Source organism: Molossus molossus, unplaced genomic scaffold (genome assembly GCF_014108415.1).
Source record: "Molossus molossus isolate mMolMol1 unplaced genomic scaffold, mMolMol1.p scaffold_m16_p_20, whole genome shotgun sequence".
Taxonomy (NCBI): Eukaryota; Metazoa; Chordata; class Mammalia; order Chiroptera; family Molossidae; genus Molossus; species Molossus molossus.
The window spans coordinates 4,785,953-4,930,131 of NW_023425356.1; the positions used below are offsets into that span (position 1 = coordinate 4,785,953).

The 144,179-nt window shown below is 42.3% G+C and overlaps 3 protein-coding genes across 7 annotated transcripts; 1 reads left to right on the top strand and 2 right to left on the bottom strand.

Annotated features, from left to right (window-relative positions):
- Window positions 1-11,191: 11,191 nt before the first annotated feature.
- EXTL2 (exostosin like glycosyltransferase 2) lies at window positions 11,192-23,130 on the bottom strand. Its single transcript, XM_036272969.1, has 5 exons — window positions 22,979-23,130; window positions 20,007-20,074; window positions 15,373-15,800; window positions 14,492-14,562; window positions 11,192-11,735 (listed from the first exon to the last, which is right to left on the bottom strand). The coding sequence occupies exons 2-5, from the start codon at window positions 20,060-20,062 to the stop codon at window positions 11,247-11,249; spliced, it is 1,044 nt and encodes a 347-aa protein (XP_036128862.1). The 5' UTR covers window positions 20,063-20,074; window positions 22,979-23,130; the 3' UTR covers window positions 11,192-11,246.
- A 959-nt stretch (window positions 23,131-24,089) lies between these two features.
- Window positions 24,090-83,731, top strand: SLC30A7 (solute carrier family 30 member 7). 4 transcript variants are annotated; one of them, XR_004960912.1, is made up of 11 exons: window positions 24,090-24,329; window positions 24,526-24,627; window positions 27,954-28,067; window positions 32,110-32,197; window positions 32,855-32,981; window positions 35,840-35,983; window positions 46,785-46,835; window positions 48,646-48,781; window positions 69,725-69,815; window positions 73,901-74,208; window positions 75,225-75,334. XR_004960912.1 is itself a non-coding variant. In XM_036272406.1 (11 exons), exons 1-11 carry the CDS (start codon window positions 24,250-24,252, stop codon window positions 83,482-83,484), a joined length of 1,131 nt encoding a protein of 376 aa, XP_036128299.1. In that variant the 5' UTR covers window positions 24,090-24,249; the 3' UTR covers window positions 83,485-83,731. The 4 variants fall into 4 exon arrangements, 2 of the variants coding, with proteins under 2 accessions (XP_036128299.1, XP_036128300.1); XR_004960913.1 differs by having other exon boundaries at window positions 73,901-74,098; window positions 75,225-75,328; XM_036272406.1 differs by lacking the exon at window positions 73,901-74,208 and adding an exon at window positions 83,437-83,731 and having other exon boundaries at window positions 75,225-75,374.
- An 8,819-nt stretch (window positions 83,732-92,550) lies between these two features.
- DPH5 (diphthamide biosynthesis 5) lies at window positions 92,551-115,495 on the bottom strand. 2 transcript variants are annotated; one of them, XM_036273540.1, is made up of 9 exons: window positions 115,388-115,495; window positions 115,016-115,173; window positions 112,679-112,803; window positions 109,259-109,367; window positions 100,957-101,077; window positions 96,183-96,222; window positions 95,026-95,040; window positions 94,744-94,847; window positions 92,551-94,006 (listed from the first exon to the last, which is right to left on the bottom strand). In XM_036273540.1, the coding sequence occupies exons 2-9, from the start codon at window positions 115,148-115,150 to the stop codon at window positions 93,777-93,779; spliced, it is 879 nt and encodes a 292-aa protein (XP_036129433.1). In that variant the 5' UTR covers window positions 115,151-115,173; window positions 115,388-115,495; the 3' UTR covers window positions 92,551-93,776. The 2 variants fall into 2 exon arrangements, with proteins under 2 accessions (XP_036129433.1, XP_036129435.1); XM_036273542.1 differs by lacking the exon at window positions 95,026-95,040 and having other exon boundaries at window positions 115,016-115,495.
- Window positions 115,496-144,179: the final 28,684 nt, after the last annotated feature.

Below are 144,179 nucleotides of genomic sequence, written 5' to 3' on the forward strand. Positions count from 1 at the left end.
TTTTATACATTTTAATGAAGTTGTTTTCCCTTTTCATTGCTAAAATTATTTTTGTGTCACCTCTAATTTTCTTTATCAATCATGCTTAAGCCTTATCTACTTTAATAGTCTTTTCAAAGAACCAACTTTTGACTTTGTAGATCCTAGTTACTAAATTTGTTATCTAAACCATGATTGTGCTTTTAACATTATTATATTCTTTCTTAAAATGTTTTTCTTCTGTTCTTTTTCTAACTTTTTAGGTTGCACACATAGCTCACTTATTCTTCCCTAATATAAACATTTAAGGCAGCATATGTTTCTCTCAAAACTATTTTTGCTGGGCCCCTTATGTTTTAACATGTAATATTTCCATTATTTTTAGTTATAAATATTTATAATATATATCTTCATTTCTCACTTCCACCTGTTTACTCTCCCCTGCTAAAATGTCAGTTCCCTGAGAGGAGGGGTTCATGGGGTCTTGTTTAGCACTGTACCCTTATTTTCTTGAAAAGCACCTGGCCAAATAAGCTTTAAGAAAATATTAACTAACACATTGTTAGGGACTAACTGGCTGATGAACACCTGTGTGATGCAGGTACTGGGTTTGGGGCTGTGCTAGAAAAAGGAGCAATGTGACAGGGCCCCAGCCCTCAAGGAGGTCGGCCCAGTGGAGGTTTCAGAGAAGTACAGAAGCAGTCACAGTAAATACAGACTGTCAGTGCTACGGCAGGGAGGGCCTGGGGGTGACAGTACCAGTGGCGGGGCCCTGCACTCAGAGCTGGAGCCCGCAGAGAAGACTTGCGGGGGGGGGGGGCACGGATGGCGGTCCAGAGGGCTGAGCCGCAGTGAGCTGGGTGAGTGGGTCTTATAGGATGACCTGGGTCCTCTCCCAAATTCAGATGCTGAAACCCTAGCTCCCAGGACCTCTGACGTGACTGTATTTGGAGACAGGGCCATGAAAGACGTAATGACGTTACAATGAGGCTATTAGGGAGAGTCCCAATCCACCCTGACCCCGCCCTTACTAGAGAGAAGAGGACATTTGAAGAGACAGCAGGAATGCACGTGTGCAGAGGGAAGAAGGTGGGGACACCGGCCAAGGGGCCATCTGCGAGCCAAGGAGAGAGGCTTCGGAAGGAACGACCCTGCCCACACCTTGGCCTTGGCCTTCCTGCCCCCAGAACTGTGAGAAAATGAGGGTCGCCGAAGGAAGGCGCGGTCTGCGGGCTGCTCACACGGGGGCTGGAGCGGGTGCAGGGCGGCCGCCACAGCAGAGGCAGGGGGGAGCTGCGGAGCTCGGGGAGCCCGGTGGGGAACGTGGGGGCTGCCGGGGTGCGGAGGGGAAGCGCTGCACCGGCCCCACAATGCGCGGGTTCAGGAGGGCCGCCCCGGGCACCAGAGAGCAACAAGGCGGCTGGAGGCTTCGGAGCCCAACAGACGGAAGCTCTGATCCAACTGCCATTTAAAAGCCCTATGACCTTGGGCAAGTCTCTCCCCACCTCTTTGCTTCTATTTCCTTGCTGGTAATTTTTGGCATAATAATCTTCCCACTGGGGCGATCGGAGTGTAAGTAAATCAGCCTATGTAAAACCCGTGGCAGAGCACCTGGCAATCCAAGCAGTGAATGATTGGGAGCTGTCACTGTGTCTGAGGCACTGTCCGGGTGTGGCTCAGTGGTTGAGCCTCACCCCTTGCACCAAGAGCTCACTGGTTCGATTCCTGGTCAGGACACATGCCCGGGGTTGTGGGCCAGATCCCTAGTGGGGAGCGTGCAGGAGAGGCAGCCAATCGATGTTCTCTCTCATCGATGTTACTCTCTCTCTCCCTCTCCCTTCCTCTCTAAAATCAATAAAGGAAAAAAAAAATGTCTGAGGCAACAATAGTAGACCTGGGGAAAAAAGGGACAATCCTGACAGATCTCACAAACAGGTAGTCTGAAAAATCTGATAAATAATTTCATGTTTGGGGGTAAGGGAGAAGATGAAGTCAAAAAGACCTCTTAGCCCTGGCTGGTGTGACTCAGTGGACTGAGCATGTCTCATGCACTGAGAGGCTGCCAGTTCGATTCCCCGTCAGGGCACATGCGCCGGTTTCGGGATCAATCCCCAATAGGTGGTGTGCAGATGTTTCTTTCTTTCTCCCTCTCCCTTCCTCTCTCTCTAAAATCAATAAAACATATTTGAAAAACAGACCTCTCAGACTTCTGACTGGGGAAGATTTGGGTGCTATGTCATTCACTCAGACAAAGAACACAGAGAAGCAGCAGGGAGGGTAAGAGAATGAGTTTAATTTTGGATCATTGGTTTCTTTAAGAAGAGTTGTGTCGTACACAGATGAATATGGGGACTCAGGTTCAGGATGGAGGCTTGGGCTGAGAGGCAGACTGGGTGGAAGAGACATCCCGAGAGAGTGTGCAGAGTGAGAGGGAGGCAGAGGCAGAACTCCGGGGCACAGCCACGCAGAAGAGGAGACAGGGCAGGAGGATGGGGAGGAACCAAAGAAGTGGGAGGAAGACAAAGGGTTAAGCCAAGAGGAAAGAAGTTTTAAGGGGGGAGCAGTCAGCAGCGCAAAAGCAAAAGAGGAATCAAGGGAGGGAAGGACCAAGCCATGCTCCTTGCCTAAGCCATGCCTGGGCACCAGGCGGGGTAGGGAAGGGGAATTCATGGAGTGACTGGTACAACCCTGCTGGAATGGCAAAGAGTAGGCGAGAGGCGAGGAAGGAACACTGAGCTTTCTGAAGGAAAAGACAGAGAGACTACCTGTAAATATCAGTTTGCTCCCTCGGCCTTCCTAATTCCTAATTGTCCACCATCCTTACTTTAATTGGCCCAGGGATTCTTAACCTTGGTTCCATAGACCCCCTCATGTAGTTCATGAATATAATGTAAGGGGTCTACGCATTTAGAAAGGAGAAAAATGACAATTTTAATTCCCTAGACTGAAATTTAGCATTTCCATCAATTATGCATGTAGGTGAAAACTTCAAAAGATTAGCAGTACCTGTGACTGTCAAAAAATATATTTTCATATCATATTATAGTTGTCACAGATTTCTCAAAATATCATTTACACTCATCACTTTTATAAAATTATGGTAGTTTTCAAACCTGCTGATTTGATCTTATTAACAAATTATTAAATATAGTTTGAAAACTGTATTTAAATGTAATTCATTTTCTTTGTAATCTTAACGTATTTTACTTTTATAAAAACATTATTCTGAGAAGGGGTCCAGAGGCTCCCCCTAGAGGTCAGAAGGGTCTTTGACACAGAAAGATTAAGGCTTCCCGCTAATCCATTACATGTCATGCACTTTCTTTCAAATTTTTTTATTTTTATATGCTACTACCCTTGTTCTGATAGGACAAATTGTCCCCCAATGTTCCTCCAGGGAAAAGAGCCATATGTCTCTATGTACTTTTATAGATCCGAGGACTACTGGTCCTTTTACTTTTCACCTGTCATTGAAGCACCACCTATTTTGAGATGGTACAATTGTTTCAATTACTCATTTTCTCATCATCAACAAGCATAATTGAGCACAAGGTACTATGCTACATACTTGGGGGTGCAGTGCTGGTACTTCCTAGAAAATTATAGCTTGGGGAGCAATCAAAAGAGAAGAGAGAGGGGCCTACAGGTAACAGTTGCAAGACAGTGTGGAGGTGGCTCTCTTAGGATATATAGATGTGTGGTCTATGAGATGCCAGAAGAAGACTTCCTGCAGGAGGTCACAGTGACAATAAAGAGAATGCCACTAGGGGCTGAGTTTGCCAAGCCTGGGTAAGCAATGTTCGTGAGGCCAGCACCCCATTTTCTAAAAAATTTTTGGACGATGGAGTAAAAGAGATTTTTCCCCCAACATGCCATATAGATTTTATTACCATACTTGATTACAGCTGGGAACAAAACTGAGGAAGAGACGGACTATTTAGAATATTTTCCTTCCTCTAAGCAGTTATATAGAGAACAATGTTCATAATCACTACAGGTGAAAATACAACGCAGAGATTGATTTCAAAAGCATTTTGATATGTAGAATCATCAGTTTTTCATAGTTGAGTACCTGACCCCTGCTGGCCAAACCACATAATCTCCCCCTCCTAAGAAATGGTGAGGAATAAAGCTAAAATGATTATTAGCTCTGCTTCTTTACCAAAGAAATTACACCTTTGACCTGGGTTTTCCTTGAATGGCCGGCCAGGGGAAGGATTTGTGGAATGATAAATCTGGCCCCTTTCTATATTTCATTTTTCTAGCTTGAGAAGTTCAAGAAGGTTAAAGAATTTAAATACTTAAAGCAGTTGCTGTAACAGTATGGTAACTGATGGAGAGAAGGAAAGTTCCCCGCAGTCTGCACACAGGTGGGTGGCCAGCTAATACTAGAGTCCTGGTGTACCAAGGCAAGGGTTCAGGTGCTAACTTCTCTTCTCTCTCCTGCTATCTGACAGTTATTCATACATTTTACTACCAATGCCTTATTAATATTCTGTATGTGTCCAATGTCTTTCACTTTTTAAAAAAAGTCTGGCTTGCCCTGGCCGGTTTGGCTCAGCGGTTGGACCGTCAGCCCACAGACCAGAGAGTCCCGGGTTCAGTTCCTGCTAAGGGCACGTACCTTGGTTGCAGTTTGTCCCCGGCCCTGGTGGGTGGCAACCACTCCATGTGTGTCTCTCACATCGATGTTTCTCTCTCTCTCTTCCTCTCTCCCACTCTATCTGAGGATAAATGCAAAAAAAAAAAAAAAAGTCCTCGGGTGAGGATAAAAAAAATAATTAAATAAAAACAAATAAATAAGTAAAAACAAACAAACAAACAAATAAATAAATAAAGGCTGGCTTATTTACATAAAATAGAAATCCACCACCAATGCTGAGAGTGCAGTTCTGTGAGTTGTGGTGAGTGGGTACTGGCACCTCAGCACTGCCACGAACAGGATCTAGAATATGTCCACCGGCCCCCAAATTTCCCCCATGCCCTTTGCTGTCAGCACCCTCCTCCCCCACCGGGCCCTGGCAAACACTGAGCTGTTCTGTCTCTGGCGTGGCCTTTCCCAGAGTAGGCCGTGCAGGGAACCCCGTGGCGCGGAGCCTGCGGCTGCCTCCTTCCCTTGGCTGGCTGACTGCTCATGCGGCTGTGTTGTGTGGGTAGTTTGTTCCTTTTCGTTGCTGAACAGCATTCTGTTGTGGCTAAACCACGGTAGGTTCGTCTTTAACTGTTGATGGAAATTTAGGTGGTTTTCAGCTTTTGATGTTGAAGAACGACGTTTCAATAAGCGTTATATGCAGGTCCTCATGTGGATATTTATTTTCCTATCTCTGGGGTGGGACGTTGGTAGGTTTTTATGGTAGGTGCATATTTAAAACTCTATATAAAAAACTGGATTTTGCTTTTTAAAAAGTAATTTTATATACATTTCTTTATTTTATCCTTATTTCAGCCTAATTCTAATTATGTCCCATATCACTGTTGGAGAATTCTTTTGTACAAAATAGAGCTTTAACTCCAAGTATGACAAAAAGGCAGTGAGGGGCGTTCAACCCAGGGTCATGAAGTAGCTTTTTAATTTATTTTTTTAAATATGTTTTTTAGAGAGAGAGAAAAACATCGATCGGCTGCCTCCTGCACGACCCCTACTGGGATCGAACCTGGGAACTGAACTGGGTCCTCTCAGTCCATGGGACAACGCTCAATCCACTAAGCCAAATCGGCCAGGCTGCAGTGGCACTTTTAGAGGAAGGGGCATTGCAAAATGAGAAGGGCACAGGCTCGGGACCACCTGTGGGCTGTCATTCCGACTGGCTGAGAAATGACCTAGCCTGTCTGCATGTCAGTTGTGAAGTACTCCCACGTGGGTGATGGTGTATGGGCACTGCAGCGTCGTCTCGAAGGCCACCTGGGGTGATGCCACATAACAGGCACTGCTGCCGCCGCCAACAGAGTCAACCTCTGCTAAAAGCAAAGGCTGCGTTAGAAAAAACAAATGCTGTCCCACTTAAGATAATTTAGGATTCATTAAGAATTAATGAGTTTCTTCAGGATATAAATTTGTCAACCAGAGACAAATGGGCTTCATTGAAAAGTGCTCTTATTCTAACACTTTCCCACAGGATAGCATTTTGTACTTAGTTTAAGACTGTCTTTTATGTCACTGAAAATGCTGTTGTCACCGAGATTAAAACAACTATTAACAGAAAAGGTGTAACATGTAATATGACACACCCAGGCAAGGACCCATGTAACTCAACCTTTGAAGGGTTAGTGTTTTTCTGTAGCTCCACGTCAGATATTCTTAATCAAAAACACTGACAGTAGGTTTGCTATTTTAAGATTATTTTCACTCCATTTATTGGCAGGTATTCAATCCGCTAGAAACTTTCTTAGTTAGGTCACACTGACACCTGCTGGCAAGACAGTAAATTCCAGAGAAACTGTTCACAGATTTCCAAAGACTCAAGTATTTCAGTCACTGAAACTTGTATGTGTGTTCCGGGTTTAGGAGCATGGTTGCCGGCTCCTGGTCATTTCTGGTTCCTAGTTCAACGCAGCCGAGGGGGCCACCGCAGCCCTGGGGGCTGCACGAAGGCCAGCGGCCATGGAAGCTCGGCTAAGGAGAGAAACCTCTTCCAGTCGCGTTTGCCACCGAATGATGACACTACCATCATCTTCTGCTTGATCGTCCTGTCAGCATCATGCCTTTGGTCCTAAAATCGTACAACAGCAGCGAAGGTGAAGTTATCCCCCGCCTGGAGAGAGGACTCCTGGGGAGACGACGCTTAGGGTGGAGGGAAGCTCATGCACTCAACAGAGCTAAACTCGAGGGGGTTCTTTTTTCTTGTCAAGAGGTATAACACAGCTCCTTTAGAACCTGCCAGTTCAGCCCCGGCTGGGTGGCTCAGTTGCTTGGAGTGTTGTTCCCATATGCCAAGGTTGTGGGTTCAATCCCCAGTCAGGGCACATATAAGAAGTAGCCAATGAATGCATAAATAAGTGGAACAAGTTGATGTTTTTCTCTCTCTAAAAATCAATACATTGAAAAAAAAAATAGAAACCTACCAATTCAACACTCTGATTTAGGGTCACATAATTTAACAACTGAAAAGAAATGTACTAATCATTTAGTTCAGCTCTTTCTTTTGTAGATGGGGAAACCAAGACTCAGATAAATTCACATAACTTATTACCTAGCTGATAGAAAATGTTTCCTAACTTTTCTATTCCAGGGTTCTTTCCTATACAAATCATCTTCCCTAGCCTTTATTAAGTTCATTGTTTAAGCCCCAAATACTCAAACTTTCATAAATAGGATTTGAGAATCTATATTTAGCTTACCTTAACTCTACCTGACTTTAACTAGAATGTGTTATTAAAATACACACTGTGTTATGGAATATGGTTCTGCAGTGCTTCAGAAATATGTATTTATTCACAGGTTCTTCCCGGGAACTGAAGCTCCGTGTCTGTTTCTTCAGATGTGGAGACAGAAGGAGGCATGGAAAAGAAAAGTGAGCAATAAACCTTAAACAGGAACATTTCTGGTTCTTTGATTAGATGTGGGTCACAGAATTACGTGACCAATCATTACTACAACATTTCTACACATCATGCCCTTTGAAATCAAAAGCAACCAGTGAATCTGTAGGGCAGGTATTTTCATCTTCATTCAGCAGAAAAGGGAACCGAGTGGAGCCAGGACTCAGTGTGGGTGTCCAGTGTACCAAACGTTCTTTGCATTCTGTCCACAGTAAGAGCATCTTTAAAAATATTTGGGTTTTATATTGAGAGAGTCTTTGTGAAAGGAGAAAAGGAGGAAGGGAAGAAAGGAGAAGGGGGGGAGAGAGAGTTGGGAGAACCCTAGCAGAGCAATAAAAACTGGTTTACGAAGCAGCATGGGGTAGAGCATGATCAGATCTCACAACTAAGCCCCAGCGTCCTCCGAATTCCTCCTCCATCACAGCGTTTTCTCCACTCCACCCCTTCCTCTACCTCCTGCCCTCCCCACTGCCATGAACACACACACACACACACATCTACTCCCGATCTTGGGGTCAAAGCCCAGGTCTATGCAAAAGGAACAAGTGTGGGCATCGTTTTGTGGATTTCAAATCTGTCATTCCTGGGACCAGCAAAGGGTTAGCACTTTAAATCTTCCAGAAGCTTCACCACTGCCAAATCTTTTATTGGACAGCTGATCGATTATCTTTTCAGCCTTCTTAACACAGAGTTCTTAACATAGCCCAAATCCTTCCAAATCTTGCACCATTTGAATACTTTGTTTGTGGAGACAGAAATGAAAGAAAATGGTAGGTGCTATTCGATGTTGGAAAGTCTGATGGGAAACAGGTGCTCTCAGATGTGGTCACAGTGTGGCTATGGCAACGCTTTGGGACGCATATAGCAAACAGTATGCATCAAAAACTCTAAAACACGCACACTACCAGATCGATTCAGGCATTGAATGTCTTGGGCTGGATTTTAAAGAAATCATTATAGATAGGTTCAAAGATGTCTGTTCAAGGCAAGGATGCTTACCCAAATGTTGTTATACTAGTAAAAAATGATCACATAAAATGGTAGGATGATTGATTATACAGATTATGGTTCATCTAGCCAAGAAAATACCACATACATCATGCTCTTAAAATATATGGGTAGAAAGTTGAGAGGAATAGAAACAAAGATGTTTAGCCATTGTTAATGTGATTTGGGGCTTTATTCTTTACGCTAATCTTAATATGCCAAATTTGCTAGAATATGTATGTCGTGTTTTAATAGGAAGAAAAAGGGCATTTGAAATAAAGAAAAAACAAAAATTGTCATGGTTCTCTGCCCACTGTTATCTAGAAATAATTTCCCACATATGTCAACTGGTGGGACCAGGGCCCTTTCTAATACCTAGGTGGTGAGTTGTATAAGTAACTGCACTTATAGCAGCAACACATCCCAACAGATTTGTTTATTGACCATTTTAAGTGGGCAGGCGTTGTGCTGTTATTACACAAGCTGTCTTCTTTATTCCTCAAAAACAACTCCCAAGGTAGATACGATTCTCACTGTGGCAGATGAGGAAACCGAGGCTCCAAGAGGTTCAGTAAATATGAGATCTAGGAAGGATCTGAGCCCATGTGCTCTACTGGAACATGTAACCCTTAAGCTACATTCTTCCCAGATGCAGTTTCAGGCCTGAGCTTGACAAGAGGTGTGTGTGCAGGAAAGGAAATTCTAGCAGAATTCTAGCCACAGTGCCAGTCTCGGTAATGTAGACTATACTTCACTTTGTTTTCACATTTGCTGTATAATGTCTGAAAAACACGATATAATTAATTTACGTGATGCTGAAGTTTAAGAACATAGAAAGGAAAACAAAATCTGGGACCCCTTCCTCCCTGAGGAATGCAGCTAATGCTCTGCCTTCCCGAGCAACACACTAGAACACTGTTTAGAAATCTGTGAAAACAGACGTAAAAACGTGAGTCTGCTTAATTAACACAGGGCACCTGGATGGTAAAAGTTTATTTATCTGACAGTGCAATCCCAAGAGGCAAAAAATCACTACCAAGTTTGGACAAAGCAGATAATTAACATTATAGATTTAGTGAGCTTCCACATTTTATTGGTTTTATCTGACTGCATTAACACACACATATGTACAGAAACAACATATACTCAGCCAACTACACAAAGACCTCATTATTGGAACATAAACCAGGATTATCATTGTATTTTCACAGCTTCGCAATTGTGGGAATATAATGGCATTCTGAAGGGAGGAGAGGGAGGAGGAGGAGGAAGAGGAGGAGGAAGAGGGAGAGGAAGAAGAGGAGGAGGAAGAGGAGAGAGAAGGGAGAGGAGGAGGAGGAGGAGGAGGAGGAGGAGGACAGAGGCCTACGTAAGAGTCCTCGTCGCCAGGACTGAACAAGGACCAAACAGACTCAGTGGGACACAGAACGAGTTCACGTGACAGAATGGGCAACACCTAACCTGTGCAGACTCCCTACAGAATTCCTCTGCCACGACTCAGGTCTCTCATTTCTTCTTGTATCTATGTAATCAAAATTTCATTAATGATGAGCAGCGCCTTAGATCTTTTTTGAAAAAAAAATCTGTTTCTGAATGCAAGAGACTGACAACTCTTTAGCATCCATGAGATAACCTGGCCCCAACGATTTTTTGATACTAAGGGTTTTGACTTCTGCTAGTTTCCACTCAACATTTATTTTTTTATTTTATTTTTATTTATTTATTTTTAATTGTATTTTTGTTACAGATATTTCTCTTTTTACCCCATTGACACCCTCTTCCCCATCCCCCCACCCCGTCCGAGGCTTTGTTGTCCATGTCCATTCGTTATGCGTACATGCATATAAGTTCTGTGGTTTATCTCTTCCCTCCCTCAACATTCTTTTAGAAGTTATTTTTATACACATTCCTTAAATAATACATACTTCACGTAACATATAAGAATCAATGTACAATCCTTAAGGTCAGGTTCAGTGACAAAAATGTACTACCCGAACCTAGTAAAACATCGACTCCTTGCTACATGCCAGTTGCATATAAAATCATCGGCTGCACTTGCCGTGATCCATGTAGTAAGTGTTCTCAAAAATCAAGCAGAACACCAGATGGGTATCCTTCAGCTATTAAAGGAACCCTTGAAGTCACACAGACTTATGCACAGAAAACAAAGCACTAATGTTGCCCCAAAACTGCTGGGCTGAGTCAGTTCTGGAAACGGACGGTTGGGAGGACCACAGGGGAGGCATGAATTACGAAATGTCCCAGTTTTGATACGAGAGTGAGACAAGTCCCTCCTCATGGCTTTTCCCTACACTGCTGGCTTTTGCTAAAGAGGAATTTCAGGCTTCAAATCCAAGCGCTCGTCCTTCAATGAAAGAGCCGAGAAACGCTGCTCTGGAGTTTCTGGTCCTGGAAACAGCTTCCGCTGGGCTCCTGAGGAAACGTGCCAGGAGTCCAGGAACAGAAGGGCCGCCAAGAGATGTAAATGTAAATGATCACCTTGCTGCCCTAGGCATATGTCCCTGGGTGAAGACTCCTCACAAGACCTCCCAGCCTCTTGGGTTTTGAAGTTCATGTGATATTTACATCCTAGAAGCACTGTACATTTTTTCCTTTGTAAAGACTTCCAGAGTGCATAAAAGTTCATGATGTTTCTTAAAAAAAAAAACAAACCCCAAGCACCCGTTGCATGGAAAAGCCACTCAAACACTAAGCCACTGGAGGTTTGTTTTGTTTGGCTTTCACATCTTACTTTTGTGGTTGGCATATGGAAAGCCAAACTGAGAGATCATGATGTTGGAGTACTTTAAGGGCATGCCGCCATAGATGTTAACAAGTTTATTGATACAGTAAGACCTCTGCAGAAAGTGCTCAGCCCGATGCCACATTCCCGAATGGCCCCCATTGGTTTCTTTTTCTAGATTGCCAATGTTGACAGGTTTCACAAATATCCCTGCAGTCTTCCCAGTGTGCTTGGCAACGAGAAAGTTCATGGCGATATCATCACAGTTCTGTGTTTCGTCTATCAGAGTGTGGACGGCTGCAGGCTGCCTCTGGAAGAGTTTGAGGTATTTGCTACTGAAGAATGAGGCTCCAATCAGCACCAGGGAGTACTGGTCACCGTCCCCAAAACCCGGTGTCTGCAGTTCAAAACCTCCGTAACTGTAGACGCCTGACGAGGTGGACACGTGCTTTCTGGGAACAAATCCTACGATTTGATCAGGAAATTGCTGAACAGATGAAAAAAGAACAAGTAAGTATATATCTCTTTAGAGCAGACATGGTAGAAAAGGCAATGATTTATTACAGGGAGAATTAAACAAATTTGTCGACTTTATTTTATTCCTGGTTTCATCAAACTCCAGGCAACTCCACATATCCAGGTGCTGATTCATTTACAGGTCAAATGCCATTACAGCCCACCTCTCTAGCCTCACACATGTTCTCCTGATTCAAACAGATCTGGTATCAATCAATTCTAGTCACCTAGGAGGCTGGTTCTTCACAGCTTGCCTCTAAGAAGTTGACTGTCTGAATGCTATTTATCCTAGGAGATAAGAAGACACAATGTGGTTATTTTGAAAACTGTTTTAATCTCTTAGGATTATGGACCTACATGTATTTTACTGTTTTTCCATGTTGAGTCCAAGGTTCCTGAAAGTCACTTGATTTTAGACAATGTTAGATTTTGATCCCATCTCAGCCTGGGTGTTTCCTTTTTAAAAACATGAATACATTATAAAGTGAGATGTATCAGGATGACTGAAGAAAGGATAGCAGTAAAACAATATTGGAGTGACTAAAAAAAATCAGCAAACAAAAGAAAGGACAACAGCCAACACAACAATGGCTGTTCGGTGTGAATGCCCTGTCTTGAACCATAAATATAGGTCATATAACAGAGTTACATCTTATTGGTCACAATGCATAATAAGGTTGTGTCTGACTGGTTAATCTTGGTATGAGAAATCCTTATATACAAGTATAGGCATCTGATTTTTTTAAAGTCGCTTTGGAGCAAAAAGGATAGTTAATTACTATGACTATTTTTTTTTTTTTGTAAAACAATCAAAGTTATACTTACTTCTTTTTTGTCAAATTGGCTAAAAATATATATTTTGGTGAGCGCAGAATTCTGGTGCTTAGTTTATGTGCCATGAGATTAAAAAAGCTGAACATCACTGCTGTGAGCTGAGCCCCTGGCTCTCTCCCACCTCCCTTTCTTTCAAACGCATCAGAGAAGCTGCACACCCCCTTCTGGGAAGCATTTCTTCAGTCTGTTGAGATCTGCTTCCAGGCACAACCTCTGGCTCAAATGAATTTTAATAAAAATTCTCTACAGGTTTGGACGTTCTTATGTAGACAAAAGAATCCACAGTCTAGGGAGGGTACGATCCATATGTGAACTAGGAACTCCCAGGCTGTGAAGGGTGTGGTGCAGCTGGGTGGACCATGTGAGCACTGAGGACACAGTGACAACTGTGCTGTTGGGAGGAAGGGAAGGTCAGGAGATTGGGATGAAGGCTGGAGGCTTCAGAGAAGATGTACCATTTGCATGATCTAGGAGGATGAAGGAATCTTCAGAAGTGATGGGCGGGGAGAGCACAGACGTGGGGTGTGATGAGAGGGAAGGCACAGGGAGTCAGATCACCTTGGCCAATAGATTGTAATTGTTTGATATTTTTATGATTAAAGCCTAAATCCAATTTATTCATCTTTAATGATGGTTTACTCACATTGTCCTAATTAAACACAGTCCTCATATTTCTCCCTACACATACCCTGAAACCCCTGACATTATTAGGGTAACTGACTTTTTTACCTGAAGCAGAAATCTTGCAGCTGGAGTATTCTATTAGAACTTTTTGCCTAAGAAGTTTCTGTTTACAGGGCTGAAAAACTGCTGATGTGGAAAATGTCTGATCAGTATACAGGCACGAAATTAAACACTGAAATTTGGAGAAGGCTGGTGTCTGCAGAGTTTTACCATTAACAGCTAATGTTGTTCTTCCCAAGCAGCTAACTAAGGAGGGTTACTATCTTGCAAAATAGACTGTTTACTGGGTAGCACAGTGTTTAAATGTTGGGCAGGGTTTCAGAGTGTTTGTCTGCAGTCTGGTTTCAGGTAACCTCTAAAAGCCGGCAACTATTAACACATAGTCAGTAGGAAAGGGTTTTTTTTTCTCCTCACCCGAGGACATTTTTGCATTTATCTTCAGATAGAGAGAGAGAGGGAGGAAGAGAGAGAGAGACATCGATGTGAGAGAGACACATCAAGTGGTTGCCACCCACAAAACCCCAACCGGGGCCGGGGACAAACTGCAACTGAGGTACATGCCCTTAGGAACCAAACCAGGACCCTCATGGCCGCAGGCCGATGATCGAACTGCTGAGCCAAACAGGCCAGGGCGGAAATGGCTGTTTTTACAGAATGGTGATCAGTGAGCAATTTGTGCCTGCTTCTCCCAGCCAGGATTTAGAAGGACAGCACACGCACTTGCCACTGCAATGGCACATGCAGAATTAGTACTAATTTCAAACAGTGACCTCAGAATCAGGAGTAAGTTTGGTGGGTATAATAACTGCTTTCTTTTAATGAAGGTTATATACAGTATCAATACAAAAATCCACCTCTCATTTGAGACATGTCTGAGGCCTTGTGGAAAACATCTCAGGATGCCGGTCTCTGCTGTACCACAGACCAGACCCACAGGTCACCACAGGTCATTTCTGCACGGCTCTCTGGGAGGCAGCGCTAGCTTTTCTCCCCCAATCCCATGTATAAGTCAAATGTACATAAAAGACAGTGTAACCTGCAGGTTGGCTTAACTGAGCAGAGGCAGTCTTGATGACCACACAATAAATGTATCGATCTTTTAGACAAATGCTGCCTACACTGTGTTGGGTGAGCCCACATTGAACCATGCTCTGGGTACACACCAGATAGCACTTTACACTGATTTCATAAAGGATATAGCAACCTTACCTGCCAAATGGAGAAAGCAAAAGCAAGGTCTTGGGCACTAATTAGCATGTCATCATCTATCATTAACACTGCTGCAATGAAAGAAAAAAAGTTAAAACCAAACCGCTTGGAAATGAAAAAAAATGATTACGATGCACTGGTGTCTATACAGATCATTCACACAAGGTACTGTCTGACAAAATTATAAATAAGAAGTGTATTCTTGGAGAGATTTGTCTAGCAGAAGTTTTCACTTGAATTGTAATTGGTTTTATAACTGCATGAAGGGGAAATCATCATCTATTATTGTAGAAACTAATGAACCTATGAATAAATAACACTGAAGTTTTTTAAAGCAAATTATAGCCTCATGAAACTGCTATGAACAAGGAGGGGGCAAGAAATACACTAAGTGTATGTTAAACGGTGCAATTACAGCACATCTTCCTCACACCAGCCTCTGTCACTGCTGTGATACGGGAAACTGCTTCTTGACGTCCCGGAAATTGTCCTGTACATTTTCCAAAGTGCTTTCTTTTTTTTTAATCCTCACTCGAGGACATTTTTGCATTTTTCTTGAGATAGAGCTGGAGGGAGAGAGGGAGGAAGACAGAGAGAGACACATCGAGTGGCTGCCACCCACACGACCCTAATTGGGGCCGGGGACAAACTGCAATCGAGGTACATGCCCTTAGTGGGAACCGAACCTGGGACTCTCTGGTCCACAGCCGATGCTCCAACTGCTGAACCAAACAGGCCAGGGCCCAAAGTGCTTTCTTATGATTAAATTTCCCTCATCTTCTCTAGACAATGAAGACAGGCAGGAGGCCAGCCACCCACATCAGGCCCCCAGCTCTGGGCAGCTGCAGCCCGGCCAGATGAAGAACCCAGCTGCAACTCACCAGGGGTCTCCAGTTCAGGGAAGGCCTGGAGCCGATTTCTCATCCTGTTTGTGGTCTGGGGTTTGAAGATCACAGGGATGGGGTGCGGCCCCAGAGAGTTCCACAAGTCCTCTGGTGGCTTCTCCCCAACATTGTTCCACACCACGATCACTCTGTGCAGCTGCGGCACTGCCTGGTAGTGGTTGAGCAGCCGCAGCAGCAGATCCGACCTGTTGTACGTCTGCATGATGAGAGTGAAGGAAGCCAGGGTGGGCTGGCCCTGGGCCTTGACTTCCCTCCGCAACGTGAGCATCTTGTCATCTTTGTTACTGGGAAGGAAAGTGGTCAGAGCCCCAGCCACCAGGAGCAACAAGAGGACGGCCACCAGAGAGAAGCGGAGCACGCGGATGCCCAGCACCCTGCCAGGAAGTTTGCAGATGTGCCAGCACCTGGAGGAGCAAGGGAAACGCAATGTCAGCCTTCTCTGCAGTCGGTGTTTTGTTTCCACTTTTCAAGGAGGAGAGAAGCTCATCTTCTCTTAGTTGATTCAATGTCAGATCTCCCACCTCCTTGAGGAGGGGATGTGGCCTACGATGAATCACAAGGCCAGTGAATAAACCCCTCCTGGGCCTGCTGGCTTGGCAGCTGCAGACAAAAGCTTTTCTACACACCATTAGGAAGAGGTAAGCAGTGCATTTTAAAATTTACCCTCATTTTCCCACAAAAATTTGGGGCTGAGATTGTTTTCAAATGGGATCATATCGCCCTTTGTAGTACACTCATTTATCAAACAGCTTTACTGAGCTATCATTGCCATACAAAAATCATATATATTTAAGGGGTATAACTTGATGTTTTTATATATGCACACTGCTGTCTACTAATTTTAAACTTACTTTTCAATAGCAAACTTTTCCCAAATGAAATCATATGCAGAACCCTAGTCTGTGAAGCAGATAATAACGGTAGCCGCAGCCGCAAAAAAGTAGAGTGGGTTTACTACTTATCGGAGCCTGTCGCAGGAACTTTGCATGTCCCGTGTGTGCTCATTCATTCAATGCATTAAACAACTAGTTGCTAAGCATTTACTGTACCAGGTCCAACCTAGGTTCTGTGAATACAGCAACGGAAGACAAGGTCTCTCCTAGTAGCAGAGTTGGTAGCAGGGAGAGAAACAGCAAAGCAAACAAACTCAAAGGTAATTTGGGATAGCGGTAATGAAAAGAAATAGTGTGACAAGATAAGTCAGGGCCAGACTTTGGGGGATCTGGTCAGCCTGAACAAGGAGGAGGGTTTTACTCAATCTGCGATGGGAAGCCAGCAGAAGGTTTTGATCAGGGGAGTGACAAGGTAAGTGTATCTAACTATAATGAGAGCCAATGAATCGTCCTGGTGCTTACAGAGGTTGACCGACTCTCTCAAGATGACTAAGCAGTTTAAATGACGGTGTTAGGATTTACACCATGAAAATGTGCTCTGTGGGTGTGGGAGCACACTGCCTGGATTCACATCCGGGTTCGGCTGAGGATCACAGGACCACAGCGTGCTGAGGTCAGCTTTGTGCTCTCTTAGGCCTCGCTCCACCTAGAGGATCTGCTGAAGGCGGCTACACACAGCATGTGAGCAAACAGCTGATGAATGGGGCTTGGATATTCCCTGGCCCACATGTGCTGTCTACTCAGAGCTCTCAGTCACACATGTAGGGGAAGGTTAAATCTCACAGACAGTTTTACAGAGACCTGGGCCTCTGCTTTCCTGGCTCCAGTAGTTTCCTCACCCACTGTGCCTCCTTCTGGAGCACCGTTGGCTTTCAATCACTGCTGTTTTTATTCTTTTGCTATTTCTGCTTCCGATTCCAGACTTTACTTCCTCCTCCACAAGCCTCTGTAAGCTTTCTAGGTATGTCCTCATTTTGTATTTCGGCAACTGAGACTTCACATACATCTCAGCACATGTCCTAGATCCAGTTTACCACTTTATTCAATTCCAGAAACGAGGAAAAAGAACGTTCAAGGAAATTTACTGAACACAAAAATCAACAAGGAATTTCTAAACGATATTAAAAATCCCTTTAAGAAGAAAACTCTTAGAACCAGAAAGAGATATGATTATTCTTGACAACTTTACAGTCTTTCCTATCTTACTATTTTTGACATAATTTCTCTTCTTAGGCTCCACAAGAAGCAAATACCCTCATCTATTTCTTAATACAGACAAAGACAGGAAGGCTGGCAAAGACGTCTTACTGGCACTCCCAGTGGTGGGATGCGCTCTGCACAGACCCATGCCTGTTCCTCTTTGTGCACCTGGGCCTCTGCACGTCGTCGTAGTTAAGTGCCCTGCATGCGTATGTCCAAGCTCTGGGTGTCACACCTTGTGCTTTGAGTGCAGCGTGTGCAGCTGGACCATGAGTCCACAGGCAATCCTAAGACTGCCATCTAAATCTTTCTAACACGTTAGATTCCAAACAAAATCTCACTTTGGGTTGTTAGACTGATGAACCTCAAAGGGAAGTGGGGAGGGAGGGCAGGAAGAAATAAACCAAAGAACTTTGCATATATGCATAACCAATGGACACAAACAATGGTGTGGGAAAAGCGGGGGGGGGGGGGGGCGGGGAGGAGGGGGGCAATAGGAGAGGAAAGGGGGGACATCTGAAATACATTCAACAATAAAGATAAGTTAAAAAAAAAATCTCACTTTGCTTCTAAATGATGTACAATCAACCTTCTGTTTCTCACTGAGGGGACCAGGCAGGAGTTGGGTTAAAGTGACAAACACATTCCCCTGATGTTGTTTCGGGCTATAAGTTGTGTTTGGCAAGAGGGACCATACAGGCCACTGCCTTTTTTTTTTTTTTTTTTATCCTCACTTGAGGACATCTTTCCATTTTTTTGTTCAGATAGAGTGGGAGGAAGAGAGAGAGAGAGAGAGAAACATCGATGTGAAAGGGACACATCGAGTGGTTGCCACCCGCACGACCAACCAGGGCCGGGGACAAACTGCAACTGAGGTATGTGCCCTTAGCGGGAACTGAACCGGGGTCTCTCTGGACCGCAGGCCGATGCTCTAACCGCTGAGCCAAACCGGCCAGGGCAGACCACTGCCTTCTGAAGTTGACAAGAGCAGGGACAGGACATTCCATGGGGATTGGGGGCTACACTCCACTGTGAGTGGCTGAGGCATGTGCGAGCAAAGGCAGAGCCCATTCGTCAGGACAAGGGATGGCCACTGTCATTGGGCAAGATATGCCTAAACCTTTAGCACAATACATGCAAATGAAGGCTCATTAGGGCTAGACAGTGCCCCAGAAGCCTTTCCCTCCATGAAAGACCTGGATTAGCCCCACCTGCTGACTAGGAGGGCAGGTCATGAAATGTGGTCTAAAGCACAGGCCAAAACAGCCACCTTTCTGCTTTCAGTGCTGGGGCCAACCTGCTCGATAAATAAAAGATGTTCTAGAACTCCAGCTTTTCCCACTTTTCTAAGATATTCTGCATTAAACTATCTTTGAACATCCCTGTTTCTATGGAAGCTCTCAGAGAACGAGCTGATTTCCCTTGGAAGAAAACCATCAGTTGTTAGATAATATCCCGGTGCAGTTCCCAAGCTTGTAGGAGGCAACAGCACCAGAAGCTGTACTTTTAACCCAGCAGCATACATGATTTAAGACAGTCAAGTCTTACCTTGCTGAGAAATGAAAATTTAGTTTGCATTCAGAAACTGACAAAAACTGGTAGATTTCAGGTCACTTGGTAGAAAAGGGAAACTAAGTCAGAACCCTGCACAACTCAGTTCGCCTTGTCCAGAGTAAGCCTTTTCCATTAACATTTTAACCAGCACATCCTAGACTTCATTGCAAAATACAGAATGTCAGAACCAGTACATGAAAGGTCACTTTTCTTCACGAGTCTTTTCCAGGTACTTGATAGAATTCTGGCCTACTTTCAGCTTTGTTCTAGTCTATAAGAACTTTTCAACTTTATAGGTATTGACTTCATTCTATAATCTAGTTTGCTATTTCAATAGAAAAGACCTAAAAGAGGACTTACAGTATTTTCTAACAGACTGTGGCTCAAGCAAGCATTTTTATTTCCAAGGAAACAAAGGTACCTCTATAGGGAATATTTTTTCTCTGATAAAAATACCCATACTTAACTCACATCCATAGCAGCATTATTAACAATAGCCAAAGGGTGGATACAAACCAAATGTCCATCAACAGATAAATGGATAAACAAGATGTGGTATATACATACAATGTAATATTATTCAGCCATAAAAAAGGAAGGAAACACTGATACAGGCTACAACATGAATGAACCTTGAGGACATCATGCTAAATAAAATAAACCAGACACAAAAAAACAAATACACTCTATGATTCTACTTATATGAGAAAGAGTAGTCAGTTTCATAGAAACAAAAAGTAGAATGGCAGTTCTCAGGAAGTGGGGGAAGGGGGAAATGGGGAGTTAATGGGTATAAAATTTCTGTTTTGCAAAATGAAAAAGTTCTAGAGATGGACTGTTCAATAATGTAAATATACTTAACGCTACTGAATTGTATACTTAAAAATGGTTAAGATGGCAAATATGTATATTTTATCACAACTTCAACAGAGCAAAAAAAAAAAAAAAAATGCAGGTACTTACCTCATCACGACAGTTTCAGTTTTTTTCCTTATGGCTTCAGTACTTGATAGGAACATACACTCTTGACGCTATTAGGGGAAATCAAAGAATTTTCTGTGATGTTTTTGTCAATCAGCAGGAAATTTTTAAAATGCTTTTAATATAATTGTCCACAGGCTTTAAATTATTTCCAGAAATTAAAATTTGCTGTTCTGTGTTCTAAAAATTACATTTAGGCAATGAGGTCGATAATAACTTCCTATAGGTGGATGCTAATTCCGCTACATTTTTGTTTTCATCTTTCTCTTAAATATTCAGAAGCAGAATAAGTTCAGACCATCCCCATTAGTCTGTGTGTTTATACATTTGAAACCAGAACATATATGCCCTAGAACAAACTCTCTGAACGCATTAGTAATTGTCACTTGTCTTCAATTTCTAGATTCTTAGGTACAGTTTTGTCCAGCACCAGGGCTCCGGCTCCTTTTTTCACTAAAGGTTCACAAGGCATTCAGTGTAAAACATCTGAAAAACAATGACACCTAAAATAGGGTTGCAGATAAATGCTGGGTTTGAGGATTGAGAAATGGTAGATGGCAACCTTCCTATTCTTGACTGCCTACTGCCAGAGAGGAGCTGGAACCTTGGCTGGAGATGCGCTTCTGCCCCTTAATTCTCTCTACTCATTTCTCAGAAGCCTCTACCACATCCAAAAAGCTGGTTTTATTCCCCTGTATAGTCTGTATAGTTAACCTAAAGCAATTAAGTAGTAGATGATATAAATAAATATTAAAATGTTCAGAGTAGAAATCCACTTATTAGTTTTAAATTGTCCATCACCATATCATCTATTTTATAATCTCACACAGCCATTCAATTTTGTAACATACGAAGGAATTAAGAATCTGACTGGACACTTTAAAGATACTGCATTGGTAATGACCACCTGAAAAGAGCTAACGAGTCATTTTTGATTTTCCAGAATCATGTTCTTTGATGATACAAGTTATTGAAAGGGCAAAAGGATGACTTAGTTTGTATCAAATATTCAATGAGTGATCGCTGTCTCTCCTTGCTATAGCAAGGGCAGCTCTGTGCACTTACATATCATGGTTCTAAAATCCTGAAGTCATTTGCCTGTCACTAATCTGCTCTCCTTACAACAGCTTCTTCTATACAATTCCTCCAGGAAAGAACTTGTACTTACCTGGGTTTGTAGCTCACCTCCTTCCCCCAGTCCTCTGCCCAGCACAGGGCTTACCATACAGGAGACACTCATTAAATGGTTGTTGATCGAATAAAACTAACTTTAGCTTTGACAACATATATTGGTTAATATACATGGATAATTATTATTTCTAGACAAAAGAAGTTGACAAAAGAAGTGAAACACATCTTTCTTTTTTTCTTTCGTTAATCCTCACCAGAGGATATATATTTTTTTTCCATTGATTTTAGAGAGAATGAAAGGGGGGAGAAACATCGAGGTGAAATACATTGATTGGTTGTTTCCTGCATGAGCCCCAACAGGACTGGGGAATGAACCTGCAACCCAGGTATAAGCCCTTGACTGGGATCGAACCCCTTTGATGTGTGGGCCAGCGCTCTAACCACTGGGTCACATTGGCCAGGGCACAAACATTTTCCTTTCCTGATCTATTTTTACTTTAATTTTTATCCTCACCGGAGGACACTTTTGCATTTAGCTTCAGATAGAGCAGGAGGGAGAGAGGGAAGGGGGAAAAGAGAGAGAGACACACACATCGACTGGTTGCTACCCACACGACCCCAACCAGGCCAGGGACAAACTGCAACCGAGGCACGTGCCCTTAGCGGGAACCGAACCTGGGACTTTCCATGGGCCAACGCTCTAACTGCTGAACCAATCCAGCCAGGGCACTTTTCCTGATTTAAATAGCCCTGTTTATATTCCCAATAAAATGCTTTTAGTGTTGAAGTTGGTAATTATGCCACCCAAGACTGAAAACTTTGAAGTAGCATTGCCACTTTTGAAAGGAGAAGGCCCTCCAAATCACAGGAAAACCTATGTTATATTTTTGGGGTGGGGAGTGGGGAAATTTGGGAGTCCCAGGAAACCAATATAAATGAAATTAAACTTTAATTTCTCCAACTCATTTAAACACTATTTGAAAAGGGTTACTGCAGATTTTTGCATAAACCAGTGGAACAATTTATAGCAATATAGAATAAAATAAACAGTTTCTTCTCTTTTTTTTATTGAACTTATTGGGGTGACATTGGCTTTAGGTATACAATTCTAGAGTACATCACCTGTATATTGTATTTTGTTAACCACCCCAAGTCAAATCTCCTTCCATCGCCATTTATCCCCACTTCACCCTCTTCTACTTCCTCCCATCCCTCTTTCCCTCATACTGCACAATTGACTTTCAAAGGTAGAATACAAAAATACATGCTTAAGTTGCAGCTGGCCTTGAGTTTTGGAAATCAGTTGCTGAAATTTTGTTATTTCTATACATCTCCTCCCCTGCTAAAGTTACATCATTTTGAAATAAAGCAGTTTTGTGAGAAAAACAAAACAAAACAAAACAAAACAAAAAAACCCAGTTGCCATGGGAATATTTGCCTATCCTTAACTGGTTTGCACCCACTTAATGTTAGTAAAATTCAAAGTCTATGGCTAAATACAAAAGCTTCCCAAGAAATATAAGTAAGTGCTACTAATTAAAAATATTTCTATTAAGTTAAAATACTAATATTATTTACACAAAGAAAAGGCATAGTAAAAATACTCTCTCCAGAACTTAATTTCTGGAATCTATCTGTCTTTGCACAGCAATTTTAATGAACATGAACATTTTTTTAAAAATCGGAGAATAAATTTTATTTTCAATAATAAAACCAGCGACCCACTACCCGCAACCCCAACAAAGTTCCAAGAACTAGAGCAAAACACGCATTCTCCTCATTGCAAACATTTTTAACACGAGAGCGGTTTGCGATTTCCTTACCTTGAGAGCAGCGGTTGCTGTGGAGCCGCCTAGGTATTTGCTTGCGGTTCGTGGTCACCAAACGGAAGGGGCGTTTCTCCTGCTCATTTGTGTATCTGTTTTCCTAACCCAGCAGCGTGTGTGTGTGTTTTCCTAACCCAGCAGCGCTCGTGTGCGTGTGTGTGTGTGTGTGTGTGTACCTGTGTTTTCCTAACCCAGCAGCGCTCGTGTGCGTGTGTGCGTGTGTGCGCTCCTAACTCCGCAGCCCGCGCCCAGCTCGCCTCCCGCGTTGGCTGGAGGAGCGGAACGCGCCGCCCGCAGTGAGCGGGGAGCGGGAGACGGTCCCGGGCCGTCCTCCCTCGGGGACGCCCCACTTCCTGTCCCACCGCGGGCTGTGCACAGGAAGCCGGGTTTTCCAGTTTCCAGCCCACCCCAAGCCAGTCCTGCTTTGCCCCCTTTCTAGCCCAAGGTAACGCTGTGAGTCGTTCACGTGCTGCACCGGACCTTCCACAAACAAAACCCCGGAAAGGCGCCCGAAGGAGGGTCCCCGGGACGAGCCGGCTCTGCGCCCGCCAAGCCCCCGTTAAGCCCGGGCTCGCAGCAGCGCCCGGTGAACGTTCTTTAGGGCGACGTCTGCCCACTGCCGTCCGCGTGACCGCACGGAGGGGTCCGGCGCTGTTTTCGGGGCAGCTGGGCGGGCCGCGAAAACGGGGTGCTCGCAGAGTGCACCCAGCAAGACCCTGCCTTGCGCTTCCTGCGGAATGGCGGCGAGAGGACACGTCGCCTCCTGCGCTCTCAGGCTTTGCTACCGCACGGGCCTGGATTTAACTCTCAGAGGGGACATGGCGACAGGGCGGGCCCTGGGCGAGAACGTCGGTGTGAGGCTGTCGCGCGGGGTCCGTAAACGTCGGTCCCACCTCGGTATTTTCTTCCTAGGCGCAGGTGGCGGCGCTCCACCCCTGCCCGGCCCCTGAAACCCCCTGGTACTCCCTGCCATCCTGCTCCGCCCCCCACAGCGGCTGCCCAGCGACCCCTCGGCGCCGGCCGTAAGCCCCGCCCACCGCGTGGGGCCCGCCCCCGGGCCCGCCCCTTTCCCGTCCCAGGACGCGTTGCGCGGCCCGGGCCGGAAGTCGGTGAGTTCCCGGGCGTGTGTCTGTGTCTGTGTGTGGAAGCGGCCCGCGGCCCGGGACGATCGCTGGGATTCCCGTCGGAGGCGTCACCACTGTCACTACCGTCATCCACGGAGCCACTTCCAGACGAGAGGAGACCCGGCCCTTCGCCGGGCATTGAAGATGTTGCCCCTGTCCATCAAGGACGATGAATACAAACCACCCAAGTTCAATCTGTTGGGCAAGATCTCCGGCTGGTTTAGGTGCGGGTGCCCTGTGTGCGGGGAGTGGGTGTCCGGCACAGGGGACAAGGCCCAGATCGAAGGATGGCCCGAGGTCCAGGGAGGGAGCGTCAGGGACACCCTCACTTGTGGCCTGGGAGGGTCTGGAGACGGGACCCGGACGCCGGTCCCGGCACCGCTTTGACTCTCCGGCTCTTCCCCACTTTGTCGTGCCCAGGTCTATCCTGTCGGACAAGACGTCTCGGAACCTGTTTTTCTTCCTGTGCCTGAATCTTTCTTTCGCTTTTGTGGAACTACTCTACGGCATCTGGAGCAACTGGTAACCAAAGAGGGAAGGGTTGGGGCGGAAGCCGGGGATGGCGGAGACCTAGCTCTGTTTGCTTAAGTGCCACGTAGCTCGTCTCCGGGAGGTTCAGGTCTTCCCTGAGCCAACACCTCTGCTTCCCAGTTGCTTTCTCTTACTCACACCTGTCTGGAGTGGCTACATTTCTTAACATCGGAGCCAATCACGTGCAGCAGTTCTTAAGATTTGGGTCCCCGGTTCTTACCCCCACCCCCACTCTGTCAAACAAGAGGGACGAGCCCCCTCCTCGTTTGGTAGGCGGCGAGAGACTTTCGTCTCTAACCACACGCCTTAGCTTTGCCCACTTTCTTGGAATTGGGAGAAACCTGTTCCCTGCCTCTTGAGGGGAGTGCCCTTGCCTGTCTGTGGGGGGAGTGGCATTTAGATTTCACCCTGAAGATTCCGAGAGGGAATATCTGAGATGTGCTACTTAATTTATTAGGTCTTGGAATGGGGAATAGGTTTATAAAGGGGATATCTGGACAAATATGTGTCATTCTCTTCTCTCGTTAATTATATGCTGAAACTGTCTCATGGTTTTCCTCTGGTCCTGACTGTAGTAGAAAATCCCATGTAGTTTTCCAAAAGCTTACATCTCTTGAGTAGATGGTTTTGGTGTCACCCTTGTTTTTGTTGTTTGTTTGTTCTTTAACTGCTTTGGGAAGAGGTATATCCTGTTTAACTCTGGAAATGAAATACGGTTATCTAGTTATTTGTTGTTGAATAACTTAAGGTCTTATAAAATTGTTCAACCAACCATATGAACATCACTCTTCTAGGTGTACTGATTCGTCTTTAAATCTCTTATCCATTTGATAATCTGATGAAAGCCAACAACATTTTATATAAAACTTCAGGGTGTTCTTGAGTTCCTCAAAATAGCTCCTGGTCCCCCAATAAGAACCTATGCCATCTGTGCTTTGTTTTCTATTAATAAAATAGACTTAGTCTCTGTCCTTTAAGGTCCATTTTCACAGACAGTTGCTGTCTTTGATTTTTATCATTGTTGAAATTGAGCAATGACATTAGATAATGTCATCAGGTTTTGTGACATGTATATGTACTTTTATATGAAAAGTGGACTACTTTTCAATGCAAACATGAATTCATTTGTTAAAAAGACTCAGCAAATTATGAAGATTATTAGTTTAGTGACCACTTGGGTGTTAAATGCATATTGGAATATAATCACATCTCAATATATGTCATAACCATTTGAGTCCTCTGGGAATCAGATATATGTATCCTGTAATATTAACCCACTTCAGTGTACTGTGTATGTTAAAAGCACTATAGTTAACCCTTGAACAACATGGATTTGATCTATGCGGGTCCACTTACACACAGATTTTTTTCAACAAATATGTGCAGTACTGTAAATGTGTTTTCTCTTATGATTTTCTTAATAATATTGTCTTTTCTCCAGCTTACTTTATTGAAAGACTATAGTATGTAATACATATAACATACGCAGTGTGTGTTAATTGACAAATTTTATGTTATTGGTAAGGCTTCTGGTGAATAGTAGGCTATTAGTAGTTAAGTTTTTGGGAGTCAAAAGTTATACCCATTTTCGACTGCACAAGGGGTAGGACCCCTAACCCCCATGTTGTTCAAGGGTCAGCTGTATTGTCTTAACTTGTATTGCAATAATCATACTTTATTATAAATATACAATATTTATATATTTTACTCTTCCTAAACTATGCCATATTGTGACATATATGCTGACTGTATCAAGGCTATCTTGGTTTGTATATGTAGAGTTTTGCCATAGTTACTTTATATTACAATAGATTATATTTTACTATGGCCTACATTGTATAAATTGCTATGTGAAATGTCTTGTTCAAGGGATTCATCTTTGAACTTCATGGAAAGTTAGGTATATAGTAATTCTTTTGGCCTGCAGAGATCTATTTAGGAAATTACTAAAACCACTGATTTCCAAGCCGTTGTCAAAAGTCATCAGTACTAAGGAAAACAAATCAGTGGTATGTGACTTGTTCTTCTGTGGCTTGTTCTTCTTACCTGAGACTCTCTTCTCCAGATTGTCGTGATATCTTCTAGATTTGAAGTCTAGCGCTGAACCAGTGTCTGTTATACCTAGCTCAGTTAGCCAATATTCATCATCATGTTCACATCATATCCACAACCACTTGTTCCCCAATATTAATTTTTATCAGTGAATTGGAACTACAAATGTGTTCCCATTGAAGCCTTGGCAGATTTAGAAATTACGTGGGCCTTTTCATAATCTGGCTTTCTATATCTTTAGATACCACAATTTTTAGTTTCCTTTGTTGACTTATCAACAGTTTCTTTATGTGATTGGATTATCTCTGTTTCTGAAGGTTCCATTAGATTTTTAAATTCCTTGAGTAAATGAGGAAATTTTGTCATCATCAGTTCAATGTTCATTATCCTTCTGTATTAACTAAGTTTTATGATGTAATGAACATGAAATGTTAAGAATTTTTTCTGTTATGGAAAAAAGATGGACAAAATATACTCACTCTTCACAAATAAAGGCTCTTAGAAATGGTTAATCTAGTTGCAACATTCTGGTTCTTGTTCATAACCTTCATTTTAAAGGAAGGACTTAATTATAGTTGATTTATATTTTTGATGATAATAATGTGTCTTCAATGGAAGAATAGATAAATTCTTTGTGTATTTTCCCCCACATTAATTGTCCATTGCCCTTCAACTTTCTTCTAGAATGTATGCTTTATTAAAGTAGGGGGTGAGGGGGTCTTTGCCCTGGCCAGTTTCATTCAGTGGTTAGAACGTCAGCCTGCGGTCCAGAGAAACCCAGGTTCAGTTCCCGCTCAGAGCGCGTACCTCGGTTGCAGTTTGTCCCTGGCCCTTGGGTTGTGCCGGTGGCAGCCACTTGATGTGTCTCTTTCACGTTGATGTTTCTCTCTCTCTCTTCCTCTCTCTCTCTCCCACTCTGTCTGAACAAAAAATGGGAAAATGTCCTCAGGTGAGGATAAAAAAAATAAAAGAAAATAAAGTAGATGTCTTTTATCTTATTCAGGTACCTTATCACACTGTACATAGTACACCTAGTACATATTTGCTGAGTGAAAGTATGAAGGAATAATTAATATATGGAATCAATCCACTTGTATTGTTATTTATTTATTTATTTTTACTCCTTTTCTTCTTTATTATGTTTCATTGTTGGCTTTTTGGAAGATTAGTTGCTGATGAGCAGAGGCTGAATCTTAGATTTTTAGGTAACGATGCCACTTGTTTGGTTATGATTCTAATATGCCACCGTGTTTGTTCTTTTCCAGCTTAGGGTTGATTTCCGACTCTTTTCACATGTTTTTCGATAGCACTGCCATCTTGGCTGGGTTGGCAGCGTCTGTTATTTCGAAATGGAGAGATAATGATGCTTTCTCTTATGGGTAAGACTTTTTAAAATCCTTTTTGTTGAAGTGTTACTTGTTTTTGAACACTATATATCTGAAATCTACAGTATTTGCATTTTTTTTTTTTTTTGCATTTGGGTTTTGTTGTTGTTGTTTTTTGCTTAGAGGTAGGGCATCTTGATTTTACCAGAAGTTTTTAGGTGAGCTTGTTACCACATAAGGGAATTTCTCAATTTGTAACCTAGTTTTTTTAAGCAGGTGAAGAAAAAGAAAAAGTTTTAGTCTATGCAAATGATCATGTTTCTTATTCTTTTTAGGAGGAATATTTTTCTGCTGATTCATTTAAAACTGATTTTCCAATATGGTTTTATGTTATGTATCCTCTTCAGCTCTACTTTTATGTAAAATACTTCTCCTCTTGCTGAATCTGGGCTGTTAATCAAATATTTGGAGAGAGTTTTCACGCTGAAGGAGCACCTGGTCTCACTGCTGAGCCTGGTGCCCTGAGAGGCGGTGTTGGCTTTTCATCTCTGATGGGGGACGCAGTAGAGTTTCCATTATTTTATTGACTCTTGTTGAGTGTGTGTTTTTTGTTTTTGTTTTTTCAGCATGTAGGATATTTTGCAGTGTGATTATATCTGTGTGAGAACAAGTATCCCCTTCCTCTCTCCCACCCACTTTCTCTCTGCCCCCTCTGTCTGCTTCCTCCCTTTCCTTGTCTTTCCCCTTCTCCTCCTCCCTCCTGAGTACTCTTAGCTCCCACATTCTCCCCTTTCTTCTCTGTCTATCCCATTTTCTCTCACCTCTCACTTTTGTCACATCCTCATACTCTCTCCCATCTCTGCGCCCTCCTGTTCATTCTTTCTTTCTAGTTAGTTGCGCGCCTGTGTCTCCCCTCCCCCCCGCCCCATCTTTTCTCTTACTCTCTCTTCTACTCTCTCCCTCTCCCCTTTGCTGTATCTCTTAGCTCCTTCTTATGCTCCCTGCTCTGGCTTTTGCAGTCTGTCCTTCTCTGTCACTGATTCCCTTTCCAGCGCAGTGCCCCCCCCCCCTTCCCTGTTCCATCCCCCTCATCAGTCCGCCCTCCTCCAGCACTGGCTGTACTCCCTCACTACCAGCTTTGCATTTGCTCTGGAGCAAGCCGACTCTGTTTCTTGCACATGCTCTGTTCTGTTCATATGTTTGAGGGCCCACTGCTTTGCTACTCCAGTGATCTGAAGATGAGTAAGATGTGGCACCTGCCTTGGGGATCTTGGGGTCTGATGGGGAAGCAGTTCTGTAAAAATAATAACTGCACATTGTGACAACTGCTGAAAGAGAGAGAGGAAGTCTGTGACAGAACGTGCTGATTTGGGGTATAACCAAAGTAACAGGGTTTCTTGTAAAATTATGAGAAGTGAGACCAAAAACACTTATTATATTATTGTTATAGTACAGAGCAAGAGATCCTGTTTCTGTAACTCCAAAGAAATGAATGCTCGGAAAAGAACATTTTCCATGGCACTATAAAATAAAAAAAAATTCTTAAGTATATTTTGGCTCATTAAAGAAAGATTTTATGTAAAGTTATAGTTTTGTATTGGAAAATTAGTAATTCATAAATACTGGATATCAAAAATCGTGTAAGAATATCTTGTTCAGTAGTCTTTCTGGATAAACAGTTGGTGATTATAAAAATTCTCCCCAGTTCTTTAATTCTTGGGGTGTCTATTTTCTGTTTATAATGCATGGTCTGCTGCTGTGCAGTTGTTTTCAGGAATAGCTTTGAATATCTTCAGTACCAGAGCAGATTATACTACTCAACTTGAACTAGTTGATAACAAGAGAGTAATATTCTTGCCACCTTTTACTTAGCCTGTCTTCTCCTATTTGCCTTTAAAAAAAATTTCTTTGAGAAGGAAAAAATTAGACAGTAAAACCTGATGTAGCATTTGAAGCTATTAGTAATTGTTATAGTAGCAGCAGGAGTAAAATAAGAGTGAGGTTACATCAAAATGACACACAACAGCTAAGCCTGGGTATCATCCCAAGCCCCAATTCAGTATGATCACAACAGCAGCTGACTCTGCATAGAAGACAATAGGGAGGATCTGAGAGGCAGCAAAGACTTTTCAGTATTTCTGTATATAAAAGTCCTCTTTGTGTCTTGCACACTATTTTTGAAATAGCAAAGCCAGCATTAAAGTAATATACACCCGACAGGTAGAAAGATGCATATCATATGTACATAGACTTGTGTCTTTTTTGTCCTGGCTGAAGAATCCAGATACAATCATACTCAATTAGGCAACAGCATGTTTAGGAATTAACATGGTTTGATTCTAAGACTCACTGTTCAAGTAAGCACAGCCATTTGTAAAGGTAAGCATGTCTCGTTCCTACAGGTTTTTCATTTTATCCTGCAATCTCATTTAGCAAATATATTAAACTGAATTAAATCACTGTAATCCATCAGTTATCAGCATTTATGGAGTACCTGCTAAGCAAGGCATTAGGAACAAAGAGATGTGGAAAACATTCCTGTCTTTGATCTTGAAACCTAGTGGAGCTTGAGGGCAATAGGTTCTCAGTCAAGCATTAGCTGTGAGACTAGAAGTGTGGGTAAAAGAAAGTACTTTTTAGTTTGGAGGTAGTAACCCTGTTGATACATTCCTAAGTGTGGGCTATGGAAAGCAGGCTGTGAATTCTGTAAATTTGATGAACTTTTTCTCCAGAAAAAAAGTATATGCTTTGACAAATAATATGTTCATTTAATTCACTTATATGTGTTAGAAGGCAGAAATATTCATTATTTCTGAGGTGGAAATATATGCTATGTTGGACTGCACTGGCCAGGGTAAGCCCCAACATAACTGGATAGAATGCCTTTTAAAGAGCTTGTTCTCTCTACTTAAAAAATATTTTTACAGTAAAAATTATATTTTCTAGAAGTTAACATAGAAAGCTAGAAAAAGCACTGTTTTTGATGCTCCTGTTATATTAAGGACCACAATGATTAACTGCTGTGAGCGCTCTTTGAATAATGTCTGAACAAGTAAATCTGCCCAGTTCAAGTTGTTTCTGATGACTTTGTCTAAACCAGAGACATGTTATAGAAAAATAAGATGTTTCCCCAATGCCTCTCACAGGGAGGAAGTAGAAAGCTTCAGAAATCTGAGGGAAAAGACAAGTATATAAAAAAATAGTTGAATTAGAATTATCTGAAGTCAATTGATTCTAAAAGTAGGTAAAATTTTTTGCTGCATTTATTAATTTTTTTTTTTAATCCTCACCCGAGGACATTTTTCCATTTTTTGTTCAGATAGAGTGGGGGGGAAAGAAAGGAAGAGAGAGAGAGAGAAACATCGATGTGAAAGGGACACTCAGAGTGGCTGTCACCCGCATGACCAACCAGGGCCAGGGACAAACTGCAACTGAGGTACGTGCCCTTAGTGGGAACCAAACCCAGGTTTCTCTAGACCGCAGGCTGACGCTCTAACTGTTGAGCCAAACCGGCCAGGGCTACATTTGTTAATTTTAGAAAAAGAATGATGGAAATATAAATCTCAAGTTGTTTCTGGGATATTTCAGAAATAATTTTCTTTTCCTTCAGATCAAAGCTCTACTTTCCAAAGATTTGAAAGCTGAAAAGTACAAGGCAGTAAGCATAAGGCTTTCTTAGGAAAGAAGGAATTAATAATTTACAAAACCCCCCTTTTCAATCTCTTCTTCTACTTTTTCTCTTTGGATCCTTCTTTGTCCATTTCTCTGGTCCTGTTCTTCCCTCTCCAGTGGCAACTTGGGATTCACATTTCTGGGAAGGGCCTTTCTAAACCTACTTACTCTAAGAAGGTCTTTTGCTTGGCTTATAGAAATCTATGTATTTCATGACATTCTGCTATTAAACATGATTCATAATAAATTTCATTTTCTTATTTTTATAATAAATGTTCAACAAAACATACTGTACTATAAATACTGGTTTTTGCTGGCTATTTATAACTATATAATGTGGTTTAGGATCATTGAACATAGGAAAATTTACTCTGATTTGTAGAAATAACTTAGTAATTCCATTGTGTACTTTGCTCTTCTTTAGGTATGTTCGAGCGGAAGTGCTGGCTGGCTTTGTCAATGGGCTGTTTTTGATCTTCACTGCTTTTTTTATTTTCTCAGAAGGAGTTGAGGTATAGTGGATAATGATTAGAGTTAGTAAATTACATTTCTGTAATAAAAATGTTTATTCACCAAACATACATGTACTAGAGCTGTTTTTCACATGATTATGAAGTATTGAGGACAGCCTTGGGTTAGATGAAATATTGTGTGTGCAGGAGGAGCTTTCAGACTAGTTGAGAAAAATTAAATAAATGTGTAACTACTTGAAATTGAAAACAAATACTTGTGCTCTACAAGGTGGGACTGAAGTGTTGACACAATGGAAAGTAAGGGCACAGTACAGGCCATGAGACCTGTTGGGAGAGTTATTAAAATAGAATTGGAGAGTCTTGCCAGTGAATTCTTCATCTTTGGTATGTTAAAACAAAGAGAAAGTTTAAAGATTCATGAACTTAAAATGAGTGGAAATATTTCAAAATACCAAAGAACGGTGGATTTCAGACCAAACAGTAATGCTTTTAAATATTTGTATTTATTTAAAACCAGTGATTGTTACCTTTTCTATAGTATGTGAATACCGGTTTTATTCTGTATACAGTTTTGACATATTTTTGGAGTGATTTTAATTCTGAAAATAATTGAAAATGTTTAAAAATAGCTTTTTGTTTTTATCAGTTGATTAATCAAAAGTCATATCAATGCAATTTGTATTATGTGTTTTCTAGAGAGCATTAGCCCCTCCAGATGTGCACCATGAGAGACTGCTTCTGGTTTCAATCCTTGGTTTTGTGGTTAACCTAATAGGAATATTTGTTTTCAAGCATGGAGGTCATGGACATTCTCACGGCTCTGGTATGACGGTTAGAACCCTTTGTTTCTTCATTTTCTGGTGTCTGTCATAGTTATTCACTTTTGAAAATGGATCATTTTAAAAGTTAAACTATTGATTTTTAATAACAAAAGTAATATTAATAGACTGTTATTAATGTCTTCCTGGACCACCCCTCCCACTCCTCCATGCCCCTCCCCTTCAACACCTTCTCAGTTACACATGTTGCCATTTTGGTGCAGACCCTTCCAGACCTATGTAGCTCATCTGTTGATTATGACACCATTTATATAAAACAAACAAATAAACCTCAAAACCACAAAACAAATCTAGTTACTAAAAAATTATAGAGTCTGTGGGTATGAAATTTACTAGATACAGTCTGTCCTTGAGATCCTTCCATTTGGCATATATATCAGTCCACCTTCTCTCATGAACAGCCATATAGAACTCCGTGGCGTGGGACCCCTGGGTTATTTAACCAGTCTTCTTTGAATGGACTTCAAGTTGCTTACTCCAGTTTATCACGATTCCGTGTCCTTGTGAACGTATGAGAGTTGTTCCAGAGCTGTGCTGGCCCGTATGGTACCAGTAGTCACATGGGGCTATGTAAATTTAAATTATAGCTAATTAAAGTTGATAAAATTTAAAAAATTAGTTCTTCAGTTACATTAATGACATTTCAAGTGCGTATCAGTCACATAGGGCTGCCGTACTGGACAGCAAATACAGGACATTGCTGTTGTCACAGAAAATTCTCTGAATCACACTGTGCCGGTATAGAAGTAGAATTGCTGGAACATAGGCTAGGTTGTTTTAGTTTCAATAGATAGTAGTAAATCACCCTCCAAAATGACTCTCATTTACATTTACTACAGCAGTAATTGCAGGTAGTGTTTCCTCTCACCCACATCAAAACTTTATATTAAGGGTTTAAAACCATTTTGCTAATATTTTGATAAAAATTATATCATTTTATTTGGTATTTCTCTGACTTTTCTAGAATTGTCTGTTCTTTTCTTTTTTCTTGTCTGTTTTTCTATTGTCTTATTGGTAATCCACTTATAAGCATTTTTTAATATATATTTTGTGTGCTGATACTTTGTTTAATGTGTTGCAAATATCTTTTCCCTTTCTTTAGCCTGTCTTTAAATTTTTATATATGGGTTTTTAATTTGGATATAGTCTAGTTTTTGTGTTTTACATTTTTTTCTGGCATGTTTCGGCTTAAAGGGGGAAGTGCCCTGGGTAATCAACCTATTCTTTTATAATTTAATACTGTAACAGCATTTTGGTTTGATGATTTTTTTTTCCCCATTCATTTTGGTCCATCATCTTTATGTAGTTTATTTTTGTGATGTGTAAAGACTTAACTTTTTTTTCACTGTGTGAATAAGCAGTTCTCCAGGCACCATTGATTAATCTGTCCTTTGCCCCACTGATGTAAAAGGATGCTTTTACTCGGAATTCAGTTGCCTTGTTTAGCAGGTCTAATCTGTTGATCTATGTCTGTCCTACTAACACACTGGAGTAATTGCTGTAAACTTTCTCTTTTAATGTCGGTAGGGGAAGTCCCATCTCTGGATTTTTCCAAGTTTTTTGGGCCTGTCTTGCTTATCTATTTATTTTTTTTATCAGCTTGTCAAATTTTATGAAAAATCTTGTTGGAATTTTGACTGGAAATTTATTATCTTTATCTTTAATTATGAAAAATCAACATAACTCATTACATTTCATGTTCATACTAAATTTCATGTCTTTCATTAAATTGTCTTTGGCATTTTAACAAAGTATTTTTTCTTTGGTTCATTTTTAGGTAATTGAAAGTTTTTAATTCCTATTAAGAATGATAACTCTTGTGCCTGCTTGTCTTATTGCATGGCCAGAACCTCTAGCACTGTGTTGATGAGAAATACTTCTAGCTTGTATCCTTGTGTCAACCTGGATAATCACCTGGGTAACCTTTTAAAAACATTGATGCCTAGGTTTAATCCCAGCACATTTACATCAGAACCTTGGGAGAAAGAGACCCAGTATGTTTAACCCTCTCCTCTCAGTTTGAATGTGCAGTTATGGTTGAGATATATTGCTTAAATGAAGAAATACCACTAGAGTTTTATCATTGGGTCTGATGGTTGTGGTTTGTTTCTGATAAAACCACTTTATCAGCTGAAGGATATTCCTGCATCTATTGCATAACAATGTGGTTTCCTCCTCTAGTTAACTTAAAATTAGTAATTACATTGATAGATTTTTCTCATGAGGACCCATTGTTAAATTTTGGGGTTAAACATAACCATTTACGTCTACATTAAGTCTGTGATCCATTTTGAGTTCATGTTTGTGTATGGTATATAAGGTATGGGTCTAGTATTTTCTTATGTGTAGATAACCAATTGTCTCAGCACCATTTGTTGAAAAGATTCTTTTTCCCCACTAAATTGTCTTGTCAACAGTCAGTTGACCATAAATGTGAGAGTACATTCTGGACTCATTCTGTTTCACAGATCTATGTGTCTGTCCTCATGCCAGCACTATTCTTTATTGATTTCTGTAACCCTGAGGTAGGTTTTGACATCTTAATATGTGAATTTTTCTATTTCATTCTTTTTCTTTAAGGACATTTTGACTATTCTGGGTCCCCTTCTTGCATCTCCATATACATTTTAGGATCAGCTTGTCTCCATCTCTGCTTTTATTTCCTTCCTGTACTATTTAGTAGGAACTCAGTATTATTGTAATGACTCTATAACACTTTTTACAAGTGAATGTTTCTGGACTTGAATCTGGTTTTAAAGCTAATTCTTTTTCTGATCTCAGTGTTATTATAACCATTAACTAATCTATTTTTACATGCCTTTTGTTCTAACACTGTTTTTAGGCCATGGACACAGCCATTCCCTCTTTAACGGTGCTCTGGACCAGGCCCATGGCCATGGAGATCATTGCCACAGTCACGAATTGAAACATGGTGCTGCGCACAGCCATGATCATGCTCACGGACATGGACACTTCCACTCCCACGGTGAGTGCAGCCTGACCCTTCCACACACAGAATCATGCAGATGCCTTTTCCTAGTGAAAGAGTCTGTTAAAAGTATTGTAGTCAACTTCCTTTCTAATGAATTGGCATGGCTCCCCAAGCTAGTTCTTTTTTAGCATAGAATGAAATTAACTTGGTATAAGGCAGTGGATGCAGCTTTTTTCAGGGAGCATATTATAATAAAAAGCCAGTGTTTTAAATGAGTTACTTTGAACAAGGAACAACTGCCTTTCAGCAAAGGAAGAGTGTGATTTTTGTAAAGTACTACAAGGCCTTCTGTGCTACATATAGGCTTATAAAAATATGATAGGAGTTTTCAATTCTTCACATTTTCATTGTAATTTTGATACATATTTATTCCCAGTGGGCCCTTAGGAATCTTTATATGCTGACTTACGTAGCACTGGGTACTAAGTTATATTTTATTTAAAAATTTGATTTAAAATATTTTTTTCATGAAATTTTCAAGTATAGATTAATAGACCTGCTTAAGTGGTACAATTTCCTTAATCTTTAAATAAATTATATGCTTAAATATTTTGTGTACTTGCCATAGTGGCAGAATTCTAAAACTTAAGATTTAAAACTATGAATGGGGCCTTGGAGACGGAGGATTAAGCCCTTACTTTTTCAGTCTCTAAAATTTGCAGTATTTTGGTAACTATTATACTGGTATGCTTTAAAACCTTGCTTTTCTAGTTGTTTGCTCATATGTAGCCCAAAATAATTTTGAAAAGTTGTGTATCCTTTACATGTTTTTAAAGATGATTTCTAAAAAAAATTGTTTAAATAATTGCAAACAGCATAATTTCTGGTACATACAGATATTTTAGAATATTAGAAACTTCTATATTAGCCTGTTGAACATATTCAGTGGACTCTAAATACCTTAGCAATTTGATACCCACTGTCACTCAAAAATATGTACGTAAACAGTTGGAAATTTTACAGCCTCCTCCTTTTTTTTTTTTTATTGTTGAAAATACTACAGATGTCGCCCTTATTCCCCTCATTGACCCTCTCCTTTCCGCTCCCACCCCCTTCCTGCTTTCCCCAACCTAATGTCTGTGTCCTTTAGTTGTGCATATATGCATATAAGTTTTTTGCATCTCTTCCCACCCTTCCCACTCTCCATTCCTCTACATTTGCCAGTCCGTTCCCTACTTCCATGACTCTTGATCTATTTTGATCGACAGCTTATTTTGTTCATGATGTTCCATAAATATGTGAGATCATGTGGTACTTGTCTTTCTCTGACTGGCTTATTTTGCTCGGCATAATAATCTCCAGGTTCCTTCATGTCATCTCAAAGGGTAAGAGATCTTTCCTTCTTACAGCTACATAGTACTCCATTGTGTATATGTACTACAGCTTTTTTATCTGCCCTTCTACTGATGGATACTTGGGCTGTTTCCAGATTGTAGCTATTGTAAATAGCATTGCTATGAACATAGGGGTGCATATATTCTTTCTGATTAGTGTTTCAGGGTTCTTAGGATATATTCCTAGAAGTGGAATCACTGGGTCAAATGGCAGCTCCATTTTTAATTTTTTGAGGAAACACCATACTGTTTTCCATAGTGGCTGCAGCAGTCTACATTCCCACCAGCAGTGTGCTAGAGTCCCCTTTTCTTCACACCCTCGCCAGCACTTGTTGTTTGATGATTTGTTGATGGCAGCCGTTCTGACAGGTGTGAGGTGATATCTCATAGTCGTTTTAATTTGCATGTCCCTGATGATTAGAAATGTTGAGCATTTTTTCATATGTCTCCTGGCCATTTGTATATCCTGTTTGGCGAAGTGTCTGTTCAGGTCCTCTGCCTATTTTTTAATTGGATTGTTTGTCTTTCTTTGTTGAGTTGTATGAGTACTCTATATATTTTGGATATTAAACCCCTTATCCAGTGTATAATTGGCAAATATGTTCTCAGAAAGTGGGTTCCGTTTTCATTTTGATGCTGGTTTCTTTTGCCTTGCAGAAGCTTTTTAGTTTGATGTAATCCCATTTATAAATTTTTTCCTTTGTTTCTCTTGCTGTAGGCAATGTATCAGTGAAAATTCCACTTCGTATAATGTCTGAGATTTTTCTGCCTACATTTTTTTGGTTTCACAAGTTATATTTAAATCTTTTATCCACTTTGAGTTTATTCTTGGATATGATATAAGTTGGTGGTCAAGTTTCATTTTTTTGCATGTACCTGTCCAATTTTCCCAGCACCATTTATTGAAGAGACTGTCTTTTCTCCATTGTATGCTCTTGCCTCCTTTGTTAAATGTTAATTACACATACTGTCTTGGGTCAATTTCTGTTTTTTTTTTTAATCCTCACCCGAGGACATTTTTCCATTTTTTGTTCAGGTAGAGTGGGAGAGAGAGAGAGAAACATCGACGTGAAAGGGACACATCGAGTGGCTGCCACCCGCACGACCAACCAGGGGCGGGGACAAACTGCAACCAAGGTATGTGCCCTTAGCAGGAACCGAACCCGGGTCTCTGGACCGCAGGCCAACTCTCTAACCGCTGAGCCAAACCAGCCAGGGTTTGGGTTGATTTCTGGGTTTTCTGTTCTGTTCCATTGATCTACATGCCTGGTCTTGTGCCAGCACCAAGCTGTTTTGATTATGATTGCTTTGTGGTATAACTAGATATCTGGTATTGTGATCCCTCCCTCTTTGTTCTTCTTTTTCAAGATTGCTGTGGCTGTACAGGGTCTTTTTTGGTTCCATATAAACTTTCGGAGTATTTATTCTAGATTTGTGAAATATGCCGCTGGAACTTTAATAGGGATTGCATTGAATGTATAGATTGCGGATATTTTAATGATGTTGAGTCTTCTAATCCATGAGCGTGGTATATGTTTCTACTTTTTTTATATCTTCCTCCATTTCTTTTTTCGATGTCCTGTAGTTTTCTGAGAACAAGACCTTCTATGTTAAGTTTATTCCTAGGCATCTTATTTTTTTTGTTGCAATAGTAAATGGGATTTTTTTATAGTTTCCCTCTCTGAGTATTTATTGTTGTATAAGAATGCCATTCATATCTGGGTGTTAATTTTGTATCCTGCTACCTTGCCAAATTTGTTTATTAAATCTAGTAGATTTTTTATTGAGTCTTCAGGGTTTTCTATGTACAATATCATGTCATCTGCGAATAATGACAGTTTCACTTCCTCCTTTCCAATTTGGATCTCTTTTTATTTTTTCTTCTTGTCTAATTGCTGTGGCTAAGACTCGCAGTACTATGTTGAATAAGAGTGGTAAAAGTGGGCATCCCTATCTTGTTCCTCTTTTTAAGGGAAATGCTTTTCGTTTTTGCCCATTGAGTATGATGTTGGCTGTAGGTTTTTTATATATGGCCTTTATTATGTTGAGATATGATCCCTGTATTCCCACCTTGCTGAGTGTTTTTATCAGAAATGGGTGCTGGATTTTGTCAAATGTTTTTTCAGCATCTATTGATATGGTCTTACGATTTTTATCTTTCATTTTGTTTATGTGGTGTATGACATGTATTGATTTGTGAATATTGTACCAGCCATGCATCCCTGGGATGAATCCCACTTGGTCATGGTGAATAATTTTTTTAATATATTGCTGGATCCAATTTGCTAAGATTTTGTTGAGGATTTTGGCATCTATGTTTATCAGAGATACTGGTTTGTAGTTTTTTTTCTTTGTAGTGTCTTTATCTGGTTTTGGAATAGGGTCATGCTGGCCTCATAAAAAGAGCTTGGAAGTCTTCCTTCATCTTGAATTTTTTGGAATAGTTTGAGGAGAGTAGGTGTTAGTTCTTCTTTGAATGTTTGGTAAAACTGCCCTGTGAAGCTGTCCAGACTCGGGCTTTTATTTGCTGGGAGTTTCTTGATTACATCTTTAATTTCCTTAGTTGTTACTGGTCTGTTCAAGTTTTCTGACTCTCCCTAGTTCAGTTTTGGGAGAATGTGATTCTAGAAATTAGTCCATTTTGCCTAGGTTTTCCAGTTTGTTGGCATATAATTGATTGTTCATAGTATTTTCTAACAATCCTTTGTACTTCTGTGGTGTCAGTTGTTACTTTTCCTCTTTTGGTTCTGGTTTTATTTATTTGGGTCCTCTCTCTTTGTTTCTTGGTGAGTCTGGGTAAAGGTTGATCAATCTTGTTTATCTTTTCAAAGAACCAGCTCTTTGTTTCATTGATCTTTTGAATAATTTTTTAAGTCTCTATGTCTTTTATTTCTACTCTAACCTTTACTATTTCTTTCCTTCTATTTGCTCTGGGTTTTTCTTTTTGTTTACTTTCTAGTTCTTTAAGTTGTAGGGTTAGATCGTCTGTTAGAAATTTTTTATATTTCTTGAGGTAGGCCTGTAATGCTATGAACCTGCTTTTGCTGTGTTCCATAGATGTTGTGTTCATTTTCATTGATTTCCAGAAAGTTTTTTATTTCTTTTTCTTTTTTTTTTATCCTCACCCGAGGATATTTTTCCTTTTATTTTATTTTATTTTTTTTTGGTACAGATAGAATGGGAGGGAGAGAGAGTGAGAAACATCTACGTGAAGGGACACATCGAGTGGCTGCCACCCGCACGACCAACCAGGGCCAGGGACAAACTGCAACCGAAGTACGTGCCCTTAGCGGGAACCGAACCCAGGTCTCTCTGGACCGCAGGCCGACGCTCTAACCGCTGAGCCAAACCGGCCAGGGCAGTTTTTTATTTCTTCCTTGATTTCCTTGGTAACCCATTCATTGTTTAATAAAATGCTATTTAGCCTCCATATATATGAATGTTTTTGTTGTAATTAATTTCTAGTTTTCATGCCATTGTGATCTGAGACGATGCTTGGTATGATTTCAGTCTTCTTGAACTTGTAGAGATTTAGTTTGTGTCCTAACTTGTGGTCTATGTTTGAGAATGTCCCATGTTCATTTGAGAAGAATATGTATTCTTCAGTTTCGAGGTGTCATTCTGTGTAAATATCTATTAAATCCATCTGATCTAGCAAGTCATTTAAGGTCTCTGTTTTCTTGTTAAATTTTTGTCTAGGGGAGCGGTTTTCAACCTGTGGGTTGCCTAAGACATAACAGTAGTAAAATTACAGTTATGAAGTAACAACAAAATAATTTTATGGTTGGGGGTCACTATAGCATGAGGAACTATAGCATGTGTTAAAGGGTCACAGCATTAGGAAGGTTGAGAACCACTGGTCTAGAGGATCTGTACAGTGATGTCAGCAGGGTGTTGAAATCTGCTGCTATGACTGTATTGCTGTCAATTTCTCCTTTGAAGTTTTCCAGAAGTTTTTAAATGTATTTTGGTGCTCCTATATTGGGTTTATATATGTTCACCAAGGTTATATTCTACTATTGGATAGATCTTTTTGGTATTATGTAGTGGCCCTTTTTGTCTCTTATTAAGATCTTCATTATGAAGTTTATTTGATCAGATATGAGTATTGCTACCCCAACTTTTTTTGCTTTCCATTTGCTTGGAAAATGTTTTCCATCCCTTCACTTTCAACTTACGTGAGTCTTTTGTTGTGAGGTGGGTCTCTTGTAAACAACGTATATATGAGTCATGGTTTCTTATCTATTCAGCTACTCTCTGTCTTTTGATTCAAGCATTTGATCCATTTACATTTAAGGTGATTATTGATATGTACTTATTTATTGCCACTTTCATTTATTATGGTTATGTTTCTCTCTTCTGCTTATTATAGCAGTCCTTTTAACATTTCTTTCAGTGCTGGTTTGGTGTTAGTATATTTCCTTAGCCTTTTTTTTTTCTCTGAGATAGTATATTTCCTTAGCCCTTTTTTTTTCTGAGAAGCTCTTTATTTCACTTTCTATTTTGAGTGATAGTCTTGCTGGTTAGAGTAGTCTTGGATTCAAGTCCTTATTTTTCATTACATTGAATACTTCATGGCATTCCTTTCTGGTCTGTAGTGTTTCTGTTGAGAAATCAGCCAAAAGCCTTATGGGGGCTCCTTTGTAGGTAATCTGTTGCTTTTCTCTTGCTGCCATTAAGATTCTCTCTTTGTCTTTAATTTTTGGCATTTTAATTATGATGTGTCTTGGTGTGGGCCTCTTTGGGATCTTCTTACTTGGGGCTCTTTGTGCTTCCTGAACTTGTATGCCTTTTTCCTTCACCAAGTTAGGGCAAGTTTTCTGCCACCATTTCTTCAAATATGTTCTATAACCCTTGCTCACTTTCTTCTTCTGGCACTCCTATGATGTGAATGTTGTTACATTTCACATTGTCCCACAACTATCTTAAACTATCCTCCTGTTTTTCCATTGTTTCTTTCTTTTAGGTTCTCTGATTGAGTGATTTTTTTTTTTCTACCCTGTCTTCTAATTCGCTGATCCAATCCTCATCTTCCTCTAATTGGCTGGTTAGTCCTTCCAATGTGTTCTTTATTTCTGTCACTCTTCATTTCCACTTGGTTGTTTCTGATTTCCAGTTGATTTATTTTTATTGTTTCTTTATCTTTACTCATGCTGTTGAGCTTCTTCATTGTTATTACTCTGAATTCTACATATGATAACCTGCTTCACTTCGTTTTATTTAGCTCTTCTGTAGAATTTTCTTGTTCTTTTATTTGGGATCTGTTTCTTTGTTTCACCATTTTAGGTGTCTCAGCAGGGTTTGGAGTCTGCCAAAATTTCCCTGTGTGTATTGATGTACCGCTTATTGTGGCTCCCTCTGCTGGGTTTGGATGAGTATGGAAGGGACCATGCTGCACACTAATGTCTAGTCTTACTTACTTTCACAGGCCAGGCAAAGATTCACTTATCCTGGAACTTTTGCCTGCAGGCTGACTATTAATTTCAGTTACTTAATGAGCCTCAGGTTGTAGCCCTCAGCTGAATAAAAAATCCCACAGGTGGGCAGGGTAAGAGGATTTTCGGCAGTTGGATCAATTGCTTTCTCTTGAGTTAAAGCTGCTTTGTGGAGAAAATGGTGGGTTAATGACTCAGCACTGGGGCTCAGGCATCACCTTCTCAGCTCTGACTCTAGAGCCTTGAAACCCAATGACCAGTGACCAGTAACCCCGAGCAGGGCCTAAGGGTCAGTGCTCCCAGACACTCGTCTTCGCCTGCAGGCTGTCTGATAGTCTGTCTGTTAATGAGCCTCAGGTTGCCCTTCTCTTGACCAGGTGGGATTAAATTCCCAGGAGAGGGTTGTTCCTTCTCCCCTTGGGTTAAAGCCCCTCTGATGGGATGGGGCTGCTTGACAGAAATCACTACTGAAGCATGGGGGAGTTACTCAGCCTAGGAACCCAGGCCTCAACCTTCATAGCTCAGTCCCCAGAACCACAAAACTCAATACTGAGAGCCAGGTCCAAGGCTCAAAGCCTTCAGTTTCTTTTCTGCCTACTGGCTGGGGGTAGTCTCTGGCTGTTAATGAACCTCAGGTTGTGCTTTTCCCGGCTAGGTGGGGTTGAATTCCCAAGGGAGGGGCAGTTGCTTCCCCCTCTGGCTAAAGCAGCTTTGATGAGAAAGGGCTTCTTGAGGAAGATGGCTACTGCAACATGGGGGAATAACTCAGCATGGGACTCTTGATGACCTCCTTCCCAGCTCTCTCCCCAGTGCCACAAATCCCCAACTCCTCACGTAGCTCCAGTCCAGTCCACCCTCCCTTTGCTGGAGCCCAAGGTGAGTGGCTGTAGCTGTAATTAGTGTACTGGCCCTTCAGGGAAGTGCTGGTGTTCCCATTGCCTCTCCCTGCCGGACAGAACCTCTACTTTGGTGTTTTTCACAGCCAGATGTTATGTGGGTTCCTTTTCCTGTTCTGCCACTCTGTGCTGGGGTGCTGGCTTGGGGTTTAACCTCTGACTTCCCAGAGGGAGCTTCTCACAGCTAAGACAGCCCTCAGCTGCTGCCTGTGTGAACCCAGCCCGCCCTCTTACACCTCTGCACCTCCTAATAGTCTCGATTTGGGACCCTCTTTACATCCGGTTATAAGGGTTCTCTCCATCTGCTCTTCAGTTGGTTTTTTTCAGATTACCTCTCTTTATTTTAGTTGTAATTTAGTGGTCTGTGTAGCTTCCATTCACTGTGCCACTATTTTTTTCTAATCCAGCCTCCTTGTTGAATTTTGATTGCTGTTCCACCTTACAGAATTTTATAATAGTGGATGGAGTACGTATGTTTATGTTACATTTTTAATTGATCATCTGTTATACTTGGGAATAAAATATGTACATAAATGAAAATTTTGTATTTCCTAGGAACATAAGACTTAGCATTTGAATATTTCTTTTGGATGAAGTTATTTATTACTAGTACTAAGTCAATCAAAATATTTCTATTTCTTACTTTTGAATCACATATAATCATAAAAAGCAACATTTTATTTGAAATACAGATCTTAATGAGATGATTGGAGCTCTTTTTTCCCCTGTTTATGGATAAATAACACTTACTAGCATATAACAATTTTTTAGCATCAATTTTATTCCTAGTTTTCATCTTTATAACATAAGTATTAAGAAGCCTTAGAAGGAGTTTTGTTATAGTGTTTTTAGACAGTTTTTTGAGCATCTTCAAAGTTTCATTCCCAAAATTGCATAATGATTTGTCATTAAAAATATTTTTAATGATCTATTAATTGTCAGCTTTATTAGCTAATCTTTACATTTTATTAAAAGCAAATAATTGGAAGTTGGAAAGGATGTTGCCTACGAAGGATTTGCTAGCCTGTCATTGAAGTCATTGCTTTCCTAACATTACCAACCAATACTGGCAGTTGCCTGTTTGTTGCCTGAGGACTTTTCCCTGTAGTAAGATTCGAGGTAGGTGAAAGGCAGCCTTTTTTTGGTCATGAGGGAGAATGGTAAGTGGGTAAGAAAAATTAACATGACATCAGGTCATGAAGAGATCATAGCAGCTAGTAAATTGAAATGCTAGGCTTTCAAGACAAGGAATCTGACTCCAAAATCTGCTCTTCAGTATTATTCAAAATCTGCCTTCAGTATTATATTAGCCAATTTGGGGATGCAGTACTAATAGGGCCATGATTCCTTCTTGCCCTTAAGAGACATCTCAGTCTCACTGGGAAATGCAGTGAGCTTCATATTTCTTGGAATGCTGCATTGTGAGTCAAGCCAGCTGCTTATTTGTTTTAACAGATCATATCTCAGTGATATAAACAGTAAAGGTTTATATCTTGTGTTGGGTTGATGGGGGTAGAGGCTGTATCCTCATGGTAGTTCAAGGATGCAGGCTTTCCATCAGTGGGGTTCTGAACCCTTGGAATGAGGTAAAAGATCACGTGGGACATGCTTAGAAGCCTGGAATTGCTTTCCATCTCTCTTTGTACACTACTGAGTGATACACACCTCTTAACTTAAGGCAGCCGGAGAAGTGTAGTTTAGTTGTTTGCCAGTGCAGGAGGAGAAAGGTAAGCAGCTAGCCATGCTCTGCAACCACTAATACATCTTACATCCAGAAGGACTTTCAGATTGTGCATAAATGGGAGTTATATTGTCTTCTATGGCCATTATATTAGTGCAGCAGAAACACCTCTCAAAATAATTATGTCAAAATGACTGTCTTTATTCAGAGCTACAACCTGTAGACAGAAATCTGAGGCCTTGATCAGGAGCTAGATTTTGAGAACAGATACACTGTTGACTGTCAACAGGATTTTCAAGGTGGCTGCATTTTTGTTCCTACACTGCAGTGCCATGTCCAGACAGATCCCTGTGCATTGTGCCAGCACTGTCAGGCTGGAGAAAGAGGTCAGCCCTCGGCAAGAACCATGCCTCAGGCAGGCTCCGTAGATTGGAAAGCTTGTCAGTGCTTTGATGATCCCGTGTAATGAACATCTCTGCTCTTTTATGTTGTTTACATGTTTTTTTTTGCTTCGATGTTAAAGCCAATTACTAATCTTCAAGTAGTTAAGTATACAGATTGTAGGGTTTTAAACTTTTTTTCCATCATAAAGGCAAAATGAAAGTGTTTTTCTCTCTTCTGTGTGAAAGACTTGGCAAGTCCCTCTAGAAGCTACTGGAAAACTACTGTTTGCTTTGGTCCCGTTTTTCTGGATGCTGTCCTGGCTTCATTTCTTGGACTTCTTATAACTTCAACCATTAGTTTTGTTTTTTGTGCACTTCAGTTGTAAAATTAGCGTAGTGTGCTATATGAGGTCTGTTGAATATTAGATCTTCACTATTTATTTATTTATTTATTTATTTATTTATTTATTTATTTATTTATTATTATTATTTGTGTGTGTGTGTGGTACGTGCCCCTATCGGGAACCAAAACCGGGACTCTCTGGTCCGCAGGCCGATGCTCAACCGCTGAACCAAACTGGCCAGGGCAGATCTTCATTATGTTTTTTTAACTTACTGTTTGTTTGTTTGTTTTTTTATCCTCACCTGAGGACATTTTTCTATTTTTTGTTCAGGTAGAGTGGGAGGGGGAGAGAGGAAGAGAGAGAGAAACATCGATGTGAAAGGGACACATCGAGTGGCTGCCACCCGCACGACCAACCAGGGCCGGGGACAAACTGCAACCAAGGTACATGCCCTTAGCGGGAACCGAACCTGGGTCTCTCAGGACCGCAGGCCGACGCTCTAACCGCTGAGCCAAACCGGCCAGGGCACTGTTTGTTTTTTTTTTAACCAGATTGCTTACTATAATAATTTCCTAAATACTCTGTACTGTTGATGCATTTTGAAATTTCTCATGTCTATCTTACCCTTTACGATAAATTTGAATGAAAAATATTCTGAATTGCAAAAATTGAATCAGAAATTGAAGATGTGTTTTAAAATAATTTAACTTGACTCTCTACAGATGGTCCCTCCTTAAAAGAAACATCAGGACCCAGCAGGCAGATTTTACAAGGTATGACAAGGAACTTGTGTATTTCTCAGTGTTATGAAACTGGTTTCATAGTTTTCCTTTAATAGAAGTACAAACATAGTATTTGTATTTAAAATGTTAGCTTTCCTAGTGATTTTTTTCTTATTAGCAGACAGTCTTTTAATTTAATTATCACTTGCCTGTTTCCTCAGATATAATAATAAGAATAAAACATTCAGAAACTATACTGCTTAAATATAAATGCTACCCATCCCAATGACGATAGTAATACCATAGTAGTATGTTTACCTTTGTAGGATTATTAAATAATTTTTTCAAGAATAATACTCCATATGTACTTACATTGTGGAAAAATTTAGTGCTACAAATGTAATGCATCCAAACCCAAAGATGTGCAATGCCCAGAGTGAACTGTAATGTGAACTCTTGCCTCTGGGTGATGATGATGTCCTGGCGCTGTTCCATCAGCTGTACCAAATGTACGCTCTGGTAGGGAATGTTGACAGAGGGAGGCTGTGCACGTATAGGGCCACAGGGTCTATGGGAAATCTCTATCTTTCTTTTTTAATTTTGCTGTGAACCTATTAAAGATCTAAATGTTTAATAATTTGTCTAGTTAAATATTTTTGAAAAATGTATATTAAACTACTTGACATTTTTAATGGTTTTTCCATCAATTGTCAGTTTTTTTTTAAATCCTCACCTGAGGATATTTCTCCATTGATTTTTTTTTTTTTTTAGAGATAATGGAAGGGAGGGAAGGAGGGGGAGGGGAGAGAGAGAGAGAGAGAGAGAGAAACAGAAACATCAACTTGAGACAGACACATTGATTGGTTGCTTCCTGCACAACCCTGGGGATTGAACCTGCAACCCAGGTCCTCGCCCTTGACTGAAACCGAACCTGCCGACCCTTCCATCTGCAGGCTGATGCTCTAACTGCTGAGCTAAACTGGGCAGGGCCAAGTGTCAGTTCTTAAATGTTAATATATCTAAGTTCTTGGGCAGTTAGAATATCAGTAGCCTACTAATTTAATATTTAATTATTAAAAGTTCAAATATGTTTATATCCACTTTAAAATATTCAAATTCCTACTTTTATATCAAGTTTGAGCTTAGTATAAACTTAGGTTACGAAGTCTTCAAGATAATAAGTTTGTCAGGCTTAATAGTTATGGCCCATAGGAAATTCATCTCAAATGGTAATTTTAATGACCAGCAGAGGGCTCTCTGTGTCCATACTACATATATTTAGTCAGCAGTGTTTTCTTGACAGATCCTTTCTGCCTAATAAAGTTTTCTTCTAACAAGTTATTAACTTCTGGACTCTTTTAACCAGAGATGAATGTGCACAAACGATTTTTAGAATCCATTTATTACTCTGCTTTCTCACTAATAATTATTCTGCATCAGATATATTGACCTCTGCTGATTTGAAACAGGAAAGATTATTTCAATTCCCAAGGTACTATTACTTCGTTACTGAACAATTAATCTGCATTCTTACCAATTTTCAAATTGCTATGTAGTATTTATTTATTTATTTAAAAATTGATTTTAGAGAGAAGAAGTGAGAAGGAGAGAGAGAGAGAAATATCAATGAGAGAAAACACTGATTGGCTTCCTCCTGCATGCCCCCCACTGGGGATCAGGCCCACAACTGGGCATGTGTCCTGACCAGGAATTGAACCAGTGACCTCTTGGTGCATGTGTCGACGCTCAACCACTGAGCCACACCAGCCAGACATATAGGAAATCAAGAATAGTTTTAAGAAATGTTTGTATTTTCAGTTGCTCAGAAGATATTATTTTGATTCTGATTATCTGTTTCTAGGTGTATTTTTACACATCCTAGCAGATACCCTTGGGAGCATTGGGGTGATTGCGTCAGCCATCATGATGCAGAATTTTGGTCTGATGATAGCAGATCCTATTTGTTCAATCCTGATAGCCATGCTCATAGTTGTAAGGTAAGTGCTGGTATATTACTTTCAGTTATTAAAATATGAGGTGATAAATACATTACTTAAATTACAAATCTAAATTATTATGTTGCCTTTCCTTTGGTCTTTTTTTTTAATCTTTATTGTTGAATGTAAAATGTATTACAGATGTTCCACATTTTTCCCCCATTGACCCCCTCCTCCCCACTCCCGCCCCCCTCCTGCCTTTTCCCACACTATTGTCTGTGTCCATTGGTTATGCATATAAGTTTATTTCTTCCCACCCCCCCAACCCCTTTCCCTTTGAGGTTTGTCAGTCTAGCAATGAATTTATACTTCTTAATCACCTTCACCTTTTTCACCCATTCCCCCAACCCCCCTCCCAACTGGCAACCAACAAAATGTTCTCTGTATCTATGAGAATGTTTCTGTTCTACCTGTTCATTTTGTTTGTAGATTCCATTGTTGATAGATCTGTATTCATTGCCATTTTGTTTGTTCATATATTTTATCTTTTTCTTCAAAAAGACCCTTCATCATTTCATATAATAACAGTTTGGTGGTGATGAACTCCTTTAACTTTTTCTTGTCTGGGAAAGTCTTTATATGTCCATTGATTCTAAATGACAGTTTTGCAGGATAGAGTAATCTTGGTTGTAGGTTTTTGCTTTTCATCACTCTGAATATTTCTTGCCACTCCCTTCTGGCCTGCAAAGTTTCTTTTGAGAAATCAGCTGACAGCCTAATGGGAACTCCTTTGTAGGTAACTAGCTGCCTTTCTCTTGCTGCTTTTAAGATTCTCTCTTTGTCTTGAACCTTTTGCATTTTGATGATGATGTGTCTTGGTGTGGGCCTCTTGGGGTTCATTTTGTTTGGGACTCTCTGGGCTTCCTGGACTTGTATGTCTGTTTCCTTCACTAAGTTAGGAAAGTTTTCTGCCATTATTGTTTCAGACAGGTTTTCGATTTCTTGTTCTTGCTCTTCTCCTTCTGGCACCCCTAAGATGCAAATGTTGGCACACTTGAAGCTGTCCCAGAGGCTCCTTACACTATCCTAATTTTTTTGGATTCTTTTTTCTTTTTGCTGTTCTGATTGGGCATTTTTTGCTTCCTTATATTCCAAATCGATGGTTTGCTTCTTGGATTTACGTAATGTATTATTGAAGCTGTGTAAATTATTCTTTATTTCAGTTAATGCCTCCTTCAATTCTAACTGCATCCATGATTTCTGACTGGTCCTTTTTTATGTTCTTGAGGCGCTCACTAAGTTTACTGAGGTTCTCACTAAGTTCATTGAGCATCCTTATAAGCAGTATTTTGAACTCAGCATCTGTTAGGTTGCTTATCTCCATTTCGCTTAGTTCTTTTCCTAGGGTTTTGTTCTGTTCTTTCATTTGGGACCTGTTTCTTTGTCTCCTCATTTTGGCTGCCTCCCTGTGTTTGTTTCTGCGTATTACTTAACAAGAGGTATGGGGCTAGCTGAGACCAGATGCTGCTCATTTGAAAGAATTTAGGAAAAACCTGAAGCAGGATCCAAGACAGGCCAATCCTATGGTTAAGCAAGTGGCAACAGCTTGGGTGGGCCTGAAAGTTGGGTGGGGCGGGGCCTCAGGGAGTCAGCAGGGCGGGGCTACCAGTGTGAGCCAGGTTGCTGGAGTCCCAGATATGGCAACTGTCTGCCGCCCCAGGGAAGGGCTCACCAAAGGAACAAAGGCCTCTTACAGCACATTGGTCCCGGAGAAAGCCCCCTCTCCAGCCCTTGCTCCAGTGCCAAACAGCTCAGTTCTTCCCTGTGTGTCTCTGGTGCCCCTCGAGCTGCCTCCCCTCCGAGCTTAGAGGGAGAGAGTCCGACAAGTCCGTGTGCGGGCCCTTTAAGGAGCTGCCTGGGGCTCCAGCCGCCTCAGCCTCCCTGAGCCTCAGTTCCTGCTGGTTTTTCCAGCCAGAAGTGATGGGGACTCTCTTCCTGGCACTGGAACCCTGAGCGGGGCACCTGGTGTGGGATGGGGACCCCTCAGTCCTCAGGAAGGACCTTCCCAGCGAGGTAACCTCCTGATTTTTTTGTTGTTGTTGTTATCCTCACCCGAGGACATTTTTTGTTCAGGTAGAGTGGGAGGGAGAGAGAGGAAGAGAGAGAGAGAGAAACATCGATGTCATCGAGTGGCTGCCACCCGCAGGACTGACCAGGGCCGGGGACAAACTGCAGCCAAGGTACATGCCCTTAGCGGGAACCGAACCCGGGTCTCTTGGGACCGCAGGCTGATGCTCTAACCGCTGAGTCAAACCGGCCAGGGCTCACCTTCTGATTTTTATTTGCCACACTTGGGTGTGGGACTAGCCCGTGGCGCCGCTGTCCCTCCTACCAGTCTGGATGTAGCTGCTGCTTTAATTCCGTAGTTGTAGGACTTCCATTCAGCTTGATTTCAGGCGGTTTTGAATGATGGTTGTTCTGTAGTTTAGTTGTAACTTTGATGTGGTTGTGGGAGGACGCGATACCGCGTTTACCTATCCGCCATCTTGACCGGAAGTCCCACCTTTGGTCTTTAACAAATTCCTACATAGATGATTTCTCTTCTCATCTGCCTTTTGGTATTTAGCAGTTAATCTTACTGGTCTGTCATTCAAATCTGTAGTAATTTTCTCGAATCCAACACTGTAGAGTAGAGCACTGGAAATAGAAGTGTATTAACCATTGTCAGAATCTTCTGTCTTTGACATCTATATCTTGCACTGCCAAATGCAAAAGCATGTTAGAATCTCTTCTTCTAGAACGGTTTTTAGTCTGTAAAGTCACATTATCATTGCAGCAGTCTTGTAAACGTGCTTACTGAAGTATATTTATGTCTGCTTCCCTATCTAGATTGTAAATTCCCAAGGAAGGATCTGTCTCTTAGCTTTCTAGATCTGTGTTGCTTGCTGTAGTGCCAACGTGTATGTGAAAGTGTGTGTGTGTGCATAAATTCTCAATACGTGCTTGCTGAATTAGATTGTATGATTTTGTCTCTTACATTTATATCAGTTTATTTTATTATTGTTTAATTTTTATCAGAATAATGAAATAATGTGTTCCTTTTCCTCAGTCTTGTATTATTTATAAAGATAATGTCTTGATTGGACTGCTTTATTTATCTTTATGGTTTTGCTGTTCATAAAACTTTTTTTGTTATGATAACGAGACCTTCTAGAAGACAGACTGATGATATTTTTTAAATATGTTTTTATTGATTTTTTTTTTTTTTAAGAGAGGAAGGGAGAGATAGAAATATCAATATTAGAGAGAAACATCAATTGGTTGCCTCCTACACACCCCCTAGTGGGTTTCAAGCCTGCAACCGGGGCTCGTGCCCTGACCAGGAATTGAACTGGGACCTCTCAGTCCATGGGACAACGCTCAGTCCACTGAGCCACACCAGCTGGGCAAGACTGATGATTATTTATAGTGTATAGGTAGATAGAGTAGACTTAATAAATTACAGTGAAATTCTAATTTTATAAATTAGTCATAAATGCAAATTTTTAAATTTTTGCTTAAAAATAGGCTATACATTCTAAACATGCATATTATTTTTTAACTTTATTTTTTAACTTTTCTTTAAATTATTTGTAGTAGGAAGCAACTCTATGTAAAGTCTTTTTTAAAAAGTTAGAGTGCTTTTTCTTCATCTTTGTAAATCTTCCTATACTTCCTTCAAAGTTCAGCTTAGCTACCACTTAGTCTATGGAACATAACTCCTGAGAGCTTAACTAACTGACACATGACCCTCTAGCTGCACGATCAGTGTTGATTTTACTTGGTTTTGCACTACATTTCTTAGTTGCTTCTCATACTCAGAGTAGGATCTTAATATTCTCTTTGTCTACACTGTGCTGTCCCGATTCTCGTTGCTTGGAAGAGGAAGTCTCCCTCTGGACTGTCTTCCACACTGTGGCCATGGTCATTTTTCTTTATGGAGAATCATGGTACTTGGCAAAACTTCGCATTTTAAGTCCTTCTGTGGCTCTTTTTTACCCTCAGGATAAAGTCTGAACTCCTTAGTGGGGCTTCGTGTGGCCACCATCTGCCTCTCCCATCTCACTCCCACCCCTTGTCAGTTCTACTCCCCAGCCACAGTAAATTACTTCCAGGTCCCCGACAATACGTTACGCACTGTCTGGGTGCTGGGCTTCGCTCTCTCTGAAGTGAACTGCTCTCCGCTGAGTGTTCCTCCTGCCCGCCCCACAGCTGCAGGTATCTCCACTGCTCAGCCTTCCCATCACACCGGAGCTTAATGGCACCTCGTGCAGAAGCAGGTCCTGGTCCCCCACCTGGCGGGTGGGTCTGTCCACTTGGAGCACCCTCGCCACTCTTGTCATGCATGGAAGTAGCCTGTCTTCCTGTCTCTCCCTCTCCATGGGGGCCAACCGGTTTTCCATTGTCAAGTCCACACCAACTCTTCCAGGCAAAACATTGGTACATTTTGGATTTGAATGAAAATAAATTTGTTTTGTCAACCTCAGAGAATTACTTTCTCTGCTTCCAAACAGGATCGCTTAGTTCTATTTCTACTCAGTTATTCCACAAATATACGTTTATACACATACAGAGAAACTTTTTTACTAAACTATATCTCACTAACAAACTGCACAAATCGTTTTGAACACATACTTATTAAGTAGACCCTCTCACCAGGATGGTGAGAAGACAGGATGCTCCCTGTTTTGATCTTATGGTAGGAGAGAGAGAAGCACATGCTTTAGGAGCAGTGGAAAGCAAGGGCTGCAGACAGGAGGGGCTGATGAACCCTGTGAAATGCTGCTGGGACTGGTAATTGGTAACTCCGATAGGAGATCCAGAGAGGGGTGGGAGTGGGAGCTCATCCACGTGGCTGTGAGAGCCTGGGAGGGGAAGCCACAGAAAGCATCTGTGGTTAGCTCCTTTCCCAGATCTGGCTGTGCAGGGAGCCTGTGCTTGCTGGAACACCGAGGGCCCACTTTGAACTTTGTGGTCACGATTGTAGAGGGAGAACAACCAGCACCAGTGTATTTTTCTCTGGTCTTGTTCGGCTACTGGGTAAAGGTATGGAATAGACAGAGAGCTGCACAGGTTTGGGGTTTGGCAGGCGACAGCTGACGGCTGAGACAGTAGCAAGGTGGGTTACAGCGGTGGGAACGAACATTCAAAGGAAGCAGTAGATGCCTAAACAACAGGCAAAGCAACGGGCTGGTGGCTTGGGTTCTGGGCGCAGTGTTAGAGTGCAGGGATTCAGGGGCGACGCCCAGATGTAGGAGGGCTGTCCAGTACTTGGCATTGAGATCTTATGGTCAAAGGTATGACCCAGGGGTGGATCCAGGGAGAGATCATCATATAGGGGCTGCGGTTGGATGGATTGTCCACACGGATATTTAAATTCAGAGCCATGCAAAGGGTAGAAGTGGAAAGAGATCCATTGCCACACTGTTCAGTGACTGAAGAGGAGCTGCAAGAACTGGGGTGCTGGTGGTCAGGATGGGTTGCGGGTGGAAGAAACTGATGGCGTAGACCTTAAAGGAACTGTGTTGTGGGGGAAGTAGGAGGACCACTGATCTGGAAATAGTTGTGATAAGCAAGGATATTTACCTCACTCTATCCCCAGGAGTGTGTGGCATGTACGAGAGAAAATAGCCGCCTTTTTAAAAAATATTTTTTTGTTTGTTGATTTTAAAGAGAGAGGAAGGGAGAGAGAGAGAGATACATCGATGAGAGAGATACATCGATGAGCGAGAACATCGATTGGCCTCCTCCTGCATGCCCCCCACTGGGGATCGGGCCCACAACCTGGGCATGTGTCCTGACCAGGAATCAAACCGGTGACTTCTTGGTGCATGGTCGACACTCAGCCACTGAGCCACACCGGCTGGGCAAGCATTTCTAACAGTGCTGGATGGGGACAGCGGCCTCGGGTGACTGCTGTTCTCAGTTGGGCATGAACATGCTGTGGCTCTACAGAAAAGACTGAGGATTTAATAAACATTGCGCCTTTAAGCCCTGGCCAGTTTGGCTCAGCAGGTAGAGCGTCAGCCCGCTGACCAAGGAGTTGAGGGTTTGATTCCAGTCAAGGGCGTGTAACTTGGTGGTTTCGTCCCCAGCTCTAGTCGGGGTTATGCAGGAGGCAACCAGTCAGTGTGTCCCTCTCACATCAATGTTTCTAACTCCCTCCCTCCCATTCTATCTGAAGATAAATAGAAAAATATCCAGGTTCTAGATGAAAGATAGTACAGTTATTTTAAGGCCATAAAGTTTTGGGATGATTTATTAACTAGCAAGGTCTTTCTTAATTCAGTGACAGTAAATGACAAGGTACAGAGCAACACGTAGGGGTTATTCATTATTATAAAGTATATGTCTTTACATGGATGAGGAGAAATTTGTGATGTGTGTGCGTGTATATACACATCACCCAAGCATGGGATATATATTCATTCATCCCTGAATGTTATGTGGGTCTCTCCAGGTGTTGTAATTATAAAATTATGCTTTTTCCTAACGTCTTCAAGGCAAAAAACATTTCTGATTTGGCCTTAGAAAAACATATTTTTTTAAAAAGAGGGTAATTAAAAACCCTTTAGCTTCAAAGTGCAAAACAAAGACATTCTACTTACCTATTTTTTGTTAGTAAAGCAAACTCAGTTGACTTGAATGTCCACATGATAATGAAATATTTGCAAGATCACTCTGGGCTGTTTGCCTGATTAGCCAAAGCCGATTTTAGGAAATAGATGGAAACTCTTACGTGTTGCAACAAAACGGAGTATAAAGGAGTGATTTTCCCTTACCCTTAATTTTTATATATATTTGCAATTCATCAAGAGCAAAAGAAATAATGGGGCTCTTTATATATTTTCTGCATTTAAATGTTCCTCAGTTGAGAATGTGCCATGGAAATAGATGTCTCTCCCTTCCAGGCTGCCTGCCCAGTGTTCCATTTTCACTTTCACAGAGAAAGTGATTTCTTAGAAAAGATTGTTTTCCTCTCAACATTTTCTAGCGTGGGCAAATGATGATATGAATTTCTGGGTAAAACTGGGTGATACTGTGATGAATTTTGTTTCCCAAAGAAAAGCAGCAGATTGAGTCTGACAATGAGAGTTTAATTTGTATCTTCTGAAAATGTACACTTCCCACCAGAGATTTCAGAATGGCTTTGCTCCTTTTTTTCCCATTAGTAGCTGAATTGGAATGCAGAGTAGATTCATAACTTAGAGTGCAGACATCCGAACAATTAGTTGTAGCTTTGAATTTTACTGTGATTTTAAAGTGATGCCTTTAATAGCTTTGAGGCTTGTTTTCATAGTTACTTAAATAAAAGGGGTGCCTATGCATGATGGGAAAAAATACATAAACAGGATGCAGAAATGAGCTGTTACTGGTGTGGTCTTTCTGAAGCCTTGCTGAAAATTTTTTTATAATTAGTTTTCTGAAACTCACCAGTTACCATCTTATGGTGCTTTGTACATTTTTATCATAATTATTTGTTAATACAAAAAAGGGAAATTTCTTTTTTTTTTAGGTGCAGAACTTTTCGAATAATCTATTCACTTCTTGTCAGATTGAAGAATAAAATAGCTCAACTTCTAGAGGCAAGCTAGGGCACTGGGCTTTAGAAAGGATGGGTGGCGGTCTCAAGTAGAGGTATGCAATGGAAAGAATGTGTACTAGGAGAATAAAATTATAAATTTGAAAGTCTAAATCAGAGGTGATCATCTTTGCCCATGAAGATAGGATTTGAACCAGATACTGCTTTTGATAACCCTTGTTGATTCTGTGGCCAAATAGATAATTTTTTGTAGTCTATATTAAGTAAAATGTAAGCATTTTTGTAACATGTAAGAAATATATGAGAAATGATGGAGATACAGTTTTTTAAAAAATGGTTTTGGGTGGTGTCAAAAGACTTCCTCTGTGGTTTGCCTTTCAAGTGGTTATAATTTATGAAGTATACTGTTGGGGGACTAAGATAAAGGAAGAGAGTTTCCCAAGGTTATAACTTGGTGTTGGGAACATTTTTTTGCCTAGAAATTGTATTTTTCTAATAACATATAAAGCCATCATAGAGCGTTGATAATACGGATCAATCTGACACCCAAACGGCATTCTGGGAGAGAATATGCCCTGATGCCATAAAGCATCCATTTGTCTGTAATAATTACCTTCTTCCCTCTGCATCTAGAAATTACTGATCTCTACGGCCCTTGGGGGACTTGAGAAATGTCACTCAAATCATTCTGTATGTTCCATGGTTTGATGAAGCACCCTAGTGAAGAAGGGCTGGCAAGCAGTCCCGGTAACACGGGGAAGCACAGAGCAGTGCGGCAGAGTGGCGATCACTGGCCGGTAACACGGGGAAGCACAGAGCAGTGCGGCAGAGTGGCGATCACTGGCCGGTAACACGGGGAAGCACAGAGCAGTGCGGCAGAGTGGCGATCACTGGCCGGTAACACCGGGAAGCACAGAGCAGTGCGGCAGAGTGGCGATCACTGGCCGGTAACACCGGGAAGCACAGAGCAGTGCGGCAGAGTGGCGATCACTGGCCGGTAACACCGGGAAGCACAGAGCAGTGCGGCAGAGTGGCGATCACTGGCCGGTAACACCGGGAAGCACAGAGCAGTGCGGCAGAGTGACGATCACTGGCCGGTAACACCGGGAAGCACAGAGCAGTGCGGCAGAGTGGCGATCACTGGCCGGTAACACCGGGAAGCACAGAGCAGTGCGGCAGAGTGGCGATCACTGGCCGGTAACACGGGGAAGCACAGAGCAGTGCGGCAGAGTGGCGATCACTGGCCGGTAACACGGGGAAGCACAGAGCAGTGCGGCAGAGTGGCGATCACTGGCCGGTAACACCGGGAAGCACAGAGCAGTGCGGCAGAGTGGCGATCACTGGCCGGTAACACTGGAGAGAGAAAGTATCTGGGGCTTAAAAATTGGAAAGGAGAGATTATTCTTTTATGTAAAATATGTGATTATATTTCTGTAAAACCTGTGGAAAAGAGACAGGTAATTTAGTGAAGTTACAGGTATAAAATTGATGTTCACAATACCCCTTGTAAATAAGCAAAATTCAGTTGAATGTTGCTTTTCAGTAGCCACAACAAAGACAATCTAGAGATCAAATATGTAAAACTTGTGTGAGGGAAATTTTAAACACTAGGTAAAATGAGAACTCCCATACATTGCTAATAGGAATGAAAATGGTGTTATCTCAGTGGAGAGCACTTTGACAGTATCTAGCATACATGTACATTTACTTTTGAATAAACAATCCCACTTTTAGGAATGTATCCTAAAGGTAAATTGGTAAAAATGTAAAATGATGTATAAATAGGCCCTTCTATGTGGCTTTATTCATTTTGGCCAAAGACTGGAAAGAATGGAGGTGTCCATTAATAAGGGAATTCTATACAATTCTAAAAAAAATAATAGGAGAGTGATGTCACCAAAATGGCAGAATAGGAAGCCCTACGTTTAACATGGCGAACTGACAGAATGCCTCTGTGAGAAATCCAGAAACCAGGTCATTTTTACACCCAGGTTAGTGGGAAGCCAACTGCATGATAGAAAATTAATGCCACTCTCCATTCTCATTATAGGGACTCCTACCCCAACTCCCATCTTCTTCCTGGGGAGGGGAAAGGAGTTGAGCCTACCTCCAACTGACTTTTAGGGATCTTCCTGAGAGACTGGTGTCTGTTTTGTGTGTATGCAGTTACAAGGGTTAAGTTCCTAGGAAATGACATTGAATGAAAGAACATTGAGGACCTGGCAGTTTGGGCATCCTTGATAGCAAAGATACCAACCAGACATTAGAGTTTGCAGTACCACAGACAGACACTAGGTGGAACCTCAGGACTGGGGTTTCTTACAGCAGCAGAAGGCCCAGTATTGCAGAGGAGAAGAGCTCCTGGGTAGAAGCCAGCCAGCCTTTCCAATAGGAGATGACGTGCACAAGCTGGGAGGGGCATGTACCCAGACAAGACCTAAAGAAAGCAGCAGTGTCCAAACTTATATTAGACCAAAAATTTTCCCACAAGACAAAAAAGACATTATAGAGGGATGAAAGGGTCAATTTACTAGGAGGTACAACAATGATAAACATAAATGCTCCTAACATTAGAATACCTAACTATGCAAAGCAAACACTGGCAGAAAGGAAGGGAGAAACAGAAAGCAGGGCGGTAAGAGCAGGAGATTTCAGTACCCCACTGTCAGTTATGGGTAGAGCAACCAGGAAATCAGTTGCTCAATCAATTAGAGGGTCAGTAAGGAAAGAGAAGACTTAAACAACACTAAGGAGAGTTGGGCCTAATAGACATATACAGAACCTTCCACCCAACAACATAACAATACACATTCTTCTCAAATGCACATGGAATATTCTCTCCAATAGACTACATGTCAGGTCACAGAAGAAGACCTAACAAATTTTAGAAGATTTAAATTTTATGAAATATCTTCTCTGATCACAGTGGAATGAAAGTAGAAATCAACAGCAGAAGGTAAACACAAAAATTCAAAGATATGTGGACGTTAACAACACACTCTTGAACAACCACTGAGTCATGAAGAAATTCCTAAGGAATTTAGAAAAGATCTAGAGGCACGTGAAGCAAAAACACAGCATACAAAATGTATGGGATGCAGTGAAAGCAGTAGTAAGAGGGCAGTTCATAGTAATAAATGCCTGCAATTTAAAAAAAAGGAGCATTTGAAAGATCTTGCTTCCTGGTAATTGTCAGTTTTGGCTCAGATAAACGCAGTTCTTCCTTTTTTAAAAAAGAATTTTTATATCTCAAATCAACAACCTAACCTTATACCTTAGGAAACTAGAAAAAGAGGAGAAAAAACAACTTGAAGTCATCAGAAAGAAGGAAATAAAGATTGGGATAGATAAGTGAAATAGAGAATAAAAACAATAGAGAAAATTAACCCCCAGAGTTATTTTTAGAAGACCAACATTGACAAACCCTTAAGGAGACTAACCAAGAAACTAAAACTTGTGATCACAGAAGCTACCAGATAATAATTAATTTGATTTTGGCAGTGTTAATAAATATTTCTTGAGTGCCATCTGATTTTTCTAAACAAAGTCCTATTTCCTCACTTGTGTACTTTGGAAATGCATGAATAATATGAACTTATTCCTGCCCAGTCATCTTTTAAAACTATATCCTGTGGAGCTTTTTGCCCTCTTATTTCATTCATCCATTGTCTCTTCCCATTTTCCTACCTCTTGACAGCATATTAATGTGAGTCCATTAATTTTTCTTTTTTGTCTGCACTTTTGTTTTTCATGGATACATAATAGATTATTTCTTCTTCTTCTTCTTCTTCTTCTTCTTCTTCTTCTTCTTCTTCTTCTTCTTCTTCTTCTTCTTCTTCTTCTTCTTCTTCTTTAAATTATATTGCTGGTGTGATTTTGTTAAAATAATAAGTTGCACACCAAGAATCAGGAGTGCCCAGGTATAATTCTTTTTCACCTGTTCTTGAACATAGAATAAGATCCTTTAGCTATTTAGCTGTTACTGTGCAGGGTTGAAAGTCATGTCAAACGAGAGCTGTTCTGTATTTTAATAATCTTCCACTAGTGTTTGAAAATTTAAAATAGATTATATATTCAGAGACATGTGCCAAGTGCTTATTATATTCCAAGCACTGTGCTGGGCACTAGGAATAAAAAGAAAGTGGTGTGATCTCTGACTGCAGAGGACTTAGTCATGAAGAGATGGCTTAGAGCAGAGAGCTCTGGCCTTGAATTATCCCCCAGCTCTGCCTCTTAGCACACATAGCAACCAACAAGTTGTCCTAATTCGAGATAGTCTTCTCTCCCATGAAATGGGGCTGGTTTAAGGGTCTCATATGATCCTGCCTACATCTGTGATGCCAGCAGTTTCTTAAGGTTGCTTAAGGCTGTTGTGAGGATCAAAATGGAACAAATGTATGAATGCACTTTAAAAACTATTAAGTGTTATCTAAACAAAGATGTTACTAATTATTTATTAATGACATTATTTACTAATGCTTTCAGTTTTAAGACCAGATGCATTAAGTGTTATAATTGAGTTCCAGAAGTTTAAGGACAAGGGTGACCTTTTTGTGACTTTGGCTCCAAGTTCTAGGGGTATTTTAGGTTATCTTCTTCTTCCCATTAGTGAGTAAAGTAGGTACTCTAAAGATGCACTGGTTTAAATAATAGGTTTGGAAACTCAGTATTACTGTAAGTTAAACCACAGACCTTGTGGTTGGGGTTATCTGTTCTATATGAGGCTTGTGCAATTCTGGGTTAATAGGTAATTGTCCGTTACCATGGAATACTTGTATTTATGCAAATATGACTGCATATTTACAGCCTGCCACAGGACCACCATGTCTAAATGTAGACTACATTACAGTTTTGGGTCAGTTATCTTTGGCTTTTTTGTCCACTAAACATTTTGGAGTATCTGACATATACCAGGCCTTCAGATTTGTGCGTTCTATTAAAAATGACAGCTATCTTTCTCTGTGTTTGTATATTATAAGAACTGATAATATGCAGGAGGACTTAGCTCAGAGTTGAAGTAGTAATTATGTTTCAGTCATTATTAATAGATATTTATCTGCAGGTCTAAGTAGTTTCAGCTCTGAAATTTCTTATTGTTAAGCATTATGATTACCACTGGTCTGATGTTCTTCAAAAGTGTTCATGATGGATGTCCTCTTTATTCACTGTTGAAATGGTAAGACTTTCACTAAAAGCTACTGTTGAAGTAAGATTTGAATATATTTTCATTTGCAAAATTACTGGCAGTAAAAAATAATAACTAGCTTATTTAATCTGCTAGGATTTAAGCTTTCACATCTAAATTTATGTTTATGATCGTATGATTATAAATTTGATTTACCTTCAGCTTTTGAAGAATAAAATCATTACCCTGTTTTACTGGTAGACTCGAGACTCGTAGAGCAAATGACTCATGCCTTTTTTACATATGCTAGGAAATTGGCATTTCATTGTTGAAGCTGGAACTGAGTTAGTCAACCAGAAGTGAACCTCTAATTGTTTCCAAATGCTTACTTTTTGGGGTTTGGGTGCAGCTCTGAGTCTGAGCTCAGTCAGGAATTTGCTATGCTCATCTTTTCCCCATATCTATCCTTTCATTGTGGCCAGATAGATTCATGCTCAAATCTGTTTTACGATTCCCCTTTACAATAGTTAATCAGAAAAACGTGGACACAGACTCCTGAGCTAAACACAATTTTAAAAGGCTAAAATAGAGTTTCTGCAGGTTTCTCTTACATTTTTATGACTGTTGAAATTCTAGAAATTGACCTTGGTTCTAAATGGCATTTTACCCTGTATTTTAGCAAGCACCCTTTTCTCTCCACCACAGCTTCATGACCTAGTTACAGCTCCTGCCGCGGAAATTCTTACATTATGTGAAAATTCTTACTGGAGAAAACGAGTGTGGTGCATCTGTGCACTTTGGTGACATGCTTACTGTTGTTACGTAAACATTTCATTAAAATTCTATCTAAACAGGCAACCATTCCACATTGTCTAGTGTAGCAAAATTGATAAAAACCTCAATGGCACTGGTCGGTTTGGCTCAGCAGTTAGAGCAGCGGTTCTCAACCTGTGGGTCACGACCCCTTTGGGGGTTGAATGACTATTTCACAGGGGTCGCTTAAGACCATCAGAAAACACATATTTTTGATGGTCTTAGGAACCAAGACACCACTTCTCTATCCGTCTCCAGGCGGGTCTGCCCACATGCAGATATGCCCACATATAGATACGCCCACATATGAGTACCTGGCGTGATGACATCAGCACATCAACCCCATCACATACACCCCGTACAAATACAGGTGTATGTGAAAAGGTTGGCACCATAAAGTGCTTAATGAGAACCAGACACACGTGTAGAGAGCAGCTACTGTGTAGAAAGCAGCTACTCTGTTAAAAGCAGCTACTGTGTTGAAAGCAGCAGTATTGGAGGTAAAATTACACTTCATAAATTACAATTACTGGGTAAATGTAAAATCATGTACTGTAAAATCATCAACTACTGCAAAAAAAAAAAAATCTGTACCATGGGAATTTAATCTGGATGCTGATTGGTCTTTTTATATTCACCTGTGGTTGATGTGAATACTGCCCCCTTGTGATAGTAACAGGTATGTAAAAAATACAACACAGAGAATGGTAAATCATAGGAAACTTTAATGAACTATATTTACTAAATTATGCCATGTATCATCTTTTGTATTATTAAAGTTATTGTTCTATATTATTTTCATTAGCAAACCATCCCATGACAATGGATTGTGTAGAGAAGAACATTAAGAAAAGAAAATATAGTGAGGATTTTTTACAGTATGGTTTTACCTCAATAATTACAGCAGGAATTGAGAAACCACAATGTGTTATTTATTATGAAGTTCTATCAGCCGAATCTATGAAGCTGAACAAACTAAAACATCATTTTGATAGCAAGCATTCGAGCTTTGCCGGCAAGGATACCAACTATTTTATTTTATTTTATTTTCTCACCTGAGGACATTTTTCCATTTTTTGTACAGATAGAGTGGGAGGGAGAGAGAGGAAGAGAGAGAGAGAAAAACATCCATGTGAAAGGGACACATCAAGTGGTTGCCACCCGCACGACCCATCCAAGGCCGGGGACAAACTGCAACCGAGGTACGTGCCTTTAGCGGGAACCGAACCTGGGTCTCTCTGGACCGCAGGCCAACGCTCTAACCGCTGAGCCAAACTGGCCAGGGCAAGGATACCAACTATTTTAGAAGCAAAGCTGATGGACTCAAGAAAGCCACACTTGACACTGGTGGCAAGTACCACAAACAAAACGTAGCAGCCATTAAAGCTTCATATTTGGTGGCACTCAGAATCTCCAGAGCAATGAAACCTCACACCATTGCTGAGCATTTACTGTTGCCAGCGGCTAAAGACATTGTTCAAGTTATGATCAGAGATGAATTTGTTATGAAATTGACACTGTCTGCAGAAGAATAGATAACATGTCTGCTGATATTCCTTTTTTTTTTTTTATCCTCACCCAAGGACATTTTTCCATTTTTTTGTTCAGATAGAGTTGGTGGGAGGGAGACAGAGGAAGAGAGAGAGAGAAACATTGATGTGAAAGGGACACATCGAGTGGTTGCTACCCGCATGACCCACCAGGGCCGGGGACAAACTGCAACCAAGGTACATGCCCTCAGCGGGAACCGAACCCGGGTCTCTCAGGACTGCAGGCCAACACTCTAACCGCTGAGCCAAACCGACCAGGGCTCTGCTGATATTCTTAATCAGGTAATCCAGGAAATTAAATCTCCACTTCCAATGTTTAGCTTGATGAATCTACAGACGTTGCAAACTGTTCACAGTTACTGGTTTACATGAGGTATATTAATGATGATGACTTTAAAGATGAGTTTCTTTTTTGCAAACCTCTTGAAACGACAACTACTGCACATGATGAATTTGACAAAGTTGGTTCATTTCTGAAAGAGCATAAGATCTCTTGGGAAAAGGTTTGTGGTGTTTGCACAGATGGTGCTCCAGCTATGCTAGGATGTCATCTGGATTTCAATGTTCAGTACTGAGTGAGTCACCAAAAGTCATCAGAACTCACTGTATGATTCATCGACAGATATTAGCAACGAAGACGCTGCCACAAGAGTTACAAAAAGTAATGAATAGCATCATGAGTTCTGTCAGTTTTGTAAAGGCGAGCACTTTAAACAGTCGACTGTTTTCACAACTGTGCAATGAGTTGGATGTGCCAAACAATGCTCTGCTATTTCACACTGAAGTGAGATGGTTGGCGACAGGAAAAGTTTTAAAACGTGTTTTTGAGCTTCGTGATGAACCAAAATGTTTTTAAATCAGAAAGCAAGACCGTAGTTCGAAGCACTTTTCAGCAATAAAAGTGAACTGCAGAAAATAGCTTACTTGGTTGACATCTTTGCCATCTTGAATGAGTTAAATTTATCACTGCAAGGACCAAATGCAACATGCCTTGATTTGTCTGAAAAGATTCGATTATTCCTAATAAAACTTCAGCTTTGGCAAAAAAAAAAAAAAAAAAATTGAATGAAAATAAAATTTACATGTTGCCTACTTTATCTGCTTTTTTTTGAGGAATGTGACATTGAACCAGGCAAAAGGATTACGATGATAGTTTCTGTGAAAGAACACTTGCACATGCTTGCAGATGAAATTTCATCGTACTTTCCAAATCTACCTGACATACTATTTGCACTTGCCAGAAGCCCATTCATAGTCAAAGTTGAAGATGTTTCTGAGACAGCACAAGAGTTCATTGATGCAGTGAGAACTGATTTCTCTACAGTGCCAGTTACAAAATTCTGGATCAAGTGTTTGCAGTCATATCCTGTTCTGTCTGAGACTGTGTTGCGCCTTCTTCTTCCATTTTCTACAGCATATCTTTGTGAAACAGGGTTTTCCAGCTTGTTGGTTATCAAGTCTAAATACAGAAGTAGACTTGTGGAAGATGATCTGCATTGTGCTCTTGCATTCTGCCCTGAGAATTCCTGGTCTGGTGAGAAAGAAGCAATCTCAACCTTTGCACTGACGTTGGCTTTTTACGTGTACTGTTGCAAAGTAAAGCAATGTAGTTTACTGTTGTTAAATTAAGACTGTTACCCAAACTTAACCAAAGAAGTAAAGGACCTCTTCACAGAAAACTACAGGTCATTGGAAAAAGAAATAGAGGAAGATATAAAAAAGTGGAAGCATATACCTTGTTCATGAATTGGAAGAATTAACATTATTAAAATGTTAATACTACCGAAAGCAATCTATAGAGTCAATGCAATCCCCATCAAAATACCAACAACATACTTCACAGAACTAGAACAAACACTCCAAAAGTTTATATGGAACCAAAAAAAAAAAAAAAACCCGAATAGCCACAGCAATCTTGAAAAAGAAGAACAAAGTTGGAGGGATCACATTACCAGATCTCAGGTTATACTACAAAGCCATTGTAATCAAAACAGCCTGGTACTGGTACAAGAACAGGCAGATAGATCAATGGAACAGAATAGAGAACCCAGAAATTGAATCAAGACCATATACTCAATATTTGACAAAGGTGGCAAGAGCATACAGTGGAGTAAAGACAGTCTCTTTAATAAATGGTGTTGGGAAAATTGGACAGCTACATGCAAAAATATGAAGATAGAACATCAACTTACACCATGCACGAGAATAAACTCAAAATGGATAAAAGACTTAAATGTAACTCGTGAATCCATAAAAATTCTAGAAGAAAATGTAGGCAACAAAATCTAAGACATCATGCGCAGCAGAATTTTCACTGATACAACACCTAAGGCAACAGAAACAAAGGAAAAAATGAACACATGGGACCACATCAAACTAAAAAGCTTCTGCACAGCAAAAGAAACAACCATCAAAACGGAAAGGGATCCCACTATATGGGAGACCATAATCGCCAATGATGCATCAGATAAGGGGTTAATTTCCAAAATATATAGAGTGCTCATACAACTCAACAAAAGGAAGACAGCTCGATTAAAAAATGGGCAGAGGACCTAAATAGACACCTCTCCAAAAAGGACATCAAATGGCCAAGAGACATATGAAGAAATGCTCAATATCACTAATCATCAGAGTGTTGCAAATTAAAACAACTGTGAGATATCACTTCACACCTGTCAGAATGGCTGCCATCAACAAATCATCAAACAACAAGTATTGGCGAAGGTATGGAGAAAAGGGGACTCTAGTACACTGCTGGTGGGAATGCAGACTGGTGCAGCCACTATGGGAAACTGGTGTTACCTCAAAAAGTTAAAAATTGAACTGCCATCTGGCCCAGTGATCCCACTTCTAGGGATATACCCTAAGAAGCCCGAAACACCAATCGGAAAGAATATATGCACCCCCATGTTCATAGCAGCACTATTTACATTAGCTAAGATCTGGAAACAGCCCAAGTGTCCATCAGTAGATGAAAGGATTAAAAAGCTGTGGTACATGTATACAATGGAATACTATGCAGCTATAAGAAAGAAAGATCTCTTGTCCTTTGAGATGGCATGGCAGTACCTGGAGAGTATTATGCTAAGCGAAACAAGCCAAGCAGAGAAAGACAAATATCACATGATCTCACTTATTTGTGGAATATAATAAACTAAACAAACTGCTGAACAAAATTAACCTAGAGACATGGAGTTGGAGTACAGGCTGACAAGCCTCAGAGGAGGGGAGATTTGTGGGGGAAGGATAAACCACAGAACTTACATGCATGTATATATGACCAATGAACATAGACAACAAAGCTGGAAATGGGGTGGGGAGGGGAGGGGAATGAGAAACATCTGTAACAAAAACAAATTAATATATTAAAAATTTAAAAAATGACTTACCCATGCTACACCAGCCTTCAAGACAAAATTTCATTTATTTGTAATTAGAAATAAATATTTCACAATATATAAATACATATTGTTTTTGTGATTATTCACTATACTTTAATTCTGTTCAATTTGTAACAATGAAAATACATCCTGCATATCAGATATTTACGTTACGATTCATAACAGTAGAAAAATTACAGTTATGAAGTAGCAATGAACATAATTTTATGGCTGGGGGGGTCACCACAATATGAGGAACTGTAGTAACGGGTCAGGGCATTAGGAATGTTGAGAACCACTGGGTTAGAGCATCGGCCCGCAGACTGTAGAGTCCTGGGTTCGGTTTCTGTTAAGGGCATGTACCTTGGTTGCCGTTTGTCCCCGGCCCCGGTTGGGATCTGGTGGGTGGCAGCTAGTCGATGTGTCTCTCTCACATTGATGTTTCTCTCTCTTTTCCTCCCTCTCTCCCTCTTGCTCTATCTGTAAAAAAAAGAACCTCAGTGGATCCTTACTGAAAAAGTACTGAACACTGTGTATTATTATTTCTTTCTTTTTTTTAATCGTCACATGTGGATATTTTTCTATTTATCTTTAGATAGAGTGGGAGGGGAAGAAAGGGAGAGAGGGTGAAACATTGATGTGAGAGGGAAACATCGACTAGCTGCCTCCTGCATGACCCTGACCAGGGCCCGGGACAAGCCACAACTCCTTGACCAGAATCGGACCCGAGTCTCTTTGGTCTGTGGGCTGATGCTCTACCACAGAGCCAAACCCGCCAGGGCTCTATTAATGTCTTAAACTGGTTATGATATCTTTTATTTAGTTTGTTAAAAATAAATGTTTGCTTTTAACATTAACTTGTTTAAAAAGTTTTTCTGGCCCTGGCCGGTTTGGCTCAGCGGTTAGAGCGTCGGTCTGCGGTCCCGAGAGACCCGAGTTCGGTTCCTGCTGGGGGCATGTACCTCGGTTGCAGTTTGTCCCCGGCTCTACTTGGGTTGTGCGGGTGGCGGCCACTCGATGTGTCCCTTTCACATCGATGTTTCTCTCTCTCCTTCCCTCCCACTCTATCTGAATAAAAAATGGAAAAATGTCCTCGGATGAGGATAAAAAATTAACAAAAAAAAGTTTTTCTGCATTATGGTTCTTGAATTGAGTGTAAACATGAATGATCTCCAAATTCCCTGTAGCTCTAATAGTGTGTTCTCTGTGATCATGGGACGTCTACGCTGATACCGGAGTCCTCTTACTAAGGGCCACGTGGGAAAGTGAGTTTTCGGGTAAAGGGAAGAACTAGTAGCAGACTTTGAGAGGCAACACATACAGAAAACACACGTAAAAGTTTGAAAGAAATCCTGCATAAATCAGGCTCTGACGGGAACCTGGTGTGTAGCTAGTTTCAAAAGCCCTGGCAGTAGTCACCCTCTCCATACACCGTTACTTGTGTATGTTTAATCATCTAAACAGCCTAAAGCAGTCATTTCAGTACTGGTGAGGACCAGCTGTATCAATGCCTGTCACCAGAGGTGCCAGTTAACCAGCTCTGCAGTTATATCCAGGCTTCTCTGTTTTTTAAATAATGAAACCTATAATCGGGTTGGGAAAATATTGAACAACTGGAGTAATATATACTGTATAAACATTTTTTATATTTTTCTTAACAGTACCACTCAGATCATGTGTGAAATAATTTGATAAATGTTCAGGTCCAGTTGGTCATGATAGACTTGATGGATTACCTTGGAAGATTCTGGCCATCTGAAGTCTATTTAATTTAATTTATTATTATTATTTTTAATATGTTTTTATTGATTTTTTAGAGAGAAGAAGGAAGAGAGACATAGAAATAAATGATGTGAGAGAGAAACATTGATTGGCTGCCTCCTGCACGCCCCCTACTGGGGATCGAGCCTGCAACCCAGGCATGTGCCCTGCCTGGAAATCAAACTGGGACCTCTCAGTCCACTGAGCCACACCGGCCAGGCTGAAGTCTTATTTTATTTTATTTTTTTAATCATCACCCAAGGATATTTTTCTGTTTATCTGCAGAAAGAGTGGGAGGGAGGGAGAGAAAGGGAGAGAGGGAGAAACATCGACGTGAAAGGGACACATCAGCTGGTTGCCTCCCACATGACTTCAACCAGGGCCGGTGACGAATTATAGCTAAGGTGCATGCCCTTGGCCAGAATTGAACCCACGACTCATTGGTCCACGGGCGACACTCTACCACTGAGCCAAACCGGCCAGGGCTGAAGTCTGTTTTAAGTAACGGTTGACCGATTGCTGTGTTTAGACTTTCAGACGCTCCAATACTATGCAGTAGTGTAGGTTTAGTGTTTTATACATCGATACATTGATCTAACTCTTTTACTTTTATTTTAGATAATAACTTATTGATTACCTGAAAAATCTGGAACACTGACTAGATTTTTTCTCCGCGTATTCTCTGATTTATCTGACAGTATTCACCTCTAGGGAGGTGTGTTGTTCCTTTCTTGCAGGACAGGGTTGTGAGACGTGGCTTTAATCAACTTGCCGTCTTCCTTTTCTCCTCAGTGTCATTCCTCTGTTACGCGAGTCGGTCGGCATACTGATGCAGAGGACGCCGCCGCTGCTGGAGGCCAGCCTGCCGCAGTGCTACCAGAGGGTGAGTCCCCTCCTGGGCGCTCACCGTGAGCGCCCTTCATGCAAACCAGAACCAGACTCATCGGCAAATAGGGAACTTCGCTGAAGAAAATGTGGGCGAAGTTGGCCTTGTCTAGAAAATGGAGCAGTTGTTTTGGAATAAGATACAAATAGATGATAGAAGCATGTATTAAATATATATATTTTTGAGCTCCCACTTGCCAGATAGTCTTCCGAGGTCCTGGGATAATGACCAGCATCTGTTCCAGAGGGCTGTGCCTAGTGGGGAAGCCCAGGCACAAGACAAGAAAGCACTGACTAAGTACCAGCCAGTCACTGTCATAGAAACAGAGCAAAGGGATAGACACGCTCTACCTCAGATTCACTGAGGGAGTCATAGTCAAAGACGTGGAACTTGTGATGGCAAGACAGGGCCAGACAGAAAATCGTGGGGAAAAGGGTTCTAGACAGAGGAAAGTGGTGATGCAGAAGTTCTGTGGATGGAACCAACATAGTGTATTTGGAGAACAGAAAAAAAGGCCACGTGGCTGAGGCATAATGAATAACGGGAAGAATGGTCAGAAAGTTTGGAGAGAAAGGCAGAGGCCAGATCACAGAGGTTTGGGTCTTGCTGAGAGATTTAGATTTAGTGTTGATTAAATGGGGAGCACCAGAAAACTTTTAGACAGGAGATGCGTCATCAGATTTCAAAAAGTTTTCTATTAGAGCATGAATTCTAGGGAGAATGAGCGCAAAGAAAACACTCATTCATCTGAGTGGACAGAGCATGGTTTGGGCATCAGCGGTCACAGTGAAGATGGGGATTAGGAGACTTTTTGGATATGTTTTTGGATATGGGTTATATTAGTGGGTTATATTAGTTAGAAAAGGTGTCAACTCACACCGAGGTACCTGGCGGGCGGGACCACTGGTTCAGATTGGAGCTGTGTTGATGCAGGTTTGAGGATGGAAAAAATCCCCCCAATTAATAGTTCTATTGTGGATTTAAGACTGAAGTGCCGCCTTTAATTCTAGGGGAAATGTCAGTTAAGTAGGCGGATAGGCAACTTGGGCATTTTGGGGACAGTTAGGACTAGAAGGAGTTTTGAGTCATCAAATCTATAAATGCATTTGAAACATTAGGCTTGTATGAGATTCCCTTGGGAGAACTAAGCTCTGCTCTTTTAGCTCTACTTTCAACTCAGGTTAGAGCTCAGGTAGGGTAGCCAGGAAAGGGTGTGGGGTGGTTAGGGAGCTGGAGACCGCCCAGAAGGAGGAAGAAGTCAGCCACAAATCTCGGCAAGGTGAGTGCGGCAGGAACAGACGTGATCACCAGTTGGCATTATGAACATGACCTTGATAACCATGGCTTCAGTAGAGTTGGAGAGGTCGTGGTTTGAGTGGATTGAGAAAGTGAATTGGGGAACTACAGACATCTCTGAAGAAGTGGTGTTGTCAGAGGGAACAAAGAAATGATAGCTTGGCTTGGATGCAGTATCGGGGAGAGGGTGCTTGTTCTTTTTTTCCTTTATTGATTTTAGAGGGGGAGAGAGATAGAAACATCGATGAGAGAGAACATCGATTGGCCGCCTCCTGCATGCCCCACACTCGGGATCAGTCCCACAACCTGGGCACGTGCCCTGACCAGGAGTCGAACCTGAGACCTCTTGGTGCGTGGGTCGACGCTCAGCCATTGAGCCACACCAGCGGGCATGGGGGTGCTTGATTTTAGAACAGCGCTATCCCGTGGACTGTCCCCGAGAGTGGAAGTGCTCTAATGGGGTAGTCACTGCACACCCATGGCTGCTGAGCGAGCACGTGAAGTGTGGCGCGCACGAGCTTTACATTCCCCTCATTTCGTGTGAATTCCGGCGTGGTGTGGAAGAGAAAGGGCCACATATTAAATGCCTGCTGGGAGCTGGCCCAGTGGGAAGTGATTTACATAGAGCGTTTCTGTTCTTACCAGTAATCATGCAGAGTGAGCTGGAGGCTCAGGGAATCTCAGCAGCTCATCCAAGGTTGCAAATGCTGGTGGCTGAGTCTGGACTCTGACCCATGTCACTCACTCTAAAGCTGGTGCCTTTCTCGTCCACCATGTGTCAGAGTGGGGGCAGCAATGCATTTTCATCTGCAGCTACACCTTCCCCATGTGCTGTAATTTAGGAGAATGAAAGCCTGTTTCCATCGGAAGCAGTCCTTATCCTGTGCTGGGGATCACTGCACGAATGCCCCTGCCCTCCCATTTCTGCGGAGGCCGTGTGTTTCACCAGCAGTGTCGATTTCTGTCGATGTCACGGGGAAAAGTGGGGAGGACTGAGGCTCCAGCGCTGTCGTCAGAGACCCAGTAGAGGAAGGGAGAGTCCACCTTGATCTCTTCCCCCAGGAAGAGCAGGTTTTAGAAAGGGCACAGTGGGTATTGTCTCAGATTTCCCACCAGCTTTCTACGAGTTTATAGAAAATTATAGCAGATTCTCTGCTTAACAATTAGAGAATCTCAGAATCCAAAAAGATCTTCCGGTTTGTTTGGTCTAGACTTCTGTCTGGTGGCAAGAACCTCCTCTGTGACCTTCATTTGATCATCCGGCTCTGTGCCATATCCGGAACCACAGTTAGCCCTTACGGAGCAGTCTCTTCCCACGTAGACTGCTGGAGTGTTGCTAAGATCGGTTCACACTGAGCCTCTCCTGTAACTTCTGGGCATTGATCTTAGTCCGCTCCCTCCAACTCTACCCTGAGATACTGAACACTGTAGTGATTCGAGTCTTTTGGCCTTTTCTCCTGATCTTCAAAGGAATACAGCTAAGGTTTCTTTAAATATTCTCTGTGCATTTTGGTAGATAGCTCTTATCAAGGACATGTCCTTCTCATCATTTCTCCCTAGTCATAAATAGGTATCGAGTTTTATTAAATAATTGTAACGCTTTTATTGAAATGACTGTGATTTTTACCCTTTGCATCATTATTGAAGAAAAATAGTAATCGAGCTTCTGGTGTTTATTCTTCCCCTTTTGGATAAACTCAGCTTAGTCATGATATGTTATTTTTTAATATACCATTGGATTTCACTTATTTAATTTATAAGATAAATCAGCTCATGATTTACCGTCTTTATCTGGCTACGGGTCAAGATTGTTTCTTACTAATATGAGGGCTATGTATTGAATGGGCTGTTTCTCACTAATAAAATCTTTCCTATTTTCTGAAAAAAACTAAGAGGTCATATGATCCTTGAAAGTTTGGCCTCTGGGACTGGGCTTTATGAAGGGAACTTTTATTTCCTTTTCCATTTTTAGTGATCCTTGCACATTTTCTTTTTTTGTTGTTGTTTTATGGCATTTTCTGTGTATCTAGAAATGCATCCACTTTGTCTAAGTTTTCAAATAGTAGGGTGTTTGTTGTTGTTTTTTTGTTTTCTCCTATTTGATTTTTAATTTTTTTTCCAGCTTTGGTAAGGTAAAAATGACAAATGAAAATTGTATATGTTTAAAGGTGTACAGTGTGATTTTTTTTTGTTTGCTTATTTAATCCTCACCTGAGATTATGTTTTTATTGATTTTAGAGAGAGGAAGGGAGAAAGAGAGAGAGAGAGACATCTGTCATTGCCTCCCATAGGCGCCCCGACCTGGGACCAAATACACAACGTAGATGTGTGTCCTGACCGGAAATCAAACCTGAAACCTTTGGTGTGTGGGACGACACCCAACCAACCCAGCCACCTGAGCGGGGCATGTGAAGTTTTAATGTACATGTATGTTGTAAAACAGTTACACAGAACATGGAACGCTTCACAGGTTGGCTTGTGGCCCTTGTGTAAGGACTGTGCTCATGTCTGTGTCGTTCCAGTTGTAGCATCCGTTCTGCTTGAGCTTATATTCATTTACATGTATTTACATGTATATTTACTGAGCACTACTTGGGCAGGCACCATTTTAGGTGAGAAGGATAAAACCAAAGGTAAATCCTTGCCTTTATGGAGCTTGTATCTGCCAGAGGGGACAGATAATATGCAATATAAAGAAGATGAATAAATATTGTGCTGTGTGATAGTATGTGCCCAAAAGTAAAACAAGGCAGAGAAATCTAAACATGGAAACGTTCTCATTTTAGATAGGGCAGCAGCAAGTGGGCTTACTGAGAAGATGCCCTTTGAGTAAAGACCCAGAGTGGCCCATGCAGAGAGCTGGAAGGAAGGTTGTCCCAGGCAGCGGGAAGAGCAAATCCCCGAGACAGAAGTGTGCCTGACCTCTCAGAGTGGCGAGGAGTCTGGGCCCATGAGGAAGAGGAGCAAGGCGGCGCGTGGTGCAGGTTACTGCTAGTGCTGGTTTCACCCAGTGAGATGGGAAGCACTGGAGGATCTGGGGCAGAGGAGGGCAGCTGACCTAGACCACAGGCTCTCACTCGGGCTCATGGAAGAGGTACGAGGCTGGAGACAGAGGCTGTTTAATGGGCTCTTATAATAACCCCGACTTCACAGTGCTGACCTGTCCAAAATATGCCCCATTAAGAAACACTGACTCTCAGCCCTGGCTGGGTAGCTCAGTTGGTTGTGTCGTCGCAATATGCCAAGGGTGCAGGTTTGATCCCCGGTTAGGGGACATACAAGAATCAACCAATGAATGCATGAAAAAGTGGAGCAACAGATCAATGTTTCTCTCTCCCTCTCTCACTCACTCTCTGTCCTTTCCCTTTCTCTCTTTCTCTAAAAAGTCAATAAATAAAATTAAAAAACAACAACAAAAAATGAAAACAATACCAACTCCAGCTCATTTGTCTTTTCAAAGAACTGTTCTTTTTGTCCTATGAATTCTCTCAATTTTTAACTCTGGATTATTGATTTGTGTCCTTTATTTTCTTCTTATTTCTTTGAATTCACTTTGTTGTTTTCTTAGTTTCTTTTTTTTTTTTATCCTCACCCGAAGACATTTTTCCATTTTTTGTACAGATAGAGTGGGAGGGAGAGAGAGGAAGAGAGAGAGAGGGAAACATTGATGTGAAAGGGACACATCGAGTGGCTGCCACCCGCACGACCAACCAGGGCCTGGGACAAACTGCAACCAAGGTACGTGCCCTTAGCAGGAACCGAACCCGGGTCTCTCCGGACCGCAGGCCAACGCTCTAACCGCTGAGCCAAACTGGCCAGGGCAAGTTTTCTTAGTTTCTTAGCTCACTTGTGTTCATGTTTCTTCTTTGACTGATGTATTTGCAAATGTACATTTCCCATGCCCAACAGATTTTAGTGTGTGTTCATTCCTGTTTGCTGCCTGTCAGGGTGCCTGGCACACAGTGAGTGTGCAGCAGGTATTTGATGGGTTCCGACAGCCCCCCTGTTTCCTGCAGGGGAGAGTCTGCGTCTCGTGACCTGTTGCATCACCACCGAAGTGGGAGGGGCACTCACACCCGAGCTGATGCTCACCTGCCCTTTCTGTTTCAGGTGCAGCATTTACAAGGGGTCTACAGTTTACAAGAGCAGCACTTCTGGACCTTGTGTTCTGACGTGTACATCGGGACCTTGAAGTTAATAGTAGCCCCTGATGCTGATGCCAGGTGGATTTTAAGCCAAACACATAATATATTTACTCAGGTATGAATTTTTTACTAACTTATTTTAAGGGTTTTAGAATTTATTGTATCTGCTGTTTTGAGAATGTTTACTATTTAACATATTCAGTAGATATATATATGTGTATATTTATGTACTATGCCATGAGGTAAGCATAAATGCACCTTTTTTTCAGTCACAGAGTCACATTTGGGAGAGCGTTATTTCCTTTAATACCCATCATTATACTGATTTGTGTTCTTTTAAGAGAAAGTAGATTCCTCTTCACTGTATGCTCCTTGTAAGACAGGTGAGATGCTGTGTGAGGCCAGGAATTCTAAAATAGCCTTTGGAATAAGAATAATAATGCCTTGTTAGTGGTTGTAGCTAAAAGCAGACTATGCCAGTGTTGTTATGTGATGGCAAACCTGTAGTTACTTCCATGTCATTTAGTAGCTTAGTGAACTGTGGAGCTTCTCGTCATAGTGTGTTTGGGATCACAAATTAGTGCACGTCTACAGCCTAATTATTTCAGTGGATGCTGATGTCACCATGAGCTGACAGCCAGGGACTGATAATCAGAGTCAGAGTGGTCACTGTGTTATTCTGGATATATTGGGAGATTAAGAACATTATGTCAAAATATCCAAGGGGAAAGAGAAAACACAAATTCTTTCATTTTTGTCTAGTTTGCTGGAAATATTTGGCAAAGAATCTAGGTGCCAACATGGTTGCCAGTGTTATCTTAACATATAGATCTGCTGAAGAAATGGCCTCCATGCTTTATAAGTCTGAGGTTGGCCTGGCCCGTGTGGCTCCATGGATTGAGCTATGTCCCATGGACCAAGAGGTCCAGGTTCAATTCTGGGTCAGGGCACATGCCCAGGTTGGTGGGCTCGATCCCCAGTAGGGGAGTTTAAGAGGCAGCCGATGGATGTTTCTCTTTCACATCTGTTTCTATCTCTCTCTTTTAAAAAAATCAATTAAAAATTTTTTTTTAAAGTCTGAGCTTGAAAACTGATGTGCGCCCCCTGTCGTGATGCAGTGGGAATGTCCCGTGGGGACCTGGGAGGTCCTCTGGCCGGAGATGGTTAAGGTGGGTCTCAGACCCGGCTTGTGGGAATGTCTGCAGGATTGTTCACCTGGATTCTGACAAAGTGTCAGTGTCAGGAAAGGGAAAGAATAACGATGGGGGATTATTGTAGATGAGAGTGAAAGAGTCACGTCGGATCTTCAGACATGAACAGGAGAACATAACATGCAATTGAGGGAAATTCAGGACCTTAGCGTCAACGAAACGATCTTTCCTCTCTAGTAAAGAGACTTCCATGCTTCTGGCTCTTCAGGACTGATTAATGAAACAATCGTTATGTAGACGACAGCAGACTTCCTTGAGTTCCGCTTATTTGCTGCAGGATTTTAAGAACCAGGCCTCTTCATTCCCAGACACCAACACATCCACATCACATGGTCTCATAACGCAGCCTGCAAGGCCTGCCCAGTGCCCGAGCTCACTGCCCGTTCTAGACCGTTATTCTCTCCTGCAGCCTCAGTTTCCCCTGGGAACACCATGTCCTTCCGCCCTCAGAGTGGAGCTTCTGTCCCCTCTAGGGTACCCTGTGCTCTCCAGGATTCTGGCTCTTAGCACAGCACGCCTCGGAGGAGGGCGCCCTTCCTAGGCCAGGGCTGTGGAGCCCGCCGCCGGAGCTGTCACTGGGGTAGGAGAGCGGTCCTGGGAACCTGAGAACGGCCGGCTTTTCAAGTGGCTCAAGTTGAAGGTTTATTCAGCTGCTGCTTTGGTTTTGGAAACTGTATTTGGGTTTTGAAAATCTGAAGCTCTGACAAATATTTTAAGCCTTTTTGTCAGCTAAGGGCAAGCCGACTTGATTTCATTCCTCGGAGGAACTCAAGGCCCAAAGGGCAGACGATGGATGGACAGGTTTTCCTGGGGGCGCGGGGGCCGCCGGCCAGTACCTTTCACTCGCAGGCGAGAGTGCTGTGTTCGCCGTCCAGTCCCACACGTGCAGAATTGAACACCCATTTGTGTTTGACTTTCTGCTCACGCCCTAGTGACACATATCCATGTGCTCTCAGGACATCCAGGGTGTAAAATTTTAACCTTATTATTATTATTATTTTTTGGTATGTGCCCCTAGCGGGAACTGAACCGGGGATTCTCTGGTCCGCAGGCCGATGCTCCAACCGCTGGGCCAAACTGGCCAGGGCTCACCTTATTTTTAAATTACATCCTGTTCATAGGTTTTATTTATCAGAGGTGATCAAACTCAGATTACTCCATTTTTGAGAAAAGTAATCACACAGTGTTTTAGGCACATATTTTGTAAAAAGATGGAAAATACTGGTGATCTCCGTTCCTAAAGCCCAGAAGAAAGGTTTTCTCAGTAATAAGTTTTACTCTTTAGTTTTATGACATTTTTAGATGTCTTCTTATAGCTGATTTTAATCAGAAGTTAAGTAATAGTTTTTGGTTAAAGAGTTATTAAAGTTTCTGCCCGGCTGGTGTGGCTCAGTGGTTGAGCGTTGACCCATGTACCCAGAGGTTGCCGGTTCGATCCCCGGTCAGGGCACATGCCCTGGATGTGGGCCCGATCCCCAGTGGGGGGCATGCAGGAGGGGCCAATTGATGTTCTGTCATCGATGTTTCTAACTCTCTCTCCCTTCCCTTACTCTCTCTCTAAAATCAATGAAGAAAAAAAAATTTTTTTTAAGTTATTAAAGTTTCTGAGGACAACTTTAAACTGAGAAGACTAATGACCAGAAGTTTGAGGAGTGTAGCTTTGATTTTCTGACTGTTCCAGACTGCGTGTTAGGCACGGCCTTTCTTCTCATTGTGATCAGTCTGCTGCGAGGCTGGCTGTGCGCAGGTGCAGAGCTGCTTCCCTGCAGTGCGCAGGTGCTCTGGGGGTGTTCATTGATAATTCCGTTTTTTAAACTACAAGGATTTCTGTTGGCAGAGAAAAAGTCTTTCCTTCTTTTTTCCCTTGTACTAACTTTTAAAAACAGTTCTTATTTGGGAGTTGATAAAATAGAAACCTTATTTTTAATTTTAGTATTTAAACAGGAGGAGAGAGTAGGGCACTGGATCAGGAGGGCAACTTAATATTTTACGTTTCCTGTTTTAAACTGGCTGATAATCATCTGTCAGTTTTTTTCAGTATACTTTTGTGAGAAAAATCTAGCTTGGGGCTCACTGCCCCCCAGCCCGTTCCACAGGTCACAGAGGACATGCCTGTTGCACGCCATCTACTCCCTGATAGACCCTGCTTGACTTCCATCCTCTTCTGCCCGCTTCTGTGGTGCCTGCTAAGCCCTAAACCCCCAGCTTCCTGCTCCAGCTCTTTGTGCCCTGTTCTGTAGCCTCAAAATAGAAGTCAGCACTGACTCCCAGGAAGGAGCCTGAAAGCCTGCTCACATCCCAAGTGGGAGCTCCTGGATTCCAGAAACCTCCACCCCCGCCACTCCCTGCCCTCCTGCCCCTTCCTGTCTCACCAGGCACCTGCCCGGCCCTGTGTCTGCCGGGCCAGAGCAGTGGGAGAAGCCAGCACCCTCCAGGTGCCCAGCCCTGTGTCTGCCAGGCCAGAGCAGTGGGAGAAGCCAGCACCCTCCAGGTGCCCAGCCCTGTGTCTGCCAGGCCAGAGCAGTGGGAGAAGCCAGCACCCTCCAGGTGCCCGGCCCTGTGTCTGCCAGGCCAGAGCAGTGGGAGAAGCCAGCACCCTCCAGGTGCCCAGCTCTGTGTCTGCCGGGCCAGAGCAGTGGGAGAAACTAGCACTCTCCCCCACCCCCCCGTGGCCAGCCTGAGTCCATCTGTTTGGAGGGCGTCGACCCTAAGTATTGACTTTGTTTGCAAGTCTGCATTTTGTCCTTTTTCTTCTGTTGTCCTTCCTCATAGTACTTTTGGCCCACCAGAACCAGCATCCTGGGAGGATAGAGGGAACAGCCATAGGGTAGGGTGTGATCCCTTAATTCATTCACAAGGTTTAAGCATCTGTCACTGGTCAGTCCTGGTGGGGTGATGAGAGCAGCACCAGTGGCCTTGCTGACAGCCCATCTGTCCTCACAAGAGTGCTCCCCAGTTTGCAGAAGAAGGAGCCCAGGCCCATGTAGTGCTGTTCATGACCAGTAATTTCATCAGACCCTCTGTTTCCTCATTCTGAGCGATTTAGTTTTCACAAGGAAGAGGAGGACAGCTTTTCTAGACTTTGCTTTAAAGGGATAAAGATGAATAGTGAAGTGGAACATTTCTGTAGATTTGGAGAATTGGTAGAGAATACAAACCGACCAGTAATTTTCAATAGCTGTATTCCTGTGTATTTTTCTAAATTTACTTCTGGTTTGTTTTCCTTCCCACAACAATGGGTATTTATTGAGAATGTTCTAAGTCGGTGGCTCTAGGTTACGACATTTATCTTCTTAGGAGCATAGTTGTTAAAAATAACTAGCTGACCCAGCTGGTGTGGCTCAGTGGTTGAGTGTCCCATGGATTGAGAGGTCCTAGTTCGGTTCCGGGTCAGGGCACATGCCCGGGTTGTAGGCTCCCTCCCCAGTTGGGGGCGTGCAGGAGGCAATTGATTGAAGTTTTGCTCTCACATCCATGTTTCTATCTCTCCCTTCCTCTCTCTCTAAAAAAATCAATAAAAACGTATTTTTGAAAAATGAGCTGTCTTTCCCATTTAAAAGTGTTTTCTGAGCAGGATTATAGTTCACACATTGTTCTCAGGGTGGAAGACAAGGAGCATTCTGTGGCGCTCACTGTTTGAGGAGCCCCTCAGCCAGCCTCCGACTCCTGGGGTGACACCAGTGGTGGAATAGTTCAGGGGACCCCGCTCGGCTTTAATCAGCTGGGTATTTGCCATGTCTCTGTGGAGTGAATCAATTGCACAGAAAACCTCGTTTACATTCTTTGGGAATTCCCCTTTTCTCGCTACTTTGAAGGAAAATGAGAAGCTGGCAACTGAGGCCATCCATGGGGACAGTGGAGGAGGCAGAATGACTTTTCTGTTAGCCTGAGCATCTGCGGAAAGCTGACCCCTCAGGGGACAGAGAGTAATTAACTCATGATTATGCAAAAATCAGTTTATGCTGCCCTTTGTTTTTCTCTTTCTCTCTCATTGCCTTGGGCTACCTCACTTCTTACCCCTTGGCTCTGTCTGCTGGGCTAGGGAAGCCCAGAGACAGGAACCGGAGCCCAGCTGATCTCCCCGGTTCACTTCCATTGACAGTTCTGTCAGGAGATCCAGCCTCTTGTGCCATAGTTGTTTTGTCTTCAGGTGAGACATACAAGAATTTTACAGAAGAGTTCCTAAGAAAGTTATCCCAGGGGCCGTTTGGGTTGACCAAATCAAGTGTAATTAAGCAATCATAATCATTGGTTTAGCAGCCTGTTAGAGCACGTGAAATCCTTTCTCCTATTGCACTTGATCCGTCTCATAGCACCTGGCACGTCGCAAGGGTTTATTAAATATTTGTCAAACATTGGATGAATGAATATATAACAGTTTTGTGAGATAAGTAGGATTGGTATTTTAGCAACACTTTACAGTGAGAAAAACTGAATTGGTTTTAATTTGTAGCTAAATGTCATAGATATTAAGTTCTATCTTTTTTTCCTGCCACAAACCTCTTTAAGGAGAGGGTTCTATTAAATGTATTTCCAGAGAACTTTAACTTGATTACAGCAAGGATTATTTTATTTATTTATTTTTTTATCCTCACCCAAGGACATTCTTTCATTTTTTATTCAGACAGAGTGGGAGGGAGGGAGGGAGGGAGAGAGAGAGAGAGAGAGAGAGAGAGACACCGACGCGAAAGGGGCACATCGATTGGCTGCCACCCGCACAACCCAACCAGGGCCAGGGACAAACTGCAACCAAAGTACATGCCCAAAGGACATGCCCTTAGCAGGAACCGAACCCGGGTCTCTCTGGATCGCAGGCTACGCTCTAACTGCTGAGCCAAACCGGCCAGGGCGCAAGGATTATTTTTAATGAGGCAAAGAGCTAAAGTGTTTTCTGTGCTGGTGAGCTAGGACCTGTGCAGCTCTCGGTCCCATTAGCGCGGTTCCTCGTTCCTGGGCGCCTGTCACTATTTGCAGAGGCCTCCCACCCGAGTGCCAGATGGGGACGCCTTGGGGACCCCAGAACGTACTGTAAGAAGGTCATGTTAATGTTTTATCCCCCACTCTGGTGGTTTCTTTTCGCCAGAATATTCCGACTTACCTTTCATTTTATGATATGGACATGATACTGCTTATTGTAACTGATCTGCTTTACTTTGAAAAAAATCATATTTGAGACAAGGGAATTAGTGGAGTTACAGTTCTTCCAACAAATATTTATTGATCACTTACTGTGTGCTGGTTCTGGGAGTCAGCAGTGAGCAACAGACAGTCCTTTATCTTGGAGAGACTACACAGAAGCCCAGCAAGTAAGTTTTCACGTCAGGAGGGGTGAATGCTAGGGATGGGAGAACAGGGCAGGGAGGCCTGGGGGGCTGAGGCCTCTACCTCTCGTGTCCACTTGCTTGTTCCACAGCCTGTGTAGCATCATCTAACACACTGCATTTACTGGCTTGTTTATCATCTCCCTTCCTTCCTAGCTTCCAGTAGCATGTAAACTCCATGAGGGTAAAGATACTTGTCATCTGCTTGGTTCACCATTGTGCCTGGAACACAGTAGATGCACAGAAAATAATTGTTGGATGAATGAATTGAATGCATTTTATATCAGTGGTCAGCGTCAGCCTTCCTGGCATCTGTGTAGAGATGGGACCAGAGAAGGACAGTGTCCTATGGCTGTCCTGAGGAGCACTGTCCCAGGCAGAAGGGCTAGTGTGGCTGCAGCAGCATGAGCCAAGGGAGGAGTCAAAGATGAGGTCAGAGGTAACCAGGGGCCATGGTCGCCATGGGAGGCGGGGGGTTCTGTAGGCCATTGAAGGACTCAGGAAGATACTGTTGTAGGGTTGGGATGATGGAGCGACATCACTATAGTTGTTGTACCGGAAATAGGTCAAAGGAAGGCAAAGAAGCAGGAAAGATGGGCCAGAGGCGACTGCAGATCTAGGGGGAGGTGACAGTACCCAGGCCAGGGTGGCAGCCAGGGGGATATGGAAAGTGGTCGGAGTCCGAGACTGCGTTATTCTGAAGGTAATGCAGACAGGTTTTGCAAAGAGTTGGATGGGGGATAGAAAGGTCTGGCTGTAACGTGAAGGGTGGGACTGAGCTGTAGGAGACAAGCGCAGCTGGTTTGGGGAAGGAGACGGTGTTCAAGTTGGCTGTGTGGTGACTCTTACCAGGCGTCCAAGTGGAACTGCGGGTAGGTGGGTGGGTTCCAGTCTGGGGTAGATGTGGAGGCTGAGCATGCAGCTGGTGCTGAGGTATGGGGACGGCACGATCACCTGGGGAACAGGACAGAAAAAGAAGGGACCTGGGGACTGAGTGTTTCTGTGTGGAGTGTTGAAGATACAAGACAGACCCCGTAGAGGAGACAGAGAAAGATTGATAAGTGAGGTGACAGGCGACAGGTGTCTCAGCAGGAGCAGTCACCCCTGTCCTTACTGATAGATGAGCACAAGGATGAGGACTGAGAACCGAGCGACTTTGAGGTGACCTTCACAAACTGTTCGACGGGGTAAGTGGCAAAAATGATGGTTGCAATCAGCAAGTGTAGAGAAACTGATAATGCAGGAGAGATGGGGTACTTACCCTGCAAGATTTAGACTGCGTTGCTTTTCCACGTGATTAGCCAACTAGGTGAGCTCTGTGATGTTCACTGCAAGGTCATGGTAGACAGGTGACTCGTTTTCCCGATACTCAATCGGACAAGCCTGTCATTACTTGTATGGTTTTATTTTGTAAAGGCAAATGGAGACTTTTTGTATGATTTACGAACATGTTTGTTCCTAAAATCAACCTATTGGTTCTTTATAATGGAAAAAAAAAAAAAAAAAGAATCATATCCCAGAGGCAGAAAGAAAAAAACAATTGTTTCTTTTCCTAAAAAAATGAGATTTTTTTCCGACAACTTTTCCAAACTGTATAGTTATTGGCTTGTTTGATTTTCTCTCTTTTTTTTTTTTAACTTTTCAGGCCGGAGTGAGACAGCTTTATGTACAGATCGACTTCGCAGCCGTGTAAGGAGTGAAGAGAAGCTGCTCTCTGGGGACCACATTTTCCTGGTACTGTACAATCCCAGACATTGTACCTGGCTGTTTAAGAGAGCGCTCATCCCTACAGCGCCCAGGCCTGGTCGACCGGTAGACCTGCCGACTGCACTCTGCAGGTTCACAGCTAGGGGTCAGAGTTCAGATCCTCTCTCCTGGACTTGGGGTCTGGCCCTTGTGCCTGCCTCCCCAAACCATTTTGATTTCAGAGGTTTCTGGTTTTCTCCCAGGGTGTTGCTTTTTGTTTGTTTCTCCTTTTTCTTTTTTCATTTGAAATGTCCTCACACCACCCCTCCTCCCGGCCAGTGAGAAATTGACTGTGGGCCTCCCGTCTGGGCGTCTCCACTGAAGCCGCTGGAAACCGCAGCTCTCATTCCCACAAAACCAGTGTTCTTAAAAAAAAAAGGAAATAGAATCTGTTTTATATGTAATGTCACACTGTTGACGTTCTTCGGTGTAATCATATGTTTGTAAAATTGTTTGTACCTTGCAAACTTATGAACCAAACCATATTGGGTTTTCAAAGTGCCTTCGTCTCAGCAAATGTATTTGCCAGCATCGAAATCCACCATCTGAAGTCAAGTACGTTTTCCTCAATGGATGTTCTGTAGCCTGTGCAACGTGCACAGGTCGTCTTTCTGTGAACTCCAGCGAGGGTTAGATACATGGGAATTTTCCTTTCGTCACTTTATCTCGTCAAAAAATAAAGGGTATTTTTTTGCTTTTTAAATCAAATTCCATTATCATATTATTCTGTGGACTGTGTTTTCAAAACTTTGCAAGTGCATCTGTTATAGTCACAGTTGTTTTGACTTCAAATATTTGCTGTTTGTCTGTGACAAACTTTCCTGTATCTGTCCTTGCTACTTCCTGTGGATTCTATTAAAGAAGGGAAAAGGCAATACTGAAGACAGAAGCGATGGTGACAGTGTCACTCTGCTCTCCCATCCTTCAGGTGCCAGCCCCACTCTGTGTCGGGGCCAGCACGGCACAGGGCCGAGCAGCACGGGGCTGCGCTGACGCTGATGGGCCGGGCAGAAGCGGGGGCAGCGCCCCCACACGGGGCCTTAGGGCCTCAGAAAGGAGTTCGTTTCTAGGTTCTGTGTATTTGAAAAGTAAAACTGCAGTTCCAAGATGAGATGCTTGAGCAGTCTACTTAAATATTGTTTTATGGGGAAATACTGATCTGGGTAGGCATTTTCCCATTGTACTTCATTTATTACAATGTATATTCCCTTTTGACTTTAAAAAATTGAAATTGTTGGGGGAATAAAACACTGCAGGATGGGAATGGCTATTTAGAATGTAGATTGATAATAAGCACTTTTCCACCAATGTGGCAGAAATTGCTGTTGATTTTGTCTAAGTTCTAGAATATCTGTTCTCTACTTCTGACCCACGATTTATAAACGACACTGTATTAGGAAAACTAGACTACTCTCTTCACGCTTTTCTAAACTCCTGCAGATGGCCATGAACAGTCAATTGTCTTCTTTTTGCAGACTAAGCAGTATTTTCAAAACATTATTCCTTACTGCCAGGCAGTTCCAGAGCTAAGAATTCCTGCAGTAGACTGTGCTGAACTAAAACCATTGCCGAGCTGGGTTAGGAGGGAAAGTATCCAAGGAAATGCCTGCTAACGGTACTGCTCTTCACAGTGGAGAAGTCCCTGAGAAGTGTGCATCTGCTGCCAAGCTGCTGGAGCCTGCTGCCCCTGGGTGGGCACATGATGGGAAATGACTTCCAGGTGAAGGCAGGATTCAGGATGAGTGCCTTTAAAACTGTGTGCGTGCAATTCGTTGATTTTCACATGTGCAGAGATTTGCACTGGCCTGTAAAATTTGTGAGTGCATTTTGAGGGTCCAGTTCTGCCTTTTGCTGAGCCCTCCATTCCAAGTGAAGCTTTTGTCCAAGTACACATTGGTTTATTTAATGACGCTCAATACAGCAGTGCACAGGCATGGTTTTTCTTTGATGAGGCATCAAATGTGGAGAGCATCAGTGATAGGAAAGTCTAACGTTGCACCTGCTCCAGGAGATCACCAGCTCCTATCTATCAAGTGGACATTAGGCTTTAATGAAACGTCTTTAAACTTGTGTGTGCAGCAGTAGAAGATCAGTGAGAAAAAGCAACTTTTTCCTCCCTCTTAGGAAATGCTTTGTCTTGTCAGTGTTGTTGGCCCAGATGTATTGCTAAAGCAGACCACTTCACTGAGAAATACTACGTGATTATTGTTATAAAATAAATCTATAATGTCTCTGTTGTTGGGCTAACCTTTGGGGGGGTGGAATCTCTGAGTCTAACTTTGCTAATAACTTAAAAGTCAAAATATTCTCAGAGAACAAATTTCCATTGCTCAGGGGAAGTTTCCTTGCCAAGTAATCTTTCCCAAGCAGAAATATCTACACTGGTTTTGTGTCTTCAAGGCTAGATTATACTGATCAAGAGGAGGGCTTAGCCAACTCCCTCACCTTGCCGACAGCCCACGCACCTGTGTGGAACAGGCCCAGTGTACATGTCGCTCCATGTTCCTCACGGTCACCCCCGTGCTGTCTTCTGCAGAGGCCTAAGGACGCGTAGCCACATGTTACTGCCACTGTGATTCCCTCGTATCCAGGATGCTTCAGCATGGATGCCAGTAACCAAAATACTGTGACTTTTGTGCACTTTGTAAAGCAGCCAGATCATCGACTCCAAATGTGTTGGCCGGAGTCTGCTATGTTTTTCCTACCAGAACCCATTTTATAGATTATTAAGATGAGAGCATCCTCTTATGTAATGCTGGGATTTAAGAACAGAAATATTTCATTGCTTAGCACAGAACCTGACATCAAAGGCAACTGTCCCTCGAAGCAGTCTATTCTACCTCTCAGATGAGAATGTCAAGCCCAGAAAAACTGTCTTTCACTCAAGGTCACGGAGATAAGTAGTGGCAAAGCCAAGACTAGCACCCAGGCCTTCTGACTCCGAGTCGAGCGCTTTCTACTTTCCTGTGCTGCCTTCTCGTGGAATCTGCTTTCTGCCAGTGACGAAAAGCATTTGTATGTAAAGGACACCTGACCTCCATTTCTGGTACATGAACGCACTTTATAAATGGAGTTTTACTGTCTTATTTTTCATATCTGATTATGAGGTTTAAAATATTATTTCCATAGTGTTCTTTATGGAAGATATAATTACATTTTTTACTCTTTTTTTACTTTTGTGAAGCCAGTTCCTGGTTTTAAAGAATTGATGACATCTGTGTTTTGGATATTTCTAACTTGTGAGTGGGTCTTCTGTTAATTGGCTCAAGGCTGAATCCGGTGGAAGGATGGCTTCGTGTCTTCATTTTGGACAGATTCTCTGACCTGGGTACTTCGCAGAAGCCAGGCTCGTCACAGGCCTCATCGTTTCGGCGGCTGCCTCAGCTGCAGTCCCCGGACAGCGGCCAGACTTTGCATGTTGCTCTCAGAGCCGCACGGAACCAGGCGCTACTTGTTGGAGAGAACAAAGTCACTGTCTTCACTCAGGAGGGTAAAATGCTGAACTCTTATCAGAATCCCAGATGCTAAACTGCTACTTTCAATTCTTCATAAAAGCATTCCCGTAAGAAATTTTTGTTTCCTGTCACCGTCAAAAAATTATTTTCACCCTGGTGAAATAATTTTCCCCATATGCCAAGGTTGTGGGTTCGATTCCTGGTCAGGGCACATATAAGAATCAACCAGTGAATGCGTAAAAAAGTGGAGCAATGAAAATTGATGTCTCCCTCTCTGTCTCCCCTCTTCCTCTCTCTAAAAGCAATAAAATTTTAAAAATTGTTTTCCAATTCACAAGATCTTTGGCAAAAAGAAATTATGTTTTTCTTTCAAAAACACTGATTAAAAATGTTATTATTGGAAGAAGATTGTTTCAACACATTATGCCCCAGAAGCCTCAGCGATGCAGATCTCGGCCACAGAACCAGTGGTCACTGTCTCACGGAAACTTCATGGAAAGGGTGGGCTTTCACCCTTCCCGAGTGTCCGCGTGTCAGGCTGTGCTCTGCACAGTCACATTTGAAATCCTCACATTTCTGTAAAGAATTTTGCATGGTTTTATGATTGATAATTTCAAATATTTTTCTGATTCCCGACACCCCCGTGAGGAATTCTTAACCCCGTTTCACAGGTGGGGAGCTGTTGAGAGAATGGGACTGTTTTGCTTGGGACTGGGGCGGGGAGGTGGAGGAGCACTGCCCAAACATCCGGGGCTTCCCTGAGCTGTGCCTTTCTGCTGTCTTCTGTGATGAGCTCACGACCCCAGAAGGTGGGGCAGAGCTGACCACTCTCCTACAGACGGGGAGCAGCTGTTACCCACACGCTGCGCAGGCTCATTCTTTCCATCATCTATCTCTGTGCTTATATCCTGCCTGTCACTGAACTTCACCTGCATTCTCAGAAGGACAATCAGAACTCCTTTAAGCACTTTGAAGAACTTATAAAAAAGTAAAGTTCCATTGACACTCACAGAGTAAGCTGCTGAAGGGACTGACCCAGTCAGTGCCAGTGTAGTCAAGGGAAGCGAGCCTGGCTGAGAGGTGTTCACTCGCTCGGAAACTGTCTTTGAAGAAGTACAAATAATTGTGTGCGGCATAAGAGGGGTACATAGGATTTGATTGGCATTTCATTTTGTAGACACCTTTTCAGAAGGAATATGTTTCGTGATAAGTAGTCATCTCTGCTTAACTTAATAATATTTAACCTTGAATTCTCCCCACGGCTTTCAAGATTTCATATTTGTCATTTTGATCATGATGTTGGAAGTCTGTAAAAAAAATGTCTCATGCATCCCATTATCCCTGACCTGGGCATGGATTCACACTTGCATGCAATGGATGGTGGTGAGTGACTAAGTACTGTGGTTGGTGGAGGATACCAGTGAGGGTTGGGACAGGCAAAACCTGTCATGTGCTGCTTATTGCACAACCCAACTCAGCTTTTCTTTGGCCTTTTGCACAGATAAGTGACTTTACATTTCCTTGGGCCATTTTTTTTTTCAAGTAGCCCAGGGTGAGCTGGTCATTCATCTTCACACAGAAACAGTGGAAATGTAGAAATGTTGGCCATTTTGCATGTTGCCGGACAGGAACTCAGAACTGAGCCTGGAACCTGGGCCACTTGAATTTGGCATTTTGAATTCAAGTGAGAAACCACATCATCTCCATTGTTTTTGTGGAGAGCTGCCGTGTTCATATTAAGGACCTGTGTAGAACATGTCTTGTATTTCACTTACCCAGATGTATTATCCAAAACTCTTCTCGAGAGAGATCCTGCAGGTGCTCTGTTAACACTACATGCAGTGTGTGATTAAATATTCTAGCACAGTTTTCCATCTCTTCTCTCTTCCTCTCTAGATACTAAGTTTTAGAAGAGCTTCTCTGTGTTTCAGTTACTTTCATCCATTTCATTACTGCTGCCCCGGTGAATTTCCCCTTCTACTGGTGAAAACAAAGCTTTACTTTGAATTTTCGTATTTGAACTTTGTTTATATATCACATGCACCGATGAGGCTCAGTGAAGCTTCTATTTGAAACTCGATGTATCCCTGCCAAGAGTTTGCCAAGTAATCTATTGCTTCCTATAACCGCAGCAAATCCAGTGATATTTCTGTCCACGTGATACTTTACCCCAACACTTGTGAGTTTGATATAAACAGAATAGCCTTTTATATCAGAAATACTGTGAATCAAAACTTGCCAAATCCTTTCCTAGTATAGTCTCAGCACCCCCACAACACCTGACTTCCCTGTCTTGAATGGTTTCTGAACTTACCGCCACATTTGAATTTGGGTTTGATTCCCTTGGTGAAGGTTGTGGCTGAACACATTTCTAAACACGTTTGTGTACAAGGCTGGGCTGGGGTGTTTTTCTGAGACTTGTAATTTGGTTGCACATGCCAAAGTAAGCGGTTATGATCTGCCTGAGTACAATTCCACAAGCCTGCAATGTAGACTTCGCTTTTTGTTACCTGAAGGCGTTCTTGTGTATGTTTTGTTTAACCTCAGATGTGTTTAAAAAGAATAAACAACTGTATCAATTCTTCCAATAAAATTTCTGTTTAAAAATCTGTACCTGAATTGTGCCTGTCAGTTTGATGACCCGAAAAGAATGCTGAGCCTGAGTCGTGCACAGGTTCTAGAGGCCGAGGAATGCAGGGAAACCAGTCATGGGAGCGGGCGGTCTGAGCTGAGCATCCTCGCTGCGGCTCCACTCCTGCTCTTACCTCACAACCGTGTCTCGGATGTACGTCCAGATATTTCCGTTAACCCAGATGGTTCTGTGACCTCGCCGGCTCTGATGGTCTCAGCTCACAGGGAGTGCAGAGCTGAGCGTCTGATGTGAGCCGTTCTCTTTCCAGTTTGGTTTCCCTCGAAGTCAGAAGCAATTCTTTTTCAAAGTAAGTTTGCCACAGAGCCAGACCCCACTGCTGCCTTCTCAGACCCCCTGTCCCAGCAGGAGCCTCGTCCCCGCAGCCGTCTGCCGCACGTGGGGGCTGTCCTGTGTGGCCTGCACATGCCCCCCATTTTCATAGCTCCTCGTGATGGCTTTCCCTCCTCCCTAGTCAGCAGTTAGTCAAAGGCCACCCGTGCTTTCTTGTCACGTAACAACTGCCAGCCTGTTAAATGAACAGAGAAACAAGCTGGAGCTTTCCCACTCAAATCTTACGGATCTTACACCGGCCTCCTCCGCTTCCTGAAGCCATCCCAGGCTCCTTGTCTTCTTCCTCTGTGACCTTCCAGATGTACCTTTCCATCCCCACTATCCTGTTTACTATCCTGGGCGACTGCGCGCAGAGTCCTTTGGAGGGACTCTGGCTCCCCGCCTGTCCCATGCCACCTCCATTTCAGGCCCTCCCACCCCACCCCCACCCACCCCCACCCACCCACAGAGTTCTGGCCTCAGGCAGGAAGCACAAGAAATTTCTGCTGAGTGAGACTTGCCAGGCCTTTTGCAAACAGTCCCCTGCCCTGGTTTCCTGAGTACCTCCTGGTGGCCCTTCTGCGTACTGGACTTTGACCTGCCGGGGCTCCAGCACCTGCCAGGACTCCCTGCCTTTCCTGTGTTGTCTGGAATTTGCCTCTGACCCCACTGAAGTCCAGTGACCTGTCACACCCAAGAGCAGCTCCTTTTGTTCACACACAGGTTCGGCACGCTCTTCCCTGCAATTTCACCACTCGATCTTGGGAATTTTTGCCCCCCGCCCCTCCCCGCTGCCAGAGCCTCCCTGGGTTGTAGACCGTCCAGCCTCGGTCGTCCAGCTCAGGAATGGTGAGTGGCTCCCACACTGCTCATAAAATACACATCTCTCCTCTGAACCACTTGAGAAACACAGTGCTTTCCCTTCCCGTTCAACCCCACAGCATGTTCACTTTCGGGACCAGAGAGCGAAGGCAGGGAGGCGCAGGCAGGACCCAAACAGATGCAGACACGACACCGCCAGGACTTTCACTGTACAGAACAGCAGACAGAAGCTTCCGTGGGACTGTCACTCCTTCGAGCAGCTCCCAGCTCCTCCAGCTGGGCTTCCAGGCTTTGGAAACATCTACCGTGAAGTGCAGGCTCAGCACACGCTACCACGTGTAAACAAACAAGTCACTTTTTTTTTTTTAAACAATTTTATTTTATTTATTTTTAATCCTCACCTGAGGACATTTTTTCATTTCTTGTTCAGACAGAGTGGGAAGGAGAGAGAAACATCGATGTGAAAGGGACACATCGAGTGGCTGCCACCTGCACGACCAACCAGGGCCGGGGACAAACTGCAACCGAAGTACGTGCCCTTAGCGGAAACCGAACCCGGGTCTCTCTGGACCGCAGGCCGATGCTCTCACCGCTGAGCCAAACCGGCCAGGGCCAAGTCACCTTTATCTGACGAATGCCAGTGACGGAGGAGCCTGCTGGTGGCCGTGAGCTGACAAACGCAGAGGCTGGCTCCTGGAGGCAACCAGACAACTGCTCTGTGCGGCAGCTGCTGAGAAGCCCAGGGCTGAACACGAAACGAGGCAAAAACCCCGGTGTTCCCCCAAGTATTTCCTGAACGTAGGCACATAATAGTATTTATTTATTTTTTAAATCTTCGCCCTAGGATATTTTTCCACTGATTTTCAGATAGAGTGGGTAAGAGGGGCGGGGGGGGGGGAGAGAAACATCGATGTGAGAGAGACACACCATTGGTTACCTCTCGCATGACTCCAACCAGGGCCGAGGATCAAACCCCAACTGAGGTAAGTACCCTTGACTGGAATTGAACCTGAGACGCTCTGGACTGCAGGCCGACGCTCTAACCGCTGAGCAAAACCAAAAGGGCCATAATATTTTTAAAGGGTATAAGCAGGCAAATAATTCAGATTCACATCTAAGCACAGGTAGTTTTACAGCGATCAGAATCCTGCCATTTGGCTTGGCCTTTTGAATACCCGGTAACTTCTTAAATTAAAAAATAAAGTCTGTCTGATGAGTGATCACTGTTTCCCACCCTGGGCATTCAGATCAAGTTGTCACTCCACTCTAGAAGACAAAGTTACTACACTTACAGTTCTATTATTGGAGCTGCAACTTCGTTGGCTTCCAAAGATGTCCCAGGTGGCCCTGTCCTGGAAGCCAGCAAGTGTGGAACCAAAAGCCACCCTGCAGCGGGCAGCCCTGTTGGGCTGAGCCATGTTTTCAAGTGCGGCAACCCCCGCTGCTGTTCCTCCCCTCCGTCCCCGTGCCCGTGCAGGATGCAGGCCGTCATGGAGGGGAGACAGCAGCAGAGCAGAGTAACTACAACTCCCAAGTTTCTGGCCAGAGGACTGAAAGGAGGAGCCTGATGAACCAGGAAGAAGTGAGATTGTGGAGAGAAAGTGCAGGAAAGCGACCTCACATGCCTGTGTATGAACAAAGGCTCTACCCGTCATTAGTACACGGATCTGATCCTACGTAGCATCCCCCAAAAATATTTGTTCCATCCTGGGGCGCACTCATACACACCCCCACTCCTACTGGGGCCAGGCGACAGGCCAACTCTCTTCCCGTGTGCATCTCTGGGAACTGGGGAAGAGCCGGGCAGTCGGGCCCTGGTCAGGAATCTGCCTTTCTTACGCATGTTATAACATTACCAGAGGACCCGCTCTACAGTGAGTTACATTGCTTGATATCAGCGGCACTGAAGCTGTTTTCTCGCCCCTCCAATCTGTTCTTTATTCCTCAGGTGCTTTCTACTCACCTGCTCTCTGCCCTCTGCTGTGAGGTCCAGCCGTTTGGGTTTTCGGTTGTTGGTTGGTTTCCATTTCTCTGCTGAGAGCTCCTATCTGCATTCATTCCAAACACCTTTCCTTTTTATCCCTACACACAGGTCCAGGACTGGCTTTGACATCCTGTCTGTGGCTTTCAGTATGGTCAGACAAGTGGATTAGGCCACGGAAATCCTCAGAACTAGAATAGCCCCACCAGTAACTAACAAAGATGTCTGTTATGAATGAACAAAAAGTATAAAACTCTATGGTCATGATATAATCAAGGGGTGTTGTTCACAATGAGTAAGAAGGTGACCAGTCGCATCTATAGAGTGGCACACTGAGCTAAGTGATATGAAGAGTCTTGACTGTTGTCTTCAAACTTAAAATTTTAAAAACTTTATTCTGTAGTCAGCAAGTTTTCCATTTGTCAACTTGGCTGTGAGAGTTGCTATTTAAAACCAAAGAGCAACTAACTGTACTTAGCTGGCTGAACATTTATAATGAACAATTATATAATCTCCAAAATACAGCCAAATATGAGCTCCATAATTAGGATGTCAGCTAAATAAGACAAGGCAATTCAGGATGGAGTCCTCCTGTGGCAGGTGCTCAAATGAGCTCTGAGGACGTGGGATGTGTGCCCCCACCTCTGCTCAGTCGCCCGTACCCACCGCCACCAGCACAACCCTGCAGTCAGGGCAGCTGATTCTTAAGAAAGGAGGATTACCACCTTGCGTAGGTTTCATAAAGAAAAGCTGTTTTTCAACAGCTCTGTTGATGGGTGTCCACTACAAGCTTTCCAGCTTGGTCTGCTCCATGTGTTTCTATCCTGAACATCTGTGGAACCAGCAGCACCAGCTGACGGTGTCAGAGGCAAACCCAGCCCGGGAAGCAGAGCGCTGTGGAATCGTCTTTCTTCTTGGTCACTTGGCTGTACTTACGAGGTAACAGAAGACCTGTTCCCTTTGTCCCACAGACACGGCACACGCACTAGGGCCGAGCTTAGCTCCGTGCCAGATGACACCTATGTGCAGAGCCTCTCGGCGCTCTGGGACCCCGACTGCCGCTCTGGCACAGGAAACAGACTCAGCATCTCGGTCTCCAGCGGGTGCAGGCTGCCTCCTGTGATGATCAGGGAGTGCAGAGGTCCTCCCAGGTCCACGGAGCACATCTGCTGCAAGGTGCCGGCGGCGACCTTCTGGTCCTCAGCTCCAACCCTGGCCAGTCCCACGCACAACGTGTCCTCGCTGACTGCTAGTTAATAAAGGAAGATACCACCATTCAGTTCTGCAAATGCGCCAACCTGTCCGGTAGTCAAGCCAACATCAGTACCAAAAGGACATTTCAAGAAGCCCCAAATATCTTAAATCTCCTTAGTCACTCATCAAGGGCCAATGATCCAATCAAAGGCTTTTCTAAAGTATTTGCTCTCAAGAATCTCTATAGAGCTTTTCCATCAGGAGATAGGTGCTTAGAGGCAGTCAGCACCTTGGAACATAATTTAAGTTCATTAAGGACCTCTCAGTAAAGATTTGCTGACAATAAACATTTTTTACATACTACGCACTATGTCTACGTGTTAGGAATACAAGGACAGATTCTCTAGTCTCTAACCTGAAGAAAACTAGCTCTGGTCTCAGTGCTGAGAATGAGAAAAAACAGAATAAATATATTTTTGCAGGACAAGCCTCACTATCAAGTTCTATATTTTATCAACGTATTTATATAGTAACATTTACTTCAAATGTGACTTGAAGTTAATTTGGGAGAAATCCTCACTTTCTGGAGTGGCATTGCTTTCAGGAAAAATAACCCCACTATTTTTCTTTCAGTACAACTTCCGGCCTCCGAGGTTTGAGTTGAGGCTGGGAAAGGGCTTGGACGCGCACAGCGACCGGGCTTCGGGGGAGGCGGGGGCCTATCTGGGCGCGGCCGCTGGGTCACGGGGCGCAGTGCGGCGGGCCAAGGCCGCTGGCTGGGGACTTGAGTACCTGGCTCTTCTCCTCGTGCTCGCTGGTTCTGAACAACCTCCAGAAGTTGCTGGGCCGCCTGGTTTACAGTCATATAGCGAGGAGGTTCGTAGATCTTCCGTCCCCTGAAGTTGTGAGAGCAGGTCCATTGGTCGGGGCCGTGAAGTTACATCCCGCACATGGAGCCCGCTCCCGCTCCCGGACCTGCCCCGCACCTGGAGGCTCGTGAGCACCGCCGTGGCGGCCCCGAAAGGATGCAGTCGTCCCTCCTGCTTCTCAGCCTTCTGCATCGCTCTACCTCACCTGCCCTCTGACCCGCTGAAATGTTGGCGGAAACACAAGTCCAACGACTTAAAAATGTTTTAAAGTTACCTTGATTCAAAGTGATACTTTAGGCAAAAGTAATCCAAACCGAGTGGCAGTGTTCTGTATCCCAGCTTAAGGGTTCTGCAGCATGCCCTTTCACTGCCACGTGGGAGCCCGATTCCGCCCCCCTGCCTCCTCCAAGCAAACACCGCAAACACCTGGAAAGCCTGGGCGGGATGCTTCCCTCTGCCGGGCTGAGCCTGCGGCGCCCGCCCAGTGACCAGAGAACAGCTCGCGCAGCGGGCAAAGCAGTGCATACAGATTATTTTACTGACTTTTGAGACAATTCTGAGTCGGCACTGTCCAAGAGAAATATAATGCAAGCCACAGCATAAATTTAAAATTTCTAAGTAGCCACATTAACAAAAGTTTTAAAAAGGACATTAGTTTTAATGTTTTAACTCACTGTGTCCAAAATATATTACATTTACACCTATAAAATCAGAGATTACTTTTGCACGGAGTTTTTGAAATTTGTTACGTAGTTTATGCTCCTAGCAAACTGATCCAAATGTTAGATTTTTGTTAGAAATACTTGATCTGTATTTAGATTTCATAAAATGCATGGTTGTAAGAGTAGATTTATACATTGAAGTTGTTCTAAATATACTTAAAAGTTTTCTACTAACTAAGCTGAGTTATTAGTTTTTAATTAATTAGAATTGTTATAAATTCAGTTCCTAAGTGACACTAGCCTATTTCAAGTGCTTATCCGTCACCTGTGGGAAGGAGCTGCTGTCTGGACACTGTCTCTCAGATGTATGAGAAAAATAAGGCTCAGAAACAGAAGGGACTCGCCGGAGAGCCATAGCCAGTGGCAGACTTGGGACTCCCAGCCCTGCCTTCCATTCATTCCGCACACAGTGCCTGAGGGCCTGCCAAGTGCAGACCCCCGCAGTCACGGACCCACAAAACCTACTGCCATTTCCACACTATCACATTTCTCATCATTTCATAAGATTAAAAGTGTTCAATTTTTAACTGTAAGGAAAGCTGATTTTCCACAATCTTCAGAACTGATGTCACTGAAGTAGAGTTTATTGAATTGCTCAAGGAATTAAAATAGATGGACACATTCTTGGAACAAGACTTACTTGATTAGATTTTCCAGCGACTGCTCCTTTACTTTGATGTCTGAAGGAAGTAAAAAATAATTCTCATTTAATGTAATTAATCACTGTATCCAAAATCCCATGTGTAAACCTAAGTTTTGGGGAAATGTTCAAGTCTCCAAAAAGCTCATTTGAGAGCTGTGAGTCTCCCTCATCATGGATCTAGCCACTTTTACATGGAAATACAGAGAATGGAAGCTTGTGGTTGAGCAAGGTAGTTAGAAAACAAACACGTAGTTGGCCCTGAGACCATCCTGAGAGGAACTAATTTCCTCTTGGAAGAGAAGCCACAGGAAGCAGTGACATAAATACTGGCATGTACAGTATCTAACAGCGAATCACATCTCTGTGTTCATGTCTACTAGCTGGTGACTGCAGACACAGTGAAAAGTCTGCCGTGTGCCCAGCCCTACCTATTTTTCAGGCACCAGAAGGTAAGTCTCAATGCATGTAACATAAATAGAAGAAAGTTCTTACTGCATAAGGAAAGACTTTTGTCGTCCTATGAACGTTAAGACTTGCCCTGATAACTTATGGAGAAACACTTTAATACCAAACAACCATAATTTAACACGGCTTCCCCAGCACGGATGCCAGGGACGGGGATGGCACGGGGGCTACCGCACAGAACCTGCTCCCTCGAAGCCCGGCCACCTGAGCATCCCAAACATTCGACTCTCCACTGGTGCTTGCCTGGACTAGCTGGTAAAGGCAAAAGGAAGAGCCCGTCCAGCCTCGGAGGAATTCGTATACAGTGGACACAGCTGCTTCCTACTCCACAAACTCACATGGGTCAGCCAGGGTTTGTTTTTGTAAAAGTAAATAGAGTGTGACTGAGGGGTCTTGCTGACAGACTTCTACAGCTCTCCTAAGTGATCATAAAAGTTTTTTTTAGAAAAGACACTAAAGACCTTGCTTGGAAAATAGAGCAGAGATTATCCCATTTATGTATTTCTAAATGTTCTTAGAACCAGTGGTGAAAGTATTTTTCTGGTTTTATATATCATTATTTAATATTTCCACTTATCTGGACATCTAGGGGAAAGTGTGTTATTGAAATGTGGCCTCCGAAACCACTGGGGTGTAAGTCAATGCAGATTCCTTTAAATGATATCTGTAAGATTTTCCATAATTCAACACATGTATAATTCATTCACCTTGAGTGATATGTTATTTGCAATATCTGAAATGTTATTTGCAATAGTAAAGTTTGTGATTTAACATTTCCTTTTTTTTTACTTTTTAAATGATATGCTCTATAGAATTGTATTTTAAAAATGAAGAGGATTCGGTGGGGGCAGGCAAAAAAGGGGAATGGGGACATCTGTAATTGTATCAACAATAAAAATAAAGTTTAAAAAAATGAAGATTGGGGAAATTTTTATAGGTACATGCGCTGTACTGGAACCTAAGTGAATTAATCTCAAGCCTGACCACTCTGAGTGTTGTTTCCTTGTTGGGACACAGGCCACACTTACTCTCTCCTTCCACGTGCCAGCATGGAGGCTTCTCCTGTCATCTCAGAACCAGGACCCAGCATGACGCACACTTCTGGGCAGACACGCCACAAACACCCACTGAATAAATGTGCTCACAGGGCTCTCCCACCACCACCCCTGGTCCATCCGAGACCAGCCACTCTGGCAGCGGCGTAGGTGGCCACTCCTGGCCTTTGTTGACATCCCCTCAGATGCTCTTCGTTGTTGGAGATTATCTGTGCAACTAATGCTCTATTTCACAAATCTGTAACTCCATCATATATATTGGTCTTATCCCTCCAAATAAAATTTAAATTCTCTGTGGTTTCCTACCATGGTATATTCTCACCGATCCCTACAGAGTTTGGCCCAGTAGCAGATGTTCAATAAATACGTGCTAATTTAGCCCTGGCCGGTTTGGCTCAGCGGTCATTAGATGTTGAGGCTCCAGATGGCTCAGCCAGGACCTCTACGGCTAGAGGTCTGGTGTCAGGGGGTCTTACACAGGGCGGGGCACAGGTCAGTTTACCATTGTGAGTAGGTGAAATAGAGTTTACTCTTGTATTATTATTGATCAATTGTATTATTTTCTGTAAGAACTGGAAACCTACTTTTGCCACACCCTGTATCTCACACCTTGTTCCAGCTTTTGTTAACAGAGCAAGAGAGATACATTGTTTAACTTGTTTGCTTTACCCAGGGAAGCCAAGAAAAGAGGCAGCTCTTAGAGAGTTCAAGAGCCAAAATGTGGGTCTGTCCTTCCTGCCGCTCCACACAATAGAGCAGAACTGTCCTTTTAAACTTCCACGTACCCCATGTGTTCCTTCCAACTACATCTCCAAACCCTGAGGCAGGACCCGTGCCTAACACTTCCTTACAATTCCAAAAGAACCCCGTCCACGCTGAACACTGAGGACACAAACACACAGTGAATACCAGCAGACTGATTTTTCCAACTGCCCTTCCGAAGCTTCTACAAAATAAACGCTACCTCTCTGCGCTCCCCGCAGTTCTAGGGCTGCGAGATCTGTGGCAAAACAACTCCATCAGTTGTAAGGCGCACACAGAGAGAAAGCTCACACCAGGGTCCAAGTTCCCGTGAACCCCCGTTTTCAATCTCTCAGTTACGAAAAAAGTAAGACTGGTCTCTGTCTACATGGAAAATCCAAGGACAAAACTAATTATTTAATTAACAAAGTATTAAATTGACAATAAAAAATAAAAAACAGCACCAGTTCACTGTGGGCTGCAGGCGTTTGTACACAGAGAGAAGCATCCGTGGCCTGATCTAGGCCTAGAGTTAATTAGGTGTCCGTGTGATGGAAGAAAAGGAATGTGTTCTGGCTGGAACTGAATGAACTAGTAAGAGTTAAAGATTTTCTGTGCCAAAGGGTAATAAGACCAAGTCTGAGAAAAATAAACTAAAAAAACCTTCAACCCATTAACTTTCACAAATATTTACTGCACAGCTGTTTTGTGCCAGACCTCCAGACATTAGGGAGAAAGCAGCGAAGAAAACCAACTAGTTAGTAAAATAATTCAGATGGGTGGTAAGACAGAAAAAAAAAGAATAAACTAAAACAAGATACTGGGAGAGGCTCACTGGGTGGGGATACAGCACGTGCCATGTGAGACGAAGTAAAATCTCACTATAGATCAGCAGTCGGCAAGCACCCTCTACTAACTGTTAATAACAGACAGGAACTAGTTTAGGTTCTCAGGGCCACAGGTCTGCATCCCGGCCACTCACTGCCGCCGCGCAGCTCGAACGCAGCCACAGGTCTGCATCCCGGCCACTCACTGCCGCGCAGCTCGAACGCAGCCACAGGTCTGCATCCCGGCCACTCACTGCCGCCGCGCAGCTCGAACGCTGCCACAGGTCTGCATCCCGGCCACTCACTGCCGCCGCGCAGCTCGAACGCATCCACAGGTCTGCATCCCGGCCACTCACTGCCGCCGCGCAGCTCGAACGCAGCCACAGGTCTGCATCCCGGCCACTCACTGCCGCCGCGCAGCTCGAACGCAGCCACAGGTCTGCATCCCGGCCACTCACTGCCGCCGCGCAGCTCGAACGCATCCACAGGTCTGCATCCCGGCCACTCACTGCCGCCGCGTAGCTCGAACGCAGCCACAGGTGGTGCACGACTGGGCAGGCAGCCGGGACTCCGGCCACTGGCACTAGTTTCCTACCCACTGGAGACATGAATCTCTCATTTCTACCCCATGAGAAATGCCCACCATTAGTAAAGCTTTCCTGTGATCTCTTCTATTAAGAGAGACATCCTGATGGGGTTCTGATAGTGCACAACTGACATATCAGTGAATAGCTGGACCTGGCTATGTTACACAAGTCACCTACACGTTTTTGGCAAACAGGAATCTTTCCTAAGGCTCCGAGTATCTGTACTTCCTACTGAAGCCAGACTCATGGGTTCTTTCTCTGCCCAGATCCTGTGCTTGGGGAAGACAGTCTGGAGGACCCCACAGTGTCACTACAACAGTGCAGCTCAGCGCAGTGTCCCAGGACTGATGCCAGTCCGTGAGCGCGCCACACCAGCGGAGAAGTGTGCCGGTGACCGCTGCTCTGTGTCGGCTGGGGGTGGGAGCTCCGACTCCCGCATTGGGACCACACACAGAACAGAAACTGTAGGCGAATGGGAAGGAGTACATCCCGGTGCGTCTGCCGGGTCTGCACTGTCATCTACAAGGACCCGGGGCCCAGCTCTCACACAGCGCGATCCAGTGGGAAGGGCTGGGACTATGGGCTACCTGGATTCTACCAACGCTGCCACCACCAGGCTGGGTGACAGCGGGAAGATGACTCTGGGTCTCTGGGTCTCTGGGTCTCACTTCGCCTGTAAAACAGGCTTCATTAAGATGATCTCGAGTCGGCTTCAGATCTCTCCTTCTGTAATTCTGATAGCATGCACACTACCGTACTGACGGAGCTCCTCTGGGAAGTAACAGATGGAGCTGGTAAGAACATGCCCAGGGGAAATCTGCTGAGCTGCAGTGAACTGACAAAACCAGGGTCCTGAGGAACAAACGGGTGCTGGAGAGGATCAATCTCTCAGGGCATAAGGGGGAGCAGCCATGTGGGAACTGGAGCAGATCACGTATGTCTCCCAAGATGGGAAAGCCTGTGGCATGTCCAGAGCGGCCAGACCGTGTCGGTGCTCACTGCTAGTTACCCGCAGAACGGTTCCACCTCAACACAGAGTCAAGGTGAGAACAGGCCAACTGCACACTGCCCCGCTAAGGGGACACACAGTCCTCACCTAGTAAGCACAGCGTGTGCATGCCATTCTGTCGGTTCTTCTTCACTCTGTCAAAGAAGCTCTCTGGTCTCCAAGTGTCTGTCCAAAACACAATAGACACCGTCTCTCCAAACTTATACAGCTAGAAAAGAAGAATAAAACCCTTATTTAATGGGACAGTTTGCTACGTGCTAATAAGTATTTAGCATAGGTCACGCACTACATGCCAGGTACCCCAGGCTGCGCCACGGCTGGCCCGCGAAGCACAGCGTCCGCTGTCGCTCCGCACACAGTGGCTACCACTGCCCTGACTCTCGCTCGCTGGGTGCTCACGGATGCTCAAGTGACCTTCCAGACTCTCCCCGGAAAAAAAATGAGTATAACAACTATAAACCTAATAACGTGGTTTTAAATAATTAAATGACACAGTGTATAGCCTAATGCCCTGCACACAGTAAAGATTCAATAAACATTAGTGATTTGACGGTCCAACAACATTGGTGTTCATTGCGACGAGATGAAGATGTTCTAAGATGCTGTCTCCGCTATAATCCAAGTGCTTTCCTTACTGGAGTGGGCTCAGAAATACTAACAAATATTGGAAATGACGCTCATGGTTTTACTTAGACAAGTTCAGCTGTTTATGTTCTAAATAGAATTTTTGGCATTTCTGATCAGATTCTGAGACATAAGTATTACTCTATTAAGAAAAACTTTAAGGGAAAACTATTTAAGTTAAAGAAAATTATATAGGCAACAATATCGAAACACTTTAAAAGGGTCTTCGACATTTTAGGAGTCACAGAGGTAAATTCCTTATTCAAAAAGAAAGGGATAGATCATGTAAAAGGGAACTGGGATGCTAGTCACATATCATCACTAGCCAAAAACCATTCTGTGCAGGAGCGTCTCTGAATTGCCTAATTTGGGGGATTAAAGGAAGCCTCCCACGAGCGCTGCCTCCTAGGACCCGGATTTACAGGCTGTAGCCCTTCCCAAGGCTGTGGTGGTGCAAACTTCAATGAATTCTGGAACATATGCAAAAAGTTTCGCCATTTGGATACCAGTACCTCACAGAACAAAACAGCCAGTCTTTGTGTTGAACAACCCAGTACTTACCAGTAAGCTATGAAAAGTAACTGGAGCAACATCACAGTGACGAAAGCAGAGGCTGCAGAGCCTGAGCAGTGACCGTCCCACCCACAACACTACCGATGCAAAGCTGAACATGAAGGCCACAGAGCCGCTTTCTAACAGCAGGAGCTCAAGGCACACTTTGTCTGGAGTGAGTAATACAGGGAGCAGTTTAACTTGGTATTGGATCATGTATTTATCTATTGAAGACAAACAAAAACTCAACTCAAAATGACCCATTATTTGTATATGAGACACCATCTAGTTATAGAAAATACATGAGAAAGACATATAGGCAGCCGATAAGAACTATTAAAGATGAGATACAGGCTGTAGGTACTGTAGGAGTTCAGCACTTGCCCCTCTTACAGAGCGCCTGACGTGCCCAGAGGGAATGGACATACGTGGGACCTCCGAGGAGGGATAGGATTTACCCTGTGACGACTGCACAGGGGGAAGGCAGAGTCGGTGAACAGAGGAACTAGGTGGGAAATCTTGGGCAATATTTATTTATTTATTTATTTTTTAATTTTATTTTTGTTACAGATGTTTCTCCCTTTTTACCCCATTGACACCCTCCTCCCCATCCCCCCCACCCTGTCCCTGGCTTTGTTGTCCATGTCCATTGGTTATGCATACATGCATATAAGTTCTGTGGTTTATCTCTTCCCACCCCCACTACTCCCTCTTCTGAGGGTTGTCAGTCTGTACCCTACTTCTATGTTTCTGGGTCTACCCTATTCCTCAGCCTGTTATATTCACTGTATTCCATATATAAGTGAGATCACGTGGTATTTGTCTTTTTCTGCTTGGCTTGTTTCACTTAGGATAATACTTTCCAGGTCCCTCCATGTTGTCTCAAAGGATAAGAGATCTTTCTTTCTTACAGCTGCATAGTATTCCATTGTGTATATGTACCACAGCTTTTTTATCCATTCGTCTACTGATGGACACTTGGGCTGTTTCCAGATCTTAGCTATTGTAAATAGTGCTGCTATGAACACGGGGATACATGTATTCTTTCTGATTGGTGTTTCAGGCTTCTTAGGGTATATTCCTAGAAGTGGGATCGTTGGGTCAAATGGAAGTTCAATTTTTAATTTTTTGAGGTAACACCATATTATTTTCCACAGTGGCTGCACCAGTCTGCATTCCCACCAGCAGTGTACTAGAGTCCCCTTTTCTCCACACCCTCGCCAATACTTGTTGTTTGATGATTTGTTGATGGAGGCCATTCTGACAGGTGTGAGGTGATACCTCATTGTTGTTTTAATTTGCATCTCTCTGATGATTAGTGATGTTGAGCATTTCTTCATATGTCTCTTGGCCATTTGTGTGTCCTGTTTGGAGAGGTGTCTATTCAGCTCCTCTGTTGGGCAATATTTAGAATGGCACAGAGCAAGCTACCTAGAGGGGTACTAGTGACTCACCTCTAACAAGTATCTCTTAGTGCTGACATATCTCCATGAGCCAACTCCTGTCAATTCCAGCTCTAAATGTGTCTAGAAACTTCCTGTCGAGTTCTTCTCCCTACGAGCCCTCAGCACCACTCGCCGGAAAGGCGTTAATATCTTCTTGCTCGTCTCACTGCTGCCAGAATGTCTTCTATTTCCAAAGCACAGGTGCTCTGTAAACTCCATTTTATAATGAGGCTTTAGTGCTTTTGTTATTTTACATTCAAGCAAAAATATTTTGTCATTTTTAAGTTAAAAAATAACTTCTCTGCACATGGAAAAATTAGTAAATTTAACTTCTAAGAACACTATTACACCCTACACATTTCTTTCATACACATGCATGTTCTAAATCAGATCAGTTAAGTCTGTGAAATAAAAGAAAGCTGAGCCAGCAGAGCTGTCAAAAAGTGCCACAAAGCCACATAACCACGGCTGACTAGTTTTCTATACAGAATGCTGGTCTTGAAGTTGGTTTCTTTAATCCTCATGCATTCTGCTTAATGTTGACGCAACGCAGATTTCTGCTGACACTGGAAAGACTGTGCACAGGGCCACATACGAAGCACATAAAACTGAACAACTAGGTAGACAGAGGACGACAAGATTTACATTCTCACACATAAATGAGCAAGTCCACATAGGAATTAAATGAGAGGATTTAAAGCATACAATTCCAAACACAACCTCCAACTTGGGGCAATAAATAAATAAGCAATTCAACTCCGCGGATATTTGTCGCATATCGATAACGTGCAATGGAAGGTGTGCCAAGGAGTGAAGCGAGGAGTCTGCAACATGGTAAACACACGTGCAACTCAACACTGTGTACAGGATGGAATTACCAGGATTGTTTGAGCAGAATAATGGCACAATCGGATCTACAATAAAAAACAACTATAAAGTGGAAGAGAATGATGGTAAGATGGCTATTAAAACAGTGATTAAAAGTTATAGTGGAAATGGAAAGGAAGAAAAAAAATTGTAACATGCTCATCATTTAGCAGGCAGTCAAAAGTAATTCCGAAGTGACTGATAGACTGGACAGCTTATTAGACGATTCCTCTAGGGTTACACGCCGTGCAGAGCTCTGCTACACTTAACACCTGGTTCAGTGTTCTCTAGACTAGGTTAGGCTTTATCATTTCTGCATTAGTCCCGGACAACAATACAGCCAATTTAATGCTTCTGAAAAGGAACAGTGAGAACTCCTCTAAGGTCAACAAGCTGACTCTCACAAGTAGAAATGCATCCTCTAAACAGAGGAGCGAACAGCAACAATCGAGGTCATTTATGCAACAGCCAGACAGTGGAAGCGTTTCACAAAGACGAGAAAGTTATGGCCTTACCCTGAAGTCAACCACAACCGATAACACAGTCTTTTAAAATCATTAAAACATCTTACTGTAATGACAGAAATAGTCAATGCCGAATTCCATGCACTTTATTATTTCCTGAATTCTTTATCCCATTCTCAAAGTTAATAATACAGTCTATTATATCACACTCAAATCCACAGAGAGTTCCAGATCCTTTTCCAGAGCACTTACACGTAGAGTAACTCAGAGTCCATCAGTGAGTAGGAGCTGTTTCAATCGTTCCTTCCAGTGTACACTAGCTTGCACTTATCTACATAAAATTTCAAAGAATCATAGATATTACAGAGGGAAAAGACCAGTTAGTTTATCGAACCTGCCCATTCTGTCAGCAAAAGCATGCAAAGAAAGAAAGTCTATCAGTTCACACTATTTTAATGATGCCTATTACTAAAAATTACAATGACTGTTTATATTATGTGGTTTTGTCCTAAAATCAGTTAAGATTTTTTAAAAAGCAATGTTTCTTTTTCCAAAAGGGAACCAGGGCCCAGACAGCAATGTCGCCATACCCAAAGCTGACACGACGGAGCTAAGCATTCAGTTCATCAATAACGTCTCTGCACACCAACCAGTAGCAGGAGCCCTGTTAGGTGTTTTGAGAGAGATGAAGAAACCTGAAGCCCTGCCCTCGTGTTTACCACCGATTAAGGAATCTGTGACAGTGAACATCCATAGCTATTGTGATCATTTTAAGTAACATAAAAACATTTGTTTCCTTTGAAAGGACACAATGACAAATTCTGATTTTAAAGTGAAGTTATACCATCACTATATATCATTAAAATGTTCTCATAATTACAGAAAGTCAATGAATGCCAAACTCCAGGGCTGGGTCTAGGCAATGAGAAAGACTTGGTGAGGAGGGGCAGCTGATCCCAGCCTGGCCGGAAGCATGCGCCTACGTCCATTGGCAGAGACTGAGAAGAAAACCAAATCACACACAAGAGGTCTAAGCTGAGTGTCCTCACACCTCACAGCACAAAGATGAGTGTGCACGTTCTCAGTGCAAGCGGGTCCAGTCCATATGCACAAGGTGTCATTCAACAGGGTTGGGCTATGGCAACTCTAATGAGTTACTGGAAGTAACAATCAGTATCCACAGACTACCAATCATGAACATGCATGGAACAACACAGAATGTCTGAAATTAGGACTGTCTCAAAAAACTCAGAAAGCATTCTATTGCATGTAAGGAAAATTGGTAATTCCCAACTACAGAGTATAATCTCCAACCAAAGTGTAGATGGACAACCCCGACCCACTGCCCAGCAAACTAGTGCTACTTTATACCACACAACACAGCCAAGAACTGATACTGGGGTACCGCTGGGCCACCGGAACACCCCTGTCAGACTACCAGAGCTGAAGATCCCCACTCTGTGCTCCACAGAACAGAGGAGCCTGTTTTCTTATTCCTTCAATAGAAATATGTTTAAGTGCAGACCAGGAAATATCAACATGTTCTTATGATTAATAAGATCAATGACAAAGTTTTTTTGTATTTTTTTTAATCCTTATCTGTGGGTATGTTTATTGATTTTAGAGAGAGAGAGGAAGCGGGGGAGAGTGGGAGCAAGGCAAAGAGAGGGGAGGAGGAAGAGAGAGAAAGAGAGAAATATTTATCTATTTATCTACTGTCCCCAACAGGGACTGAACCAGAAACTTGGGTATGTAGCATGACCTCAAACCCGTCACCTTTTTGTGTATAGGATGATGCTCCAACCAAGTGAACCACCTGGCCAGGGTGATAATGCAATTTTTCATGCAGAAATCAATGCTACCTGGTAACACTGACCTGTCTCATTCATCTGTCCTTTAAAATGTCTTGAACTATTTGTCACCACAGTTTTACAAAAGAATACATATGTTCTATCACACAAATGATCAACAATAAATGATAAATACCATACAAAAAAGTATTTTAGAATGTGTAATTTTTTCTTTTTTGGCCTGTCGGATTCAGGTGAATATACACATAACAAGTGTTGAACATAAAGACTAAAAGAAAATCTTCCAAGCTGGTAACTCATGATTACCTCTAGGTGCTGGGTCTACGGGACTTTTATTTTATTTTTTATACTTATTGTGTTTTCTTAATTTCCTCTAAGTATATATGTCGTTTATTATCTAAGTATATATGTCATTTATTATCAAGGAAAACATTATTTTTTATAATGTCTCCTCCAAAGCAGAAACAAGGGTAAATGAAAGTAATTCTGATTCTGTATGATAAAGCTGCTAAATGCTTAACTAGAAGAATTCAGAAAAAGAAGGACTTGGGTCCATCTGTCTTTTGTGTACTGAGAAAACTCCTTGATTTTTCATTAGCAGTTATATCTAAATACAGTCAACCTGCCTGGCTCTAGACAATAGATTTTTCTTTTATTAGAAAAATTATCATACTACAAGTAATACAAGTGTTAGAAATATTTGTTAGGTAGGAATTTCAAATAACACATTAAAGTATACATGCTTCTAATATTTCAATTTTGAAAAAAACCCTAAAATCACTTCAACAACAATCTGAGTACCTAATGCATCTCGGTCCAGGTAACCTTTGCCCAAAGCTGGAAACAGCCAGCTTTCTAGCTTCCAAATCTGCAGGATCTTAGAGCATCTCTAGTTAAGAATTCTTTATGTGTTTAGTGCCAAATCTTTTTTCCAAACAAATTCTGAAACAGAATATCAACAGAGTTAAAGATGATGGTTGGGGGAGTTTAACTCCATTCAACTTACTCTAACACAAAAATGTTGGAAGGGTTTTAAAGGGTAAAAAGACTTGAATTGGCAGGATATTTTGTAAGGATGCATTTTAATAAAAGACAGAGATAGTTAAATTCTTGCCAGCTTCAATGTGGTAACGAAGACCAAGTGATGAACATTGAAAGGCAAATCACTTATACCTTTTCTTTGGTTCTTCAGAACCGAAGGCAATATTTCAGAGATGACTGACCAGGATTAATCAATTACAACAAGCTGTTCTTCCTGGGTAACATACAAAATGCTGACCCTCTGAAGGCACAGACAGGCGTGGTGGCCAACGCTAATGAATCCTCCTGTCGTAAATACTTTAAATCACACATTCCAGGAACACATATTAGTGAAAACCTTATTTCACAGATACTGAGATACACATTTTTTCCCTATTATAACTGAAATAAAAATGTGTATTAACAACCAATGAAGTCTTAAAACCACTGACAGCCATGAGTGGTTGTCATGGATCATATGTGTGTGAACATCAGAACACAAATATAAAACTCGTGACATGAACGTCAGCCTCTTGGAAGAAAATCTTGAAACAGTTATGGAGGGCTCTTTTAACCCTTCAGAACCAAGACTGTTGGGTTAAAAATAACTTTTACACATCGATAACTACAAAGTTGTCTTAAATGCAACTACCACTACCTTTTGACTCGCTTGTAGATTCTTCTAAGAAGTGCTGTGCCACAGGACCCAGAGGGAGCAGAAATAGCCCTGTGTGGAAAACACGGACTCAGCAAAGCACAGTGAGTCACTTCAGGAAGATGTGAAAAGGCTTATGGAGCACTGAACCAATTAAATTAGAATATGTTTACTCTTTATTTATTATTATTTTTTAATCCTCACCTGAGGATATTTTTCCATTTTTGTTCAGATAGAGGGGGAGGAAGAGAGAAGAAGAGAGAGAGAGAGAGAAACATCGACATGAGGACACATTAAGTGGCTGCCTCCTGCATGACCCAAACCAGGGCCAGGAATAAACCGCAACCGAGGTACGTGCCCTTGACCAAAATCAAACCCACAACTCATTGGTCCACAGGCTGACGCTCCAACCGCTAAACTAAACCGGCCAGGGCATATTTACTTTTTATGTACACACAAATTAATATAAGATAAAGATCTCTCTCTAGTTAATTTCAATGGTCTATTCCATTGGGGGTTGGGGAAATCTAAGTTATAGAAAACCAGTATAAAAACTTTTAGTCTTAAAAAAATTTAGTACAGCCCTGGCTGGTTTGGCTCAGCGGTTAGAGCATCGGCCTGCGGTCCGGAGAGACCCGCTAAGGGCATGTACCTTGGTTGCAGTTTGTCCCCGGACCTAGTTGGTCGTGCAGGTGGCAGCCACTCGATGTGTCCCTTTCACGTCGATGTTTCTCTCTCTCTCTCTTCCTCTCTCTCCATCCTACTCTATCTGTGCAAAAAATGGAAAAATGTCCTCGGGTAAGGATAAAAAAAAAAAAAATTTAGTACAAACAACTGTAGTATAAAATAATGATGTCTTATAGTTAATAAAATATAATAAAATCTACTTGCAATTTCTAGAAAACGACAACATTTGCTAAATATTAGAAACCACCTCCTTTGTAGGATTACCTGTAAACCGCAGCAGCCCACGGCACTCATTATGGAGGCATTGTGGATGACGTGGTAAGGGATCCCCAGCTTTGTGGCTCTCAGTATCAGATCACTGTGTGTCGTAGCCCTGGAGTGAGAAGAAGATTCAAGTAACTTTTTATGACAGTAAAGCCATAATATTTCATGAGTTCAAGTCAATCAAAGGGTCAAGGGCCCTGCTTTTCCTCAATTTCTGAGCTTTCGGCAGGAAAAGTGTCAGTCTACACATCCCTTCGCAATATTGACTTGCACCTGTAACACTTCGAGAGCCTTGGCTGAGCCACACCGGCTGGGCTGATCTGTCTTTGTAATTAGAGCTCTAGCTGATAGAATCCTGGCTGGATTTCACACCTGTCTAGCAGTCGTGGTATTTATGACTATCTTCCTATGTGTAATCAGTATGTGTGTGCATATTCCATTTTTGCCTTTTCTTTTTTGAGCTCAGTCTAATGATTATAATTAGATAGATGGTGGTGGAGAGAATATACAAGGGTGAGCAAAAGTAGGTTTACAGTTGTGTTTCGCGTACTCAAACTGTACACCTACTTTTGCTCACTCCTGTACATAAGTATAAACACAGACACTGAAATGTGCCACCACATCAATTCAGAACCGCACTAGCAAAGAGGCCATTTCCCCGGATGAGACTGCCAAGCCTGCCGAGGCAGCAGCATTAGCATGTTTGAGAAGCTCTGCACAGTGCATACCAAGTAGGAAGATCAAGGGCTTGCACCCCATGAGGCCGGCACAGACAGATGAACAAATGCCCACCAAGGAAGCCTGTTTTTAATCATATGCATAAAATAACAACTAGTATGTAAAACAATCATTAATTTGATTTAGAGTAGGCTTTTAAAAAATAATATGTCAGTTGTAGAAAATGTTTTTAATATCACCGCCAACAGAATTTCACTACTTAACAATAAGATTAAGGAAAACAGATTTACTTAGTGAGTAAATTAAATAAATGAGCAAAAAGAAAATCTGGCTTAAAACTGTCTCTCTCTTTATTATGAGTTCATTTAAAATGACCATGTGTTTGGTGTACCCTATGAAGGTTTAATGACCTGGCAAAGTACTTTGACTTGGTGAAACTGACATAAATGTGATTAAATAAGCCCCTCAGATTTCTGCTATAAAAATTTGTGACAAAATTAGTATTTTTATCATCACAATTGCCTAGATTATATTGCTTTCATGAAAACGACAGAACTGGTTTGAAACACTGGCTTAAACCAGTATACTAAGCACTCCGTCCAATCCGGGGCTTGGGAAAATGCTTCATTTATGGTGACTGGAAAAGTGTGTGTGTGTGTGTGTGTGTGTGTGTGTAAAGAACAATATTACTATTTCTGGGCATGTGGCTCTATCACAGTCATATAGACGGATACACACACACACACACACACACACACTTGTGGATATAGCCACATGCCCAAAAATAGTAATAAGTTTATCTTAATATGCTTATTACTTGAAATTGCTAAGAAGGCAATTTTAAGAGGAGATTCAAGAATGTGTTGATCAATGTCATCAATAAAATAAAGAACAGGACAGGTGTGTTGTAGATAGAAGGGCAGGTTGGATAGGATTTGTCATGTCTGGCCAGTGATAGAATAAGAGTGTTCAAATTGTGGTTTTACAAATATGAATTTGACCACAGCACAGGTAATGAATGAAGTCTGAACCAGACAAAGGCTGCTATATTAAACTGGGTGTATGATCATAAGAGCTTGGGTCAAGTAGAATAGTGCAGCCAGAATGGAGAGGAAAGAATAAATATGAAAATCTTGGTAAAACAAAAGTCAACATGCCCTCGGCCAGGTACTCAGTGGGTTAGAGCATCATCTCGATACACCAAGGTTGTGGGTTCAAACCCTGGTCAGGGCACATACAAGAAGTAATCAATACATGTATAAATAAGTGGAACAACAAATTGATGTTTCTCCCTCTCTCTAAAAAAAAAAAAAGTAGAAAATAAACAGCAGTGCTTCTCAAACTGGTGAAAGGCCATTATTTTCTTAAATTCTAAATTTCAATGTGACCATAGTTATGTAAAATGCAAATAAAGTAACACAAAATACAAGCTCCACAATTTTATTATTATATTCAGTGGAGATAAATTCCTTTAAAAAATGCTATAAAGTTTCTAACTGCTCCCTCCCAATTTCTGTAGTTATCTCATCATCAACCAGTGGTCGGTGGGCTGGCACCAGCCAGTCTGCAAACCTCCCCTTGGGCAGCACTGGTCACTGGGCTTGGTCCAGGCTGGACGCTGTAGACGTCAGGGGACTCTGAGATTACATTTTCAGGGGCCTATAAGCATTGTAGTACCGTCAAGTCAGGAAGGTGGGCGAGTTCAGGTGTCATACAGAAAACATGGGATTTTGGCAGAAGCCACTATGATGAGAAAATCCTATGAGAGTTCCAAGACATTATACATATAGGATTTTTAATAACTTTAATTTTATTTTACTATTTTGTGGCAAAAAAAGAGAAAAGACGGATACTTCCTTTGGAGGAAGACTTACTTTTATAGGAAATAGTGTCAGAGGTTAAATAAACTATTTAAATATTTTTAAATGTATGATTACCCAATATCATTTGCAACCAAGCATAATGATGACACAGAATCCCTGGCACAGCATACAGATGTAAATTACTTTCCTCTGACAGACACATGCACACGTAACTCTACTCTTTTGAAAAACATCTTTGGTGGTGGGCTCACAGTGGTTTAATTGCCCTACTGTTTTTTAAATCTGTGACATAAATCTTGGGTCACCAGCTGGAGACAGAGAACTCTTCTGTTTGGCTTGACATCAGAGATTGATGATACCTGACAGACAAGCGAAAGCCCATCTTCTTAGTAATGGGAAGGTGCAGGGCTCCCAGTGGATATGAGAAATTGAAATCTGAGGCTTGATAGATGATAACTTCAAGGCAAGTAAAGTGATAGCAATATTGCTAAATATGAGATGATTAGAAAAGAAAAAAATGCCTAGACAAAGGAAGCAAAAGATGCTTGCAATTTACCTGCAAAACAAATGGCAGGCAGGACTCAAAATATGCATATTTAATAGTGATATACTAGTTAAGTCATTGGATGCCCTAACTGACCTTCTAAAAGAACAGCAAAATCAGTGATATAGACTTGAGTCAACACCTGATAAACAACAGAGGTGATGCATATGATCACATCCTAGTCAAGCAGCTCCTCCTCATTAATATCAAAGATAATGAAATCTTAAACTACAAAATTTTAGATAGAACCTATGTAAGCAGAGTCCCTCATCAAAACCTGGTAGGTAAAAGGTTTTAAATGTAACAGAATGATTCTCATGGATTAAAAAAAAAGAGGTAAATACAATTAAAACGCAAATACCTGCTTTGACTTACCCAAATGGATCACCGACCACAAGGAAAGCAACATCACTGACATCAGCGTCCTTTAAAATATGATCTGCTTTTTGTTCCACTTCCTCTCTATCAGCAAGAATCAAGTTCCTTCCATAGAACTCTTCCTATAGATGTAAGTCCAATATCAAAGTGAGACAGCAGGTGACCATTTACACACACACACACACACCTTTGTCTGGGGCTGGTGTGGATTTTGGCAATTATCCAAACACAGACCATTGACTACAACTCATCAACTAGCAGTCTACATCATGTCGCAATTAAACTCTGTCTTTGGGGTTATCTTAATATCCCAAGGGGAGGCAGACCTCCTAACATCTGAGGCTTTTTGTATTTTTTAATTTACCTCTAAATTTGCATCTAATACATTAGGCAGAACACCGTAGAACAGAGAATATGTATGTATGCATGAGCCTTCCTTCAAAAACATAGTGATACAGAATAACCATATTGAATGATGATTATAAACGTACATGATAGTTTGGGTTTTATTAAACTTTCCATGGGAATATCTATGGGACCCCGGCTAAAATAAAAGGTAACATCAATGAGAAGTGAGAGAAAATTATGATTTAGTTGTTTACAGAAGCAGCAAACATTCCTATCTTATTTAGGAAAGACTAATTTAAAACTGTATTTCTTAGTTCCTGTTTAAAAAAGGAAGACTTGCAGGGGGAAAAGGAATTCTAAACATATAGGAAACTTCCATACAAAGTGCTCTGTGACCCAATCCCCTGAAGTCAACTCTGGAGAACAAACCCAGGAGCTGACCCTTCACTGGAGGGCAGCGTGCAGGTGAGGAGAGGACCTGATGTGTTGGTGGTCAGGCACCAGTGGTTACAGCTACTACCCAAGATCATGAGTCTTATAACTGATTTCCTGTGCAGTGATATTTAATTCAAATACAGTCAAAATGGATGCACAGCTAAGTAACACTATTTCTTATATACCAAGAAGTCTGCTGATCATAACATTTATGTTACAAGGATTACATGGTAAGTCCAACATTATGAGGGTTGCTGTAATGGAAGAGTACCTGGTACTCAATGACTTGACGAGCAAATGACTTAGATGGACAAGCATTTGAGATAAAGGCTATTGCTCCAAGTGTGAATGATAATTATTTCCTAATACTTAACTAGAATCTGTTTCTCAAACATAAAAAGAAAAAATCCTTTCCTCTGCAATTCTTAGAGATAATGTTCCAGCAGTTCCCAATGACAAGGATGGTTTTATAAAAGAAAAATGTTCTCTTCATTTTCACCTTTACCATATAGTTTCTTAATCACTAATTCTTATATACCTCACTTTAATTTTACAAACCCAGAAAACTTAATAGTTGCAGAACATTTATATTCACATATATGAGAGAACACAAATGATTACTGAAAAATGAAGGAAACAATGTTGTTTTCTGAACTTTTAACATTTCTTAAAGATCAAGAAGTCACATGCTACTAGCTTAAAGCTCACAGTAATCCTATCCAGTATTTTCTAAGTGATTTAAGAACAGAAAACCCCACTCTCTGCAAGACTTCTATCACACATCACTCCATATTTATCACATATCCTAACCTATAAAACATTTCATTATCTAATTGAACCAGAATGTTTATTTTAAAAATCTCCTTCAAAGAGAAAACAACCACAAACACCTCAATATAATCAAATGGGTACCTGGAGTTTGACCATGAACCTGAACTTAATCCCTCTTTCCAAATTTATTGAGCCCTTAATGACAGCCAGCTATAACATATGATACATCAACCAATGGTATAGTTACTATGTCCCAGGATCACTCAATACATACAGGTGTTTGGGTATAAGCTCTACTGGGTGATGTCCATGAAATGTAAGACCTCTCTGGATAGAAACAGACAGAAAGGCAATTACCATTCCCTGTGGAAATACTTCAAAGGGGGAAGGTTTCAGCTTGGTTTCTGAATATATAATCAACTCATTAAGGCAGTGTCAGCCCCTCATTAGCACTCAACTCACAATTTCTTGGCTATCTCATGAAATGAGGGATTTTGATAACTACCGCCAGGAGTGTGAAACAACTTTCCTTTCCTGATTTACTGGAGAAAGCCAGAAAATCTGACTTGTAAAGTAAGACAAAGCACCCTTTCATTTTCCACATCGCTTGGCTGGTTGGTGTACGATTTTCATTCTTGTTCTCCCCAAATCCAAAGGAGCCACGGATGTGTTTGAAAGGGTCTGACAAGCAGACCTGCAAACTCGGTTCCACTTAATGTAATAGCAACCAGGCGCTGGACAAGCTTTCTTCCCCGGGGCTGGGGTCCCTCAGGCACCTACCAGGGCTTCCTTCCCTACAGTCAGGACCGAGGTATAGGCTTCCAGGTACACCCGGCTGCAGCGTCTCACGACTTCCAGGCCCTTGACTGTGATGTCCTTGGCATCTCCCAGGCCCAAGCCGATAAGGTAAAGCATTTCAAAGTCCAGGGGCAAGGAGGCTGCAGGGCAAACTAACAAGAAAGACAGGTGCCAGCTACTCCGAGGATACCCGAAGTCTAGTGATGAACACCAAGGTGAAAACCAAAATAGCACCAGGAGGAACCGCAGGTCACAAGGAGTGAGTTGTTGGACCTGACTTCCCGCCTCCAAACCAAGGATCCCAATAACTGTTCTTAAGCAGCCCTATCCCGCTTTTTCCATTGTTACACAAACCTAGCAGCAGACAATCCCCGGGGAAAGAACCGGCGTCGGGTTGCCGATCTCTCCCAATTTCCACCCGCAGCCTTTCCGCAGGGGCAGCAGCGAAGGGGAGAGGGAGCGCCAGCGAGGATCCGGCTGCCAGCTTCGCCCGCACTGCCGCAAAACGCCGGCGACTTTACGGCACTTTACGACAGGTAACGCGGGCTTCTGTGCTCGTGCTGTGAGGGGGTCAGGAGGTCAGATGGGCAGGGCAGGTCCCGGCTGTTCAGGAGGTGGCCTCCTGGCGGCTGGGGCGCGGAGGTTATTCCGTTCAGAGCCCCAGAATGGCTTCGGGGTTCCCATGGTAGGACCGGTGCCTGAGGGAGCCTTGCTCCTCCTGACCCGCGACGGGGTGGCGGGTGGGAGGGACCGCCCAGCTTTGCCCCGAGGTTGCCGGAGTGCACAGTTCCTTTCCCGCCGTTTTGTTCCATCGTCCAGCCGCCCGCCTCCCTGGTGGGGCAGCGATTTCCCGGGACCTGCTTCGGAGTCCCCAAGGGGTGGGACGGGACTGGGACTGCCTGGGCCATCCTAGGTGCCCCGGGCTGCCCACGCCCCCTGCGCCCGAGAGGGGACTTCAGGCTGCCCCAGGTGCTTCCACTGGTAGTTCCTGTAGGCTGATGCTTAGATGTAGCTCCGAGGTCGGAACCTTCGTGTGTACTATAAATACCCTTCGTGAGGTCACTGGTGTCCGCACCCAAGACCAGTCCAGTTTGCTTATCTGAGCGCGTAGTGTTGATTATTCAGAATTCTCATGGTGCTTTCTAGGCAAGTGTCTGTGTCATTATTCCTCAGATCTGCCCCCTAAACTCTTGACTTTGTTTTTTTTCTGGGTTCCATCCACCCTTTACACTTACTCTGTAAACTCTTTTTTTGTTTGTTTGTTAATCCTCACTGAGGATATTTTTTCCATTGATTTATTTTTAGAGAGAATGGAAGGGAGGGAGAGGGAGAGAGAGAGAGAAACATCAATGTAGGAGAGACACATAGACTGGTTGCCTCCTGCATGCGCTGGGCTCAGGGCCCAGAGATTGAACCTGCAACCTAGGTACTGTGCTCTTGACCAGGAATTGAACCTACAACCCTTTGGTCCCTGGCTGATGCTGTAACCACTGAGCCACACCAGTCAGGGCTCTGGACTCTTAATGACTGATTCAATCTATTCTCATTACATGGATCCATCCCTCACACCATAAATAAAAATGAATCTCAAATGCGTCATAGATGTAAATAGAGAATCCTGAAATTTTTATAACTTCCAGGAGAAGACGGAGAAGGAAATATTTGTGACCTTTATTTAGGCAGAGACTTTAGTTGCCTCATCTGTGAAACAGAGATAATAGTCCCGTCCCACATAGCGTTATTGGGAGGATAAAGAAAGAAAAAACACAGAAAGGGCTTCGCATACTGCCAGGTAATTAATAACATTGGCACACATAGAGATTGAGTTTGAAATTAGTTTTAAAGTTACCTAGTGTCCATCAGATTATACAAGATTCCTCCATTCCACCTGGATTGGTTCTCATTCTCTTTCCCATTCACAAAAGTTCTATGACATAATGTAAGTTCATTCATCATAGACCAATCCTCTACATACAATATTTTATTGATTCACAAAGGGTCATCTTAAGCAAACATTATGATCTGAGGTACTCTTTTTGAGAAAGACTTCCGTTTCTGTTGCTCTGTCACTGAGTTTAGCATACTCGTCTTGGTTGGCAACAAATAAATGTTGACCTGGCAATTTGTTCATGCTTAAAGTAGGAGATGGCTCATGTTGCAAATGGAGTTTATTTCTTAGTATTTTAGTAAATAGTCACCCAGTGAGCAGAGAAAATGTTCATTTGGGATCTAAAAAATTAATTTTTACAACTTTTTTAGGTGCTCCACAACAATAGGAAAATTGTGGTACATTCATACAATACCATACTAGACAGCAATGAAAAAGAACCAAGTTCTGTGACCAGAAACGACATGGATGAATCTCATGAAAAGAAAGTGGAGCAAAAGATACCTAGGAGATGGGCTGTAGTTTACATATATAGCAAAGTCCACAAAATTGTAAGTACAATTTGACAAATTTTTTACATGTATACAACCATGTACCCACCACTGAGATCAAGATATGGAACACTTCCAACCTCATAGGAGGCTCCCTTTGTCTCTTCCCAGTAAATGCCTTCCCCTCCCCAAGGTAACATTATGTGACCTCTAGTACCATAAATTACTTTGTCTGTTCTTAGAAATAGAATCATAATACAATGTACTCTTTCATGTCTGGCTTCTTTGGCTCAACATTATTTCTGTGAGATTCATCCATGTTTTATATAGCAGAAGTCCATTCGTTTTCCTTGTTGAATAGTATTCCATGATATGAATGTACCACAATTTATTTCCTTTTTTACTGTTTATGGTCATTTAAGTTGTTTCAGTTTGGGGTCAACATGAATAAATCTGCTATGAACATTGTTATATCTTTTGTTGGACATAGCACTCATTTCTGTTGGAACATATACTCAGGAATTAGAATTGCTAGGTTATAGGATACATGTGTGTGTTTTTTTTAATTATTAATTTATTTTTGTTACAGATGTTTCTCCTTTTCCCCATTGACACCCTCCTCCCCATCCCCTCACCCTGTCCCCAGCTTTGTTGTCCATGTCCATAGGTTATGTGTACATGCTTATAAGTTCTGTGGTTCATCTCTTCTCTCCCTCCCCCACACCCTCTTCTGAGGGTTTTCAGTCCGTACCCTACTTCCACGTCTCTGGGTCTACCCTATTCCTCAGACTGTTATGTTCATTATATTCCACAAATAAGTGAGATCATGTGATATTTGTCTTTCTCTGCTTGGCTTGTTTCACTTAGGATAATACTTTCCAGGTCCCTCCATGTCGTCTCAAAGGATAAGAGATCTTTCTTTCTTACAGCTGCTTAGTACTCCATTGTGTATATGTACCACAGCTTTTTTATCCATTCTTCTACTGATGGACACTTGGGCTGTTTCCAGATCTTAGCTATTGTAAATAGTGCTGCTATGAACATGGGGGTACATATATTCTTTCTGATTGGTGTTTCAGGCTTCTTAGGGTATATTCCTAGAAGTGGGATCACTGAGTCAAATGGCAGTTCAATTTTTAATTTTTTTGAGGTAACACCACAGTGTTTTCCATAGTGGCTGCACCAGTCTGCATTCCCATCAGCAATGGGAAGTCCCCTTTCTCCACACCCTTGCCAACACTTATTGTTTGATGATTTGTTGCATGTGTTTTTACTCTAGTAAATAGTGCCAGCAGTTTTCCAAAATGTACAATTTATGGTTTCTCTGTATCCTTGCCAACACTTGGTAATCTGAGTCCTTTGAATTTTAGTGGGTGTGTAGTGATATTGTTATTGTGGTTTTAATTTGTAGTTCCCTGATAATTAATGATGTTAAGCACCTCATATGTAATTAATTTTTCTAAGTGAATTTTTTTTTTTACTTTTTAAAGACAGAAGTATTTATTCTCCCCACCACAGTGTTCTGTAAGTACTGAATCTGTACCCATTTTCTAATAAGCTACTTTCTTTAAATGGGCCTTTATATGTTCGCACAGTGACCGTGTGTGCCTGAAGAATATAGTTATGCCTAGAGAGTACCCATGGTCAGGATGCCCACTCATTCTGGTTTTCCTGCCAGTAACTCTGTGAGTTTGGACTGTTTTTGCTATCCTAAGATGAATGCTTTAATCTGGATGGTTTCTAAGATATGCTGTAGGATTCAGAAACCTTCGTCAGTGCATTAGAATGGAAGGAATACTAAATTAATAATCAACCTGGGTTCTTTGCGGGACTTTGCTTTATTTCATGGTTCTAAACCCCAATAATTAGTCACTTCTTCCTCTTCCTTCTCTACCTTCCTTGAACATATTTTGATTTGAAAATAAGCAATACTAGAATTCCTTAAACCTGGAAGTTAGCATAACCAGAATATAAAAAATTTTAAAACCATGTAAGTTGTTGTTATTAAATGTGTGTGCTAATAAGTAACAAGCTGTGTAGACTTTGAGTTATTCAGACTTAGCAATATGGTCACTTACAATACTTCAGACTGATTTTTTTCCCATGATAAATCTAGAAAATTTTTCAACCAAAATTAAACCCCTGTCTATGTCAAGTTGCAGAATTTTCATAAACTTGAATTACTTGGAGTGGATTTAGTTTCACATTTTCTGAAATCTAGGCAGGGCTCAAGTATGATTCACCCATACCTCATTTCTTTGTATTCTTTTTGTTTCTGACATACACTGTATCTTAATTCAATTCTTAAAGAAGCTGTAAGAATTCTTTTTTTCTTTATTACAACATTTTTACTAGTTTCAGGTATACATTCCAAGAAGCTATGAGAATTCTTACACAGAAATTACATTCAGAATCATACTCATCTGGACACTCCCATCACTTACCTGTTATCTGGGCTCCTGTCTGGCCTCCCTATTTTTCTTTGCCTTATACCTACGTGTATCTCTCCTGTATTATTTCAAGAGAGTGAGCCATATGACTGATTCCAGTCTGCTGAGAGACTTGATTTCTTGTCTTTGGCCCTGTCTCACCATAAATGAGTTCTCTTTTACTAAGCAAGAGCCCCCGAAAGCTAGGTACACCCTGTAGGAAACTGAGTGTCCCTGAGTACAGCTGAACAGGTTGTGCACTGCACAACCTCAGGAAATGCCATTTACATGGCCTCTGCATGACCTGCTTAACTGGACGTGGTGGGCCAGTTACCATTGCTCACCTGCTGTGCTCCTGGTTGAATAGGTACCCTGAGTCTCGTGTGACTTGATTTTTTTGCTTGTTTTTGTTTTAAACTAATGATTCATTCCATACCTTCTCATGCTGAAATGACACTCTTTTTTTTTTGTTAATCTTTACCCAAGGATATTTTTTCCATTGATTTTTTTTTTTTTTAGAGAGAGTGGATGGGAGGGAATTGGGGGAGACAGAAACATCAATGTGAGAGAGAAACATCAGTGTGAGAGAGACACATTGATTCCTTGCCTTCCACCTGTGCCAGAGATCAAATCTGCAATCCATGTACATGCCTTTGGCAGGGAATCGAACCCAAGAACCTTCAGTGCACAGGCTGATGCCCAAACCACTGAGCCACGCCAGTCAGGACGGAAATGGCACTGTTTTAAAAGAGTGGTCTTCACTGGGCAGCTTGTGCTGAGAACTCGCCAAGTGTTTGTAGTCTTTATTTGATATCATCTGCTTTGCATATTGCTTCTGGTTAATCTGTCTGTACCTGGAATGCTCCTATTTGATTCCCCGGGAATCTTATCCTTTAAATTCGAGTTTAGAAGCCCCTCATCTGTGGTACCCTCCCGCCTCACCTGAGCTGCAATTTCTTTCCTTTCTCTTTTGATTCTCTTTAATATCTTATTCCTATTGCATGTTATTTCTCCAGTTAGATTGTGGATTTCAAGGCAAAGGGCCATGTTTCATTTGTCTATATGTTCTCTGTACACCTGTGTCAGTGCCTTGCTCGTAACATGCTACACGAATGTTTGTAGACGTGTTGGTGCACGGATGGCCTAACGAGATCTGTCCAGTCGGCATATACTTAATGGAACTGAGGGGAGAGGGGAGACTCCAGGGGGTGGTTTGGTACATGATTGGAGTGATCACATATGAGGTCACACTCAGTCTAGAATATTTTCAATTGCAAAATTGAGTTGAGATGTGTTGACTATCAACGATTCTCAACCTGTGGGTCGCAATCCCTTTGGGGGTCGAACGACCCTTTCACAGGGGTCGCCTAAGACATAACAGTAGCAAAATTACAGTTATGAAGTAGCAACGAAACTAATTTTATTGTTGGGGGTCGCCTCTACATGAGGAGCTGTATTAAAGGGTCGCAGCATTAGGAAGGTTGAAAACCTCTGGATAAACCAATGTGGATGACCATGAACACATTTAACTTAGAGGGGAGGGCAGAGATTGATTAAAACCTGATGTTTCTTACTCTTAGAAGTCTGTCAGATGTCAGGAAAATTAAAATAAACTCAGATCTAAGCTAACAGTACTTTACATTCAATGTAATGTAGTCATGTTTAAAACCACAAAGAAATGGATCCTAGAAAATCTCCCATTTAGTCTTTCCAGGGCCGTTATAACATTTAATTATTGTGAATGTAAGCTCCATTTCATGGTGAAATCCCAACAAAACTGGAAGGAGCGGTGAGATTTTTCTTCCCTCTAGTTACCAGCTGGACACAGGAATAGTTAGGCATAGAGAGAGCAGAGGTTACTACTCATGTCTGCAAAAGGCTAGTGGTGCCCTCACACCCTCTCCCCAAGCCTCTGGAGAGCTAGATTTCCTTTCTTCTTGAGGATCACATTTTAAAAGATTCTTGCCCCTTCATTAGTGTTCACCACTTGCAGAGATTTAGCCTAATTCCTTCCACAACTAATTTGAAGTCCTAAAACACCTCACCGGCCCTAACTGCCTCTCAATACCAAAAATATGTATTGAATGTCATGCATTGGGCTGTGTGCCTAAGTTGCTGTCCGCGCTCTCAACATGACGCCGAGTGGGGAGAGCAGTGCTCTGGCCGTGCTCCATCGGGACCACCTGGCAGTCTGCAGCCACGCCTGCTGTGCTACAGCTGCAGCGGCTCAGCGGGAGAGCGGAGTGAGATTCTCGTGCTCGGCACTGCTCTAATAATTCGGTCTAATTCTGTTCCCTTTATGATATCTAGGTAATACGTGGAATCTCTTTCTGGATGCTTGACTGGTCACCAGATAACTGTAGTTGATTGATGTCAGGGTTTTGGGGGGGACTGTATTGACGGGGTGTTGTCCAGGGATCCTGACTTGGTGTAGACGGCATGGCCTTGCAGATGGTCGTCAGCCCTGTGGACGTGGTAACTGGATCTTTCAGGTTGCCCAGACCACCAATTTCTTGCAGTGGACTCATGCTAACTACATTTACCTGAGCCACAAATCTGGCTGATGTTTTGTCAACTTGACTGCTGTTTGGGGAGAGAGAGAGTGTGTATTCTAATGAGCATATCCCTTCTCCCAGATACCAATTTGAAGATACCTGATGAGCATAAAACCCAAACAGGTAAGTGGGTGTAAGACTCCCTAGGTTCTGAGAAGACGTAAGGAAATGTCCATCTTCCACACAGCACACTAATTAATGGAATTCTGAGCCCCACAGACACAAGTCCCCTTTCTGAACCCTGCTTTCTGGGCTGACGTTTCCATACCAACATGTTCTTTCTGTGCGTTAAAGGCACTGGTTAAGCTGTAGTCTGGCACCCGTTTCTTACCACCTGGAAAAGTCCGTGTTTTCTGTGGATACCGTTGGCCGGCTCTCAGTCTTCCTAGGCTCATCCCCTTATTGTAGTCTCTATTTTCAGCTTTGATATTTATACTTAAGGTTTCATTCTTTTTGGATATTACAGAATATCCTCAATTTTACTAATCATAATATGAAAATATTCCAGCTATTAATATTCTAGGCCCTTCAACAGTATTGTTTTTGTTTTGTTTTTATTGATTTTAGAGAGAAAGGAAGGGAGAGGAAGAGAGAGAGAAACATCGATGAGAGAGAACATCCATTGGCTGCCTCCTGCATGCCCCCCACTGGGGATTTGGCCCACAACCTGGGCATGTGCCCTGCCTGGGAATCGAACTGGTGACCTCTTGGTGCATGGGTCGACGCTCAACCACTGAGCCACACCAGCTGGGTGCCTCAACAGTGTTAAGTGAGGTCCTGAGCTAGAACTACAGGGGCATCCAAATAGCTGCACCCCCCCTCACCACCTGTGCACTCCACTTTGTTTAGTCCCCCAAGGATGTGTCTGCTTACCCAGACCAGGTGTTCTGGGGTGACCTTGAGTGCACTTTCTTACCCCCAACTAATACTCTCCTTGTCTCCTAAATCACTCTTGAATCTTCCCAGTATTCACCATGACCACAGCTAAAGCTCTATTCTGCTAGTTTCTTTCATTTCTCACTCCACGGTGGAATAGCCTCCTCCCTGTCTCTCTCTCAAGTATGTGGTGAGTGCCCTGACCCATCTCTTCCATTCCAATAGTGTTTTCTTTAAAAGGAAATTTCATTGTAATCTTAACTTTTTTTTTTTCTTTATTCATTTTAGAGAGAGAGAGGAAAGGAGAGGGAGAGAGAGATAGAACATCAGTGAGAGAGAACATAGATTGGCCACCTCCTGCATGCCCCCCACTGGGGATCCGGCCCACAACCTGGGCTTGTGCCCTGACTGGGAATTGAACCGGTGACCTCTTGGTGCATGGATCGACACTCAACCACAGCCACACCAGCTGGGCTCATCGTAATCTTAAAATTTTTCAGTCCTATACTATCTACATATGAAAGTCCAAATTCCATAATACACAGACCTTTCTTATTTAGATTTTGACTATTTTCCAATCCTTTCTCTATCCTCCAACCATGCCAAACCCATTCTCCAGAAGTTGGGTTGTTCTTGCTGTTACCATTTGCACATGCTGTTCCCGTTGCCTAGAGTGTCCATACCACCCTCCAGGTGGATCGGTTGTTTCCAAGAGTCAGTTCCCCAATCTTTGCTCCAGGAAGCCTTTCTTATACTCTCAGACACAAAGCAGAGCCTTCTCCATGCTCCCTTTCCTGTGCCTTGCCGCACATGTGCTCTACAGTCATCCAGTGTCCTCACGTCCTCCGGGGGTTGTGCTCCTGGGAGGCAGAGGCCATGTTCTCCTCATTTTTGAAACCAGAACAATGCCTGGGCCCTAGTTAGAATATTTCTTTATTGAATGAATGGAATAAATGGGCATTTGGTATTCTGGATTTGATTCCTAATTTTCAGGCAACCTTGATGGTCCATGGCATGAAGTAATTTGTGACTTGAGGGGCATATGTCTGAATCAGGTGCCCAGTGGGGCTGGTGTGCAGGATGAGTCCCTCTCCTTGTGGATTCCAGCCAGCACTTCAGCGTGATGGGTGTTTCCTTCTTTAGGAAAGCTGCCAGCGTTTGATTGGAAAATCTTCACTAGAGGATGAATTTAGTCTTTTTTTGTGGGCTACTTTTATGAAATGGTTTTCATAGAAAAATGCCTAGTGGTGACTCGTTGGCAGTGGTTGTCAGCACACCTGTGCAGTGTGGCGTGCCTTCTGTGTGCTCAGGAGAAACGTCCCCACTTACAGATTTGTTTCCACAGTTCATTCGGCTTCCTCGGGCAGCAAGCATGGTCTGGACATACTTCTCTGGGCCTGGTACCTTGCGTGGTACTCCTCTGGGGAGCATGGACGTGAATTGTTTGTCTTGCATCGTTTTCAAAGATGAGCAGGCTGTCCACAAATAGTAGGGTTTCTACTGTCAGCGACTGCCCTGCCCTTGGGCGTAGTTTACCTTTGAGTTGAACTTCAGTGTTGTCTCTGTGGTGCTCCTCCTACTGTTGTGGTTTTTTTCACTCAGCATACAGTATTCCTCATTTTGTTTGATGAACATGTATTCCTTACCCTTCTCTGGATTGCTCGGATCATCTTCTCCCTCTTTACAGAGACCTCGCTTCATTTCTTATCCTCTTCCTTAATTTCACCCACTCCCTCCCTGCTGGCTTTTCCCTTCCTCTTATTAGAATGTCCCTGACCTGAAAATAGTCCAAACAAAACTTCCTCTGAGTCTTGCCTGCATCTAGCTATTTTCCAGTACAGCCCCTACTTGATCTTATTCACCCCCTAGCTCCAAAGTTCCTTTTAAAGTTATGGCTTTCCTCTCTGCATTTTCACTTGCAGTTTCTTTCCTAAGCTGCCAAGCGTATACTCAACCACACGCCTGCCGCACTTTATGGTCCTTCAGCTTCTTGGTCTGCGAAACTGAACTCTCCTTGTCCCACCAGAGATGCTTTTCTTTCTCTGTCCCCTGCAGTGAGGAGCACACATCACACTCAAGCCTCAACCTGCCTAGTGCTGACCCCTCGATACCTTCTGTCGCTCGATTCTGATTCCTTCTCTCTACCTCATTCTGAGGCCTTACTGCTTTCCTCCAGAATTACCTCTTCACTTCCCAAACCTCGTTCCAGTCTTTTTTTTTTTTATCCTCACCCGAGGACATTTTTCCATTTTTTTGTTCAGATAGAGCGGGAGGGAAAGAGAGGGAGAGAGAGAGAAACATCGATGTGAAAGGGACACGTTGAGTGGCTGCCACCCGCACAACCCAACCAGGGCCGGGGACAAACTGCAACCGAGGTACATGCCCTTAGCGGGAACCGAACCCGGGTCTCTCGCGACCGCAGGCCAACACTAACCGCTGAGCCAAACCGGCCAGGCCTCGTTCCAGTCTTTGACATAGCTATTAAAACACTGCTCCGAATGTTTTTTTGTTTTTTTTTTTCCCGGAAAGAGACACTTCTTATTTTATTTCCCTGTTTGAAATCCTTCAGTGCTTTCCACCACATTGAAGCTAAAAGGTAAACTTCTTGGCATTGTGTATATAAGGCGTTTTATGCTCTGGCCCTGTGTTTCTCTCTGACTGCAGCTTCTACCACTGCTGTGTGACGCTCATCTTCATGTGGGGACCAGGGCATTCCTCTCCACCCTCCCTCCACCCTGTCTGCCCGTCCTGCCCTTCCTCCTGTGCTCCCTGCTCCGCTCTCACTCCAGCCTGTGTCACTTCTACGCCAGTGCATCTGCCTCATCCACTCACTGGCATCGACATCCTTCCTGTTTCTTGTTCCTCTGTCAGTGCCGAGCAGTTCTGCTGTCCCATGGGTCTGAGTCCTTCCCAGACTGTAAGCTCCCTGACGGTAGGACTGTCTTTCATCTTTGTGTCCTGTCGACCAGATTGCACCTGTGCAGCATACTTAATAAAAATCTGTTGGCTAAAAATATGTCTGCTATCTGATTTACTCTACAAATAATCGCTGTTATCCACAACGACAGTCCTTTTTACAAAAATTATATAAAGCAGAATAGGTTTACTCTAAAAATGGTCACAACTCCTCTAGGAACCAAAGACCTTAGAGCGAAGAGGAAGTAGGTCAGGAACACAGGTGGCAGTGAATATAGAGGAGCCTTTTCAGTGCAGTTCTGACACTAACTACTTAAAGTTATGTCCAACTTCATAGGTTAAGGGCACCGTGCTACACAGAACTGCCCTCATTTCACACACCAGCTGCATGCTCGGGAGTCCCCAGGGCTACCCTCACTTCTGACCATGACCTTGAGCATTTACCAGAACAACTCACAGAAGTCAGAAGCACTATGTATAGCTTATAGTTTTATTATAGCAAAAAAGAGACAAATCAGAACCTGCAAAAAGAAGAGTGACATCTGGGTGGGTCCTGGATATGAAATTTCTGTGTGCTCTCCCCTCAGAGTCAACATGCTCCCCACATACACATTGATGTGTGACTGCACAGAGCATCAGTAATGGGGAGTTTGTCTGAGCTCCACTTTCCAGTTCTTACTCGTTTTCTGGTTTATTGTGTAGTAAAGGACATAATGAAGGCCACGCATGGACAGCTGGGTGAGGAGATGAATAGGGTGAGGCCTAGACAGGTCCTGTCCCTGTGGAGTTGGGGTGCCCACCCTCCCGTGCTCACCAGCCCAGAAACTCCCTGAACTCTGAACTATTGGGGTTTCTATGCAGGCTTCACCACTTCCAGCCTCTCCCCTCTGCAGGGACTGAGGGGCAGGACTGAAAGTCCCACACTTCCAATCATGGTCTTTCTGGTAACCAGCCCCCATCCGGGAGCCCACCCAGAGTCCCCTTAGAACAAAAGATGTTCTTGTCACCCAGGAAATTCCAGGGGATTTAGGAGCTCAGTGTCAGATGTTCCTGTTACCCAGGAAATTACAAAAGTCTTAGGAGCTCCGTGTCAGGAACCCAGGCCAAAGACTAAAGAGAACAGAAGATTGTCCTAGCATCCCTCTTTACAAGGGGGTTTAAAGCTCTGTGTTAGGAATTGGGGCCAGCAGCCAAAATATACATTATTTTTTATTACTCAAAAATAAGAGAACTCAATTTAAAAAAATGACTTGAATATCACTTACCCAGAGAAAATTTATTAATGGCTAGTAAGCACAGACAAATGTACTCAGTGTCATCATTAGCCATCAGAGAAATGCAAATTAATATTAACAATGAGATATCACTTTACACGCATTAGCATTGGCTCAGGTGAAAGAGATCAACACCACCAAATGCACCAAGAATGTGGAGCACCTGAACTCTCTGCCATCGCTAGAAGCATCTAAAATGAAAAAAGAGACTTTGGAGAATGGGCAGTTAAACATACACCCACACTATGACCTAACCCATTTGACTCCTCATATTTATCCAAGAGAAAGGAATATGCATGTCCACAGAAAGATTCGTACAAGGGTGTTTGTAGCAGTTTTATTCATAATAGCCCCATGCTAGAAGCAATCCAAATAAAGGAGAATGGATAAAGAATTGTGATATCATGCAATGGGATAGTATACTACAAGCAATTTAAAAAATGACTACTGATACACGTAATAAGATTGGTGAATGAATATTGACATATGACCAAAAGATGCTGGACACAAAGGAATGCATCCTGCTTTATCCCAATTGTGTGGCATTTTAAAAAGGAAAAAACAAATCTACAGTAACTCATGAGTGATTGCGTCTGAGGGGTGGTGCTTGACTGGAAAGGGGATCTAGGAAAATTTCTGGGATGATAATTGGTTGTTGGTTACATGTGTGTATACATTTGTCAAAACCTATCTAACTTTGCACTTAAGATGTGTATACTTCACTGTACCTAAATTTATAAACAGAACACTTAGCACACACATGATGATGAAAAATTCTTAGAAGGAACTCAAGGCATGTTTCTTGCTTAACAGTTTATCTGCTAGTGTCTCTGTATTCTGTTATACATTCTGCATTATTTTTCATCTGATTAAAGTTTTTGAATGCCTAGACTATTGTAAAATAAAAGAAAACCCCCTTAGCACAGTTTCTGGAAATGCTTAGTTATCAGAGTGAAGCTTTGTTCTCCTACTTAAATCATTATTGGTTTTAGTCCAAGTTTTCCCGATCACTAGTGTTAGACATAACTTGTCTGCTCACTAGGCTTAGGCATTCTTTTGGAGTCTCAGTATTTTAATCTATTAAAAGAGATTTAGACTAGATGTTTTAATAATAATCACTATCTTTTAAAAATCTCTGGCATATCTAGGAACCATACTAGGTGCTTTGAAATACGTTTTCTCATTCAATTGGTACAACAACTTTGTGAGATATGGTATATAATACTGCTTCTTTTATAAATGAGGAACTTAAAATTCAGTGTGTAGGTCTGAATTGCGCCCTGACTACCTTTGATTCCAATGCTTTAAACCACCACAGTTACCCTGCTTGTATGGGTCCTCAACTTTAATATGCTAAGTTTCTACTCCCTTGAGCCAGAGCAACAAACAAGTTAGGTGTGAATCCTTGAAAGCCAGAGGACTTGATAAGGGTCTTACTTTCTCTTTGTCTTCAATGCCTAGCACATTTAGGGCCTGGTTGAATCCCGACCTAAAGGAACTAAATAAATTACTAATCTTAAGGAGAGGATTATTATTATTTTTTTTACTCTGACCACTCTTTCCTTTTCCCACTATATTTAGCGTGGTATTTTGAACATGATACATATTCAATAATTTTTGACTCACGACAGGTAGGAAATGTAAAAAATGATCAGTTCTGTTTGGTAAAAAAATTATGCTCAATCCTTTCATGAAAATACATCTATTTATTGTGGAGTAACTGATAATAGCCAAGAATTTGAGGGAAGAGTGACCTTTCAGAGCTAGAGCAGTCTGATGATGGTGGTGATGATGATGACAGTGATGGTAGTAGTGATGATGCTGGTGATGATGGTGGTAATGGTGATATAGTGATGGTGGTGGTGATGATAGTGATATTGATGGTGATGGTGATGGTGGTGGTAATGGTGATGATGATGGGAGGAAGAACAGTTGATGCTGCCTGCCAGTACATAGGACTGCAGTAACAAGTTGCATATATCTCCTTTGGAGGCAAAGTCTTAGTCTCTCTGATGGTGAAAACTTCAGTCACTTTTCTCTGTCCTGTATTATCCCTCCAACTTTGCACTTGACAAGGCATTCTCTTGTTCTTTATTACAGGTGTACTTGCCCTGTTTATGCTTCTGGTTAGTCTTTTATCTTTTACTTTAAAATGGGAAATAGAAATAAGAAGGTGATAGCTCATTTACCAAAGTATTTGCATATATCAGGTCTGCAGAAATATTTATTGAATTAGGTAAAATCATCATTGACAATAAAACCACATGTGTCACAATTAGCCTATAGGTATAGGTCCTCTAACCCAATACCAGTGTTTAAAAAATTTGGGGGGTATAATTTTGGTTTTGATTCATAGAGCCAATGCCCTTGCTGTTGAGTGCTGGGAGAAGCCCTTCAGTGAGTAGTTTTAGTCTTGGGGAGGCTCAAATAATTGGTGTGTATATTTTAAGTTAAGAAACATACACAAGATTATTATTTTATCAAATTAAGATTATATGTCAAACAAATTTCTAACTATTGTGAAATTAAAGTACTTTAGGTACCATTTTCACGCCAAGTAATGTCTGTCCTTGAGTTCGTTAGAGACAAAGACTTACTTTGATAAACAACTAACTTAAGGTCTACTTAAGTATCATAATGAAATAATGCCATTCACCTATTTCTCATAAATTTCCTCTTTATTAAGTATGCTCATCTTTAGTCAGCCAAACTTTAAGTATGACCACTTAACAAAATAGGACATATAACAGATTGCTTGAATTTATTAATACATTTGCATTTCTTTTTGCCAAAAATTTAAAAACTTTTCTAGGAATTTTCTTATATCTCTTAAAAGTATTACCAGAACTTCAGATCCAGCTGCCCTCCCGCAGGACCTGCACGGTATGGAAGTACCAGAGAGGCCTGTGCTACCCAGCAGAGACTGTGCCATATAGTTACCCCCAGGACCTGCAGGGTCCTGACACACCAGCGAGGCCTGTGTGACCCAGCAGGGACTATGTGATCTAGTTACCCACAGGAACTGCGGGGAGCTGCAGCACCAGAGAGGCCTCTGCTACCCAGCAGAGACTGTGGCATCTAGTTACCCCAGGACCTGCAGGGTCCTGAAATACCAGAGAGGCCTGCGCGACCCAGCAGGGACTGTGCCATCCAGTTACCCACAGACCTATGGGGTGCTCACGCATCAGAGAAGCCTGTGTGACCCAGCAGCCCATAACATAGGCATACAGTTGGGTCCCTAAAGGGACGGTGTGATCCAGTTAAGTGCGGGATCTGCAGGGTGCGGGGTACCAGGAAGGCCTGTGCGACCCAGCTGCTCACAAGATAGGTGTAGAGGATGTGAAAAAGGGAGGCAGAGTGAATAGAAGCTACACAGGTGATCTCCCAGGACCAAAAAGGAATTACAACTAAAATAAAGACAAATCCTCAAAAAAAGCAACAGAAAAGCAGCAGGACAGGACAATATAACCAGGGACACTGGTAGGATCTGCAGAGGTATGAGAGGGTGGCGGGCTGGGAGCCCACAGACAGGAGCAGTCTTAGCTGTGAGCAGCGACCTTGGGGAATAGAGACCAAGCCCACTCCACAGTGCAGAGAGCCAGAACAGTGCGTTAAAATAGACACAGCCACTCACCTGGGGGCTACGGCAGAGGGAGGGCAGACTGGGCTGGAACTCTATGGAGACACCCGGAATTTGGAGGGCACTCAGAGTTTTTGCAGAATTGCGGCCACAAAGAAGGGTGGCCAGTTTGTTCCTTCCCAGAGCTGTGGGAAAAAGGCAGCCTCACCCCCACCCCCCAGATTCAGCCTTTCCCAGGTGAGGCAAAGAAATGCAAATTGAGGCTCATTAATAAACAGTATCTATCCCACCCTCTGGAAATCCTCTTATGAAGAACACCAGGTCTACATTCCAAGGCACTGAGTAACTGAGACTACTAGCCTTCAGGAAAAAGCTAGAGGATAACTGAACCTTTCTTGGGCTTGCAAATCTACCCAGGAAAGTAAGACTTGACAGTGGTGTTTAATGTGGGCCCACCCAGGCTCATCCAAACCCAGCAGAGGGAGCCAAAAACAGCAGAACACCAACACCCAGAGGGAAATTTGGCAGGCTCCAAAACACATTGAGATAGCCAAAACGGTGAAACAAAGAAAACATCCCAAATGAAAGAACAAGAGAACTCTATCGAAGATGAGATAAATGAAATGAACTAAGCAAATTATCAGAGGTAGAGTTCAGAGCCATGATCTTAAGGATGCTCAACAGCATGAGTAAGGACATCAGCACCATGAGTAAAGATATAGAAACATCGAAAACCAACCAAATGGAAATGAAGAATGACGTAGCAGAAATTAAGAACACATTGGAAGGACTAACCAGCAGAGGAGAGGAACCTGAGGATCGGATCAGTGAATTAGAAGACAGGGTAAAAAAAATCAACCAGTCAGAAAACCAAAAGGAAAAAACAATTAAAAAACAGGAAGACAGCTTAAGAGAACTGTGGGACAACTGGAAATGTACTAATATTCGCATCATAGGAGGCCCCGAAGAGGAAGAAAATGGGCAAGGTTTAGAAAATATATTTGAAGAAATAGTGACAGAAAACTTTCCTAATTGGGTGAAGGAAGAAGGCATGCAAGTTCAATAAGCACAGAGAGCACCAAGTAAGAAGAACCCAAACAGGCCCACACCAAGACACATAGTAATTAAAATGCCAAAAATTAAAGACAAAGAGAGAGTCCTAAAGGCAGCAAGAGATAAGTAACAGGTTACCTACAAAGGAAACCCCATAAGGCTCTCAGTTGACTTCTCAAGAAACACTACACGGCAGAAGGGAGTAGCATGAAGTTATCTAGGTCATGAAAAACAAAGAATCTGAGTCCAAGACTACTGTATACAGCAAGGCTATAATTCAAAAATAGAAGGTCAAATAAAGAGCTTTCCAAACAAAAAAAGGCTAAGGGAATATATTAACACCAAACCAGCACTGCAAGATATGCTAAAAGGACCGCTGTAATTAGGAGAAGAAATAGGAAGAAAAGTATAACCGCACTACACAAAAATGGTAATGAATAAGTACATATCTATTATCACCTTAAATGTGAATGGATTGAATGCTCCTATAAAAAGACACAGAGTAGCTGACTGGATAACAAAGCATGACTCACATATATGTTGTTTACAAGAAACCCACCTCACAACAAAAGACTCACTTAGGTTGAAAGTGAAGGGATAGAAAAAATCTTTTAAGCAAACGAAAAGGAGAAAAAAGCTGAGGTAGCAATACTCATATCTGATAAAGTAGATTTCAAAATGAAGGCCATAACTAGAGACAAAGAAGGCCACTACATAATATCGAAAGGATCTCTCCAACAGGAAGATATAACCGTGGTAAACATATAGGCACACAATATAGGAGCAGCAACACATATTAAAAATCTTCTGGAGGACTTCAAAGGAGAAATCAACAACAATACAATCATAGCAGGGGACTTCAATACCCCGCTGACATCACTGGATAGATCTTCTGGACAAAAAATTAACAAGGAAACACAGACTCTAAATGGAACGCTAGATCAAATGGATTTAATAGTTATCTATAGAGAATTACACTCCAAAACTGCAGAGTCCACATTCTTCTCAACTGCACATGGGACATTCTCAAACATAGACCACATGTTAGGCCACAAACTAAGTCTCTACACATTCAAGAAGATTGAAATCATATCCAGCATCTTCTCAGATCACAATGGCATGCAACTAGAAATCAATTGCAACAAGAACATGCAAAGACATTTGAACACATGGAGGCTAAATAGCATGTTATTGAACAATGAATGGGTTACCGAGGAGATCAAGGAAGAAATTTAAAACTTCCTGGAAACCCATGAAAATGAACACACAACAACATAAAATCTATGGGATATAGTGAAAGCAGTTCTGAGAGGGAAGGTCATAGCACTACAGTCCTACATCAAGAAGCAAGAAAAATTTCTAATAGACTCTCAAACCTCACAACTTAAAGAACTAGAAAGCAAACAGAAAGAAAACCCCAGAGCAAGTAGAAGGAAGGAAATAGTAAATATCAGAGCAGAAATAAATGAGAAGGAGACCAAAAAAATTCAAAGTATTAATGGAACAAAGAGCTGGTTCTTTGAAAGATAAACAAGATTCATGGACCCTTAGCTAGACTCGCCAAGAAACAAAGAGAGAGAACCCAAATACACAAAATCATAAATGAAGGAGGAGAAGAAACAACCGACACCACAGAAATACAAAAGATCATTAACAGCTACTATGAACAACTATATGGCAACAAATTCGACAATCTAAGCAAAATGGACAAATTTCTAGAAACACATAGTCTCCCAAAACTGAACAAGGAAGAGATAGAAAACTTGAACAGACCAATAATAACAAAAGAAATTGAAGATGTAATCAAGACTCTCCCAGCAAACAAAAGCCCAGGCCCAAATGGCATCACGGGGGAATTTTATCAAACATTCAAAGAAAAACTACTACCCATTCTCCTCCAACTATTTCAAAAAATTTGAGAAGAAGGAAGACTTCCAAACTCATTTTATGTGGCCAGCATAATTCTAATTCCAAAACCAGAAAAAAGACACTACAAAGAAAGAAAACTACAGGCCAATATCCCTGGTGAACATAGATGCCAAAATCGTGAACAAAATACTAGCTAATTGAATCCAGCAATACATCAAAGAAATTATTCACCATGACCAAGTGGAATTCATCCCAGGGATGCAAGGCTGGTACAATATTTACAAATCAATAACTGTGATACACCACATAAACAAAACAAAAAATAAAAATCATATCATCATAACAATAGACACTGAAAAAGCATTCGACAAAATCCAGCACCCATTTCTGATAAAAATGCTCAGCAATCTGGGAATAGAGAAGTCATATCTCGACACAATAAAGGCCATATTTCAAAGACCTACAGCCAACATCGTACTCCATGGGCAACAATTAAAAGCATTTCCCTTAAGAACAGGAACAAGACAACAATGCCCACTTTTGCCACTCTTATTTAACATAGTACTGGAAGTCTTAGCCACAGCAATCAGACAGCAAGAAAAAATAAAAGGGATCCAAATGGGAAAGGAGGAAGTGAAACTGTCATTATTCGCAGATGACATGATACAATACGTAGAAAACCCCAAAGAGTCCATCAAAAATTTACTAGACTTAATAAATGAATTTGGCAAAGTAGCAGGATACAAAATTAATGTCGAGAAATCGATGTTATTCTTATACACCAATGATGAACTCACAGAAAGAGAAACTAAAAAAACAATCCCATTTGCCATTGTGGCAAAAAAATTAAGATACCTAGGAATAAACTTAACCAAAGAAATAAAGGACCTATTCGCACAAAACTACAGGTTATTGAAAAGAGAAATAGAGGAAGATATAAAAAAGTGGAAGCACATACCTTGTTCACGGATGGGAAGAATTAACATCATTAAAATGTCCATATTACCCAAGGCAATCTATAGATTCGATGCAATCCTCATCAAAATACTAATGACATACTTCACAGAGCTAGAAAAAATACTTCAAAAGTTCATATGGATCCAAAAACGACCCCGAATAGCCACAGCAATCTTGAAATAGAAGAACAAAGTACGAGGGATCACAATACCAGATTTCAGCTTATACTACAAAGCCACTGTCATCAAAACACCCTGGCACTGGCACAAGAACAGGCATATAGACCAGTGGAACAGAACAGAGAACCCAGAAATGGACCCAAGGCATTATGCTCAATTAATATTTGATAAAGGTAGCAAGAGCATACAGTGGAGTAAAGAGAATCTCTTTAATAAATGGTGTTGGGAAAGCTGGACAGCTACATGCAAAAAAATGAAACTAGACTATCAACTTACACCCTACACAACAATAAACTCAGAATGGATAAAAGACTTAAATGTGACTCATGAATCCATAAAAATACTAGAAGAAACTGTAGGCAACAAAATTTCAGACATCATATGCAGCAGAATATTCACTGATACATCACCTAAGGCAACAGAAACAAAGGAGAAAATGAACACATGAGACTACATCAAACTCAAAACTTCTGCACAGCAAAAGATACAATCATCAAAATGGAAAGGCAACCCACTGTATGGGAGAGCATTATTGCCAATGATATGTCAGATAAGCAGTTAATTTCCAATATATCTAGAGTGCTCATACAACTCAACAAAAGGAAAACAAAGAACCCAATTAAAAAATGAGCAGAGGAACTAAATAGACACCTCTCCAAACAGGACACACAAATGGCTAAGAGACATATGAAGAAATGCTCAACATCACTAATTATCAGAGAGATGCAAATTAAAGCAACAATGAGGTATCACCTCACACCTGTCAGAATGGCCGCCATCAACAAATCATCAAACGACAAGTGTTGGCGAGGGTGTGGAGAAAAGGGGACTCTAGGACACTGCTGGTGGGAATGCAGACTGGTGCAGCCACTGTGGAAAACAATATGGTGTTACCTCAAAAAATTAAAAATTGAACTCCATTTGACCCAGTGATCCCACTTCTAGGAATATACCCTAAGAAGCCTAAAACACCAATCAGAAAGAATATATATACCCTCATGTTCGTAGCAGTATTATTTACAGTAGCTAAGATCTGGAAACAGCCCAAATGTCCATCAGTAGACGAATGGATAACAAAGCTGTGGTACATATCCACAATGGAGTACTATGCAGCTGTAAGAAAGAAAGATCTCTTATCTTTTGAGATGACATGGAGGGACCTGGAAAGTATTATCCTAAGCGAAACAAGCCAAACAGAGAAAGACAAGTATCATATGATCTAACTTATTTGTGGAGTATAATGAGCATAACAGTCTGAGTAATGGGGTAGTCCCAGAGACATGGAAGTGAGGTACAGACTGACTATCCCCAGAAGAGGGGGTGGTGGGGAGAGATAAACCACAGAACTTATATGCATGTATGCATGAACAATGGACATGGACAATAAAGCTGAGGACAGGGCAGGGATGTTGGGGGAGGAGGGAATCAGTGGGCAAAAAAGGAGAAACATCTGTACCAACAACAACAAAAAAATATTACCAGAATTTCCTTTGTAATGTGTATTTTGTCATCATGACAGGAAGCTCATTTCCATGATGCTTGTATTCTAAACAGCCGTGACTGCACCTGCCCCTCAGGGATTGGGTCTAGCCTTGGGGAAGACCCAAAAAACTTAGTGAGGAGGCCCAAGCTGAAGGAAGAGAAAACGTTTTTTGCAACATTTCAATTATTGTTCCTGCTAGTATATTGAAATGAGGTCTCACTTTCACAACTCCTTTCCACTTTCAGCTCTCTACAGTCTTGCCCCGGCCCTTAACTCCATCAAACAGATCTAACTGGGCTCACAGTGAACTACCAAGTACCAACTTCTCTAATCAGATTTCAGCTCTTATCTCAGGAGACCCCTGCCTAGCGTTTGATGCTTTTGATCATCTTTCTTATGGTTTTTTTTTGCTTCTGTGATTCTTTTCTTCAAGTGTAGTTCCCCAAAAGTAGTTGGGCTCCTATTAGTTTTTATTACATGTATTCTGTTTTTAACGACAATGATATCAACTGTGTATCAATACTTTTCTTTTTTTAGAGAATGCTGAGGATGTCTTTTCATAAGGAAATGCTTTCTTCTTTTAAAAAAAATCCTTATCAGTTGCCTAACAGTCTCCACATTTTACGTGTGGTGGAGTGAGTTTCTCCTAAGGACTAAAGGGGACTCTTATAAACTAACCAGCAATGCAGGACAGCAGTGCTGTCGGCTGCTGTTAGATGTTCAGCATTCTTTTCCTGTTTAGAATGTTCATTCCTGTCTTGAATTGTTGATTAAGAGAGCAGATTTATTGGCAGACTTCTGCTTCTGAATTCAAGTAACCGGCTCTGACTGACTAACTGCTGTACACACAAGGGTACAAAGGAGCAAGCGATGCCTCTGAGGGTAATGATATTAAGACTTAAGTACATGAAAAGCTAAAATGTTGAAGTGACCTTCAGAAAGGGCAGAGATCTCTATAACATCAAATATTCTAGAACTTAAACTGGGCTTTGACGGTTGAATAGAATTTAAAGGACATTTTCTAGGGCAAGCATAAACACCTTGTTAACAGTCAAGGTAACAAAGTAGTAATATGCCAGTCTCATTTAATGTTATTTAATTCAACAACATTATCCAAAGTTTATGCTCTTCAGAATATTTTGCTAATTAATGGATTCATGATAAATCAGGAATAATCTTCAATGTTATAGAATTTAACCATCTGGGAAGCGAGAACTTGAAATGGACAGAACTGTAAGAGAATGGATTTCTATGAATAGAATTCATATTAGAACCTTTATTTAAATGCCTGAGCAACAGACCTGGAGTAGAAAAGCCTAGGTTTACATTTTACCAACCATGGAACCTCGAGTCTTCATTTCATCTTGACTGTCTTGCGTGGTGTTCCACAGATACAACTGGAAGCTCTCCACACAGCAACTCCTTCCCAGCGGGCCAGAGAGCATTTCCCTACCTACAGGATTACCCAGGTAATGGAGCCAGGCTAGCTTCCAGCCAGTCTTGTGCTGTGCTCCATGAATACCCACAAGGCCACACTGACCCAAGTCATATCACTGGACCCCAGTTTTTGCTGTCTGTCTACCAGCACTGCCCCTCGGTCTCACCCACTGAGTTAGATTCCACTGGCCTGACTCTTCGAGCCACATCCGTACTTACCATGTCTTTGGAAATAGCTCAGTGGACTGGCCAAGAGATCAGGCTCCTGTCAGACAGTGAGGTGACCAGCTGTCTTGGTTTACCTAGGACTGAGGGGATTCCTAGCACATGGGAATCTCAGAGCTGAACTGGGAAAATCCCGCCTGAAGCAGGACGAAGTGGTCATCCTACCATTGTGCTGGTCCACTCCTCTCCTCTGTACCTCCAACCCTTGTGCTGAAGTCTCAACACGTCTGCTGCTGATCTTGATCCAAGTTCACTAGTCTTCTCAATTGTCTGAGGGTGAAAAGATAGTACATGGGATTGAATTAGTGAGTGTTGAGCGATAATGCCAATCAGTTTAAAAGTAAAAGCAGTACTAGATTGCAAATTAAAACACTCTGCCACTTACAAAAGTTCAGGGACCAGGGAAGGAAGGCAGATGGCTTAAGTGAAAGGTTATGTGATGCCGCAGATAAAGCTGAAAAATAGGTTTTGACCAAGATTTGTTTTCTGTGTGTGTGTGTGTGTGTGCACGCATGTGCATGTTTGTTTATGGGGTTTAAGTGCTATGGAAAAAATCAGTAGAACTAAGGTAGCAACTGGATATAACAGATAAGGAGCAGCTTAATAACTAGAAGAATTAATTTATTAATAGAATATTTTCAATTTTATTTTATTTTTTTATCAATTTAAAATAAACCTTTGGTGTTTTTTATGACATCTCTGAGAATTTAGTATAACATTATATCTGATATAAACCCAAATCAGATAATTGGTTATTTCTAACTTAATACTTCAGTATTTCACAGGGAATTTTGAGATGCATTGGGTAATTATCAGAATTAGGAAAAGAAAACAAGCTACTAGATATTTTATTTAGAACATGTAGACAACCGATTCTTTAATGCATCTGATATGTATGTCTTAGAAATTTTTTATCTTCTTTTCCTTGACAACCTTAGGACAGCTGATCTTTTCTTGTATCTGATGACTTGGACTCAGTACACCACAACCACCGATTCATTTCCATAAGTGGTTTTATAGAACAAAGAGATCCCTCAATAGCCTATGAAATCAGTTTTCTAATGTGAAACTTTTTTCCCACCTAGAAATAATCAGCTATGCTTGAAACTTTCTCACAAGAATTTCTCTGTGGAGGAAATGGTACTTTCACTTCAAGGTCCCAGCTACATGGAAACTTCTGTGTGGGAGGGGGCATGTCCTACCTCCATCCCTATTTTCATACAGACAGTTCCAAAATGCTTAGAAATCTGCAGGTGTTCACAGAACTCCATTATCTAGTGTAGTGACTTCGAGGCAAGAGATTCAAGGGATAAAAAATGCAGCAGTACAGGTATAGGTGGGTTTGCATTTCTGAATCATCAAAATATCTAGATCATCAAAATTCACAAATTCAGGGGTTTTCTTACCATATTTGTAGTCCATGTAGCACAGTATGAGAGTTAATGCAGATGACACAAATTGGTTGGTTCAAATCCATTCACTCAACAAATATTTATAGATGTCTTCTATGTTTGTGAGGCACACTTCTTATCACTAAGGACATAGTCAAAATATCTAGCTTTGTTGAGTTTATATTCTACAAGGGGAGACAGACCAAAAGGAAAAATAAATAAGTAAATACAAAGTATGTCAGCTGGTGGTAAGTACCAAGAACTCTAGGCAGGGGAGGAGGTTAGGGTGCGCTTGGGGGGGGGGGGGGGGCAGCCCTTTGAGATTCAGTGTCAAGGAAGGCCTCACTGAGAAGGTGACATTTGAGCAGAGACCTTGCTCAGGGAGAGGGAGCCTTGAAGGTGTCTGGAGAAGAGATGCCAAGGCAGAGGAGGGAGCAGCAAGTACCAAAGTCCTGAGGCAAAATTGCTTGGATATTCCAGGAACAGCAAGGAGTAGGTGGAGAAGTGTAAAGTCGCAGAAGCTGAGGCCTGGGGGTGGGGGGGAGGGGGCACAACGGCAGAGCTTGTAGGGCCTTGGAGCTTAAAGTAGGGATCTGGGCATTTCCTCCCTGCAACATGCCTTCAGAAGCAAAGCGTTGCATTTTTATTTTGTTTTTTATTTATTTTTTGGTTAATCCTTACCTGAGGATATTGTTCCATTGATTTTTTTTTTTTACACAGAGTGTAAGGGAGGGAGGGAGAGAAAGAGAGAGACATCGATGTGAAAGAGCTACATTAATTGGTTGCCTTGCACATGACTTGCAACTCAGTTACATACTCTTGACTGGGAATCGAGCCTGAAACACTTCAGTTCGCAGGCCGACACTCTTAATTGCGAGTCAAACTGGCTGGGGCAAGGGTTGTACTTATTAATTCAAATACCCACAAATCAAATTGACACAAGAAATCATGTTAACTAATTAAGGAGACCAGTTTTTATTTTGAATTATGTTTTGAATTTGGAGATCATCTTGTAACCTTATTATTTCAGTCTTGGGAAAGACATGCCTAGTAAAGTAGTAGGAACTCTAGTCCCCAAACTTCTTAAACAGGTTGACCATTTCTCAGATTTCCATCTTTCACATCTCTAAAACATTCAGCTGAAGTTTTGAGCAAAGCAGGATCACTACTCTTGTCAACCTATGGCATGTTATGGAGAGTTTACAATTAGCAGAAAGGCTGTTCTACTCGCTAGAAGATTTTAGTTTACTTCAGTCATTTATTCAGCAATCTTTTACTTTGTATGTGAAAGGAATTGTGTTAGGTCCTGGGAATACAAAGATATATAAAGGTTCTTTCCTTACGGGTGGTAGTAACGGGAAGGAAGTGTTTATCTCTCAGGAAGTCTGGGAAGGATGGACGATTAAGATTCAACCATCAGCTTCAGGGGAAAGGACACGGTCTGTCTTGTTCACACGGCATGTAGCACAAAATGTAGCAAACAGTAGGTGCTCATTAAGCATTTATGGAATGAGTGAGTGACTAAATGAACGATTGATTGAGGAAACGGTGGAGCCAAGTCGGAATGGGAATGAGATTTGTCTGGGAGGTAGACGCACACTGCTGTGAAGAGAATAAAGTGTGCAAAAGTTAGGTGGGTGCCATGTGGCTGCCATCTCGGGGACAGAGTCCCTGTTAACGTAGTCTTCCAAGTCCATACTGGAGACACAGTTATTGATACATATGCACCTTTTCAGTGTGTTGCTTATGAATTTGTATGCATCTAGCAACTTCCTAAAACATTGATATTATATTTGTATATATCAGCCAGTTGAAATCTCTACACTTTTAGTACAAAAAACTAATTTGTTGCCCAACTTCTTTTTAAAAAGTATATTCATAAGCAAGAACAACTATGAAGTTAGAACAGATATTATCATCATGACAATACAAAGATAAATTCACTTGAGTAAACTCAGTGGGGGGTAATTACAGATTTCGCTCTACAGTAAACTGCACTAGTTCATCTGTTAGTCGTGCAGTTAAACCTTCATCAAGGTATGAGGAGCCCTGGAAGTGGTTTCAATGGATTAACAAAGGAAATGGAATAAAATTCATTGAAAACTGGTTCACACCAGCTCTTCTGCATGTACTATTAACTGCTAAGATCAGGTCACAACACATTACATTGAGGAGAAAGGGTTTAGTGAACCCTAGAAATGAGGTTTGATTTATGCCAGAAAATGTGCCTTTTCACTGCTTGAGATTCTATGGAAGAAAGCTGCAGCCTTTCACCAACGGTTTCTAAGGAAACCCCTATAGCACAGCTTCTGAAAACAATGTGGTGGTTAATGAGAAATGGTTCTCAGGATGGTGGGAAAGTGTTAGCCGAAAGAAAAGGCTCCCAGATTTGGCAGTCAGTCTGCAGAAAGTGTTTGCTCTCTGCAGTTACGTTCCTGAAACTTCTATGTGGATCAAACATTGGTAGGTCCTATTTCACAGTCATTCTTGCTTGGAAATATATTTTTTAAAGAAGCTAGGGCAACAGAAAAGTTTTTGTGCTAAAAATGTAGATACTCAAGCTGGCAAATATAGTCAAGCAAGTTGGCGTCCAGGGTCTCGGCACTCCATTAAGTCTAATGATCTGCTTCGGAATTTTAACAAGTTAGAATTCATATATTGTTATCATTCAATTATAAGTATATTAAATTAGTTCACATAAAAGATAATTAAAATCCTAAAATACAGTAGCATATTTATATGTTCTTTAAATCTACTTTTAAAATGTATTCTGAAATGGCTCATACGTTGTATCAATATATTTTACTTCTTTTAAGTTCTCCTTCAACTAAACCAGCAGCACAGCACAGCCAGAAGGTAATTAATTGCAATATTTTAACTGTAATCCTGTTATAATAATTTGAAGCCAGGTTCCAAATAATCAGAGCCCTATTTTCTCAATATCTTTTAAGTAATGAAACCAAAATAAGAAATTCAGGCATTAATTTCAAATTGATTTTCATCTGTCGCATGGTTCAGAAACACGAATGAATATATGACAGGAACCAAAGAAGTGATCACAAGAAGTCGAGAGAAGGATGCAGAAATGTTTTTCTTTGGGAGCGTTGAAAAGCAGTGAGTGTGTGTAGAAACGGAATAGCCACTTGAGAGCCTGGGGGGCAGCGCTTTGCCCACGGCTGCCTCCGGCCATCTGTCCTCTGGCCATCCGTCCTCCAGCCTGTTTTCCGCTTCAGACTCTGTACAAGTCCGAGTTGCCAAGAGTCCTCTTGTTGTCCTCACTGGTCCTCATTTGACCCCCTCCCTTCTCTTTCCCTTTGGTCTTTGAAATTCCTGCACTGGGGACAGCTGCTTTCATTTGCAGCTCTGCTTTGGACAAGGAAAAAGTGCTGCCAGTGAAAACAGAAAAAGCAGGAGGCAAGGGGACTGAGTGCTCCCAGATGTCGCACTCCGTGGCAGCCCACTCGGGGTCTGTCCACTCACTGGCTGGCAGACGGAGGAGGGGTCTGCTGGCGGAGGCCCACGCCAAGTGGTCAGAGATGGTCGCAGAGACCTCGTTCTTCATGTCAGAATCAGCAGCACAGAAGTTGTGTTGAAAGAAGTTGGATGGTATTACAGTCTGTTTACTGACCCCTCCTCACTCTGAGGGTCTCTGTTGTGCTTTTGGTTTGGTCAGATCTATACTATTGTTGGCATTGCCTGGCTACATACTTTGGTTATGACATTTTTGAGGGAGGGAATCTGCCTTTCTTTTCTACTCTCCCTTATGCCTGACAGCACACAGCAACTCCGGGGGCAGACACTTCTCTGTTTAACTTTCTGAGTGGTATATGATGGGGAAGAATGTGTCTGAGACCTTCAGAGATTTGTTCATGGAGAGAATGAAGACGACATCTCCACTAAACCAGCAGCACAGCCAGCAAGTCCTGGAGAGTTGCTGCTGCAGTGCCCACATGCTTCACTTTGGAGGGTTAGTGAGAATTTGTGGAGGAGCTGAGAAACAAAAGAGAAGTCATTCTTGTGTTTGTTGATAAGGCATCGGGAGGGTTGATTGATGGTGGCATCTGAGTGCTGTGCCCAGAATAGAAGTGTAGTTTCTGCCTCAGCACATTTCATTGGTTTCTGCCCCTTTTCCTCCTCTTCCCACAGTGCCCACCACAGCACCACAGGATGGCTCCCCAGATAAGGCAACAGTCTCGCTGGGCCACTGTAGGTCTCATTGTGACACTTAGAAAGGGATGCTTGTCTCTGTTTACATAACCACTCTGCGGCTCACACTGACGAATATGTAGCTGGATGAAGAAATTCCCCAACTGAAATGTTTCCTCCTTTTGACCTTATTTGAATGCCACTAATTGTTGTTACCAGAACCAAACAGGTGAAGGGCAGGAGCCAAGCTAGGGCTGTGTACAAGCACATATAAAGGAAAGGAATCACTGTTTGCTGAGTCAAGATCCATGTGAAGGAGTGGTTCACATTCCCCCGTTTCCAGAAAACTTGAAAACAGTTACAGTCTCAACATAAATTCCATTCAGAATACTCTCCG

Excerpts from the sequence above, each read along its gene's own strand:
- EXTL2 (XM_036272969.1), bottom strand. The coding sequence starts at position 20,062 with ATGTTCCTATCAAGTACTGAAGCCATAAGGAAAAAAACTGAAACTGTC. Across the intron at positions 15,801-20,006 it reads ACTGAAACTGTCGTGATGAG|GTGCTGGCACATCTGCAAAC; the intron begins GTAAGTACCTGC and ends TTGCTCCTCCAG. Across the intron at positions 14,563-15,372 it reads CCCTGAACTGGAGACCCCTG|CAGTGTTAATGATAGATGAT; the intron begins GTGAGTTGCAGC and ends CTTTCATTGCAG.
- SLC30A7 (XM_036272406.1), top strand. The coding sequence starts at position 24,250 with ATGTTGCCCCTGTCCATCAAGGACGATGAATACAAACCACCCAAGTTC. Across the intron at positions 48,782-69,724 it reads GCCATGCTCATAGTTGTAAG|TGTCATTCCTCTGTTACGCG; the intron begins GTAAGTGCTGGT and ends TTTTCTCCTCAG. Across the intron at positions 75,375-83,436 it reads CACATAATATATTTACTCAG|GCCGGAGTGAGACAGCTTTA; the intron begins GTATGAATTTTT and ends TTAACTTTTCAG.
- DPH5 (XM_036273540.1), bottom strand. The coding sequence starts at position 115,150 with ATGCTTTACCTTATCGGCTTGGGCCTGGGAGATGCCAAGGACATCACA. Across the intron at positions 112,804-115,015 it reads CTGTAGGGAAGGAAGCCCTG|GAAGAGTTCTATGGAAGGAA; the intron begins GTAGGTGCCTGA and ends TTACATCTATAG. Across the intron at positions 94,007-94,743 it reads AGCACGAGGAGAAGAGCCAG|CAGTCAGCGAGGACACGTTG; the intron begins GTACTCAAGTCC and ends TTTATTAACTAG.